The sequence below is a fragment of the Folsomia candida genome, unplaced genomic scaffold (assembly GCF_002217175.1).
Source record: "Folsomia candida strain VU population unplaced genomic scaffold, ASM221717v1 Fcan01_Sc026, whole genome shotgun sequence".
NCBI classification, from domain to species: Eukaryota; Metazoa; Arthropoda; class Collembola; order Entomobryomorpha; family Isotomidae; genus Folsomia; species Folsomia candida.
In genome coordinates, this window is record NW_019091218.1 from 1,824,807 (window position 1) to 1,946,702 (window position 121,896).

The 121,896-nt window shown below is 36.9% G+C and overlaps 4 protein-coding genes and 2 long non-coding RNA genes across 12 annotated transcripts; 1 reads left to right on the forward strand and 5 right to left on the reverse strand.

Moving 5' to 3' along the window:
* Positions 1–37,191: 37,191 nt before the first annotated feature.
* Positions 37,192–39,151, reverse strand: LOC118438779. The gene is made up of 4 exons (XR_004837058.1): positions 37,811–39,151; positions 37,644–37,718; positions 37,482–37,548; positions 37,192–37,406 (listed from the first exon to the last, which is right to left on the reverse strand). It is a non-coding gene; the product is annotated as an uncharacterized LOC118438779 (long non-coding RNA).
* A 2,414-nt stretch (positions 39,152–41,565) lies between these two features.
* LOC118438778 lies at positions 41,566–48,668 on the reverse strand. 2 transcript variants are annotated; one of them, XR_004837056.1, is made up of 4 exons: positions 48,556–48,668; positions 43,929–44,254; positions 41,731–42,945; positions 41,566–41,680 (listed from the first exon to the last, which is right to left on the reverse strand). It is a non-coding gene; the product is annotated as an uncharacterized LOC118438778 (long non-coding RNA). The 2 variants fall into 2 exon arrangements; XR_004837057.1 differs by lacking the exons at positions 41,566–41,680; positions 41,731–42,945 and adding an exon at positions 43,639–43,856.
* Positions 42,944–48,562, forward strand: LOC110859532 (histone lysine acetyltransferase CREBBP). Of its 2 annotated transcripts, XM_035859516.1 has the most exons (5): positions 42,944–43,334; positions 43,828–43,875; positions 43,993–44,308; positions 47,785–48,028; positions 48,417–48,562. In XM_035859516.1, the coding sequence occupies exons 2-4, from the start codon at positions 43,832–43,834 to the stop codon at positions 47,986–47,988; spliced, it is 564 nt and encodes a 187-aa protein (XP_035715409.1). In that variant the 5' UTR covers positions 42,944–43,334; positions 43,828–43,831; the 3' UTR covers positions 47,989–48,028; positions 48,417–48,562. The 2 variants fall into 2 exon arrangements, with proteins under 2 accessions (XP_035715409.1, XP_021964187.1); XM_022108495.2 differs by having other exon boundaries at positions 47,785–48,562.
* Positions 48,669–64,702: 16,034 nt separating the features above from the next.
* Positions 64,703–66,315, reverse strand: LOC118438799 (probable serine/threonine-protein kinase DDB_G0275165). The gene is made up of 2 exons (XM_035859550.1): positions 66,061–66,315; positions 64,703–65,606 (listed from the first exon to the last, which is right to left on the reverse strand). Exons 1-2 carry the CDS (start codon positions 66,279–66,281, stop codon positions 64,766–64,768), a joined length of 1,062 nt encoding a protein of 353 aa, XP_035715443.1. The 5' UTR covers positions 66,282–66,315; the 3' UTR covers positions 64,703–64,765.
* A 9,673-nt stretch (positions 66,316–75,988) lies between these two features.
* On the reverse strand, positions 75,989–91,102 carry LOC110859520 (basic salivary proline-rich protein 2). 5 transcript variants are annotated; one of them, XM_035859515.1, is made up of 9 exons: positions 90,956–91,102; positions 90,777–90,868; positions 89,010–89,087; positions 88,266–88,341; positions 78,689–78,758; positions 78,542–78,598; positions 76,689–78,466; positions 76,223–76,339; positions 75,989–76,135 (listed from the first exon to the last, which is right to left on the reverse strand). In XM_035859515.1, the coding sequence occupies exons 7-9, from the start codon at positions 77,202–77,204 to the stop codon at positions 76,040–76,042; spliced, it is 729 nt and encodes a 242-aa protein (XP_035715408.1). In that variant the 5' UTR covers positions 77,205–78,466; positions 78,542–78,598; positions 78,689–78,758; positions 88,266–88,341; positions 89,010–89,087; positions 90,777–90,868; positions 90,956–91,102; the 3' UTR covers positions 75,989–76,039. The 5 variants fall into 5 exon arrangements, 4 of the variants coding, with proteins under 4 accessions (XP_035715408.1, XP_021964171.2, XP_035715407.1 ...); XM_022108479.2 differs by lacking the exon at positions 88,266–88,341; XM_035859514.1 differs by lacking the exons at positions 88,266–88,341; positions 89,010–89,087; positions 90,777–90,868; positions 90,956–91,102 and adding an exon at positions 79,874–80,013 and having other exon boundaries at positions 78,689–79,807.
* Positions 91,103–96,353: 5,251 nt separating this feature from the next.
* On the reverse strand, positions 96,354–97,848 carry LOC118438810. The gene is made up of 6 exons (XM_035859570.1): positions 97,702–97,848; positions 97,369–97,627; positions 97,226–97,304; positions 96,925–97,164; positions 96,703–96,846; positions 96,354–96,648 (listed from the first exon to the last, which is right to left on the reverse strand). The coding sequence occupies exons 2-6, from the start codon at positions 97,566–97,568 to the stop codon at positions 96,475–96,477; spliced, it is 837 nt and encodes a 278-aa protein (XP_035715463.1). The 5' UTR covers positions 97,569–97,627; positions 97,702–97,848; the 3' UTR covers positions 96,354–96,474.
* Positions 97,849–121,896: the final 24,048 nt, after the last annotated feature.

The following is a 121,896-nucleotide window of genomic DNA, read 5'->3' on the forward strand; positions in this document are numbered from 1 at the left end:
GCGCGAGGGTTAAGAATATATATACTTTGTCAGGTGTATGACCAATCACTGTTGTTCTAGAGACAAAAGTATTCTGAGCTTGTCCCTATTCCATTGCCATGTTAGCTCCCAATCTTCCGCTGTGTTAAATTTTGGAACATTTCAGATTCTCGTTCTCATGCACATATCAGACCTGTTGGACCCCGAACCATGACATTTCGTCATTTTATGATGTTTAGCATAAATTAGGATGGTTTCTGAACAAATTCGCGTCGTTTAAAAAAAGTCGAAAATCCTGAGAAAAAACTTGAACCTGGAAAATCCAAAACCCTGACGTCCGTTTTGAGAATTTCAAAAAACGCTCGAAAAAGGTTGTAGATATAAAAATTAGGAAACTTTTGGTGAAAACTATTTTCAAAAATATTGACCCGCCTTTAAGCTAAAAATCGCAGACTAGAGCGATGTTTCCAACTTTGAGCTCCTCCCACTCCGCGAGGGGGTGGAGCAGAAACACGGGACTTGGATCGCTGAACTCGTAAAAATCAGCTCTACAAACGCTGAGAATCTTATCCAAATCAAAATTGTAAGGGTGTGAAGTGATTCCGGTTTTCATTATTGTCACTCAATAATAACTGCAAGCAACCACTTTTTGCAATTACGTTTTGCAGTCAGTCGAACTGACGCACATTATGGTTAGGTAAAACTCTGGGTTTTACCTAAAAACGACTACTCCAGCGTTTTACCGGGTTTTTGGGGTTCTACGGGTTTTACCCAATATTTCGGGTAAATGGGGACAATACACAACCTTACATTAGTATATTTATTTGGTATATTCCAGTACAATTTTTATTATGCCTAAATATATGTACATAGTTACACGCTAAGGGAGCGTCCATAAATCACGCGATAGATTTTACGAATTTATTTTATCCGCTTATTTTGTACCTTTGATGCAAAATTATATCGAACTAATTATTCCAGGGTGAGCTAGATACTTCTAACGTTACTACGGTTTAGCTACTTATTGATTGGAATGTTAAATTGTAAATTTTACGCGCGGGCGAACAAATCAACATAGATAATCATCTCCAAAGTCTATTGTTTCTTCTTGCGCATTTATCCGACGTAACAGTTTCTTTGTAAACCAAGAAGTTGAACGTATTTCTGACTTTCCACCTCATTTCTTTTCCAATTGTCTTAATAATAAACCAAATCGTCGAACGAAACTCGCATCCAATGCAAACCAGAGCCCAAACGATTAGAAAGCCACAAAGGACAAATAGCGTGAGAATGCTCCCATTCAAAGCAATTGGACTGACTTTATCCACATCAACTGATTTTAGCCTTCCTCTTAAATATTTGGACGATTTTTCTTGCTCCAACCTAGCCCAAATTCCTGATTCAATAATACCTTGAAAATATTGAGGAATTTTAGATTCACCATTGTTACTAAATGTCATTCCCGACATTTCTGGTTTTAACACGTCTTTACTTCTTTGCCACCTAATCCAGGGGTACTGTTCTCTTAGATAGAAATATTCCTGTGCCACCTCATCAGAATCACCTATCCACACGGTTTTCCCGCATTTCAAGATTTCTTTTGTAATCATCTCATTAAGCTCCTCTGTTGATTTGGAGCCATTTCTCTCGCTGAAATCTGGTAGCTCGCGACCGTGCTTTGGATTCAGAAGCTGGACTTCTTATGTGACCATTAAGGTAATGGTTCATAATATAATTGTCAAGGTTCTGATACTTTTCAAATTCGAAGTAGAAGAAACGGTTGGCAGGCAAATTAGGACGTCGGTAGTATGGGTTTGAAGATATGGGGGAAAGAAGACGAAAGCAATTTTCGGATTCGAACGGATTTGTCAGTTTTTTGCTTCCATAGTTTTGGCCATAGACTGGGTACCGGATGTTGAAAGCATTCCCCCAATATTTTGAGATTCCCGTTTTGTTAGCCCACGCTGTAATCTCTTTGTGCGACATGTTCACCCCTCCAGCTACTCTGTCACAAACAATATCATTCCATTCCTCTATTTTGATCCCTGGAAGCGGGGCATTTAAATTTGTGATCATGATTCCATTGTAGCAATTAGTTTTGAAGACTGCCATCAGTGCCCAGCTTCCGAAAACGAGGCGATAAAATGCCCTCTTTTCCAGTATCGATGGAACAGAAGCAGGTTCTTCAAATAGGGTGGAAAGAACATTTAACCAAGGTGAAATCCACCTTATTCCATCACTTGTCCCAGTATCACAATATCTTGTGTAGAGGGTCAAACAACTTACAACAACGGTCAAGCAGATGAGCAAGCAGATCCACAAATCAAGCTGAAATGGGGTCAAGTAAAATTCAAAGGTTAAAAATGTGCTGGTATGGCAAGTTAGAAATTTGTACCCGTCGAACGTAATTGTAACCCTCTTATCAACAAAAACTTGAATATTCGAAGTACTACTGTGATATTTGGCTACAACGTTGACGATGTAGACAGGTTCAACAGTACTGCATTCAGTTTCATTTGCGCTTTGCAAAACTTGACGAAATACAAATTTTGCAATGTTCGTCAAGTTTTCAATCTGATCGAAAGGGTTTTGGGTGGGTTCGTAGGATTTAGCAAGTTGGCGATCCTCGTACCTATGGAAAATTTTCCAGCAACTGTTGTTCGGCGAAACGGCGATCAAATTAACGTCTGCCAAACTTTGGTTGGCTTTCTTAGTGCAGAGGAATGAAACCTCGAAGTCTGTAGATCGCATCCAACACAGCTCAATTTCATATCCCGCTACGGGAAAAGCCATGATAAATGTGGGAATGTATTCACGGAAAAGGTTGTAAAAGTATAAGCATAATTCTATGCTACCGGTTTCCAGTCTTTGAATCCATTTAGAGTGCTCTACAACTATGATCGTAACTCTAGACTCCACGCGTTTTTTATTAAGCTGGAGAGAGAATCTGGACGGAATATCAAACCAGTTCCTGTCCTGTACTCTGCCCGTGGCAAGAAAGTCAGCAACATTCCAGTGTCCGTTGAAAATCAGGCTGATCCTGCATCCTCCTATCCGCACTTGTAAAACGTCCATGGCGAAAGTAGCCACTTCCCGTTCAAAATTAGGGATTTGTTGATAAGCTGGCAAAAAAACGGTAGTTGTTGGGTAGTTGTTGGAAGCGGAAAACTCAAGAAATTCCAATCCGTCGTGGAAAACTTGAACGTCACAATTGGCATCCTCGTTTAGGAGACGGTCAAGCGAAAATGGTTTGGCATGATTCAACTATGAAAACCCACCACGGCTTAATAGCATCACGATTAGAAAACGAAGTGTTAAAAATTTGATCATGTTTAGGGACCAATGGAGGCAGACAATATAAAGCTGCAGCAGTTTTTTGAAATATTTTACATACGTTAAGTAGGACTGCATGAAAGAAACAAACGCCACGGAACCGATTCAAGATGACTTATGTATGAGAAAATTGATTTGAAGAAGACGTGACAAAATTCATATTACTTATGTATGAAGTACATACATACATAAGTATTAATTATTTGATGGATATCTACCGTCGAATATTTTATTGATTATTGGATTTTTTTCTTCGCCGTGTCACAAACTTCGAGGTGGAGAGGCCAATATTACAGTCATTATCAAATATTTTAGAATTGAAATACGCTAACTCACGGTAACTCTTTCCATCATTGCAAATGCACTGCAAGGAATACGGTGTAAATTTTCGCGATGTATGAATTTAGCTGACTATTTACATATGTCACGTGAATTTACACCAGATTTTTGGCCGTGTGCATGACTGCCAGCGGCGTAGCCAGGATCGGGCCTTGGGGGGCCAAAAAAAAGCAAAAAAAAATTTATATTACCCTTTTTAGGCTTAAAATTTCTACGTTCACTCATTCACACCGTTTTAACACGGGGTATCAAAGGGTATAGATACATAGTTACAAATATCTTAGCTTTTAGTGTCAAAAACCACTAACTTTGGCGCGTCGAATACAATGCCTGACCTATAAATTCCTCAAACATTTATTACATCATTATATCTGTCATAAATCGTGTGTATTTAATTCATTCCAGTGATTTTTTGATAACAAAAAATTGGACCACACGCTAACGAGGGTATGTATATTTTAGGTTAAAGTGTGGTGGTGTGGCTTTAGCGCAAAGTATAACACCTATGTATAAATGTAGCAAATGGTGGTAGTCAGTTAAAAATTCAACGTTGTGTTCCTTGGATAGGCTGTTGTGCAATCAGAGAAAAATTGTACGAAAAAATCCGGGCAACATGAAGGGTTTAATGACAAAATTTTAGAGATCACTCGAAGATCAAACCAGTTTCTACTTGAGAAAAATTATCCAAAAGTCATCAACAAAGAGCTTAGGGCATGATCGGAATAATTGGTCCGAAGATTATTTATTTACATACATACATATATAATGGGTGTAAATTTATTCGGAAACATTCATTTTTTGGCCCCACTCGAGACAAAATCAGCTATAACTATTGATTCTGTTAACGTTTTTCTTTCAAATTTTTACCATGGAAGGATTGAATGCTAATTTTTTATTGGCTCCGCCAGCGGGTTTCGCTCGCCGCTCAACGCGGAAATGTTGCTTCGATTTTGGGGACACTTCCTCCAGGAAAGGAACTGGAGGAAGTGTACTATTTGTTGTCCGCTCCCTCTCTTCTCCCCCTTTTTTCGGACTTAATCTGCGATTTGTCTGCGTTTTTTAAAAAGTTTAGGGACCTGTTTTGTGCGACTGCTGCGTAGTCAGATTTTTTGCGATACTTTTTGTGATACCTGCACAACTTACACATACTCTGCGATACAACTTATACTATGAAATAACTACAACCTTTTAGTAATGCTAATTAAAATCACAATAGCTTTGAGATGTAAGTCTCAGGAGCTCGAAATTCTAATTTAAAATTAAAATCATCCAAAATTCGGATGTGACGGAAAAAGTTGGTCGCAATGCGTGAATTAAAACTTTTCCAAGGATATAAAATGACTTGAACAATCCAAAATGGTGTCATACCAGAAAACACTCACTATTCTCAAATCTGATGAGATAACTTAAAGTTATTGTCTATTTAAAATATTTAAAAATCTAAAAATTTAAAAATTGTGTCTATTTCCACTCCTTTGTACAAGGGAGTGAAAAAACGTAAAACGGATTAAATGAAAATAATCACATCAAAGTGGTCCATTGTGGTGAAAACTATCGCCCAATAATCTGCACTATGTGATCGCAGAGCTTACAATCTAAAATTAGGAATAAATACACTCAAAATAAAAATTTGTCAAATCAACACCGCCGGTGTCAATATATGACTTAACCGCCTTGGTTACAATGTTGAATCCGAGTTATGATGATTTTGATACCGGTAGTATAATGTTATGACCGTTATAATGTTATGACCGGACGGAAAACATTCATTACTACTCACAAGGGACACTCACGACCTGTCGTTTGAGTCCAGGGTACCCACCATGTTTTTTAGAATCTGCTAGGACCCCAGATGAAGGATTCATTCATATTTCCGTGTAAAACTCATATTTGGCGACGTGGCGTGGCGCCAAATTCGCCAAAATTGAATGTTTTTATTTTTGAAACCGCCATAACTTTTGAAATTGTGGATGGATTTTCAAAATTTTTGGCAAAAATCATGACAAGGAGTTCAACTTTCTTATTCCATGAAATTTTTTCTAAAATTATCGCTTTTAACTTTTCGCAAAATTTCGTAATTTTCTTCGAAATGGGGGTTCGTCGAAAAAATCCTAAAAATATTGCAAAAATTAGAAATTTGTTATTTTTATTTTTTTGTCAAAAATTTCGACTTTTGTGATCATTTTAAGCATAAAATTTTGAAAATCTGACATAAACTGCAAAAGTTATGAGGGTTTGAAGTTGGTCGAAAATGCAAATTTTTAAGTTTGGCGCCACGCCATGGCGCCAAATATGAGTTTTACACGGAAATATGAATGGATCCTTCATCTGGGGTCCTAGTAGATTCTAAAAAACATAGTGGGTACCCTGGACTCAAACGACAGGTCGTGAGTGTCCCTTGTAAGTCTCCCAAACTACGTTATAGACCAAAAACGCAGAGTGCAAAAAAAATCTAAAAAATCGTGTCGACAAATGTCATTAAAAATTATCATTATTTATAACGGTAATTATGGCAAAGTTTATCTCTTAGAAATTCCGGAATTGACATTTTTTCACTTCGCCAACCTGTCAGATGTGGAATATCAACGTAAACTTAAAGTGAAAACCAAATTTCCTGTGAAATTCCTGGTTTGGCTGGGTCGGACAGTTTTGGCAACATTTCTCCACCTTATATTTGAAAATCTACCATAAATACCGAAGTTAATGAAAACAAATGTTTTGTTCAAACAAATTTGAACCACGCACTTACTGGCTTTAAAAGTTGATTTTGTCCTTTAAAAAGATTGCCCCTCAAATGTCCCTCAATTGCGACCAATCGAAAAGTCTTAGACCTTTTGCAAAACAGGGTAACCCAAGCTCCCATGCGAAAAAGCTAGAAGAATTCAAGCTTTAATCGGGAAAATCAGCCAGGACATTTTGAAAGCGAGTGAAAAACGGCTAACTTTAGGGTTGGTGAGGAATTTCGAATTGGAGGTCAAGAAGGGGCTGTGACAAATCGTCCGGGACAAAAACTGGTTGGTATGTTTACCACCTGCCCTACACCGAAGACTGTGTAAAAATATTCCAAACAGGTCGAACTACACAGGTCATGGATCACTGTCTAACTTACTCTGGGAAACGGTATATATATATTTAAATACAATGCTTTAAAGCTTTAGAAATTTAAATTAATGCTGCTCCCGCAATTCTCTGCCGATTTTCAAAATTGAGCAAATTGTGAAAAGCTTGCCTAATTTTTGAGAAAAAATAATTTCAAAATTTTATGTAGTTTTGCACCATGTTAAAGACCCGAGGTCGGGAACCGAAAAAATTCCAAAACCCATAGAAAATACCGGACGCCGGATTATGCTTATTAATAAAGTAAGGTATATTTTTCATGTAAAAATTGAACGATCTGCCATCTAACCTTCCAGCTAAAAAGTCTCTATTAATAAAATTTAAACTATAACCTCTTGCACGTTTTGAAAGAAATAAATTTCTTTACGTCGAGTCGTGCATTCTAAATAAAAATAATTTTTACGTCAGACGAGAAGGAATGGTAGAAAACAATACACCAAATTATGTAAAGCCATTACGTAACACATCCTGTTGACAAAGAAATCAGGAAAACAATTGAGCAACCCGACTAAATTGAAAGAATTTTCACTCCATAAAAGGATTAATTTCCTTTTATTCTTTCCCATTCTTGATTTTCGTCTTCATACTTAACGTTAAACAAACTTTACAGGAATGTCTAATCCGCACTTGCTTATCTTAATCGTCCTCTTGTCCGGGTTCTTTTTCAAGGTTATAAATTTATGTTTAAACTTTTTTGTTCAAATTTGTCTTAAAAATCCTTAAAATCCTAGGCCTCTGAGCAAGAAGAGTGTCTAAACGGGAGCGGAAATAAGATGAAGGAGCAATGCCAAGGCAAGCTGGCTGGACTACTGTGCGCCTGGCTGGTATAGAAAATACGAACAGCAAGCACACACAATTGCTATTTGCTTCTGCATTCGCGATTTCACGGATGAGGAGGATAAAAAAATCTGGGCCTGCAAGTGCTACAACTATCTGGACCAATGCCTCACTTTGCATGGAACGATCCGGTCTTGTCAGCTGGCAACGGACGTATGTTCAAAGCGAAAACTAAGGAGGGGAGCTTGCGAGATTGATAATAACAGATCCTGATGCGCTTTGGATATGTGGTAGGGTCCCATGAGTGTACTAGAACCCTGAAGTGGTTTGACTCCATGGCCACATTTGCGCCCGCCACACCCACTCAAAAATACCCAAAAAACGCTTTCACACCAGTTTTCACTCACTCAAATCCACGCCAAAAATCCAATTTTACTCAGATTTTGCAATTTCTTTCACCATTACACTCCCAGATAGTTGCTTTCTTCAATCCAATATCAAACTCAATATTTTCGAAATTTTTAGTATTTTTAAAATTTAAAATTCTGAATGAGCATTGTTGCAGTAATCAACAACGCAAATTATCCCTGCGAAATAATCATCAGCAAAATTGAGTTTGATATTGGATTGAAGAAAGCAACTATCTGGGAGTGTAATGGTCAAAGAAATTTCAAAATCCGAGTAAAATTGGATTTTTGGCGAGGTTTTGAGTGAGTGAAAACTGGAGTGAAAGCGTTTTTTGGGTATTTTTGAGTGGGTGTGGCGGGCGCAAATATGGCCATGGAGTTAAACCACTTCAGGGTTTTGGTACACTCATAGGACCCTACCACATATCCAAAGGGCATCAGGATCTGTTATTATCAACCTCGCAAGCTCCCCTCCTAAGCACTACTATCATAGGGTTTTCTCTTAACTTTGAACTCAGGTCCCGATTCGTGGACAAGAGTGTCAAACTTGAAGTCCTTGTTTCTTGCATTGTTGTACGAAGAAACGACTTGACTCGATTTAGTGTACTAAAACTACGTTCCGCTGTGGCGCTTGAGACTGGAAAGGTTAAAATCAGAGCGAAGTACTTTATCAGATCAGGAAAGGCGTTACTCATGGACTGTAAGTACTCGTAACACTTTGTCGTCCGATCAATTTTTTCTGCCTTGATTAAATTCCTTGCAACGGGAAGTTGAGCTTTAAGTGAGTCCACATTAAAATTGAATCTGATAAATGATGCACAAAAATTCAGCACTTTTTCTTCATTCAGAAAGTCTGCATTTAGTGGGTCGGACGCCGACAGACTTCTTAGAATTTCCGAGTTAACCATTAGTTGTCTTTTCATTTCTTGGATGAAACGATCAAGCACCTCGTAATACACTCCTCTCAATTCTTGTTCAATTGTTCTTTTTCTCTTGCGAATTGATGGTGTGATTTCGTCGAATTAAAATGTTCATCAAATTTCTTATACATGTGTTTCCAGTCAGAAAATCCAGTCACGAACGTATTATTTCTGGATGTTGAGAAGTGGCGGCAGCAAAAGCAATAGATTTTGTCTCTGGATTTCGAATACTCTATCATGTTGAATTTTTCATACCATGATGAATTGAAACCCCGATTCTTGCCCCCAATAAGTGTCTTCGGAAAAGTTTGTATATTTGGTTGAACAGGCCTTCCGTCCTTGTCCTTACTAATATCCGCAGGATCAGAATCAAAAGCTGAATCCATTTTTCGGCCTAATATTTCATACGTAAAGCAATTATTTAAGAAGGACCTGAGTCAAATAGTTCCATGGAAAAATGGTGTGCTTAATTTACCAGACCAGATCTATTTGAGCGAACAAATTTGAAGTGATGTCGATTTAACTTAAAATCAGTAGTGAAATATTGATCCACCTAATAAAAATGTCCAATCACACAATTAAATTAGTACTGATAAAATTTCATGGAAACTAAAACAAAGTTTTTACATTATCAGAGGATTAAATCAAGAAATTAAAAATTGTTAATTACCGGGAAAGTCCAATTAAGTGGACAAAGTTTGAGCGAAGAATATAAATAACAATCAAATGCCCAGCTCACAAATTTCCAATCAATCCAATTACAATCCCCAATTTTGAAGTCAATGTAGTTCAACGAGAAATTGGCCTGACATTAAAAAATTGACAATTATTAGTTCAAACTTAGATAAAAATGCGAGAAATTAAATTTCATCCTGAATTACCTGCACTGTACTCCTTGCCCGAATCAAAGCAACGAATACAAATTTCCCTCCAATTTTCATTCATGAAAGGGTGAGATTTATATGAGACAGGGGTGGTGGTTGGGGTTCATCAGAAAAGAGTATGCAAATTACTAAATATATCAAAATTATGTTTGCCACTTTTTTAAAAATATTTCTACCACAATGAATGATCTAAATTTTATTAAAATTTTCCTCAAAACATTGGACTAAAAATTAAGAGCTGACACTACTGACATAAACAAGTATTCAGTGAATACAATTCGCACGCAAAGTTATGCCATGTTCAATATTATCTGTCGTCTCGTTTACATACGTATCTATTTATTTAGCACAGGGCCCGCATGTTTAAAAAATTTGCCATTTATGAGCCTTAACAGCTATGCCTTCATATATATTAGAAATTTCGACTTGATAATTTGAGGGTTGGCAGGCACTAAATATACGAATAGCCAACATTACTGGGTTGACTCATTAATTCAGTGTTGCCAACCAAGCCTGAGATGCTTGCGTCCGGAAAAAGATTTACAAACAAGTTTTTCAGAAATAGAATAAATTTTGTGTTTTGTTTTATATTTTTAAAACTGCCAAATCGTTTATTGTCCGAAGAATATGAAGTGGGTGCTATGTATTAATTTATGAATATTGTTGGAATACATTAAGCTTTTGTAAATAGATCAACATATTTTTAAAATCTTTGTATAAATCGCACTGCTTTGTCAAAAAAAGACAGAGAGTAAGTTTTTAAATTTATAAAATCAAATATCAGCTACATATTTCTTGAATAATGCAAGAAATTTCAAAGGAAATCTTTGGCATCATTTTTGGAGTTGAAGGCGACAGGGGCTATTATATATAATGCCACGGGGCTTGGAAGAATAAGCTTGCGTTTTGATTTTGAGAACGGATTTTTAAAATAATGATGCTTATATGCTTTATTTACAAGCTTGGACATATGGAATACTGTGGAACCTAGAGATAAATGTATTCTGCACCTTGTGATTTTGAATTTGTCTACAAAAGTTCAGCCTGTTAATTCATCTTTGGAAAATGTTTTCATGACACCCGCTTGCTCTAATTCTAGATAAGGTCAATGCGAGGGTCACCTTTGAAACCGTGGAGCGGATTTTTTTTCCGGATAGGAGGAACAATTTTTATTGCACCCATACCTGTTCAAAAAACTCTTTCCATTCAGAGTTCACTCATTCCGACTTCTCACTGAAGATCTTTACTCACATTCAGTCATTTTCTTTCAAATTCATTCCACCTCATTTCTCACTTCGCCCCATGTGCTAAGCATAGGATGAAAAATTAGAGGAGTGAGAAATCCTTTCATTCACAGTCACTCCTCTGAAATTATTCAATCTTTCACTCATTTTCATTCAAAACACAGGAAATTCAATATCATTCAAATCACAAAAAATTCATTTTCATTAGAATTACAGGATATTCATTTTCATTCACCATCATTGTCTATTCTTATCATAATCAGTGATATGAATGAAAGTGAACAGGTATGATCGCACGCAGAATAATTTAATGAATCTTTTAGTCAGCCATTAGTTTTTAAATTTCATGGCTTTCTGAATTATGCAGAGATTAAGGTATGTTGTATTTTGTTCTACGATGTTTAGAATAATTTATGTAATTTGTTCCAATAAACTAGAAGTATGTGAGTAGACATGCACCGAGTACTCGGCGCTGCCGAGTACTCGGCAGGTTTTGACCGTGATCTCACTACTCGGACTCAGCCGAGTATTTTTCCGTGCTCGGCCGAGTATTTCTTAAATTTTTATATGCATTCAATACCACTTTACCCGGTACTTACACGGCGCAGTTCAAATTATCCATCAAATTATCCATGTAATTTTTGCAATCAAAATCAAACTTACTTGAAAAATACACTCATGAAATTTGTTAATTCTATCCGGTAATCAACTTTAATCGAAATGTTGGAACATGAAGAAGAATCAGTAGCTTCACGTGATTCCGTCCACCAGTTCTCAAAATAAAGGTACTGGTAATTAAATCTTCTACAAACAATGATTCTTTTGATGATTTTTTTGACAATTTACTCGGTAGCCGAGCCTTGCTCGGTGCTCGCAAACGAGCAGAAACGAGTACTCGGCAAAAATATGGCCGAGTACTCGGTGCTCGGCCGAGTCGACTTTTTCGGTACTCGGTGCATGTCTATATGTGAGGCATCAAATTATAAGTACCATGCATAGCAACTTGACCATGATTACAAATTTTTGCTTCTTGTTGCCAATAACTAGAGTAAAAATCAGTTATTCTCCTACTCGGAGCAGAAATTGGTTTCAAATTCTTGAACAGTGAAGTAAACTCTATGTAAGGTTTTATCAAAATCAGGTAAGAATTCACCGATATTTCGAATTTTTACCTTTTTGGGTGGAGTAAAATCATGTTTAGTAATTTTGTTTGTTGTTAGAAATTTTTCTTCATTTACAATAAGTGTTAGAAAAAATCTTTATCATTTGAAAAATTTCCAATAATATCTAGTGTAGAGGGGCACACAATTGCACGTGGGCACAGGCCCACTTGTGCCCACTGCTAGCCCCGCCACTGGTGCATTTACTTATTTTTATGCATGCATATGACCCAATGTCCCGCCTTATTGAACCGGATAACATTACAAAAGTGGAGGATAGATAGCACAACCAATCAACTTATATCAACCTTTGCTTTGTTAATTTTGTCTTGTTTGGTATTGTTAGTATATTTACTAATTAAATAAGATATTCCCCTCCCATATGTGGAGTTAATGATGATCTGGCTGCACGCATTCTATCATTCTAAGATATCTACATATGTACATCTTTAATTGTGGGGGTTCCATGTTATAAATTATTTCTTTTTATGATATCTTGGTCATTCGAATTTTTGGCGTATTTAACATATCTTCGGCCTAACTCGGTACAACAGTTCTGTGTTAATTTGAAAAAGGTGTAGGTATGCATGCCTGTGTATGAAAATATATACAGGGTTTGGCACTTTGGTGGATACGAATTTGACCTTGAATAACCACGGAACGGTTTGTCGTAACGGTTCAAAATTTTGAACAGACGAGCATGTTATCCTCAAATAGTTGTGTGCAAAAATTCAACTCTCTACTTTCAAAAATTGGTCCCCCACAGCCCCCAGAAGCTGAGACAGTCATTTCAACTTGTTCCAGAAAAAATCTCGCCCGTGTTTGCAAAAAATGTTATTTAAATTTTCTGTTCAGGAATAAGAGTGCGTTATAGGTGACAATTGACGAAGAACTATTTTCCCTACAAGTTACTAATTGGGTTCGAAGAGCTTAGTACACGACAAATGCCGAAAAAAAATTCAAGAAATTTGGTGGTTTTCAGTGAGGAGAACTTTTTCAAACATTTTATGGTTGTGGGTGCAATGTCCGGTCGTGGTATCCTCCCACTTATCAAAGTCCCCCAAAAAGTGAACGTATCTGCAAAGTATGATGTGGACCGTGTTTTGAAATCACTTTTAGAATAACATTTTCCTAAATTACACGGTGAAAAAATAAATAAGGTGATTTTTCATAATGACTCAGCGACTTCGAAAACGACAACGTTGACTCAAGATAATGCAAACGACCTTGAACCTAGAATGGGGATAAAAATCATTTCGGATAGTGAAATACCTGTAAAATGCCCTGACATAAGTCAAATAGACTTTTTTGGGTTCGAAGACTTGAAAATAAATTTTTTTCTACGGAGACCAAATTTTTGAGACGGAGTTTGGAAAAAGTTAAAATGACTCTCTCAACTTCTGGGGGCTGTGGGGGAGGCATTTTTGAAAGTAGAGAGTTGAATTTTTGCACACAACTATTTGAGGATAACGTGCTCGTCTGTTCAAAATTTTGACCCGCTACGACAAACTGTTCCGGGGTTATTCAAGGTCAAATTCGTATCCACCAAAATGCCAAACCCTTCTGTAGTAAACAGATTATTGTGTTAGCATGCATGCACATATATTTATTTAAAGGATGTCTGGGATATAGAGTAAATGAGGCATATAAATGATACCATAACATTTGGAACTAGGAATGGGTAATCCGAGCCGCGTTTAAATGAGTTGGATCGGATCGGATTGCTCAATGCTTTAGTTTTAGATCGGCCGAGTACCTCAAAGCACCGGATTGTCAGACGACATTCCGTAAGAACGTTCAAGGCAAATGGGACCACTTCTAATGCAACAAACAGGCGAGAAAGGAAGCATCAAATCATGCCGAGACTAAAATTCATCATTCTCCGTTGCTCAAGCAACTCCCAGTTTGAAATTTTAAGGAATTTCATTGCTGATGAATTTGTCGAAAAAATTCGAAATTTCAAAAAAGTTGAGATATCTACCTACAGAATAGGATCACGCAAGTACCTCGATCACAAGAATTTTACCACATAACGACATCCAAATCGGTTCTGACAACCTCGTAAGTTCCCCCCCTAAGTTTCATGTTGATGACCTCCGTTAGGACGGAAAAGGTCGAGGACACAAATCTAAATATAAATTTGTTGGAATGTACCAACTCACTCTGCATGCAACAATACAACGACCTTTTTTCTAAACAAAAGCATAAAAGGCCTTTATAACGTTCTACTTTTTCCAACCGACTAAATATAGATATCCATATCAAAATAGGTACATATTCAGCTAAACCACGATACACATCGTAAGATACGAGGGTGTTCTAATAAATATTTTCCAAAAGAATGTTCCGCATTGTTTCTGACCAAACTTTTAATGAAATAACAAACTTCAAATACATTTAGGAAGGTGTGATTTTTTTCATTTCTGTAGGTTAACATTAACACCGGCAATAGCTCATCAAAATTTACCTCGAAAATATGCCAAAATTTACGACTTGATTTCATTATTATCCGAAAATCGCTTCCCCCTGATGTCTTTCTTTAAGTTTCGAAACGGATAATAATCACTAAGGGACAAGTCTGGACTGCACGGGGCGTGGTTTGTGCAGGTAAAGCGATTTTCGTCTGCAGCAGCCCTCGAAACCAGTGTTAAAAGTAGAAGTTATGTGTCTTTTTTCCCCATGTATTTTAGAACTCCTTCCAACTTTCTCGGTGTAAAGTTGCTCCAATCAGAGTTGGACAGCGTGGAGAGCAACGAGGTGTGGACGATTGTCCGTTGTGAATATTATACTACGAGTTGAGAGTCTGAACCGAGAGGATCGTTATTTCATCTCTGGTCAATAAAAAGTTTTGATTAATTAAAAATCCCTAGGTGGAGAACACTTTAATTTAATCATTACAAGTATAACTTATGTCACTCTCATCACAATTGCACTTGACCAGGATTCTAATTCCGTATTATTAGCTAGCTGGTAGTTAGTTAGATAATACAACAACCAGCGAGGTATTCGGTGGCGCGTTGTCGTGTTAAAAATAACCCAACTCTTTTCTTTGACCCCACGTTTCTTTTCAACCGCAGCACGCAGCTCCTTCGGGGCTCCTGCATAGGTTGCCCCATTTATCGTAGTATTTCGAGCAATAAATTTCATAAGGAAGAAACCTTTGGAATCCTTCAAAATGATCATCTTCAATTTTTTGGCAGATTTTTGCATTTTTGTTTTCATGGGGGGTGGCGACCCCTCGTGCTTCCATTGCATGAATTATTATTTGGTCTCCGGGTCATAATTGTAAACCCAAGTATTATATCTAACTAGTAAAATATAAGGCAGGTTCCAGTTTTCATCTAAAAGCTCAAAATTTGCATTGCAAAAGTTTACTGGATCCTGTTTTTGAGATGGCGAAAGCAATTTTGGTACCCAACGGGCGGAATCCATTTTCATACCTAAATGTTCAGATAACATGGAACAAATTGATGGTTTTGGAACACCCATCTCATCTGCTAAATAGGACAGTTTCAATCGTAGATCTCTCATTATTGGGTCTTCAAGTTTCTGGAGGTTTTCTGCGGTGGAAACCGATTTTGGGCGGCCTGGCGACTTTTTTGCCTGGGATCTCTTTTCGCATTTATTTGCAATTATTGACCCAATTGTATTTGTGCTTTGTGTTGAGCAGTTTTCATCGTAAACTTTAAGCATTCGATCATAAATCTGCGACACGTATTGCACCTCCAGCAGTAAAAATTAAATCACACTACGATATTTAATTTGCAAATTTTGCATTTTTTTCGTCGAGGTAAAGTTTGGTGATTTATTGCTAGTGTTAATGTTAACCTAAAGAACTGAAAAAAATCACGGCTTCCTAAATGTATTTGAAGTTTGTTATTTCATCAAAAGTTTGGTCAGAAACAATGCGGAACATACTTTTTGAAAATATTTATTAGACGACCTACATACATACATCGTGGCCAAGAATTATCTGACCAGGCGAGGTATGGTCTCAAACATTTGTTGATTTCACAAGAAACACATTTTATTAACAAAAACTCTTATAGTATGTTCTAATCTAATGTCTTGTGGGTCCTCCAGACGACTTTGCATGTTATGAAATTTTGTCCTCAAATTTTCTGACAGATTTTCCAAAACAGTTTTGGGAATTTTTTTCCAAACGTTTTATAAACGTGAGGTCCTGGAAGCAGTATCGCGTGGAACTTTTTCATAGACCGCTTTAAATTTGAGCTAGGGCCAAATATTTAAAATTGGGGTCATGTCCGGGGTGATTCCGAGCCACACCCCCTTTGCCAAGATGATAAATGACCGACACTCGAAAAATCAAACAGTAGTGTTTGAAGTGTGGGCCGGTACTCCATCCGGTTAATATAAAATTTCTTTCGAATTTGGAAAAAGTTGCTTAGTCTCCATAGTATTGAAGTACAAGGGCAAGATATGGCCACGGTGAAACCATACGTCTAAATTTTGACAACCAAAAGTGACGACCAGGTCGGTCACGCCTCGAAACCAGAGCTAAATACAAGCCATTAATGGTAAGCATTTTTTTCTGATCTTCGTCTCGGGAACCCAGTTTCTATCCACAGTTCGGTACCTCATATAGGGGAGCGTCCATAAATCACGTGATCGATCAGAGGGGGGGGGAGGGGTCTGAAATTTGTCACCTATTATCACCAAGGGTGGGGGGGGGGTAATGGCCGCCAGTCACGTGACATGCCACGAAAAATTTTCTTTTAACGTCGGATGTAAATATTAAACTTCATAATATGTATTTACTTAATCGTTAATCTCTTTTATCTTAAATTCGAATACGGCATATTTTTTTATTTTTACTTGACTTGAATCTTATGTAGGTCTGATTTGCATATACAGAGGGTGTCCGCAGTTTATATGAACAGTATGACTTACCTTATAACTTCTGAACACGATGACTGTGAATTACTTTAGCGATCTCAATGTGTTCTCCATTCATCTTAGCAACAAGTCTGAGTCTTGGTTTATAACTTCCAAACACATTTTGACACATTTCAGGGGAGATAAGATCCCATTCTTGATTTAGAACTTTCCAAAACCCAACCAAAGTTCATGACTTCTTGAAAATGCTTTGTTTCAGGCATCCAAACCCGAAAAAATCCATCTGACCGGTTCCAGATTACTGAATATGGACCTCGGAATAAGATGTCGTGGTCACTCCGATTTTTTTGTTTAAATCTTGGGCGTCATAATGGGTAAACTCTGCAATATATAAAAATGTTGTGTTGTGACGACTGCAAACTTTGTCGAGCTCCCCAAAGGTACTTTTAAGCAATTTCGAGATCCAAAAACTTATGTAGAACATTGTCCATGAAGTACTTCGACTTTATTTTCACATTATACCACACAATCAATGCTATCAACGGTATCAATGCTAGCACTCCACGGGCCGTCAATGTACAAACCACCAGGAATCAGTCAAACAACTTTTCCTTCTTCTCAGACCCATAGTTTGAAACATGCTTCCGGTCCTTTATGCAATAAATTATTTTTATCCAGTTGCAGTTTTGAATGCAGCAGAGTGCCCCTCCAACGTGACGACAAATTCGGAATTTTTACTCCCAACATGACCCTCAAACAGCCTCCGACTGTTAGTTTTTTGTTTACAACATTGGATAGTTTTAGTGTTCCGAATTTCGCCTTCCTAAGGACTGCTTTTTTCAAAGTTGTGATTTATAACACGATTAACGTGTTCAAGAGGCATCTGGGATTGTGTTGTGGCCTTAGTTTGGTCGGAGGATTCTCATTGAGAGGGAGGCGGTCATTTTGCTTGAGGGTGGGATAATTCGTCGTTTTGAGGGGTATGCATTTTTAGATATACATTGGTCGGATTTAACTAATAATCTTCGTTTTCTAGCAAAATTGATGAAGGGATATATGGGGGACACGATAAGATGGGTTTCAAATTTTTGGATAATCGTTTAGGTACTTTCCGGGGCCAAATTAGCTTCGGAAACCGCTTTTACGGTTCCCCCACTTTGGGGTCACTTTTTGGGGCCACCTTTGCAGATAGAAATTTGAAACTTTGCGCAGCTGTTGTCATGAACTTCAAGTTCATGTGTGCCAAATTTGACGCCAATTGGATCATCCGTTCGCATGTTACCCATGTAAATGTGGTGTTCATATAATCTACGGACATCCTGTATATACCACTCTCCCAAATTTCAGTGCACATTAATAGAATTATTATTCTCTCATTATTCTTTCAGATAATAAGTTTACGCAGTTGTCCTTAAGAAGTAAGAATGTTGAATTACTCAATATACTTACTGATTAGTATTAAATAGTTCTTTCAATAATTTTAAAATTTAATTTAACTACGGATTTGATATGGCCCAGGAATATTATTTTTGGGTTAATTTGTGTCATGTGTTTTCCTGTCGGAAATAGGTCAGTTTGGCGAAAAAACTTTTTGCGAAAAAAAATCCGAAACAAAAAATCGCATATGGCGAAAAATAGGTTTAATGGGTATGCTGTCATGTGACCGCGGGGGGGGGGGGGTAATGAATTTATCACCATTGGTCACCAAGGGGGGGAGGGGGTCAAAATTGTCAAAAAATCGATCACGTGATTTATGGACGCTCCCTAGTGAGGATTCGCCACAGGATGACCATATATTTCGGTCGTGTGCGTACACACAATTTCTTGGCCCTTTATACCAGCAGTCAAATAACGGTTTTCAACAAGAAACTCGCCAAAATCAACTCGATCTGGAATATTGTTGACCGAAAAAGAGTTTGTGTTGGAGTTCTGGAAGAGATGTGACCTCAGTCACTTGTTTTTACTTGATTCTGGAGAATGGAACGATAGATTTTCTAGTAAAATTGTCAAAATCGATATTTAAGATTTAGGACCGGTTCACAATTTATTGTCGAACTACCATATGTTCGTTGGACTATTGTAAAAATCGCATTCCCAGGTCTGACCGAGGATGTGGTGTGTCGTCTGAGATGATTAGCCTGGCTGATTGACTTCGGGTTCCTTCAGAACGTGACGATATTTCTAGGGACTCAAAATTTTAGACCAATTTATGAAATTCCTTCTGCTTCATCCAAACGTGGGGTTATTTTTATAATTTTTTCCACAAATGAAGATACTAGTCTGGGTGACATTGCCAGAAAAAATTAGTTCCGAGAACACGACAACAAAAAAGTTTCAGCCAATTTTGCGGATCGATTTATAGATTTTTTTGTGTGGTCAGATAATTCTTGGCCACGATGTACACATGTACCCAAACCGACTTTAGCTTATGCTTAGAAATCTGCAACTTTACTTGTTATTCGATCCCCACCGTGGAAACAAGCCGAGACCAACTTGCGATTGAAAGGGTTAAACAAAAAAATACACCGAATAAAATCCGGGCAGCACTAAACCAATTACACAATTACACTATACAATTACATTATAACAACAATTACATTATAATTACAAAATGACTCCAGCTCATCGTCTTGTGTTGCTAGCGGCACTCTTAACCGAGACCTTTTTAGCCACAAAGAGTGCCAATATTCCCGACGGCTTTTACGAATGCCAGCCATGGAGGGAAATTCTCCCAAATTCTTCGTACCACGACAGACTTCCGGTCGCAGCAGTGGATGCAAAATATTACACAAGTTTTTCGTCAGTCTGGCACTTCAGATATTTTGCACCTATCGTCAACATAAACGGGACTTTGGGGTCACTCGTCCGCAAAAATATTATTCCTTTCCCATTTCCTGGGGAAAGATGACAAACTCGGAGCGGTCGAGTTTGGCCTTCCCGTGCTACATTGGACCTGTGGCGTCCTCAAGGCCGTTGCTGCTCACCACTTGACCAATGATGGAGGGCAGCAAGCCACGCTCCTCGAGGTGAGTGACTGCAATTTTTAATTGGTTAAAGTTTAACAAATAATTCCAGAATTGTTAACCACTTTTTCAAAATATTCCAGAAATCTCACATTTGTTTAAGTATTACTTGACACCCATGCACAATAAATAACGTATAATTCTCCATTCGTAATTCAATTTAAGCCGAAAATTTATTGAAAACGAAAAGGTCCATTGCAAAAAGCGCAAGGGTAAAACGTGGTTCTTCTCAAAGATTTAAACCAAAATATAGAGAATTTTGCACCCCAAGTTCACATTTTTGCTGACACTAGTAAATTTAAAAAAATTCTAAATTCGAATTATTCTTTTAATACGTATAAGCCATTCACAGCGGTCACAAAGAAGATGAAATTTTCATAATTCTGATCTCTACTTAGGCTTCCAAAAATGACGCCATAACTCTTCCAGCAGCCACCATTGCGACATCCGTCCCTCCACCGAACTCAGTCTGCAAAGTTTTCCAGACGTACTACCCATATTTCCCGCCATGTTACCAAACCTGGGAATTGGAAGCGGTCGTTGTAAATTGTGACATACTCGTAAACAGCGGAACGCCAACCAACTTTTCGGAAGGGCCTCCTCATTTCTGTGCAGAGTTGGAGGTTTTGGACCACCTTTATCCGTCCAGTTTATTTCAGGCAGATGGAGAGCTACTTTCGAAACAGTGCTCCCACACTGTCGCTCAACGAGAACCGAAGTGGTCAACGCAACCAATTCATTTCGGGGATGAGGATAAAGAGTGGCCCGTACTCTGTGAGATTTTTGGGAATGAGATCGATCCGGAAATTGAAGAGACAAAGTATGAATGGACTGGAAATGTAAGATTTCGTAAAATGATATCCGGCAAGCCGTACGTCGTGGTGGAGCATTTTAGTCCAAACGGCATTACCGTGAACGAAACGCTTTTACTCTGATAATGAACTATTTTGCTGTTCATATGTTTATCAAGTACACATTTAATTTCTGGAAATGTATTATTCATAATAAATCAAAAATATTTATCCAACTTAACCGGATACCGTTTGGGGGGATGAAATTTACATTTATTTATACACGATACCACAAATTTTAGACTTGAAGTTGAAAAACAGTTTTAAGTAGTGATTAAGATTCGTACTTCATAATCCATAATCAGGCTCCTAATCGTTACCTCTAATCTTGATGTTTTGTGGTTGCAAAAAAACTCATATTGGCAATATAAATATTCTCGTCTACATAAATATTGGGTTGTCAAAATTTCTTTCCTATTAAATACATATTATGCAACGTTAAGTGTCTGCAAACTTTTGTGACTTTAGTTAATGCCGTCATAACTCGTGGGTAGTTGATACATGTTGATTACGACGAGACTGTATTTATTTAAACTTGGATTGGTTATCGTACGACGATAACCAGCCATGCCAACATCGAGGATACCCTTTTTATATAGATATATTCATACATTTACATATATTGAGTCATGCCTATATGTGTTATCTTAGTTTAGCACTCCAATTATGTAAATACTCCAATATATCGAACGAGGGGCCATCCATATATTTCGTCATCAGAAATTCTCGATGTTAATACCCACCCGCCCAACACGTACATTAAGCGATAGGGTATTTTAACATGGGAAAGATAGGACGACCTACATAAACCACCTACTCACTAAAACTATGACCTAATATATGGAAGTTCCCCAACTAACTTGACACAGGCATTCATATGTGTATGTGTGCATTTCAAGCAGATTATTATTTGATCAGGTGTTTATCGTGTTAATATAGTGTTAATTTCAGTGGAGATGGAAAAATGTAAGATATATTGGAATTTGATTTTAACGTTTTTAACGTAGGACTCGATGACTCATCACCAAATTGGTCAAACTCCACACATTTTTAATTATTTCTCAGCTCTGGAAATTTATTTTAAAATTCTAAACGACAAATTTGTAGTCAGCAAGTTGATTAATTGAATCGCTGTTAGTTTTAAAGCAAGTTTCGTTCGATGCGTTAAAATTTGTCTGATAGAGGAGATCTCAAGTTTATCAGACAAATTTTAACTCATCAAACGAAACTGGCTTTAAAACAACCGCCATTCAATCGTTCACAATTTGGAAATAAATTCCAAGAGCTGAGAAATAATTTAAAATGTGTGGATTTTGATCATTTTGGTGACGGATGATCGAGTCCTACGTTAACTTAAAAGATCATTTAAAATATAAACAAAATAATTGTACTACATGTGTTACAGTGAATAAAAAATACACACATTTCCCTTTGCTGTCTAATATTTCAGCACGCAATTCCAGCTCTGTCATCCCCCGGCGACACTCCCGTATTCTGTTTTCACATTTGAATTTATTACAGTAAGACAAATTTGTAAATGCGTACGTCCAATCTCCATTTACAATTAGCTAATGCGAGTGTTCATGGCATTGTCATTACCGTGCAGGACACGATAGAGCTAAATCGGCTGACTGAGCGGATTCATTACACATTTTAGAAATGTAATAGTACTTATCATGAAGGCCAAATTCGAAGGTAGCTAAGTGGTTGATCCTCGAATGTAATAGTGAAAACTGGGTTTAGGCTCAGAAATAAGAAACGATAGAACGCTGAAACTTGATAACTCTCGAAACATTTTAAGAAGAAGATAAAAATATAAATTTCGCAGCCGATTAAATTTTAAATTTAGAACATTTAATTTTAAAACTTTTTTCTATTATAGAATTCTCACCGTCTTTGAAACCGTGCAAAGAATCCTAATCAAGGAAAGATTAAGGGAACGAATCAATTCACAATTTCTACTCCATTTGCATTCTTTCACAAAGCTTGGGTCGGGTTCGTTCGGTCGCGTATTTAAAGTCAAGAAGCATTTATTTCACACCGGAAATGACCTGGATGCCGTAAAAGAATTAACTAATTTCCGTCTACATTACGGTGGAGACTTTGATATCCATTTAGAGGATGAATTTGCGATCAAAGTAATCCCAAACTGTACAAGACGTGCCGCCTTGAACGAAATTCGTGCCCTAGCTGACCTCACCCACCCAAACATCGTTGCCTGTCACAATATGTGGGAAGAAGTTGAAGAAGACGTTGGTTACGAAATGTGGACATATCTTACCCGACAACTTGACCTCGTCGCGGAATCTTCAAGCCAAATTGCCCAACAATCAAGTTCATGTGAGTCAACCTGTGATAAATCCCAATCATCAAGTAATACGTACTCATTTTATCCGTCTAGATGTCTTTTCCTTCAATTTGAACTGTGCCTCGGCGACCTATTAAACAATTTGATTAAAAACGTCCATCCCTCGTTAACCCCAACTGTAAGATATTCTACTGCACAAAAATTATTCTCTGGAATAGTTGAAGGCCTTGTTTATCTTCAATTTCACGGCGTTATCCACTCCGACCTCAAACCAGACAATATTTTTCTACGCAACTATGGAGGAAAACTTACCCCAAAAATTGGAGATTTTGGACTCTCCCACGTGCAAAAAAATACACAACATGAACAAAAAATTCTGATCATTTTCGCCGTATTTATCGTGCTCCAGAGATTATTGAGATTGGGCAGGGAACTCACAAGGGAGACGTGTACGCTCTGGGGTTAATCTTCCTAAGTATTTTGATCCCTTTCAATGATGACAAATCCAGAACATCTGCTGTGTGGGAAGCAATGGAATCATGTGAAGGAAGACAAATCCCGAGAGGTATCCATTCTCAGGAATGCGCATTAATAGAATCCATGATTACCCATAACGTCGACCAACGAACTACTGCTGTTCAACTGAAGGATGACACCACAAAATTTCCAGTATATTGGCAAGATAAGCAAAGCACTCAACCTAATACAGTACCATTCCAAAAGGTCGAATTTATTACCATGCTTGACATAAAAATTGGGTATCGCCCCTACATGGAAAATATTTACAATAATATTGTTAATTTTGAGGATAACGTCACCGATAAAGGTTTATACATCTTGTTGTTGTCAGAGCTTGTTAAAGGGTTTTGCGGAATAAGTCGTGGTATGGGAAAAAGTGTGGAAGCATTTTACATAGCAAAACTTTTAGAACCCCGGTTCATCCAGCTGCTCGGGCAGGACGCTATGGAAACCATACAATGTCAATTTGAAATTGCGAAAAATTGTCCTCCTGGACTTGAAAGTGTGTGTAAAAGTTCCCTTGATTTACTCCGGGATATTCAAAATACCACAGTATTCCAAGAACTAAGGTGGAAAGACAGCTTCAAATTAGACGTTCTAGAACTTAGTTGTGATCTCCGCTTAAAAATTAAAATCCCCTTCTCCAAAGAAACCCTTCAAGAGTGTTCCATCCTGGTGGGTACCATAACGCAGGGCCGGGCTGAAAACATGTGGGAGACTGTTGACTCCATGAAGAACATAGGTTTTCCAGTCGAACCACTCCAATACCAACTACAGTCGAGTAAACTATTAAACTGCCGTATTAACGCCCTAAAGCACAATTTTGACGAAGCCAACTTTAATTACGTCATGCTCATTAAACAGTCTGGACAACTGCATGAGAAAAGTTTAAATAATTTCAAATCTTTTGGTACCGCTTGGCAGCCTACGCGGATTTTCTCATTTACCGATTTTTTGTGGATGAACAAAACCCCGAATTTCTAGAAGTTTGCTCCACGCAACTGCGTCCTATTCCGGAGCTACAATTGGGTTCTCGGATCCCCAGCAGAGTCAGCTTGAATATTACGCAGAGTTTGTAATAGTTTTGTGCAAAACGTTAAATTTTTCGCAAGAGTCAGAAGATTTTTTGAAGTTTGTTTGGGTGGAGAAAGAAAGGAGGAACGTCGCGGGGCCGCTGAACTTACATAAATCGAGTGGGAATAGTAATTCTGTACCAATAGGGAAATTTCTGATAAATAGGGAGCAATTTTGTAAACAACACATCTCTACTTTACGCAAGTTGTATCCTGTGAGAAATGTTGAATGGCGTAAATCTTCTTTACAGGAGTTACATGACGATCCGCCCAGCAAGTTTTATGAGGCGAATATGGTTTCAAAAAGTGTGTTGAGATTTGTTAAATATTTTATTAAAGGAGTTGCAAAAGCTAAGGAGGAAGAATAGCTACACACATGAATGGGTTTATGTTAGGAAAGTACATAAATAGTAAGTTAGGGAAATAAATATAGGTGTCATTTAATAGGCCAAACTTTTAATTGAAATCGCATAAATTGAATTTGCAGTACTTTTTGTACAAATTGTACAAAAAGTACGATGGCGAATCTAGTGATTTTGAAGAGAGGGGTGTGCCACGACCCGCCAAAAGACGTCAACAAGCTACAAATAACTTAGCAAAACTAGAAACATTCTAAATACATGTTGTCAATTGACATATATGTACTATATTCTTATTCCGCACTTAGGGAACTCTCAAATAGCAAATATTCTGACCAAGGTAAACCTCAGGACCATAACAAAACGTGGACAAAAAGTTGTGAAATCTTATACTTTCCAAATTTACGATGCGATTTATCCTATTTGGATGCAAATATCTCTAAGAAACGTGAACATTGGCAGATCGTGCCTTCTGCATAGGTAGGTACTAATCATATTCGTGATTGTTAGTACAATCTATTTTTGTCTAAATCTGAGAGCATACGCTGGGAGAATTCCATTGTAAGAGTGAGACGACAAACTCACTGTGACAACGTGCATGCTAAACCTTACCAATTATGCGTACAATTTAAGAATAAACTGTATTATATATTTATGTATACATATTTATCTATTTAATTGATGTGTGTGGAGTAACAAAATTCGTCGTTGTAATTTTAATCAATTGCTGCAGTTTTATTTAGACATCACAATTTAGGGTTACATACATACATATATTTACATACACATGGTTGTTTATTTATTGACTTATGCACATATACATATATTTGCTATAAATGCTTGATTTTTAGCATATGGTCCCAATGCATTACCAGGCGTTCGGACCTTGACACGATTTTTACAATATTATATATTACTCAACCTATTAGATCCATTACAGGCGCAAATATCTATCCAGCCATATAATAAATATGATTACTCGGTATATCAACAAATATAAATAAGTTACATAATATTACTTACCCTGAAGCAGGAAATCCCAAGTACAAACTGAGCGTCTTACATATTTGCTAAATAAGAAACTGTGAATATTCACCGATTCTGGGGCTAAATAGTACTAGAACTACGAGTCGTGTTAAATAATTAAGTGTTGCGGATCGAATTTGAAATATGTACTTATTTAGTAAATATATTTGAGGTCAAAATTCAAAAAAAAATTTATACAATCGGTTTTAGAAAATCGGAAAAACCAATTACAATTTTTGTCATTGAAAAAGTATAAAGATATCTTGACATATTTGTGGCACTCTGTGTATGACAATTACTTATAGAAAAGGCCCTAGCCCTAGCGGATATTAACTCAAAGTTAGTGCAGCTCCAAGTCCACCAACAAAAACTAAGCAGCAACCACCATTACTTAGCCTGGATCAAATTTTCTTTGAAACCAACAGGAATGCATGAGGTACGATCGCACGCAACCTGAAATTATCAATATGCCCGGTGTTCTTTTCATTTTGAACCAAACTTTTGAAAAAATTACATTCCATGTTTATCTATTTAGGAATAATTGCAGTACAATTGCTAAAATTCTAAAATTGTACAGAGTCACTGTATTTTTTCCGCACTTAGAGAGAAATTTGCGATGATAAATTCACTTAAAAATGCCTGATTCCTATGGTGCAAGAAATTTGTCAAAATACAAATACTTGGCGTGTAAACGGCTGCCCCCAAGATACTTGATTGAACTTTAAGCTGTGGTTATCCAAAATTTAACACAGGTCGGTGCATTAGTTGACACCTTATTAAGAAAAACCAAAAGTATTACCGGAAATTTTGTTTTTCTTACACCCTAAAACCAAAAATTCAGACTCTCAACCCATCCTGCAAAACGTCATCTTTACCTTGTGCGATTTGCATGGATAGATGGAGCATCAGGTGGCTTTTCACAATCTGCCTACCGTATCGTTATATGTTTTTGTGTAATAATAATCGCACCAATAAGATTAAAAGAAGTTTTAATAGACGTTAAAATGTAAAATACTAAGTATTAAGAACTAAAAAAATTATTAGTTAAAATTATTATTTAAAACTTTTCCTGTAAGAAATATTTTTACACGCTGTACTATGTGAATAATGAAATGAGATAAAAAAAATTCCATTTTACCCCCAAGTGAGGACATCCTAAGTAGAAAGTAAACCTGTTACCGATCAATAAATCTTGTTGAATTGAAGAAGTAAAATAAACCGACGCAAACGCGCATACGGAAGTAGCTTCAGACGTACTTCACCCCAAACGGTCCCACCACAACTCGGGAACACTTAATTTCACTCTATTTCACCTATAGATTAATTTTTTGTAAAAATCTCATTTTGCCCCGACCACACCTCCTGGCGACGAGGGGGTGTGGAACAACTCGGGAACACTTAATTTCACTCTATTTCATCTATAGATTAATTTTTTATAAAAATCTCATTTTGCCCCAACCACACCCCTGGCGCCTAGGGGGTGTGGCACAACTCCGCAACACATAATTTTACTCTATTTCACCTATAGATTAAATTGCACTAAAAATCTCATTTTGCCCCAACCACACCCCCTGGGGCCGAGGGGGTGTGGCACAATCGGGGAAGCACTTAATTTCACTTAATTTCACTTAATTTCATTTAATTTCACTCAATTTCACTTAATTTTACCCATAGAATAAATTGCACTAAAAATCTCATTTTGCCCCAACAACACCCCCTGGGGCCGAGGGGGTGTGGCACAATCGGGGAAGCACTTAATTTCACTTAATTTCACTTAATTTCATTTAATTTCACTCAATTTCACCTAATTTTACCCATAGATTAAATTGCACTAAAAATCTCATTTTGCCCCAACCACACCCCCTGGCGCCGAGGGGGTGTGGCACAACTCCGGAACACATAATTTTACTCTATTTCACCTATAGATTAAATTGCACTAAAAATCTCATTTTGCCCCGACCACACCCCCTGTCGCCAAAGGGGGTGTGGTCCGGTTGCCCCCAAAAGTTGATAGGATCCTCCTCCTGGGGTCCTATGTATGATGGCGAAAACCGATTTCGATTATCTCAATCCGTTCTCCTGATATCCTGCTGACAGACAGACAGACAGACAGACAGACAGACAGACAAAGTCTTCACATAAAGTAGCTGAAGCTACTTAATAATTGATGTACAAACAATTGCATGTACATTAGTAAGTACAATTACATATGTACCTACAGTCGTATTCATGTTCAAGGCTAGGCAACATCACCAACAAAAACTACCAATGGATTTCCACAAGATAAATGCACTATATACATAGTGAGTTTGTAACTCTAAAATATCCAGACATGGGAATCACACTCAAAGAAGATCAAGCCAAATGTGTTGAAGCATACCTGGAAGGGAAGGACGTACTATTCCTAGCACATACTGTATACGGTAATTTAAATTGATTTAATGAATGAGGAAGTGCACTATTAAATTAAAGTTTTTTTTTGACCGTGTGCTAAGTTTTTGTATCTGGTAATAATTGGACCGAATTAAATCAACACCCTTTATTGGTAGTGGTTGACATGAATCCTGAGGTGTTTTTTTTTGCTCAGTAGATCTGACTTGCATGATGACATGTTTATCAAACAGTTTACAAAATTTCTTCTAAAGAATTTTCAAACATTGCTTGTACATACGAGTGAAGGGAAAACTTTACGGATTAGCACGGCAAATCATCGACATGCCCATTTTACCGGAGGATTGATTAGTCTGTCACAAATGCAGTTTAAGTAACAAACTTATGCTAAAGTAAATTTTCAAGCATTTTAGAACTCCCGAGAAAAAGTGGGGTTATTTATATCGGATACAAATATAGAATTCTGTAACAGAAATTACGGATTGCAGCAGATCAGGTTTTGAAACCATTCCAGCTACCATTTCTCCTTAAAACCAGAATTTTGAAGATTGATATTTTATGTAAATCCAGAGCATTACCGAACTAAGGATTTAAGTAATTTAATTAAGACTTAGCTTCCTGTGAGGGACAACAAACTATTGAGGAAGGAATTTGTTTTCCCAAAATCTCGCCCTACAATTTTATAAAGTTAAAAGTATAGAATTTTTTAAAGTGATAGCATTTTAATTTCATTGAGTATTAACGCCAAATAGTTAAGCTTTAATTTTTCCATATGGAAACATGCACAGTGGGCATGACTCATCGAATATGACTCATCGAAGCTTCTCTTAAATCTTCTTTCATTGCATAGCAAAAATATTCCCAAACGTGAATTATGTGTGTAGAATCTATCCCAAAAATTATTGGCTTTAATCCACTCGAAAGTCAATAATTGTTTGAAAACCTTTGAGAAAATTAGGTTTGAAAGTGTAGTAAGATTTCATCTTACGTACATAAACGCAACATGTTTTAACGAAGATCACCAGCTGTAACATTTAAACGTGCTTTCCTACAAAATGTAATAAAGAAAAGGGCCATACTACCAAATAGCCCATTCGCTGCGAATAATTCGCATTCATCGCCGACAGAATCGCAAATAATAGTTTCAAACAGAACTAAATACATGAGCCAGAGGTCCTAAGCTGCCTGGAATTAAACTACTATTTTCGTAAGATTCACCCTTAACCGAACGGACCGCTATACCAATTTTCAAAATAGGAAGTCACAAATATGTAAGGTCATAAAGCACAAATATAAAATTTCTTTCGGTCGATGTACATAAATTACTTTACCTTAGGAATTCATAAAACTCTTTCGTTTGTATTAAATCATTGCATATGTACATGCAGAATAATATCGCCTGATTTGCCATTTTTTTGTTATATTGAAAAACTTGGGATTTTTGGTAAATCTGAGAGTTTTGGGATACTTCTAAATCTTTCGGGAATTTTAGATATTTTTAAGGGTAGATAATAATGAAGAAAAGTAGATAATGCAAGGTAGCAAAGGGTAGATGATAGATGCCGGAACCTAGTGAACTTTTCGATACGGAGAGTTTCTTAACTTTATTAAATTTCCTAATCTTGATCTTAACTGTTAATTTTAACTGCATCGCCAGGGGAACGAGTTCGAAATGAAATTTCCCTTTTTTAAATATATTGTTTGATATGACATCTAGTTGGATCAAAATACTTTGGGCGACAACAACCACTCCCAAGGCATTTCGGAACACTAACAAAACTTTTAGTTGTGGTTCTCCAAAATTTAACAGAGATCAGTATAATAGATCGCATTTCATTAAGAATACATAACGTAAACTTTTGGTATAAAGTTTTTTCTTGCAAAAACCATCATGCAAACATCATCTTTACCTTGTAATTATTTGCATGGGTAAAAAATAAATTATGTAAATATGTAGATTTGCACACCCTGCCTATTTTATCCGATATAAATATGTTTATGCTTAATAATAAGAGTAATTTAATAATAAGAGTATAATTTTAAAAATAGTTTAACCCTTAGCCGAGGAGAAACGGTAACTATGTTTGGCGTTGCTGCGGGGCGTTTCGATGACCACAATTGTGATCATTCGGGAAGCCAAAAAATAATTAAAATCTGACATGTTCTAAATCTGGAGACATTTATTATATGAGTTGCTTAGATTCGGGACGATTTTATAAATGCTCAATTCGGGAGAACGGCAAAACACGTTAGGAGAAAATTAACTGCGGGACAACGTCAATAAATATCATTTAAAATGATGAGTATTAAAATTTAAGTGTAACATAGTAAAGCAAAGTTGCATGATAATTTTAGAGTTATGAACTACGACTATGGTGCAAAATTATGACTGCAAAACTACTCAAGACATTTGTAAAATGGAGCTATTGATCCAAAACCACACATGTTTGTGGATCTACATAAGGGTTTTTTTTATCTGGGATCAAGAGTTCTGACTAACTATATGCATTCATTTGGTATATTTTAATTTTTAAATGCAGCCAAGACCTCAACCTAGACGAGGAGATCAATTTGATAATTTATGAGTTTGATAGTAGGTGTATATAATCGTTTATTTATTGGCGACGCTGGTTTTACCTCATATTTTGAATCTTAAATAATCCCCTGTACCTTTATAAATTGGCTGAGATAGTTGGTGTACTTACCAAAATATTTGTCGAGCTTCTGGGAAAACCCGAAACTAATTTCTCCCACTAGTTTTTCATCAACGTTGAAAATTAGCAAAAATGAACATGTCCTGGCAAAACCAAGATTACACGAGACGGGTGTGGTTTGGCCTCAATAATTTTCCGTTATAAATTTCTTGAATAGTTTTAGCAGTTAGTAAACCAGAGTCAAAAATTTTACATGCAACCCATCCTATGCAAAGCAGGGGCGAAGTTATATCAAAGTGACCTAGTGTTACCACGATTTGTTCTGATTCTGAATCAAGGCCCTAATAATTTTAGTTTTTAGTGTCAACGTGTTTTGCCGTTTCCCGAATCAGCTAAATAATTTTTACCACGGAAATATCCGTTGTCCAGCACCTGACGTGAAAACGTGAAAAGCCGTTGACCCCGAAGGCAGAGACTTTTTTTGTGAACGGCTTTTCACGGTCTCCCGAATTAAAGCAGAAAGTCTAAAACGTTTTTAAACGGTCTCCCATGGCTAAGGATCAAATAGACTTTTGTAAAATTTTAAGAGCATACTTCCCTCTTAAAATTATTATGTAAAACTTTTCTTACACGCACATAATAAATGTATGTGAACATTTTATAATGATAATATTGAGAGAAGCTAAAAAATGACTCATTTCAAAGATTTTCCTTCTGTCCATATTAATTTAAGGCGTGAATTTTACCTAACAATGGTAAAATCGGCATATTCCTTTAATCATCAATTTTAAGGGAATTTTAAGGGAACTCAATTTTAGCGCCTAAAACGACAAGCTGCAAAAATAACCAGGGGAAAAATTTTGGATAAATCGTCACGCCAAAAGTTGGCAAAGATTATAGTCTTGGAATATCAGTAACTCGATGCTACTCGTATTTCACAGTGGATCGACCCAAGTACAAGTTATTTAGTTTAATATTTCCCTGCATACAATTTCGGAAATATTTCTTTTTTATACGTAAAATACGTATCAATTTATTATTTGGATATCTAGAAAATATGGAATATATATAATCACCATCAAGAAAATTTGTAACCAACTTGAATCACTTTTTGAAATCACTTGAAAATGCGCTCGGTACATGTTCCTACTGTGACAAACTAAAATTGCACACCATTTATCGTGATATGCATAGAAAGAAATTCAAGTGTGCGAACAATTCATACGTATTTACCACGTAAGAAAGTCTGACATCCGAAACCGCCGTACTCACTAGCAATAAATTTGACTAGCAAAGCTATAAACTTCGGTGTAGAAAAAAGATTCCTTGACGGAGTTAAAATTTCAAGGGAATGTCCCTCCTGCGTATTTACAAATGCGCAAGTGCAAAACCATAATCTTCTCTTCTTAAAAAGCATTAAATTATCGAAAAAGTATGGTTAGCGATCGCCCTGCATACTTACATAAGCTCCAAGTCCTATGTAACATCAACCTAACAATGAGGAGGTGTCAGGTGGTTATCGCCAATGTGGACGGGACTAATTTTAAATTATTCAGGCCCAGAAATAAGCCCACCCGTATTTTTTCGTGTTCCTGAATGGGCATATTTACGCCCGTGGCGGAATTTTCAAAAAAATTCAGCCAATATCCTGATTTTTTAAAACGCTGTAACTTTTCGAATTTGAGCCCGATTTCAAAAATTGAATACAATTTGTGCTCAGAATTGATTCCCTGAAAATATAAAAATTCATTTTCAAAAAGTTTTTAATTTTCAAAAAATTATCGTTTTTTTTCATTTCTAAAAACTCAGAAATGGCATGAAAATATTAAACATTTTTTGAAAATTAATTTTTATATTTTCAAGGAAGTAATTCTGAACACAAATTGTATTCAATTTTTGAAATCGGGCTAAAATTCGAAAAGTTACAGCGTTTTTAAAAATCAGGATTTTGGCTGAATTTTGTTTGAAAATTCCGCCACGGGCATAAATATGCCCATTCAGGAACACGAAAAAATACGGGTGGGCTTATTTTTGGTCCTGAACAATTTAAAATTAGTCCCGTCCATATTGGCGATAACCACCTGACACCTCTCCATTGTAAGATCTGTGCATAACGAATGACACAAGTTCTCATCGTTCGCTTGTTCAGAACTGTTCACCTTTCTTAATTTATCACATCGGAACTCCACCCAAACTACATCAATCAATGATCAAACTTATGATACAAGCACATAATTGATGGGTAAGCTGAACAAGATATGAACAAAATCTGTGGCAATGTCATCGACCTAATTATGGACTTGCTACCTACATATGTATAAAAATTATCATTAATGTTCATTTAATTAGGAACGAAACATTTCCAGAATCTAGTTTTAGATATGATATTAAATCCATTTTTCAACGTCTCGTCACGGCCAATTTTTCTCCTTAAGGGTAAAACGATTACCTACATTATGGTTTTCCTTGTCTTGCTGTTTAGCTAGGAATTTGTGAACTTTGAGCGCAGACGTTGTTGTTGCCTTTGAGATAAAAATACGCGATAAAATGATTCTTTCATGATCATTAATCAAAATAATACGAGAATATTGATGTAATTTCATGGCATTGGTTAGTATGGCTAATAGGCTCTAACTAAATTAAGTAAAGATGCTTAAATCCAGTACAGCAAGTGTGGAAGATATGCAAAAGTGGTTGTATGTAATGGAATAGGAAGAGTTTTGCATTTTTAATTTTTATACCCACCTATAAATGAGTTGTAAATTACCATAAAAATATGTGCCAAACGAATAAAAAAGCAGACGAGTGTCCATACACGTCCAAACACAACAGAGTGCAATATGTATCAACCACACATCTTTATTGACCAAGCAGTTTTTGACCGACCTTAAGTCTTCCTCATCTCAAGTTTAATTGAATACAACACCTCGTCGGATGGATGTTGGAATCATTTTATAGCCTAGCAGAGTCGATGATTTTTGGAATTGGAAATAAAACAAGGAATTTAACAGAATTTTTTTCAAGTTACAGTAGCTATTTTTGTGACAAGTACATATGTCACAAAAAAAATTCAAGAACGGTTTGACATCTTGAGGTTTTTAGAGAACAAAACCAATTTAAACGTCCCTGTGATATACGTTATATATAATAAATGCCCATATTACTGTTATCTTTAATTCACGCATTTTTATAAATTTTCGTTTATGAAAACCAACTGATTTTGGATAACGCTGCACCCTAAATATGGTGTAGGAAGTGAGTATCGCAGTTGCTGAGGAAGGATTTTTGTGACAATTTTTTGTTTGTCGTGATATATGAGTGGAATCACAATTGTAACCAAGGCGGTTAAGTCATAGATATATTGACACCGTTTTGTTTTGAGTGCATATCTACCATAGCAATACTTATCAAAAATTGTCCGCCTATGAACTTAAGAGATATGCACCAACGTTATTACTAATTATTACATTTAAATAGCTTCATCCCTGCCGACTGACCTGCTTGGCCGCCTGTCTGCACATAGATAAATTCGACGCACTCAACGATTACGTTATATGTAAATCCGTGTGACACTTACAAGGGACACTCACGACCTGTCGTTTGAGTCTAGGGTACCAACTATGTTTTTTAGAATCTACTAGGACCCCAGATGAAGGATTCATTCATATTTCTGTGTAAAACTCATATTTGGCGCCATGGCGTGGCGCCAAATTCGCCAAATTTGATGGTTTTTCATTTTAAAACCGCCGTAACTTTTGAAATCCTGGACGGATTTTCAAAATTTTTGGCAAAAATCATGACAAGGAGTTCAACTTTCGTATTCTATGAAATTTTTTCCAAAATTGTCGCTTTTAACTTTTCCCAAAATTTCGAAATTTCGGGTTCGTCGAAAAAATGCTAAAAATATCTCAAAAATTAAAATTTTTTTATTTTTATTTTTTTCTCTAAAATTTCGACTTTTCTGATCATTTTAAGCATAAAATTTTAAAAATCCGACATAAACTGCAAAAGTTATGGGGGTTTGAAATTGGTCGAAAATGCAAATTTTTAAGTTTGGCGCCACGCCATGGCGCCAAATATGAGTTTTACACGGAAATATGAATGGATCCTTCATCTGGGGTCCTAGTAGATTCTGAAAAACATAGTGGGTACCCTGGACTCAAACGACAGGTCGTGAGTGTCCCTTGTTAGTGTCATTGTATTGTACGTATTAATATGTATATGTAAATAGAATTTGACAGTTTAACAAACCTTGAAGTATTCAACTCAACTTATATATTGCCATTACTAACCATTTTGTTCGACAATGAACGTTTGCTAGCTTACCAAATTTTTAAAAACTGGGGATTAAGCAGCTAATCAGAATTGATAAATTCTAGGACAATTTTGTCCAGGTAACAGTACGCCTTTACATGCGTAATTAATCAGCCCAATTAATTTATACTTTCCTCTCTCCACTGACTACATAGGTAGAAAGTAAGATTGTGCTAACTGGATGAATATTTCAAACTAAAATTAACAATCTTTCTATGGTACTTCGAACCCATCCTCGTGGGCTTATTAGAGCCATGACGGTGGACGAAATTATCGAGAAACTTCAGTCCAAAGCATGCGACACATCAATGTTGCTTCTGGAGCTGCTACTTAAACTGAAGATCAATGTGAAGCCTATTTATCTTACGCTTACGAAGATTCGCTCATCTCCTTGAACAAGTTAACGAAATCAAGTATCCTATTACTTACATATAACGAGATATAAATCAATTATGCGCTGAATTCATGTACATATCATAAATTTCCAGTGAGTGGATTCATCTACACTACAAGTTCCCATTACCCCTATTGCATTGTATCAAATGTGCCATCATAAGTTGTGAGGAGAAAAATGAGAAAATTATAAACTATTCCACGTAAAGTTTTACAATGTTTTTTTGCAATTGTTGTTTTTGCAATTTTTTGCAACCGTTTTGAAATGGTGTAGGCATTTCAAAATGTAAGACATGCAAAAAGTGTTTTTTGCTAACGGAGGATGGAAAAATAGAAATTTCTTGCAACATTTCAGCTCCTGTGCCTACATACGAACGAAGTGAAATCTTTTTAAGGCAAAATTTGACTAGCTGGGCGAAGAATATCTAAAATCTTGGACTCACGAAGACTCAAAGTTCTTGATTAAGAAATAGACACTAAAATATTTTTCAGATGAGCAATGTTACGTGCACACTTGAAAACTACAGAAATTTAAGGATTTAAAAAAGGTCTTGAAGGGAATTATGAGTTGGGACTATAAGAAAATATGATGCAGGAACTTTCCCAAATTCCCGAGTTACATAACGCTAAATTATTTCGTAAAAATAAAGTATTTCATAAAAATCTTAACATTGACTCATTACATGCGGGACAATGCTACCTATAATTAATTAATCGTTGAAGGATTAATAGAATTGATTAATAATTTAGAGGTCACCGAGAATTTTTTCCTAAATATTTAAGTGTAGATTAATTCGTTTGAAAATTTCCAAAGTGTCTGGAAATTTAATTCCAGCGATGACTATAATACTGCTAAAAGGGAAGTCCATATATACATTACCTTGCATAAAGGCGGTTGTGTCCTTTCGGACTGTGTCTTACTCGCGTTAAGCTTAACATGAAAAGGATAGGAAAGGTAGGATCGAATTATCTGGTTTTTGTCATAACAGAGTATATGGACATTCCCTCATTCGTTTTATCTATTTTTCAATTTCTAATTGAGCTGAAACAGCCAAAACAGATACAAACTGTCTTGACATTAAAATTGATGAAATTCTCACGAAATTTATGTGGCATTGAGGAACTGTGTTAAATATGTCTTTAGTTAAGTATTTGTTCTGGTGTCAAATTTGAGTAATTGCATAAATGAGTCGAAGCATGTAATTATTTGTGGTACATAGTAACCATCAAATTAACTTGGAAAGCTAAAATTTAAACTATTTATACATATATGTAAATAATCCTACTTATTTATTTATGTATAACTTGCTCTTTACTATTTAAAAGTATACTTAAGTCTTGACATCTTAACTTAATCTCGACTTCACGGGATGAAGAAACGGGAAGATGAAAGCCAGCCGGTAAGAATTTTGAGAAATTTTCGGTGTCAAGTTGGAAGTCGAATCTGTTGATTGGGAATATTTCATCTGAACCGGAATCTAAATATTTATCATGCACAAAAGTTAATCCATTGTCGGAAACCCTTAACAAAAACATGGCTTATTTTACTGTACCTTTATCTTTTGAAACCTTTCCAAAATTAGCGAAATCATGCTCGTCTATGGAATGAAGATTCGTTTCCTACACCCAGCAAAAGTTGATAAATACGTTGTTTTAATTATTTTCGAATTTTTCTTACTCGAATTACATATTTGTTCAAGTATAAAAATTCTTACGTATTGATATAGTTTCGAATTTGCATGGGAAGATGGCACTCTTCCGTACGTCGACGCTTGCCTAACGAACGGCCCCTTTAAGCAAAACAACAGCAATTTTTCAAAAATTGTGAAATCAAAACGGTGCAATTAAAAGCTAGTCGTGATCAATTTAATTGTTAGTTTACCGTAGTTTATTCGTGTGTCGCAAATCAGGAGTTATACACAGCTTTTCAGGTCAAGACAGCAATAAAGTTTATAATCTCAAAACTAAAATTTAAAATTTATGATGTCAATTTTATTTAATGTCACATTCTGCATTCGCAAATATGTATAGGTAGCTGGAAATGAAAGCGCTGCAGGGTCCGTCTCATTTTTGTTCCTTGTGATATTACTTTTTTCCTTATTTTTCTGCCATTTTTTTCAAATTTCTTTGTGATGTATTTTAAATTATTAATATCAACATATGTACGAGAATGTTGTAGTGGAAAAAGATGTAAAATTGTACTTCACTTGTCAATATTTTTACGGATATTTATGTTAAATTCATTATTAAGACTTGTGGCGATATAAACCGAATAGTTATCACATTTTAATTAAAAATTTGTAAAACTTTGTCGTCGTGAGTAAGAGAAAGGATGACGCAATCAACAATTTAAAAATTTATCCACACGTTGGAAAAAAGTTTTACAAGAATTTGGACAAATTTTACACAAATTTGGATAAATTTGCCATGGTTAGGCTATCATCCTTTTTACTCAACCTTAAGCAAATTTTGTTTATATTTAGACTGTAAATGTCTTACTCAATTCTGAACAAAATAAATCACACAAATTTCGTATATATTTCTGCATTTGCTATTTATGTACCTATGTGTGTCCGTATAAGTATGTACATTCTTAAAAAATACTTACATGACCTTCCTCCTCCACGTCACTGAATTGTGACGGGAGTGTGTGCCACGTTGGCATGCCACGTCACCGTTCCATAATCCGAACGGGTTGGTATATTACATACAAATTTTTCATAATTTCTAACTAATCTGAAACTTGTGACCTTTTAAGATGAAGCCTTGTAGTAAATTTCTGGACGACGAAATTAAATAACTAAAATATTTAAGATAAAATAAATTTTTCACTTTAAGCTGAACATATTTCTGAGCTGAGTGAAAGAAATTTGGCCTCTATTCAATCCACGCAATGTTTTACGACTTGTTTAAAAAACGATAAAAACCAAAACAATAAAGGCCCAGAATGAAATACAATGGGGGACGGTGTGCACCAAGAATGTCACCCAATATGTAAAATTGTGATGCGGTATGAGATCCTCGTATTTATGCACTACACTCTTAAAAATAAGGCTACTTTTTCCAACGTAAATAAACACCCTCTGAATTATAAGTTGCCTATGCAAAGTCGAAACTTACCGCACGAATTAATGCGTTAATTTTATTCATTTTCAAGTTAAGGTTAATATGGACTAACAATGGAGGTCTCCCAACGTACATATGCTCACAAATTTGAACCAAACTAGCGTCAATCAATCACAAATATAATTAGCATGAAATTTGCAAATGGAACTATTTGTCAATGAGCAGGCTTGGCAGAGATATTTGCATCCAAAGCGGGATAAATGCGCAGTAAATTTGGAAAATGAAAAATTTGCCAGCCTTGGGGGTGCGTTTTCTCCTCTTTTTATGCAAATATCTCCGCCAAACTTGCTCATTGGCAGATAGTTCCATTTGCAAATTTCATACTAATTATATTTGTGATCGATTGACGCTAGTTTGATCCAAATCTGTGAGTATACGTTGGGAGACCTCCATTGTGAGTTTGTTTCCGGATACATATGTACTTAATAATGTACGCCTAATTTAAGCCACTCTCTATTAACGTATAATCGAGAGCAATTACCATAAACAAGGGTATCTCAATGTCACTGTATAAATATCTTGTATGTACTTCTATGGGCAATTATGGCCGAAAGGGGTCTGATGAATAAATCAATCAATAAATAAATCAATCAATAAGGGTATTAATATTTTTAAGAGTGTGGTTAAATTGACAAATATAACCGTTAGTGTTACATGCATGCACTATGCACGTTCTTTCGCCGGATTACGTTGCATTGCTCAAGGAAATAAACTTATTTACTTACTTGAACTGGTTTAAGTATCCGTATAATTAGTTCAACTTAAGCAAACAAGTCTCGTGCAAATCTCGCAAAACATTTTTTCTTTAAGAATATTTAAGTTTCAAATGTACCCAGTAAATCGTCCTACAAGTTTTATGGGGCTCCTCTGTCATGCATAATGCGGCATACACTTACCTGGCACGGGATAAATCAAATTGTAATATATTTGATTGATGCTATTTGTCCGAAACCAGCTTATTCGTTGTAATTAATAAATTAGTGGTGCTTTAAGTTTAATTGGGGCGAAAGGGCAAAATAAACTGACAAATAAATATCAATTATGCGGTAAAATAAAGCCATTCGAGTTATACCTATTCTCGTCATGCTGCTATCTCACATAGTGTACAATTCCATATTCAATATGTAATCAGATAAATGGAAATCATGGAAATTCATAAAATAGCATCTCAATTTTTGCATTTTCATGAAGAGATACACTCTGTATCACCTTCTCCTGCGAAATATGAGAACGGGTTTTGTGGAACATTTGGTTCATCTTTGGTGAGCTCCACCGCAATATAATTGGTTATCGTTATAGTTTGTGGGTGGATTTGGCCCAGCAAATTCGGGCACACGCCAAATCGATGAACCGTTAGGGGGCTTAGATAATTAACACAAAACAATTAAAAACCGTGACGCTAGATTGAAGACGAAAAATCAGATTACATTTTATTTAGTAATATATCATTTGTGTTTTTTCCGTCGATAGGTTAGGTATTCTCACCTTCATAAATCTTAAATAAGGGTTAAGCTTTACTGAAGTCAAAAGTTCAAAATTTAGGAACTAAGTCAAAATCCTTAATGGAAACTAAAATCGATTGCAAGATAGTTTTTTACTTAGAGCAATGAGAAGGCCGCCACTGAGGACGAAGGCGAAGATGAAATAGTGTTGCATTATTTTGGACGATAATTTTCGTTGAATAGTTTGGTTAAATGCTAAGTTGAATTGCTAATCTCTTCTCAATTAAGATCCAAACTGCCGACTTGCTTGTATTTTCAATTTTTATAACTTTTCCATGTCCTTTACGGTCGCAATTTTAGCTCACTTGTGAATCCTACATATATAATTTATTTATATTCGCGATATATCCCGTAGTTGATGATGGACACCCGTCTAGAGATTGGAAACTACATGTTTATGGGTACCAGTACCACCGACTTAAATTATACATACTTACAATGCGATGACGCCAGCGGTCTCGCTCCGATTTGGCGAAACCACGATAATTAAATATGTAAGTTGAGATAAATAATTAAACACCTGCTTCAGGATTCTTTGTTCCCGACGACTGTGGAGACCGACTTGGCCACGTGCGACGTGAAGAAATGCAACTCAGCCAACTCAAATCCAGAAGCGTTCGTGTATTTGAGCAACTTTGCCAAGGTGGGGGCGTAACTTGGGGCTTACATGTATTTACAGGCGAATTCTCCAAATCTGGGAAAATCCACGGGAGTTTCGTAACACTGGATGAAAAATTTGCCGTCTGGGAAAATAATGCGAAAGTTTTTTTTAGCTCCATTGAATTCGTGCTGGAAACCGTAAAATTAGAGTTTTACTTCGGTTGGCGTAAAATTCAGGACAAAAATCCATCAACTTTTCGTAAATTTTATTTTTGGACGTAACAAATTTTAATTTATTAATCATGAATAAGTACAATTTTAAATATTAGTATAGCCTATGTACGTAACATGCAAATACAAAAGTATTAGAATAATGTACTGATCATTTTTTTTATTCAACACGTTACTCATATTGAAACTCGAAACCGGTCCCAGCATTGATAAAATCCGACTGAAAGAGCACGAGACCAGCACCATCCTGGAATGTTACACTGGATGGAATTGTATTCCCACAAAATCTGCAACTGTAAAAATACAATGAATTTGGGTCTTGAAGGGTATAAAAAAACCTTACACTGTCACGAGAACATAACGGCCATCGGACCAATTGTAAATCATGATTGAGTCGTCATATCGACAGTTGGATCTAGCTTGAAGATCCACCCGGTCATACGCTCGTCACAAATATCTTCACAACGTGACGAAAAGTGAATTCTGCACGGAAGTTCCTTCAGTTCGTTGAATAACTCATGTCTTGTGGTCATTTTGGTGCAGGTCTCGTCCCTCAACTCGTTGGACACCTCGGTATGTTCCCTTGTTAGTTAAATTCCATATCTGTCAGGCACACTTGATGTACATAGAATGAATGGAATTGCTATTTGCTTATCTAATAAATTTTATGAATTTTATGGTACGGACATGTCTGTCTTTATTTATGAATGTTTTTTATGGAAAAACGCGAATCACGAATGCTGTACAATATTTCATGAATATCTTTATGGGCCTGTGGCCCAAAAACGGAAGGCAGTCAAATTCAATTCAGGTAAATACTTGCCTTCACTAAAAACCACGAATATGGGTTTTAGATTTTGATATTTCTTTATCACGAAATCGTTTCGAAACTACTTTCATAACATGACTTTTTTTACTAACATACTGGATGAAAGAGATTAACGAGCTAGATATCAAACCATTTCGTTGTTCGAGAATATTGGGGTTGGATTATTGCATTTTTAGAAAAATCATATACAAAATCTGGGATGGAGTTGTTTCAGTTTTTTTTAAATAAACATCACTTATATGACAATAAAGGCACGAAGATCTGAAAATTTGGCATACATGTTTTATTTTTAGTATGAAATAGATAAATAAATAATTCATGTCTTTCATTGCTTCTGGACTAATTGTTTAAAACATTTTAGTATAGATGTATTATACCCGTTTTCTTATGTATATGTTATTAAATTATACTGGCTGAATAGAGTTTAGCGCACAGTGGGTAGCTTAAATATTAAAATAAATAAATATTGCCAAATATGGTCAACTCACTAGTCCGCTGACACACTGGTTTTACCCCTTCGTTACATGCGTTTAACAGTTTATTTTTAGCTTTTCTCACAAAAATTATTTTCAGCTGTCAAAAACCGGTTTGAACTATTTTTACCTGTTACAAGGTTTACTATTATTATTGTTTTTCTCTAAAAAGAGAGAGGTCATTAGTCTGCAGAACGCAAGATAAATTTAGAAGCAGACCTTTTGGTCCTGCACAAGGTAGACAGGTCACGTGTACCTGGAAAGATGGGGACACTCGGTTAATGCTCCCTAATTTATTGTATGCATTTAGAGAGAAATTATTATTCCTGGAAATATACAAATACATACATCAATGCATTCAAAGCACCCTTGATGCCTAACCACATTTATGTATTTATATATACATATTGGTTAAATTTAATGTCTTTATTAACCAAACACCTCAGTTACAAACTAACCTCGCACCAGAGCAGACAATCAAATCACACATTTCTTTAAATTGAAAATATAAGAACTTGTGTGCAAAATAAAGTTGACAAATTGTGACTCATTACCATCAGCACGTGCTGACTTAAGTATTGGATAGTTAATTAATTGCGTAACACATTTTTTAACAATATTAAATTCATTCAAAATTCCTACAAGGTATGTGCAAAAGTAGCAATAATTTAAATTCTGTCTCGGTATTATGTATTGCAATTTGCAACCATACATGTTCAAAAAATATGTATTCATTCAAAGTTCATTCATCCAAAGCTTTGAAAAAATATGCATTCGTTATTTACTCATTCATAATTTGTATAAAAAAATATTCATTAATTATTCTACATTGATTCATTATTCATTTTATTCAAAATTAACAGCATTAGATGAATTTTCAACTTTCACAATGTATTGAGCAAAAAATGAAAGATGAACAAATATTTATTCATTATTCATTCACACGAATTGAATAGATTGATTCAATATTCATTTATTAGCAAATCGGAATAAAATATTCATTCAATATTCATTCAATTTTTGAATATTGACTGAATAATTTGTTCAGTCATCATTAAATGAATGAATGTGAGCATGGATGGTTGCAACCTTTGTAATTCTGAGGCAAATGAGCATTGAGCAATTCCATAAATTTCAGAATTATGGACGCTGAAGAAGTGCGTGATCCTAAACGAATCCAGTATTGGTAATTTGAAAACGTTTAAGTTATACTATTCATTTACGTAACTAATTAATTACTTGATTAGCTGATTGTTATTGACTGCATAAAATCCAGTAATTCATTGAAAATTGTTCCTTTTAGCGATGAAAGAAATTCTGCAGATTTGTCAGGCCTGCTGGAATCCCTGAACGTCCGGGATGACATGGATAGCGGTGTTGCGAGCACGGTCAACAATGGTATTCCTATGATGCAAACTGGGGTCAACGCTCATGGCTCGAATCAAGTCGTTCAGGGACATCCTGTCAACAATGTTTTGCCAGCCAATAATCAACTAAAGGCTCCACCACCGTCAAATTTAGATCCGGAAAAGCGAAGACTCATCCAACAACAACTTATCCTGCTCCTGCATGCACACAAGTGTCAGAAACGGGAAAGTGAAGTTCCAAGTTGTGGAGAAGTAAGATAAATGATTTATGTATTATTAGCTCGTCCTGCGTACAACGACACCTATTGAATTTTTCTTGTCCCTCTGTCTGTCTGCCCGTCTGTCTGTTAATCAGTTTTTTGCATCAATTGATCCTATTTAAATAGGACCATGTCCATTTTTTAGGAAATTAATAGCGCCATTCGAATCGAACTAGCTATAACAAAGTGGTGACAACCAATTGAAGTAATTGGCTCCATACGCACGAAAAGTGCAGAAGAAACGGCAGAAATACTTTGCCCGCGGGTGCCGAGAAAGTCGAAATTATGTCGAATTTATGGGTGTATTTTCCCCTTTGCTTATTTTCCACCTTTGGTGCAAAATTCCATACAACTTACGAATCTATTTTGTCCGTTTATTTTGCACCAATGCATACAGAATATGTACGGGTTAAATTTAACGCCCCACTTATTAAGCTGAAATTTGCCACTTGATAAGATGAAACCTCCCACCGGCTGAATTTTGCCCTACTTATGATTTCCGAACCACTTAATTAGCTAGTGGTTGACACTTAATTAGATTAATCCCCACTTGAAGCAAAATATACATATCTTAAGTATATTATGAGATTGCCACGAATGTTTTGACTGTCGGCACCTTCACTTACATTTACAAACCACCCAATAATACTCTTTGCTGCATAATTTTTCGACCGCAGTTGTAAGTATATCAGCTCGGATTTTATATATTTATTGCATACTAAAAAATGGCTTATGCTCAAGTTTTAAATTGAGACAATGAAAGTGAACGTTTCGAGTCTGCGGAAGAAATTTTGAAAATCGGTTTGAAGCTGAAGCATTTCTGAAACGTCTAAGGAATGGATTTATCAAGGAATAATTATACGCTATCTCTGTTCCAATTCGAAAACTTGTATTGCAAAACGACGATTACTTTTGAAAGCGATAATATAATTAATAATTTTGAATCGCTAATAGTGGAACTCCATAGAACCGTTGGCGAGTATGACCATAATGTCAAAACTGGTAAAGATACACTTATTAATTAAGACTCTCTGTATGACCGTGTATGTGTCTGTACAAAACTGTATGACCTTTGTGCGAATTGTATTTGATTTGTAAAGGTTTTGACGCAAATCCTAAGAATCAAATCATAGAAATTTGGAGGAGAGGAGTTAACAACTCATAGATAATTCGGTCTTAATTACAAAAGTTGAGTCATACAAGAATCGTGAATTTCACCATACTGCCGAAGCTGTCACAGAAGTTATCTTGATTTCTGACGCTTCTGAAGCCATTATAAAAGGACTTTAGCAAGCTTTGGTCACAATTATAAGCGATCTTATTGCTGGTCCCGGTTATTGGGTACAATCCCAGCCTAGCAGTAGATTCCCAAAAGATGTGGAGGACAACAATGTTCGAGTTTATTTTATTTCTGCTTCTGGTCAACAACTACTAAAGGATTATGTATTTTCCTGGAGATCATTTGACACAGCTGTCGCAAGATTGTGGATGATGAAATTCAGTCTTGCCGATTGGACTCAATCAATCAATCAATTTATTAAATGATATATGGCCTTTGGCCCTCATCATGTTGACAAATAATTATGAGATTATATTTATTTAAAATACGTCAGAAAAATACTCGCAAAGATCGAAAAGTTTGAAAAGTTTACAAAGGTTATTAATATGTGTTTATGAAATTCTATTCATACATTGCAATAGTTCTTGTCATAGTGTGTGAAAGGTGTGTGAAAGGAGTGTGAAAGGAAGTTGATAACGTAATGTTGAATTTAGACAAATACTTTTGGACTATGGAGTTTGTTGTAGAGCAGATAAAAAGTAGGTGGTCCACCGTAGAGTCCTGGCCTGTTGAGCATAAGGGGCAGGTTCTAAGCTTAATCCGTCTAGGTCCCAGCTTAATGGAGAATATTGAGACTCGTAGTTCAATTCGAGTTCCCCCTCGAGCTCGAATAGAGCTCGAAAAGCTTTCATTGTTATGTAATATTTGGTTTTAATTTGATTTTCCATGAATGCTTTTATCAATAATAAAATATTGCATGTACCTTGGACGAAATTTTCGAATACTTTAGTTTAAGTGGGCCCTAATCTAATTATGTATCAACCACTAGCTAATTAAGTGGTTCGGAAATCATAAGTAGGGCAAAATTCAGCCGGTAGGAGGTTCCATCTTATCAAGTGGCAAATTTCAGCTTAATAAGTGATGCGTTAAATTTAACCCAATATGTATCACCTTATGGTGTCCGTGTCACTTATCTAACAATAAGTATTACGGGGCGAGCTACGTTTTACATTACAACGGTTTATTTGGTAGGGCGTCAAATTGACCCCGTCAGATTTCCCCGCGACAGATTTCCCCGGTCATATTGACCCCGCGACAGATTGACCCCACGACAGATTGACCCCACGCCATATTGACCCCACGACAGATTGACCCCACGCCATATTGACCCCGCGACAGATTGACCCCAAGTCATATTGACCCCGCGACAGATTGACCCCCGGCAACTATTAGTTAATACACAAATAAATAGTTAATACGCATGTCCAATCATAATTTTGTTGACAAATTGTTATATTTTTAGCCCGAGTCAGGGCTTATGGAACCGTCATGTCCGTCCGTCTGTCTGTCCGGCACGATAGAGCCAAAACGGCTTAACCAATTGACTTGAAATTTTTACCATATGCATATTGGGCAAAGTTAGGAAACGAGTTCGAAGATGGGCGAAATTGGTCCCGTGGTTGACCGGTGGGGGTCATCGGAGTGGGTGGGGTATTATGCACCAAAACTTCAAAGTTGTCGTGGAGAGCTGAAATTTAGTACAGAGGTTGCTAATGGCTTATAATGCACAAAAAACTCATTCAAGTTGGAAAAATTGTTATCTTGAGGGACCCTATGGGGTGACCCATACTGATTTTTCAAAAATCATCATATCAAACTGAACTTTGGTAGAGATGTTTCTTATAGGTCCCATTGGAAGAATATGAAAGTAAATTGGTAAAATTTTTATCTGGAGCGACCCTATGGGGTGACCCATACCGATTTTTAGAAATTGCTTTAAAAAGATGAAATCTTTTGTCAAATTTATCAAAAAAATTATGATTGAACATGTCGATTCATCTAATCCATTAAACTAACACTATATGAGATGGCGTAAATGTAAGTGTAAAATTTTGGAAGAAAGGGTTAATTGCGTATGGTACGCTAGTGGAAAATGTCCATGGGACATTTTCCACTATCGTATGTATGTGTGTATTAACTAATAGTTACCGTGGGTCAATCTGTCGCGGGGTCAATATGGCGTGGGGTCCATCTGTCGCGGGGTCAATATGACGTGGGGTCAATCTGTCGCGGGGTCAATATGGCGTGGGGTCAGTCTGTCGCGGGGTCAATATGACCGGGGAAATCTGTCGCGGGGAAATCTGACGGGGTCAATTTGACATGGATTCGTTTATTTACATGTTTTCCAGTGTACCCTTCCGCATTGTGGGACCATGAAGAACGTATTGGCGCACTTGACTAACTGCCAGGCCGGAAAATCTTGCCCGGTCACTCACTGTTGGTCTTCTCGGCAAATCATATCGCATTGGAAACATTGTACGCGATCAGACTGCCCTGTCTGCCTTCCGCTCAAACAGGCTGACCGCAATAGGGCCAATCCAACTAATATTTAAGTATCGGGAGCAGGACAACTTTAAAATGAGCGCCAATAATGTACATAAACCGGAATTTCGAAATACATACAAAAATTGATTTTGTTACGATTTGCACAGTTTGGGGAAGTGATTTTTGTGAGTTAAACGGTTCCAATAATTTGGTCCAACTCCGGCCCTAGTGGGAGGGGCCCAAAGTCGCTTTTTTTCTCTACAATCCGAATCGAACGTTTTTGGAAATTTGACAAATAAATTTCAAAAAATAACTTTTGGATGAAAATTTCTAGTGTCACATTACCCCGTAAATGGAGTATCAAATTATTGGTACCCTTACATTCACAAAAATCATGTTTGCAAACTGCAAATCTTAACAAAATCAATTCTTTTAGTGGCTTTCGAGATTCCGGTTCACATTATTGCTACTCAAATATAATAAACTTGCGTATAAGCCCGTCTCCTGCCGGGCATCAGTTATCCGATTTTCAAAGGTCCACCAATTAAATTTGTTTTACTCATATATTTTTAACTAAAACTATTTCTTCGTAAACGGAAATGAACGGAATTTGTAAGGAACGTTAAACAACTTACATATGCACAATATTTCTCGTTGGACTCTTTATGACCTCCGCCCTTGTCGCTAGGTCTGACTGCATCCCTTGTAAGTATTTTGAATTTCCGCGCTATTCGAAACTCGACTTTCTTTACTCTGAGTTACGCTGTAGACATTTAATAAACATAGGAAATATATGAAATAAAAGAGAAATTTATTAATCACAAGCTACAAAGGTTTGTTTGTTAGTTTTCTTTTATGTATTTTACGAAAGTATTTAACCGACCCGATAAAGCTAAAAAATGATATCTATGTACATACATATCGTGTGTACAGAAACAAACTACGTAATTATGCATTTAATTGACACATGCATTTAGATTCGAATTTATTATATGTAAAAGACGTACCTAACGAACTAATAAAAATCCTTCGTAATCAAATCCATATTTACATCTGACAAACGTATGCAACACTGAACCCCTTCAGTTTTTTGAGTTATTGCAACCTGTGTTCAATATTTGAAATAATCTGTAATGATTCATATTTTAACACAGTAATAAACCTACTTAAACCTTACTTACTTACTACATCCTGTCATTGATTTCTATATAAATAAGTACCTAAAATATATGTTAAGAAATGGAGCCCACACATGAACTTCTAATTAGTTTAGTTGGACGGCATCCTGTATACGATTGGACCATCGGATTTACAATTTATTGATTTGGACGAACTCCACGTAAGTATTCCAAGAGGATAATCCTGTCTAAATTTAAGTTCGACGCAGAACCTTCTGCAAATCTTGGCAAGGGTGGTCCATAAATTCTATAGTATCGCGAGAGGGTTCCAATGATATCGTGGCTATGTTACAAAATTTCAAGGGGGAGGCAGGGGTCTGTGAAATAACGCTTTCCACATTACGTAATTTATGAGCGGCCCCGTAAATATAGTATTCATACATATCCAAGCAAGATTCTCATTTAAATACAATAATACTAAATATTGGGCGGCTCCATGTGCAATTGCATAATATTCTTTTACACAATACACTTATTGTGTAATATTTACTGTATACGCACCCCTTAACATAAGTTATCCCTCTGCATAAGGGAGCGTCCATAAATCACGTGATCGATCAGAGGGGGGGGGAGGGGTCTGAAATTTGTCACCTATTATCACCAAGGGTGGGGGGGGGGGGGGGTAATGGCCGCCAGTCACGTGACATGCCACGAAAAATTTTCTTTTAACTTCGGATGTAAATATTAAACTTCATAATATGTATTTACTTAATCGTTAATCTCTTTTATCTTAAATTCGAATACGGCATATTTTTTAATTTTTACTTGACAATCTTATGTAGGTCTGATTTGCATATATATACCACTCTCCCAAATTTCAGTGCACATTAATAGAATTATTATTCTCTCATTATTCTTTCAGATAATAAGTTTACGCAGTTGTCCTTAAGAAGTAAGAATGTTGAATTACTCAATATACTTACTGATTAGTATTAAATAGTTCTTTCAATAATTTTAAAATTTAATTTAACTACGGATTTGATATGGCCCAGGAATATTATTTTTGGGTTAATTTGTGTCATGTGTTTTCCTGTCGGAAATAGGTCAGTTTGGCGAAAAAACTTTTTGCGAAAAAAAATCCGAAACAAAAAATCGCATATGGCGAAAAATAGGTTTAATGGGTATGCTGTCATGTGACCGCGGGGGGGGGGGGGGTAATGAATTTATCACCATTGGTCACCAAGGGGGGGGGAGGGGGTCAAAATTGTCAAAAAATCGATCACGTGATTTATGGACGCTCCCTAAACTTAATTTTACATAATAAACGAAAAGTCATCATTGACCAAATTCAAGCATACATAAACCAACAGAACGCTAGTAATCTAAACGGCAATCTATGTTAAGATAAAATTTTCTCTGATTCCCCCTGTTTTACTTACGTATCTGCATTAGGTTCATTATATACATAGTGGGGTCATAAGTTCTCGTGAATGCATTTCCGGTAATAAATCCCAAAGTATTAGAGCTATCTGTACGAAATTTTTATGGATTAAGAAGGTATTAATATTGTTTAGAAATCATAACTTCTTTGTCAAGATTTCGTCCACGAGCAATTAGACAAGACATAACTCGTGACGGCCACAGGTTGATCGTGGTACGCGCCAATTTTCGTGCAAAAAGTATTTCAGACTTTTCACCGTTGGCAAAAAATTTAATAGAAAAAAAGGCCAGATATTTGTTGTACAGAAGTCTGACATCCGTTTAAGTATGCGGAAGTCAATACGAAGTCATCACCGTGGTGTGAATGGGAGCAAGTTGGCTGGAGAAATGAAATCTCTGTTTTTTACCGCAAAGGGTACAAGTTGAAGCCAAGAATTATTTTCAGAGTGTCCTAGAGACAAACGTTAATAACCTGAACCCTGGACCCTCCGAAAATCGCCATTGGACCTTTCAACAAGAATCTGCTCATGCGCAAGGTGCAAAATTGTCCAAAACTGGCTTCAGACGAATTTTCATGACTTTTTTTCATCCGTAGAACGGTGCTCAGTATCTGCAGACCTTAGTCCCCTAAATTATGACTGGTGGTGAAAATTATAGGTACAAGTATGCTCTAAATTTCACCCAAGTGTGGAAGGGCTGAGGTCGCACTTACTGAAGATCTGGGGCTTTTCCCTGGAAATCCGTGCGTGCCGCGATCGAGCAGTTTTCGCCACGACTTATGTCTTGTGTACAAGCCCGTGGAGGAAATTATGAAAACGAAGTTATGATTTCTAAACAAGATTAATACCTTGTTCATCCACAAAAATTTCTATCAGATAGCTCTAATACTTTGGGCTTTATCACCGGAAATGCATTCACGGGAACTTATGGTCGGACTATGTATACATACATACCTTACGTACACATTATAGATGCAGGTTCATTATGACAAATATTATGTATGAAATTTTGGTATGAAAGCCAAGTCACAACTGAAATTCAGTTGCATTATGCAAACTTACTTTTTACATAATTGGGAAGTATGCCAAATGGCATAGATGTGTTATGTAAAAAAATATGTAATTAACCGCATACGATATTGGAATTGCAATTCATACCAAAATACATCAGTTGGCTAAAATATTTGCATACATATCTACAATTAAAATTCTAATTTGGTTGCAAACTTTGAATTTGTAGCAACTAATGCAAGGTTTACTTTTGTACTAGGAGTTTGGAAAATATATCAGGTAATATATTTACTAGCTGTAAAAGAGTTTTTTTCAGAAAATTGAGTTACCGTAAAAACTCAAATAGTAGCCGGGGGCTAATATTTATAAAATCGGTGGCTGAGACCCGGCTACTATTTGAGCAAGGCTACTATTTGGGCAAGGTCACTATTTCTAAAATTATGAAGATAGATTCGGCTACTATTTGCATACTACCATGATTTTTAATTTTCTTAATCAAGCTCAAATTAAATTTTAAGAACAACACCAATTTTGCCTTTAGAGTCGTAGTCTATTAGAATATTAATCTGCTCGACCCGCCCTTCAATGATTCCTTCAATGAGCTAAAGTTGTGTTTTGCCATCGACTCATCGCTTCGATGGTGTACAACTGCGATTATATTGAATTATAATTTAATTATCTTAATGAACTGGCAATAAATGTGGTTGTATCGAAATAGAGATGCGTCTATTCGAATAAGGCTACTATTTGGGTAGGGCTACAATTTGAGCAGGGCTACTAATTGAGCACGGTTACTATTTACAAAATTTTGAAAATTGACACGGCTACTATTTGAGCACGGCTACTATTAGAGCAACGGCTACTATTTGAGTTTTTACGGTACTTCTAGTAGTAAATAATATGAAAAAAATACGTTCAAAGATGCGCCCTACATAATTCCGTCCATGTATTAACAACACCATTGGTCAACCAATCGTTTATAAATTCATTTTGTCGCCTTGAAGAGACTCAAAATGAAAGTAAATTTATATTGGTTTCCAATCTTTCAGTTTTATTTAGTTCAATGCTAACCTACCAGTAGTTTGGGCTCGGATATTCTACCCGTGTTTGACATGCGGCTCAAAAACTTGGGAACTTGCGATATTCAAATACTACACGATGAACTAGTCATTAATATTGATTGGTTTAATATTTTCTTCCACATAAAAATTATGAACGCAGCAAAGTTTGACTATTATCCGATACAGATCGGTATATCGAGATCAAGACAACTTTCGTACTGCAAAGTTGCAATCTTTCTCTTTAACTTCTTGCTCGCTGAGAAAGACCCGTATACGTTCTTGAATTTAAATTACTGGATTGTTTTGGCCACTGAAGGTCACCTATTTTATCCCGATTCCGGGTATTACCTAGTAGATGAGAATATTGTTTTAATACTCGTTAGCACTTTTGTAAATAGAAGAAGAATAGGAAAGGTTACCCTTTCGTCGGCATTTTTCTATAAAATGTCCGTGCTTTTTATCTCATATGAGAACAGGGATGCAATTAAAGTCTGTGCTTAGTTTCCCACAACGGAAGGTTACATGCAGGTCTATAATCTATATAAGTATATAGTCTATATAAGTTTGTGGTGTAAACGGCGGAGCCAAAGTAACATGATCCTAACTGCCCAAACGTTCATGCTACTACTGGTTGGTGCTACCAGGATTTAGAGGGAAGACTGGTCGATTTTGAGTTCAATAAAATTTCAAATAATCCTTCTACTCTTCAATCTAGACATTCTCATGTGATAAATATTTTCCAAATATTATCTTCCGCCATAAACGAATCCTTTTATGTGACAACTTTTTGTCCTCGCAGATTTCCGCAAGTAATAATATCATCGGGACGATATTTTACTTCTGGAATATCAGTCACCACGCAACATTTTGGGTACCAGTTCCTAACCTGCTATCGAGCAGAATACGTAGGTGTTTTATTATTAATTTTTAAAAGGTATGTTCCGCACTGTTTCTGACCAAAATTTTGATGAAATAACAAACTTCAAATACATTTAGGAGGCTGTGATTTTTTTCAGCTCTGTGGGTTAACATAAACACTAGCAATAAATCGGCAAACTTTACCTCGACGGAAAAAATGCTAGATTTGCAAATTAAATATCGTAGTGTGATTTAATTTTTAATGCTGGATCGGCAATACGTGTCGCAGATTTATGGTTGAATGCTTAAAATTTACGATGAAGACTGCCCAACACAAAACACAAATTCAATTGGGTCAATAATTTTAAATGATGGCGAAACGAGGTCTCGGGCAAAAAGTCGCCAGGACGCTCAAAATCCGTTTCTTCCACAGAAAGGCTCCGGAAACTAGAGGAACAAATAATGAGAGATCTGCGATTGAAACTGTCCTATTTAGAAGATGAGATGGGTGTTCCAAAACCAGCAATTTGTTCCATGTTAACTGAAGTCTTCGGTATGAAAATGGTTTTCTCCCGTTGGGTACCAAAATTGCTTTCAGCATCTCAAAAACAGGATCGAGTCGACTTTTGCAATGTCAATTTTAACCTATTAAATGAAGACTTGAACCTGCTCAATATTTTATTACTTGCATATGGTACTTGGGTTTACTATTATGACCCGGTGACCAAATAATAATTCCCTCAATCGAAGTACGAGGGGTTGCCACCGCCCGTAAATTGAAAAGTGCAAAAATCTGACAAAAAAATGATGATGACCATTTTCAAGGATACCAAAGGTCCCCTCCTTATAAAATTTATTGCTGTAAATACTACAATAAATGGGGCCGTGTATGCAGGAACCCCGAAGGAGCTGCGTCCTCCGGTTGAAAAGAAACGTGGGGTCAAAATAAAGAGTTGGCCTTTTTTTTAGACGACAACGCGCCACCTCATACCTGGCTTTTTGCGAGGGTTAGTGCAGACGAAAATCGCTTTATCTGCACAAACCACACCCCGTGCAGTCCGGACTTGACCCTTAGTGATTATTATTCGTTTCGAAACTTAAAGAAAAACATCAGGGGAAAACGGTTTTCGGATGATAATGAAATCAAGTCGTAAATTTTGGCATATTTTCGAGGTAAATTTTAATGGGTTATTGCTAGTGTTAATGTTAACCTACAGAACTGAAAAAAATCACAGCCTCCTAAATGTATTTGAAGTTTGTTCTTTCATCAAAATTTTGGCGAGAAACAGTGCGGAACATACCTTTTGAAAATTAATAATAAAACACCCACGTATATCACTTATACTAAAGAACTGTATTTTATACCATTTAAAAAATTTGCGTGGGCCTCGTTGGCCATTGCTTTAGTCTCAATCATCTTGGTTACGACAGCTTATAAATATTTTGGGGGATTTAGAAACGTCTCATTTCCCCCATGGCTGTTTGTCTTGGCCACCGTGTTTGAAGAGAGTGGTCACGTCCCGACTAAAATCGAACGCAATTGGTTTTTTCGCCATATCCGTGTTTAGTGTCGGTCATTCTTACAAATTGCTATAACGGAATTATGATATGAGAACTTAACTCATCCCTAGATGAAATTCGTATTTCCCTGTTTGATCACCTACTGTGTGACAAGGTGGGAATAAGTGACAAAGATAAGCTCCTCAGCAGATACTACGAGAATCAATTCCAACATGGAAACAAAGAGATTATGAAGCATCCAGATGAATCGGCGTCTAAGAATGTATTCCATTTAAGCAAGGCCCTTTGGCTTGGTGGTTCGAGGGTAGGATTGTCACCACGCAGTCACACGTTCGATTCCACCAGCCGGGAAGCTATTGCTAATCCTACTTGGCTCTGTGTTAGTACGGGGTAGGTGCTGTCTCTCATGGCAGGGTGAGCCCAGTCATACGGAATGGCAATGCCATTGAGTCAGCCCCCGGCAGAGTTCCGTTCTCTGTTGGGATGAGACGACTTGCCACAGATTATTAGGCAAGAAGTCCACAGGACTGTCTGACAGTGGGTGTGGCGGGCGCAAATGGGGCCATGGAATGAAATCCTCCTTCACTTTTACTAGACTCACCTAGGACTACAACATATCCAAAGGGCATCAAGATCGGTGATTCTGTCGGTGAAGGGTTGTCCTCCTGAGAATTAGATTGTTATCGTAATTTGATAACATCGTACCTGCAAAAGACATGGAGTTTTACCGTGTTTTAACGTCGCAGAGTCTTATACGTACAACACATGCAGAAGGCATGTGTTGTACGGGATTGGTAGTTATACGGCGCATGGATGATGTGACGTCAGCAGAGTTCGGCAAAACCTGCTTTCATTATATACCTTTATGGCAACTTTAGAACGAAATCGAATTTCGACATGCGGTTTTCGCCAACCTGTTTCTAATTTTTCAAGTACGGCCGAGTTAGAAGATGGGCATTGTAGATCATAAGGTCATGGCGCCACGGTGATGAGATAAACCTGTCTAATTTTTTGTTTCCACAGTTTTAGACGTAGTTTTGGGCGGGGATTTCAAAAATCGCCATCATTTCGTCGTGTTACGACCTCAAAGTAATCCTACGTCGAGGCAAACTGAGATTTTTACAAAAATTTAATCTATAGATGAAATATAGCTAAATTTAGTGTTCCCGTGCTGTCGCAGGTTTGTCGACACCATGTCGAAAAATGGCGGGAACACTGGATTATGGATCTAAATTCGAAATTTAATTTTATTTGGAGTTGAATCTGGGAATGATGCAAATAGGCGAGTATGTAGAATGCCTAACAAATAATGGATACCCTCTCAGTTTAATAAATAAACGCATTATCAGAATGAAGTCCAAATTCCAAGAAGATAATGATGAAGGGACTCATGACATCTCCGAGCCATCAAAAACTGAGCAAAGGATGATTTTACCATATTTTGGACCCACAACCCATCATGTCACTCAATTTCTACGAAGGAAACTTGGTTGCGAATTTGGATTCATCCCAGGAAGAAAACTTGGTAATCAGATTTGTTCACACAAACAAAAGGAACCACCACCACAAATAGGACCACCCGTCTCTGTCTGGGCAGATAATATCTGCAGATGGTGTATCCGCAAAAAGCACGTTCAATTCGTCCGACAATTTTAACTTAATATTGTCTTCGTAAAACATTACTTCTAAAACTATGGACCCATTCACAAACTCATGAATGAATCCGAGTTGGACGTCTGTCTCGGAAACTTTGTCAGAGATTGCGGTCAGCAACTCTTCAAATCCATTTGATTTTGTTTCGTTTGTAACAACAGACGATTGCTTCCAATGATTAATGGTTACGGTCAATTTTAATGCTTGTCCACTATCAATGTAACATCCTTTCTTAGCAACTACTTGTCCAATAAATGTCCCTGTGGGAAACTCTGTTTCATCGAATCCAATGCAAGTAGCAAATTCTTTGGGTAATTGGATAAACCTATCTGGAATGTTTTGTACGAGTTCAACTTGAATAATGTCCTATTCCAGCCATGCGTGCATAAAAATCATTATCGGGAAGTTTCAATACAACAGTCAAACTATCGGTTTGGACCAGTATCAACTCTAGATTGGGGAATTGAGACTCTAAAACTTTTAATCCCATCCCGACGTGTAGTTTACTGGTCTCTAGAATAATTAGTCCCCAAAGAAGTGGCGACGATAAACGAAATGATGACTTGCCAATTTTAAAACGGGTCAAATTCTCATGCACAATATCGGCATCAACAAAGTTGTGCCTTTATGCCAACCTAACACAGTCATAGCGATTGGTAACTAAAACAGTTTTTGTATGAAATTCTGAGCTCTTTAAAGTTTGGCCATATAAATAAACCGCCAAGCGTTTAATTAATCCTGCCATGAGGTTATTGTCTTGTTTCGAAAACTCTAGCCTGAGACGCGCAAGTCTCTGCACATGTTTCTTCAATACTGCTTCCTCCTTATATTCTAAACAATTGTGAATCTTGGTCAGCTGTAATCCTTCTGCAATCAGGTAGTTTAGATATCGATTCGAACAGACATAGTTTTCTCGAGGACCGAAATCTAGGCATAATCGTTCATCTTCTAATCTACCAGATTTGACCCTATCATAGTAACTACGCTGATGGTCTGACAATTCTGATTTATCAATTTTTCTACGGTATGGGGCCAGGACAAAGGAATTATGTTCGTTGTGTAGAGAACTGGGGTATAGGAGACTGACCTCGTACAGTCTCCCATACCCTGCAGGGATATCAACAAGACTAAGATTTTCAATTTCTGATTGATCGAGAAAACGGTAGTCTGATACGGGTAGTTTTAACGAAGCAGTGTGTGCATAAATCATATTCAAATCAATGCTCAAGATTTCCTGTCGGTTCTCGTTTGTTACGTCATCACAACCAAATCTTTCGCTGTGGCTCTTTGCAAATTTCAAATTTGAAATTTCCAGCGGTCCCTTTAGACCTCTTTTAATAAACTCGACCATTTCTGGACATTTTAAATATTGAAAAGTAGCTCTACTGCTCGCCATGGCTGAATCAAAGGAGTATGATGAGAGTGAAGGATAAAAAAGACAGCTGATTTCAAAATTATCAATCAGAAACCGGTCAAGATACCAAAAAAAATCTGCAAGAATTAAAACGCAACACCTTACATACTCTTGAACATGTGATTTCATAAATTCTTTGGATTCACGAAACAATTCTTCGCTTCCTTTGTAAAATAGATTCATATACTCTTGATCAACTGCCTTGGATTCTTCTAGCTCTTTTAACGTTGAAAACCTCTGAATGTCATAGTACATGGGCAAATTTACTCCGTCAAGTAATACAGAGGCAAGAAATTCACCATATGCATCTGACGTATGAAGAGCTTTATATTTAGCCATTTTCATTGCATACCCCAGTTCTGGGATAGGTTGGTCTACAAACTTTTTTCTATCTATTATTCTACACTTTTTATCAAAGGTCATTGTTAAAATTGTAGACTCTTGAGATAAGATTTCAAACCTGTCAGCATACTCGGGCAACAGTGCATTCAATAAAATTTCTGCATCCCGCCCACCTAGATCTTCACTAACCGCCACTGCCGGAGTCTTAGTTACCCCCAAATTACAGGTATTGCAGGTAATTGTATACCTATACAGATCTAATCTCTTGCTTTGGTGATGATGATGGGTGATTTTATCGCGATCTGATGCAAACGGAACTTTACAAATTTCACATGATACTGTGGTCGCCAATTTGGCATCTAGTTCGGCACTTTTTTCATAAGGAATAAAAGTATTTTCTACTACATCGTATATTTCATCAAGTTTAATGATGAACGTGTGCATAAAATCTTCAACCGCTGCGTCTCCATCGTAATATCGTTCAAATATTAAATCATCATCATAATTTGTTATTGCCATATGATAGGATAGTACATCCTCGTTGCCCTTCACAGTTGTGTATATTAAGGTCTTTGTAGTCGTGACTGGCGGGGCATATTTGGATTTCAAAAACATGAAAAATATTTTAAAATTTGGGGGTAGATATGCCTTTAAATTTTTAAAGGAATAAAAATCATCTTTTGGAAAAGTCATTTTGGGGTTTGTTCCCTTCAAGCAAACTTTTCTGTGCTTATCACTCCTTCTTGTTGTTCGATAGAAGCAGTGCGGACAAATGTCACAGCTCTTATGATTCTTTTTTGCACTAAGGCGCCCTAGTTTGGTTATAAGACAATAGTGATGGTTATTTCCCTGCGATAACAGTAATAGATGAATATTGATTTGACGATGCATATCGCCGATATAAGTTGGAATAATTTCTCCATTTTTATATTCAAACAAATTTAAACCAATATTTGGATTTAGAGTTTCGAATTTCGGAAAATCTTTGGCCATTACTTCATTCTCGAAACCATTAAAATTAATTTCGTTTGTTTTCGAGATTCTATTAATCAATTTCAAGTACGACTTTGGTGTCTCATACATGCGATTCAATCTCCCTCGCTGAAGATAAGTAAAATCTTCCCATTTTGACTTTTCCATGCCGGGTAGTTTAATTTCGTTCTCGAAAACCCCAAGTAAAACACTGAGCAAAAAACATTGTGTCTGGGTTTTAATTGAAATAATCCCTTTTCTCTTTAGTTCTTTTGGAAGGGGGATGTAAGCGCCAGCTGGCCGTTTTAAATCTGGGTGGTATTTAAAGATCCTGACCTCCATTGAATGAATGTCCTTTAATCTATAGCCTGACCCGCCGGATTCGTACAAACTCAAACTCAATTGAAGATATTGGCGAGCTTCTCTTATTTTTCCCTGAATAAATGCATGGTGTAGATATAAAATATACGGACCAATGAATTTTCTAGGAAGGAGAGTCTGATCTACAATTTTTTCTAGAGTCGTAAATAATGAAATCGATACATTGAGACCGCCAAGCCTATCGATTTGATTTTCAAATAATTTATGCAGGTCTTCGTTGACTGTCTTGAATGCCTCACCGAATGTAGGGTCACTAATCTGTGCTGAATATGTAACAGCTGCGTTTCCATGCGCTATTCGCATAATCTTGAATACAATGTCTGTGGGGGGCCCTACATTACTAATAGAACCTGCGCCTACCTGATTGCTACATGCATGTGCGCCAATTTCAAATTTGGCACCACACAGACTGCAATTGTGTAAGCATAGGTGGCGCTGTACCTCTGAATATCGATAAAACCGTTGATTTTTACATAATTTATATGTACATACATATCGTCTAAGAACAGGTCTACGTCTATCTTCTGGACGTGCCGACCAGCGCAATTCTGTAGCTATTTCCTGAGACATGTCTCTTGGTAAGGGTCGGTAGTAATATGTGACTACCGGAATTTAAAAATTGATGCATTTACGCATCCAATCTAATAAAATATTAAACCCGTCTCTGCTAATTCAATATGAACTGGCGCATGGATGCGCGATTCAAGATTTGCACATGCAAAATTAAACGAGAAAAAATAATGGAGTGTCTGACCGTTATTTGATGCCGAAACGTGACCGGTGGGCGCAACGAGTCGATGTTTCACCCTTTGCAAAGTATTGGCAAATGGCCCACAGAGGGCTGGATTGCCCGTCCCCCATGACCGTCAAAAATAGTTGTCTATATACTACTCACTGAATTATTCACACTAGTTACAATTTCTTGTTTTTGTTGCGTTTTGTTGGAAAATATTGCGAACTTTAGTATAGCTTTTTTGACGTCGGATAGGAAACTTTATATTCCTCCTCCGTTCTACTAAAGATGAGTCTGGTTGCAATGTGATCGTACATTGTGATAATTTTGCAAGCTCGGTCGCTCTTTTATACGGTGTTAACGAAGGAAATGATGGAGGGAAAGATTCCCTCCAATATTCACAAAGGATGAAGAAATGGATGGGAAATTGCGCAGCGGTTTTTTGCACGTGGGATCACATTTCACTTGTTGCACAATATATATGACGCACGAAACCAATTCCCTCCAAAGTGAGCACATGTTTCCACTCTTTCAAAACCGCATATGAATTAACATCTTGCGTAATAAAGTTTGCACAATAAAACTTGGAGGGAAATAATTCCCTCTAAAATACACAAAGAGAGAAGAAAGACAGCTGCTGAATTTTTGCACACTTGTCACCATTAAATTACCATCATCACCAGTATATATTACGTGGTGTCGTGTTGCATGGAAAACGACATTAGCAGTACATTTGATAAATGTGCATGGTCAAGGCATGGTAACCACCACCATGCGAAGCGAGAAAAAAGGTTGATTCCTCGCTTGCTACAACGTAATACATACATACATAGCCACCACCATGTGGAGAGAGAGATACGATATTTATCCGAGTTTTCCAACTCGCTCGCACGCTCTTTCACACCACTGCTTTACTTTGCATACGTCTGCAACCCCCAGGTCAAAAGGACGCTATGAAAAAGCGACCTCAGATAAACCAATCACGTAGCTCCTGCTACACGTAGCTCCTCCCAAAATTCAAAATAGATCCATACTCGTTCCTACTAATTTCATGGAAAAATTCAAAAGCAAAAATAACGCTAAATATTCGCAATGAAAATTAGAAAGTAAAATACAGATTTTCCTATTAAAAAAACTGTTTTTGTCAATAGTTTAAATTTTGTCTTTCGTAAAATTCAATTTGAGTCAATTTTCTTTGATAAACTTTTAGTTGTATTAAATTTGGCGAAGTTTAAGCATAATCTGAAGGAAATCAGAGCAAGATACCGGGAAAGGTTCCTACGTAAGCTGGTCAACTCAATAGTACGAAGAATCGCAATAATACTAATTCTAATAATAATATCTCTGTAATTGCGGCCAAATTCCCCTATAGTCCTTATTAATTAAGGACTTGATTAGAATGGCTTCACTTTTGCGGCTTAAGATTCACGGTATAAGTTGTTTTAGATTGATTTATTAGAAAAGTAAAATAATTTTGATATAAAGTACTTTTGCAAGATGAACAAAACAAAATCCATGGTTTAAGGGAAAAAATCAAACAATTTCAGTAAACACGAGTTTTGAATACAGATGAGAACGTCTTGCCAAAAAGGTGCCTTATTTCTGCTGAGTGAGCGTAAGAATGATACTTTTTCGCTCGATAAATATGTCACGTAAACGATACAAATACATACTTGTGCTTCTAAGTTTAATTAATACCTGCAGTTTTTTTTAAATAAATTGATAGTATCGGTAATACTTGTATTACTGAAGGTCCCAATACCGGATACCAGTTTTAGAAAGAGGGTCCGGTATTGCATTCCCTAATGCATACATTTCCATTAGCTAAATACCTAAATATGATTAATAAATACTCTCACCAATAAATTATACATATGTATGTAAGTTCGTGTCACCTACATAAAATTATTAATTAAATTTTATCGTGGGTATGGTATGGGTGGTGAGGCATACCTACCCCCTGAAGCGGATACATATTTAAACAATCGCCGCATTACAATTTATTTATGCCGACTAGTTCGTATCAAAATATCAAAATTCCTTAATCCAGCCATTCAGATTTTCCAGAAATATACCAAAACTTCCTTCAACTCACCCATCGCCATGTATTCTACTCATGTCATTTCCCTACTAATTCAACATCTCAAGCTTTCCCGACTCATAGGAAGCGTTCCTTTCGAATTTGACCCTAATTCTGGGAAAATCATCCTCATGAAATCCCGTAAGGGGAGACTGATAGTACAACTACAGTCCATTATGACACTGACGTACGTTCTGGGCATGGTCTATAACGTATTTCTCGGTGAATTACCCGTACTAAAAAAGTTGCAAGGATTTCCATTTATAATAGCGTACGGGTTGCTAGCCCCTGGGATGGAATGCGGGACTCGACATCGCTCCGGTTCAAGCGGTCAATGCAGTTCTCGCCTTTGAACGTGATCTTCTTAAGGGTACATATGTATGCCTGCGATTTTTAATGACGTTTTTGCCTAAATAAATGTATACCTAAATAGGTGGGGAAACTATGGAAATGTCGTTTATCGCAAAGGCCATGTATTGTTTTCTGTACGTCGCAGAACTAACCGTTGTCGCGTTCCCGGTTGGGGTCTTCCTGCTACTAATGGACGACCCTTGCACACCGCCATTCCTTTTGTCTGCCTACCAAAGCTGCAGCAACATCGCGATAGGACCAAGAGTCTTTCTGGTTTTGTTCGAAGCATGGATTTCGCTGCAGCTGGCAAATTCAGGAACGACATGGGCAGTTTACATCCTTTTTGCAGGAATTCTTGCAATTCTCAACTACTTGGATGTACTGAGAAGGTAATTGTGCCTGTTAATCAGTTAACTTTTGTTGGCTATAAGAATACTTTAGAAGAGTATGTGGATTTTTGCACCGACTAAAAATATTTTCGTACATATTACATGTGCAAATTGTAAATAAATTAATGGCGAAAATATGTAATCAAAGCTAATTTTATAAAAGATGGATTGCAAGTTCTAAATCAATTTTGGAAAATCGCGCGTGTCTCAAACTCTACCGGAGTATTCAGATCTTGGACCAGTATATGAACGGATTTCTCACGGTGCGCGTGGTACCGTCGATGATCGTTGGTACTCCAATGCTGGAAATTATCTCCCAGTGCGTCTGTGTCAAGCTGTATTCCAAGATAGAGATGCTTGGATTTCTCATATTTCCCCTCATCCTGCTTGAGGCTATAATCGTGAACGTGATGGTCTACACTCTAGCCTCCTGGGTTAACAGTAAATCGACAAAGCTGCTTCGAATGCATGTCAGGCGTACGGTAGAGTTTGGCGGGAAGAAGTCCGTGCTTGCACGAGAAATCAAGTCATGTGGCGTGCTAAAAATAAAATTTGGCTCAAATTTCATCGATAGCGGAACTCCGTTAGTTATTCAAAATTTATGTCTGCATCAAACTGCTAATCTCCTACTTATCAGTGACCGATGAGGCGATGACATTGCCAAATTGATTCATCAAAATCACATGATTTTACTTTTTCAACAGCAATAACTTTCAAAATCCTTGGTAGATTTTCAAATCTTGTGGATTACGATGATCCCAAAGTCAAATATTTGAATTTAAAAATACATTGGCACGCCATTAAAGTGTAGATGATAGTTAATATATGTCTTGTATAAGTTGCCTCGTTCAATAACAATTAGTTCTTGAAGGAACCACGATAAAATTATTCTGTAATTAACGTATTTAGCATTTCTTACTCAAAGATCTGCCGTGTCCCACCAACCTCAAATTTCTATCGCAATATTGCAAAGTTTCAAAATTATGTGTACAAGTGATATCAATAAATAAGTTTGTGCCACGTGATATAATAAATCAATATGTACATAAAGTTGGACCGGGTACTCAATTACTTAGGACTAATAATAGATAATAATTGATAATATACTTTGCGTCTATTATCAACTATCTGCTTGCATATGTGTCACCATGTTGAAACATATTTCCGTTACTTATGCAATGTTTTATTGAGAAATGACCTACCCCAGGGCAAATCCCGTTGCCAATATTTGGATGCAACAAGTTACATATTTCCTCCCTAAAGGACTACATTTTTAGAAATTCTGATTTTCCTAAAGGTAATGACTTATAGTTAGAGGTGCTAATGCTATGTATGTGTAAGTATGGTTGCAACTTGAATTTTGGTTCGAAATATTTTTAAAACTAGGTGTTTTCAATAATTTCTTGTTGTGCATAATTCCACTTGTTTGCAAACACTGCGTAAATTTGTGTCCTCATAATTGAATCTTTATTCTTTTTAATTGATTTTGTTACCGCAATGTGGCAGAATTTTTGTAGGAAAATTAAAAACGAATTATACCCAGTAGTAGGATAAATAACGGAGCAATGTCCAACCTACGAGTAAAACTACAGGAGGCTGTGGTTTCTGTTGGCGCCGCGGTGGTAGTATTTTGTACAAGGGTAGAAGTTCTAACAGTCGTTGATGATAATGTGCTCGTGGGAGGTATAGTCATTGCTGTGGAGTGGCTCGGTGTTGTCTCATTTTGCATGGTCACAGTACTTGGTGTAATATGTGTAGTTGGAACTGTAGTCGTGGTTGTTGTAGTTGTCGTAGTTCGTATATTTGTCGTGGTTGGTGTAGTTGTCGTAGTTGGCGTAGTTGGTGTAGTTGTCGTAGTTGGTGTAGTTGTTCTAGTTGGTGTAGTTATCGTAGTTCGTATATTTGTCGTGGTTGGTGTAGTTGTCGTAGTTGTCGTAGTTGGCTCACAATCATTGCACCCATATCGCACCCATCCCACTTGAACATCAGCAGCCAAACTGTACGTAAAGCCCCACCCACGCTGGATTACTTCCTCCGTGGCATTTAGACACTCCCCATTGACGTCATTTTCTGAACTCTTGTGCCCCCAGGAGTTTGGCCCAGTGAAGAAGTAGGACCCGACCTGTCGACCAGTGTCGTTGAAAATTTCACTCGAATTAACAGAGAAAACTTCCCCCTCGAAACTGCCCCGCTCGAAGAAAGTAATCTTCTCCTCCATTTGATTCATATCACCATAGCGCATGACATGCATCCAGGTCTTGTGTGTTCCGATCGGTTTAGAATCACAGCTGTCGTTTGTACCATGAATTATGTATGGCGCGTCATCACAGTTGGACATGTTGTGGCACTGAAAGACTTTCCATCTACAATTAAAAGAAGGTAATAACAACGAAAATATTCAACAATAGAACCAAACGCTGAATAATAATCGATCAAGGAATAGTTATTCGCTCAAGCTGCATTAATTGTGCAGTTATTTACCAATATACATTTATTTGCCAGATGGATACACATATTTATGATATTCCTCCAATATGTGTTTTTCTACCAAATTTTAAACAAAGTCGAAAAATTTCAGAAAAAAATTGTCATTCATTAATCAAAATCGAGGTCAATTATACCTTAATTCCCACCCATAGTTAGGGTGAGATTTAGTTTTTGAATATTCGATTCGATTTATTGAAGTATTTATTGGCTTCCTATAATTCTCGTCACCCTCAGCGATTGAAGGTGAATAAATTATGATCACATATTTACGCACTTATGTGTGTATATTATGAGATAGTTAATTATGTATAATTCGCATATTTAACTTACAGTCCGTTAACTTGGTACGAAATTGTTGTCGACTCCGCGACAATGGGAATGTTTATAGCGTCAATTGAAGTATTAGCGAATGGATCGCCGGTACAGGTCGAGCCGTCCCAAAATGTTAGAAATTGAACTTGTTGCTGACATGACAAAGATTGAATCGTAGAGAGCAAGATTATAGAAATGGAGGACGCTACAGAAAACAAGTAGGTTGAAGTTGACGGCATTTTTAAAGCAGATAAAATTGGTTGTACGGTATTATTCCTCCTAATTTGAAGATGAACTGGACAGAAATCAAGGCAAATGTGGTGTATTATTAGGCAACAAAATTGTTTGATGTGTGGTATGATAAATATGTACGTATTTAGGTATGATTCGTCCTCATCGCATAATTTTTGTCCCACATAGTTAACCCGGTTTTCATCTTGTTGGACATTTTGGGTGATAAGATTATCAGGGATACTTGTACTGTGAAGGGCAACAACATTCCACAGATTTTTTAATTAATTGATATCTACTAATGTCAATTATCTGCATGCGACACTGTTGTTACTGTCAATTTGCATCAATTTTACATTATGCGTGAAGAAATAATCGTACAGACGCAAACCTCCTTGTCAAATTTTAGGTGCAAAAATACAAAAATGTGTTAATAAGTCGGTTAGCATCGTTCATCGTTCATACAGACAAAATTAATCGAAGGATGCCTAATAATTAGTGTTCCAAATGGGTATGTGTACGTACATAAATTCGTTTCGTCAGGATAAATTAGCTCATAAATTGACATTATCCTGAAAACTATAGTTTTAGTATTTATAAATACTAACAAGGGACCCTTCCAATGGTGTCCAACGAGTTAAGGGTCGACACCTATACCAAAATTTGCACAATACATGACTTCCATCGTGAACTGAAAGAATTTCCGTGTAAAATTCACTTTTGCTCAAGTTGTGACGATGTTTGTGACGAGCGCGTGACCATCGAGCGCAATGAGTTTCCAGTGGGGGGACTCCGCTCATCCTCTCCGTTTGTTGACTTTGACTTGTTGATAAAAAACTCCAAAGCCAGATTTTTTTAATTTCTAAAAATTCTCAAATTTTGAAATTTCTATGAAACTTGAATCTTTTGAAATTTTTTTGAAATTTTGAAAATTTTTTGAAATTTTGAAATTTTTTTGAAATTTTGAATTTTTTTTAAATGTTGAAAAATTTGCGAGACAGAAAAAAATGAATGCAATTTCGATAAAATTGAAAAACAATGGCATTTTTTTAGAAAAATAAAAAAAGAACGATATCAAAATGTTGGTTGATTTTGGACATGGATTTTTCATGGACAAGGTCATGGTAAACAAAGGGAGAGGACGAGCGGAGTCCAACTCCCCCCACTGGAAACTTATTGCGCTCGATGGTCACGCGCTCGTCACAAATATCGTCACAACTTGACCAAAAGTGAATTTTACACGGAAATTCTTTCAGTTCACGATAAAAGTCATGTATTGTGCACATTTTGGTATAGGTGTCGACCCTTAACTCGTTGGACACCTCGGTAGTTTTCCTTGTAAGTCGATTTTGACCACCAAAATCTTATTTAGTAATCAATTTCAGTACTCTTTGGTAGAGAGTTTTTACGCAGGTATTTTAATTTTTACACATTGATATAGAAAATCCAAGAAATGCTTAAAATTAAATTTATCGTGGACAAGATACTGAACGAAGATCCTACCGCCAAACTGCACCTCACAACGTTTGGGGATTATCCCACTGTACAAAATCACAATGTGAATGCCACCTATTGCTATCGATACGAATTAACGACCTCAAATAAAGACACATTCCTAGCGGCAGTCCAGAACGTGGACAGCACATATGTATGGGGGCAAGGACGACTACGAGTCCAGCCTTACGGCTTTACTTTACACTGCCGTGGAGCCCAGGATCAAATGGTCTAGTGACTCCATGGGCCTCCTGAAAATCATTGCAGTGGCGTCTGACGCATTTTGGAAGGATTACAGCCGTCCACCAAACCCTGCCGGGCCAGAGTTTAGTTACCCGGAAATGCCCGCCGATGGGAGAGGGAGTTGCTTCAATCGCCCCCAGGGGCTGAAAACGTGCAAGTTAAATTGCAGAAAGAAAATTTTTACCTGTTTCCTATAATATATGGGGCAAATAGCAGCCTCGATTGGAAAAGTTCGCAATCTGATAGCGCCATGGAAGGAAGGTTCGTAATGGAAGAAGAGCCACCAGAATGGGATAGTTTCCACGAGGTTTCAGATGCCATTGACAGGTGGGCAACGTGGAAATGTACTAGTTGATTTATTCGACAGGAGTGACTGTTATGTAAACATGTTTATGTACAAGTTCATATGTAGTACATTATTATAGGTGAGAACGTAATAAATTACAAAAACATAAGGGTTTGACCCAACCCAAGGCATTCATGTCATCAAAGCCTTATCGAAGAAATTTGCATATATAAATATATTTATGTCAGCACCATACTATTTAGTGGCAAGTAGCAGCGTTAAAGTATTGTCTGTCACGCTTGATAAATAATTTAGGAAGAAATTCATCTCTACACCATTTCTCAATGTGTCTGCAGACCTATTGAATTCTAAATTTATAGAATTTGGTAACAAAGATGCTAACACTTTTCTCGCATATTTGTTCTCCCCATTTAATCTTTTAGATCTTTGAATAAACAGCTGTGACCCAGCCCCAGCTCGCGCTATTAGACAAATCGCAAAGAATTCGATCATCACACAAATCCCTAGAACACTAACGCACAGTCCTATCATTACTGGGGATACGGTTGAATTTTGCGGCATAAACTGCAAAATTACATGGTACAGAGCTAAAGTCGAAATGAACACGGCGTACACATAGTGCATGCAAGGATTAATAAACTCACGTGCCAAGTCTGACACGATTAAGGTCATGACCTTAAGTGACCGGTAAATTTTTAATGAGCTGAACAATTGTAATCATGCCCGAGGTTTCATCATGGATGGATTTCGGCAATAAATTGGGATCAAAAATAACGTCCAAACGTACAGACAGCTGATCCCGTAGCAGATGAAGAGTATGCAAATCGAAATAGTGGAAAGTATCCCGGTTCCCGCTACGCACGTTGCCACGGCAGTTACGATCAATACTGCGAAGGATACATGTGGACCGACAGATTCGAAGTTGTAAATGGCGCGAAGCAAGGTGTACAGTGGGGAAGATTGAGACAGACCGACAATTAGGAACATGGAGGGTAAGATGTAGTCGATGCCATGGAAAAATATCTGGAAAAAATGAAACTTTTTTATGAGTAATTTTTCCAAGTATGGGAATTAGATGCAATCTTTGACATAACAAATTAGTTGAAAATATGTCACCTTTGGAAATAGCGTGACCATGGCGACAGCTCGATCGACAGAGGTGCCCCGATCGTAGTACAATTCTGGGATGAATTCTGAGCACAAACTTTTCATCAAAATTTTATAAACACAAACGATAATAAATTATATGTATGTATTTAAGTTACGCTTAATGTCTCGTTCCAGTTTTAAAATTGCTTCGTAGCAATTTACAAATGCCTTCGGACCAGATTCGCACATAACGACTTGAGCGTATTGGATAAACATTATCATCAAAAAGGTGGCAAAGAATGTGTAGTTGATCGTCATTTTGGATTCGACGGGTGGAACTGTCACGTAAAGTTGGTAACATCGGAGGAGTAAAATTGGTAAAAGAAACACCATTGAGATAACACAGGCAAGTTGGAAAAACCGATAGTTCAAATTCCCCCGTAATGGGATGGCACGCCCCATTTTGTCATCCCAGTCAAGGAAATATGCAACGTAAAATCCACCCCGCTTATTCGCGATAATGCCGCGACGTAAATGTTCGCCAAAAATTTCTAGTAGCATTTTTGGGTTTTCATAAATTTGTATGTAGAGTAAAATGGAGAAAAGTTGATAAATATGTTGTTAACTGTTGTAGCTATTTTTGCGAGTGATCCAGGTCACGTAGAAAAAATAAGCCAAGAAAATTTAACAAGTAGACAACCCATTCGGAGTTTGAATTTAATATACTTTGACATTTCGGTCAGACCGATGAGAAGTTTTATTAGATTATCGAATTAAGCAGGTACATTTGTGAAGTATGTACTGGAACTTTAACATGGCATCAGTGAATATGTCAAGTTTTACATGATGGCAATCGTGGGTATGGTCGACTATCATGTGAAAAGAATGTACACTCAAAATAAAATTTAGATAAATCATCACCGTGCGGAGTACGGTGATAATTTATCTAAATACGGCTCTACCGCGTTGGTAACGATTTATCACCATATGGATGACCATGACTTCTGCGAAATTCAAACTTGTTACCAGAGGGTTAAGAATTGCAAACAATGTGGTATCAAGTTTGAATTTCGCAGAATTTGTTGTCACCCAGACGGTGATAAATCAACGCGGAACAGCCGTATAGTGACTCCGCACGGTGATGATTTATCTAAATTTTATTTTGCGTGTAATATTGTTTGTCATTTTACCTTGGAAGTTTTACAGTCAAATACAACTTATACATAAGTCAGAAGGGAGTACTACTTTGTGAGGCATATGTACATATTGTTGAACGTCCCCTCGCATTTAAATTGGAATTCTAGAAGGGAGTGGAATAATTCGCGTTGTCCATTCAACGACACATTGTAGAAGTTGGATGTTAAATTTTTTGCCAACGGACCGTTCAAGTATAATTTTCACGTTTGATTTTTCGACATCCATAGGTCAAAAAGCATTATTACAGGATATACATATTTATGTAACTTATGCACATCGAGCACATGGATTTTGCATGCCACTTGAATTGTTCCTCTTTATAGAAAGGATTCATGACTTGGTTAATTTAATTTCGCCAGTTTAATTTGATGATGGGTATGAATACCATAGCTTTTTCACTAAATATTAAGGTTTGAGAGGTATTTATGATAATACATTATGCTGTTAATGATTTATTATCCTTTTACCTAATACATAAGTCTACATACTAGTAAACAATTGTGCGAATTATCAATTTGCATACGGAATTTATATATAAATTCCTAATTTACTTATGTATGTATACATACATAAGTAAATTCCCATGGAATTTTTTTTAGGCTTTTAATCATTTTCCAAAAAGCTTGATCAGCAAGCTTTACATATTATGTACATAATAATAATAATTGATTTATTGCATCGTAACCCACAGCCTTTGTACATTCATAATTGTTACATAAAATTGGAAATCATATAAATAAGTAAAATTAAGTTGATAGTAAAAAACTGGGTATAGTTATGTACGTAAAATGGTTACAAGTCGGAACATAGGTCAAAGTATTTAGCAACTTTGTGCCAAGAAAGAAATATGTTGTTTAATAGTTTGTCATTACATGTTGCAGAAAAAAGAGCAACGTAAAGCTGCATACTAGAGAAATTGATTGGATTACAGTTGGGAATTAATGGGTAAATTAATGCATGACGCTGAGATTTTAAAGAGATACAACTAAACATGATGTGCTCGACAGAACAGGTATCATTACATAGAAGGCATTGTAAGTCGGTTCGGATGTAGAATTGTACGATTTTGATACTGAACTTGTTCAGTCGTAGTTGGGTCATCAGGCTGCACTTCTGCATGGGGTGATTCATATCGAAGTATCCCTCAGTGAGAGCTTTTGGTTTAATTAATTGGTAATGTGGGATGTACATATTATGTACATAAAATCTGATATGTAAATACATAATAACTAGACCCGCTTTCGAACTCGGGACGATCACTAGCGATCAAAAGTCCCCCAAAATTTGTCAATTTTTTATACACTAAAATACGGGCTTTATTTAATTTTTTACTAACATACGCCAATTTATTTTTCCACCCCTAATTCTGCTTTCTCACAGTAAACGACATTTCGAAGTCTGCCCTTGAATAACCTAGCAACATATTTACGGGAAAATCTACCAATCCCGAGTATAATTTTGTCTTTGCTGATTTCGTCATGCGAAAGAGTCTGAATTGCCCCACCGACAAATTCATACTTATCGCTGGCATCGCAATTGCTCTCTTCCTCTGCAATTTATTGCTCAATTGTTTCCAATCATCCCGCAATTTGAGAGAGATTAGATTTGTCTCGACACAAAATGGAATCGAATTTGCAATCGCGGCCAAATTGAAGACCTCTACACACACAAACATCCAATACACGCCTGTAGGGACGACGCGGTAACCTTGAATTAAAATAAAGGTGATAAACGCATGCAGAGAAAACCCCAAGGATAGCATCCCTGCTGCCATTGGGTCTTGAAATTGGGCGATATTTTTATAAATCAGCTGCAGCTCGTTGTAATGCATCATGGCGGTCATTTTTCGGTAGGATTTACCATTCAGGCGGGTAATTATTAGCAAAATGTGACGAGTTCTTTTGAGGATGGTAACAATTGCGAGTGCTATTAGTCCGGTGAGGCGGGAAAATCCAAACCCGAATACCCACATAAGACCTGAGCGGGCGATAAGGCGAGGAAGGTGGCGTAGAATGGGAACGTGGTGGCTTATGATGCTTTTGAGTAGGCGGGGCTGGCTGGGGCCAAATAACATGTCCAAAATGTACACGGCGGGATCAATGTCCATGTAGAGAAAGGCGAGAAGCATGAAGATTGGAAGGGCAATGTAGTACAGCGTTAAGTAGAGCGTAAGGAAGTGGAAGGCGTAGATTTGTGTACGGGTGCGATGATCGTGATGGGGATAGGCTGAAATGAAGAAGCGGGTAATTTGAATTAACTTAATTGAATGATAACTATATAAATTATTTATGTACTATGAAAAGTTAAATCGTTGAAAAAAATCATATTTATTCACGACCGGGATTCGAACCCGAGCATAAAAATCCAGCTTGGAGTAAGTTACACTGAACCACAAGGGTTATGTCATTTTTGGCCCTACTCAATTACACTTAAGTTTAAATAGGTTCTCATTTTACCCGCTAATTCATTTTGAGGACGAAAATATGACTTCACATTTACCCAATAGGGATGCTTTGATTGAAATTGTCAAAGGAAAAGTTACCTTGGATCAATTCATCTTCCAAAATTTGCATCATATTGTACCCACGTGCCAAGTCTGTTCCATTATTCCTTAAACCGATAGCCCCAACTGCGACAGACATCGACACTTGTGCCGCAGAAAAGAACGAGATTAAGCTGAGAAGGGAAACTTGTGGGGTGGAGGAATCATCCGACCGTGTGAACTGTTGCACTAGGACGGTGACATAGCAAATTGCCACAATTCCCATGCCAAAAATATCTTCACCGCGATACCACCTCGTTTCACCGGGATCTTCACACGGGATGAATTCTTGCCGAGGTATGTCCCACATCATGGGCATTTTTGTGTATCGCTGGAATACTGCAGAGTAGAGGTCCATACCAAGAAATCGGGTAGTCAACATATCTGGGAATGGCTTTAGGTACGTTTGGATTTTTTTGGGGATTTTAGGAAATTTATCTTTCGAAAGAGTGGGAATCATTTCTAGAGAACAGTTAACCTTTTAAAGGATTATTGAATTAAATTTCGAAAATAAGTGGAATTCAAGTTCAAGAAATTCCAAGCAACGTTTGATATGATTTTGTTGGAGACAACGAGGACAATGCTGATTTTCTTTACGAATTGGTACAAATTTTGCGAAAGAAAACTGCTCACCAGTAAAGTTTTAAGTTAACTTGTATACTCATCAAGCAATTGTGATGTTTGATTATAGATCTGTAATAAGGGGGTGGAGAGAGATTTGAAGCATGTAGTTGCAGAAAGTAAATATGTATAGAAGAGGCAAATTGATATTCGACATGATTGAGCAATTTGCTTGTATGAATTTATTTTCATGCTGTGTGTTTAAGCATAATCGCTGCGGATGTAACCTTCACATTTATTCTACTCACATTACTCTTATTATTGAGGTGGTGTTTTGCAGAAAGTTGAACATACATTGTTTAGCTATTTTTGCAATTGAAAGTTAAGCCGTACGTATTATTTTTTCGTTTGACCATACAATTTGCCGCACGGGTAGATTACCACTACATGGCAAAAACTAGACATGCCAATTTACTGGTACTTACGATATTAGATATATGTATGAATGATTTGGAGATCCCATTTGTTGCAACACGTGGTTTTCTACTTATTCGGCGTACAACTGCATAGTCCAAATTTCAAATTAATCGTGCAATTGTACCTGTATTTTCTAATAATATGTGTAAAATAAAGTTTTGCGAAAAGTAGGATCCTCCAACAACAAGTGCATGTGCATATCGTCGTACTAATTCATAAAAGACCTAAGTGCAGTAGACAGTTAATTAAGAAAAGACCTATCTACTTACGGGACAGTGAATATTTTTAACACGGAAAGGATGCAAAGAATTAGTACGACGATATGTACATACATTCGTGTATTTATATTTATGTACGAACATACATACCTATGCAAAGTTTGACAACGAAATATTAAAACTTCAAAGGCAATTTGTTACAAATAAGCCTTTAATTTCTTATGCAAATATGAACATAAATAGATTGTGTAAACGGTTCCCATATTTGACCAATGACAAGGCAAAGCTTGCAATATGTATGTAGGAAAGGAAATGATTAATTGTCGTACAGGCTAAATTTATGTCCGGCTTTTCATGACAATACCATTTTTAGCCCGAGCCAGGGCTTATGTACCCGTTATGTCTGTCTGTCTGTCCGTCCGTCCGTCTGTCTTCGCGATAACTCTCTTCAAACTCAACCGATCGACTTGAAATTTTTACCACATCTATATCTACCCAAAAGACAAATCAAGTTCGAAGATGAGCCGAATCGGTCAAGTGGTTGGCCGGTGGGGGCCATATGGGTGGTGGGGTTATTATGCATCAAATTTTCAAAATTGTTGTAGAAAGCTGAAATTTGGTACATATGTAACTAATGGCTTCTAATGAAAAGATATGAAGTGAATTTGCGAAAATTTTTATCTGGAGGGACCCTATGGGGTCACTCAAACTGATTTTTCAAAATCGTCCAATTAAGCTGAAATTTGGTATGGAAGTCGATAGCAGCTTATAATGGGAGTTTATGATGTACAATTTTGAAAATTTTGACCCAGAGGAACCCGGTGGGGTGACCCATACTGATTTTGCAAAATCACTCAATTAAGCTGAATTTTGGCGTAAAGATTGGTAAACAAATTCTAGTTGTACCCACCCTGGCTCGGGCTAAGCAAAGCTGCACTGTAGGTTTTATAAGTATAAGCCACTATTAATTTATATGTATGTACATATGTACTTGCCAATAAATTTGTAAACGTGTACATAAATGCATAATTGAATAAATTAAGTAATCCTTAATTTAAATTAGGTCCGATGCAAAGATCTACGTGATTCCCTAACGAAGCACATTAAACCAATTGTTTGTATATGTATGCACAATGCAATATGCTATGTACATATGTAACCCTTGTTTGTATTATTGTATTATACGTTTGTTGCATGCCAAAATGAATTGCTTGTTTACGAAGCCGGATTTGAAATCGAAAGTTTGATTGTCTTACGTAATTTGCGCATTGTACATACATAAGCAAAAATTATTGCTTAATTTGATAAGTGTGTTATGTCCTTTGTTTTGCTATAATGTGTAACAAAATCTCGCAGTCAATAATGATTTATTTTACAGAGATAAAAATTTGATTGATTAAATATTTTAATATTTTAATTTCAAATAAAGTAAAATTACTGCGACACGAAATTTTTCTGTTTTTGTTGTTGCTTTGTATGAAATTGTATGAAAAAAGTGAAACGTACAAGAACTCTAACCATAAATAAACCAAAATTGCCAGTTATGGGTTTGCACTCGTTTTTATTTTATCACATTTTTCACCCGTTTTAATGTCAAATATTAATTAATAAAACTCCACCGTAAAATTTAATCTATTATTATTTCCCTTTACCGCCTGATTTCCCTTTGCCGCCTGATTTGTCTTTACCAGCTGATTTGCCTTTTTTGCCGTCTGAACCTTTACCATCTGGTACCTGAAAAAGGGAGCAAATATTCTTTGTACGGCCTTTTTTAACATTACCAATTGTACATGGATACGGATTGTCTCAATTTGCACCTACCTCGGGTAAAGGACCGATTCCATACCAGTCGGATGGTTCGCATTTGTACTTGAGATTACACCATCCACTACAGCAATCCCAACTACTTCCGCACGGTTTGCCATCTTTGGCGCAAACCTGTGCATAAAATAAATGATTTAAAGTAACATGTCGCATATTATGAGGGTGATCTGTGTAATATTTGTAAATTTAAATTATTGCGGGAACATATTTTAAGGTCGAGGGCAAAAGATATTGTCAAAATCTGTCATAAAACATAGAACCAATTTGTTCTCAAAGTCTCAAAAAAGTAATCACATTTGACCCCGCAGGCCCATTTATATATGCCGGTCCTTGATGGACATAATTAAATTGCCGCAGTTGTCATAAGAATAACCCCGGTCCTGATTCTACTATTGGTGTTTACCTTCTAGTGTCAAATATGTTGGTTTAATTATTAAAAGAAGCGTATTTTTTATCAAGCTACCTTGGGTTTAGGTTTCATGGCTGGGAATCCACTGCCATTATCCCATCCTGTTCCGTTGGCTGGCTTGCCTTCAGGAGGAGGATTCTCCGGAATCCAACCTCCTGGTGGATTCTCAGGAGTCCAACCAGCTGGTGGACCATCTACATCTGGTGGAGGTTCTTCTGGATTTTCGCCATCTGGAAGAGGAAATATGCCAGTATCTGGCGGCATGGTACCTGGATTTTCCCCATCTGGAAGAGGAAATATGCCAGTATCTGGCGGCATGGTGCCTGGACTTTCCCCATCTGGTGGAGGTTCTTCTGGATTTTCCTCATCTGGCGGCGGGGTTTCTGGGTTTTCGCCATCTGGAAGAGGAAATATGCCAGTATCTGGCGGCATGGTACCTGGATTTTCCCCATCTGGAAGAGGAAATATGCCAGTATCTGGCGGCATGGTGCCTGGATTTTCCCCATCTGGTGGAGGTTCTTCTGGGTTTTCACCATCTGGAAGAGGAAATATGCCAGTATCAGGCGGCATGGTACCTGGATTTTCACCATCTGGCGGCGGGGTTTCAGGTTCCTCCCCATCAGGAGGTGGTGGTTTGTACGGTTTGTGTTGTTTGCCCTTTTTGCCAGGAGGAATAGGTATCCCTGCTTTCAGCTCTTCACTAGTTGGAGGTGGATTTTCGGGTATCCATCCAATCGGTTTTTCCTTCTTGTCATAAATCCCCGCTATCGGTTCCTCACCATCGTCGACCGCATTTTCTTCGTCATCCTGCCCCAATGTGGGTTCACCTATGGAATGATATCGATTTTTTTCAAAAGTAAGTCTCAAATTTCATTTTTCAAAAACACATATCTCTAAGGTTTACAAAATTTCACTTTACCCCATAACAAGACAATGCCAAGAATCCCGACAAAAATGAAAATTCTCATTTTTTATAGAAATTTATAGTTCAAACGGGAACAAAAAATCTGCTGTTTGCAGAACAATGTGAGAATTTGGAATAATAATTGCTTATAATATTTCGGATAAAGAAACATTTGTAAATTTAGAAATTGGTAGGTTATGAAATCGAAAGTTGTATTGTTAATTATCGACTGTGCTCATGTTTTGGTAAAACAATGGGAATTTTTATGCTTTCATTTTTCATTGTTTTGTTCAATCCATCAGTTTAAAGCTCATAAGAATTATGCAAGATGTGCAAAATAAATACATATGTTGGTGCAAATTTTTTTGCAAAAATCTGGCATGATTTATTTAATGTAAAAAACGATATAATTTTAATTTTAATTTTCCGACTCTGCGTCGGCATCCTCGTCTATGTCGTCGGTCGTGGTGGCATCGGCGTCATCATCGGATCCTGTTGTTGTTGGGGGTGCCGTTCTTGGGAGAAGAGTGGGGGCTGGTCGTTGTTCTTGTGGGGGTGACGTAATCACGATTGGGTTGACGTACTGAATTTGCTGAGGTTGTACAGGGACGACTTGAATTGGTTGAGTTTGATAAAGTTGCGAATTTTGGTTAGGTTGCAAATTTTGCACTTGGGAACTTTGAAGTTGGGGATTTGGTTGGAATCTTTGCGTATTTTGGATTGGCTGGGCTGCCACGCTGTTCCCGATCATGACAGGAATTCCTTGTTGTTGCTGTTGTGGACGGATGACGGCATTGATAGCGCTCACGGGAATGTCGGCGATTCCTTTGAAAATTGACGCCAGGATGACCGCGACGCCGTCCAGGGTTTGTTGAGTACCTTCGCCAACACCAGCAGCAGATTCGACGCTACTATCTTGTCTGGGTTGCTACATACAAAAAGATTGCCATGATTTTTTAACGCAAGGATAAGAAAATTTGCAAATTATGTGTGTAAATGTTACCTTGTTTTGAATTAGATTATTCGGTGGAGCTGCTTGTAAGTGGTTACATAATGTGATCTATGTACATATGTAAAGCAGTTACGGGTTTAAAATTCAGAAGGATCTATGTATGAATTAAATATATATTAATTTTTTTGAAAATCATACCAGAACGAGAAGAATTGACGGAACTTCTGAATTATATGGAATTTTGAGAAGCATTTTTGCAATGAGAAATCTGATAAAGAACAAATACACGTAATTTTATGGCTATGTTTTGGAGAGGAAAAGGCAGCAGAAGTGGTTTCAGAGGAGAAATTATTTGTATTGAAGAGACCAATTCATTACAAAGGGTAATGCAGTGTTATTCAGGTTAATTGGAAAATTATAAGGAGATTAATGTCTGTTGTATTAAAGTTTGTGCATAAATTAATCACAGGGTTCCGCATCTATATTGTCAGAATTTTTGTAGAGGATTTTTATGCCCTAAAATTTATGATTCGCTACAAATCCAACTAATTGTAAAAAAAATAATTGCAAGTTTTTACAAATAAATTACATCTTTGCAAAAATTAAAAAATATACACTTGCGACTTTTAACCAAACACATTTTCATGGAAGTAAATACATCGCAAGGTTACGGACGATCGGTGACATTATAGTTTGCTTCCCTTATTTTGTTATGCATCTCCTTTTTCCCAGTGGATATATATGTACATATGCACCATTTTAGTAATTGCTACAAAATATGTATTAAACCCTGCCAAATCAAGGGAAGAATTATAGTCTGTCTCAAAATGAAGAGATAGTTTTGGAAAATTCTACTATTTCTTAATAGCTTGGTCCTGGGGCCCAAAGTTTTATTATAATATAGCTCAGGTATTGCTACAAGTTCATGCCAAGTTTCATTGAGATTTGACTTAAATCAAGAAATTTATATGCAATCTTACAAAATTAGTCAAAATCGACTGTCTCAAAAGTAAGAGATATGAAATTTAAACATTTTATAAGTTAATTTTAAGGGAGTCAGTACCCTTGAAACTTATTCTAGTATTTGGTAAAACCTTTCTTAGCTAGAATTAACGCGAATATTCGTCGCTTCATTGAGTTATTGAAGTGCTGAAGGGTCTCCAGCAGGATATTTGCCCATCCGCCATGCATCATTTGCTCAAATCCCTTTTTGGTTCGAAATTGACGCCCACCCGACGCGAGAAGTTGGCCCAAAAATTCTTCATGGGATTTAGGTCAGGACTGCTAGCCGGCTAAGCCAAGTTCCCGGCATTTTTCCTGGCAAAGAAGTCCATGATTAAACGGGAAGTATGAATTTGGGCGTTGTGATTCTGAATATCCCACCTTATCCGCAAAATTCTGGGTCCCTAGCTGACCAGATTTGACTGGCGTTATCCCTGATAACCTTGTCAATCTGTTCTGGGTGTACTCGTGCTATTCCGGTCTTTCCACGATATCCAAAACCTCCCACAATATTACCAAATTTTCCCTTAAAAATTACAAATTCAATTTAAATTTGTGGTTCATATTTTTGGACAAATATTTTTATGCAGAATATTTTTTTAGTCCCATGCATAACCTACATTGCAGTGGCAGTGCTTCCGTTAAGTATCCAATGGCTTTAGTCCTGTAGTTGAATTCGTGCGTATTCTTCCGTACCGCGTGCATCGTGCCTTTCAAAGCTACATAACCTAACCCAACGAAACCTGCTGTGGAAAAATCTTTATCGAGGTCGATTGCTTTCTTGTAACAGGTTTTAGCATCTTCTAAAAAATTTTTCCATTTTGAATCCCTCCCAAGAAAGTCGTTTCCTAGCATAATGTAGTAAAACGGGCTACGAATCAAACTTCCGACCTCGTATTGCTTTTTAATTCGCCGTTCCAACAAGTAGTAACTAGCTAATGCTATTTCACTTGAAATTATTCCGTGGTCGATTTGGCACACGAAAAAGGACCATCTTTCTTCTAAGGCTTGAATTATGACGCTTTCACTAATTGTGGGACTATAATTCCAAATATTCTTTGCTGTGGTTACGTAACCTGGACGATATGTGGTTTTCAACTTGGCGCGAAAATCATGTAATAATTTGCAAAAGTGAGAAAAGCATTCATCCTTCGCTAAAACGATTGGTAACTCAGTTTGAAGATATTCATCTAAATGCGTTTCTTGCTCTAAATCTCTTAATTTCCTTAACTCAATTCCGGTAGTAAGCCCACTTCGACAAATTAACTGTCCTGAACCCAATTGCCCTTGTCGGCTTGTTCGACCGAAAGCTTGCTCCTCGACGCGAACGTTATTCGGCACAAATGTGAGGCAAACATGTAAACCGCCAAATTTTTCTACGTCATGCGCATTAATATCGGTCCCTCGCCCGGCAAGATTTGTGGCAATGAAGATTTCTCCCGGATAAATTTTGGCAATTGTGGTTTCTTGATTGGAATTATTTTGTGTGTACAATTTAACAACGAATGACATATTTGTTGCCTTAATTCCGTCATATATTAGCATCGCGTCGCCTATGGTTTCACAAATTATGAGGACTCCCCTCCTACCATGGTGGGCATGATGTAGCGCAGACGCAGTAATTTCGTGCAGCCACTGCCTTTCTGTCGGAACCAGGATGTCTGGATACTGGACGTATAAGTGGTGATAGGCTGACGGCATTTTGATTGGGGTAATGTTATACAGATTTTGGATAACATTCTGCGCATGTGTGGATCCTATCGTGCCAGTAAAGCCGATAATGTTGTGTTCAACAAAGGTAAAATTATCTTTCACACTTGAAGATTCTGACCTCTCCGCGGGAAATATGGTTCTTCTATATTTTCGAAATAGTGATATGTTTGAGAGAAAATTTGTCGTCACCGTTTCCGATGTAAGTTTCAGGTTATGCTTGATCTGAAGAAATTGATGAAGTCCGTCACTCCATGCGGTAGAATTATTTATGATTCCAGTCGTATTGTAATCGACTGGTTTGATCTCGCCGTTATCTACGACATAGTGTTTGTTTTCAGAATAGTTAAATGCCGTTATGCAATTATCGACCCATTTCGGAATTTGATTCTGCACAAAGACTGTCATGCACTTGGGGATTTTTATCTTGTCTTCAGCTCTGACCTCAAATCCGGGTGGAGGTAGTTCATCTGTGATAAGTGCTTTCAGAAAATTGGTGAGATGCCCCTTTACAAACTTTTCTATGTCATCAACAATAATAATTCCTGCTTCAGACAATGATCTACCTGATTTAATGTATCCCAACAAGTCTGGAATTTCTAACAATTCTCCACTCGACTTATCCGCAAGTTGCAACGAGATTAGCCCACTATCTAATCTGGTAAGTTTCCCTTCCACATACAACATGAATGATTCAAAAGCTAAAAACCTCTTTTCAAGTGTCGCCAATCGATGGTATGTTAAATGATACAAAATTTGAAGACAGTCCATGCCAGGGATTGGTGACGAGAGTCTAGCTATCTTATTAAGATCGTCAATCAATAAGCTGTCCGCTTCATCAATTAAGGCGAACTGATGCTTTCTTCCAGCCAAAGTACCTAAACCGCTGTAATGATCGCGGAGAAAGTCGAATTGGAATTGAGACGTTTCTCCATAAACGATATGCGACTTGTAACAATGTTTTGGACCCTTAAGATAAATTCCGGAATCCACATTATGAGAACAGGAGAGGTTAAACATAGCATAAAATGGTGACCACGAGATGGCGTCTCTCTCTGCTAGGATTGGATTGCTGGTGAATATGTCAACCTTCAAGCCACGTAAAGCGTTTATTGCGGCAAGGATCGCAATTATGGTCGATTTGCCTGAGCCTGTAGCGACCTGTTGGATCTGACCTTGTAAACCTTTCACCAATCCGGTATAAATTGAAACAATTTGGACCGCAGTTAATTGGAAATTACTGTGCAAATAGAAGGCTCTGTACGCCACGGAAAGTGCTTCGATCGCAAATTCTTTATCCAGTTCTAACATTACCATTCGAAAACGCATGTTTACCATTTTCGCCCATTTCTTAACGTCAGAGATTGTCCACTCGCCAATAACTTTTTCCAACCCTGCATAACAATATCTCGATTTGTAAATTCCCATTTTAACGCAATTCTCAAATGTAGCGGCAAGCTGGGACTTGTCCACATTTTTAAGTTCGAGGTGCTCCAGGATTTCAGACATTTGTTTTCTTCCCTTTCCCAGAAAGCCGGAAGATGTCGACAAGGTTAGTTGCCGAGCTTCCTGAATCCAAAACTTTTCCTCAGTTTGCCCCAACTTTTTCAAAACTTCAAAAATCGTCTCTTCGCCAGCCCAACTTTCTGCCATTACACGCACAACCTGTCCCCAAGATTTTCTACAATTACGATCTATCGATATCTTTCCAAATTGCAATATGTCGACTACAGCTTGAAACGAAATTCCTCCACTATGAATCAAACCAATGTTTCTTTTCAAAATTGCCGCATCTCGAGCATTACCGCCATGTAAACAGTAAGTTTTTATGAGACGTTGTAAAATGTATTGTTCCACCTGTAATTTTAAGTCGGAAATGTTAACACAAGCATTGAAATCTACTTGATCTTCCATGTCGGCTAAATGGTTTTTGCAAAGTTTCAGAACGTCGTAAAGCTTTGAAACATCATCTATCTTTTTAACCGATCTGACCAATTTTACCGCTAAGGGGAAAGGTAGGTTTTTCGAAATAAAGTCATTTAAATTATCCCCGGCTTTACTAAAATTTTCCTGAAGTTTCCCGCTAATTAAACGTTTCAAAGAAAGCTTGTACAGCGTTGTTACCCAAGTGCTAGATCTAAGATGAAGAAATTCTTCTACTTCTTCATACCTTAGTGAAAGTATAATGTCTATTGCACCAGGTAAATCATCCGGACAAGTCTTGAAGCTAAAACATGTAGTTAGTAGATCGGCCATTTTGTGCGCCGCCTCCTCGCTTCCCGCCCAATCTTTCAGTTCATAAAACTTTCTCAAAAAATCTATCTTTTCGACTTCCTTGCTAGTGAACTTCATCATCAAGTTTGAAACTAGGAGATGAAATGGCCACCAATTTTCGTTCACCAGTGAGATAACTTCCAAATCCAAAAAATCACAAGAAACAAACGTTTGCAGTAAATTTAATTGAAATTGAGATAAATTGTATTTGTCAAATGCTTCTAACATTGTCGACGTTATTTCACTTTTTGCCACTAAACTCAAAATTTTTCCATGCAAGTTATCAAGATATTCGAGAAAAGCTACATCCCTGGTCCCACCCTGGTAAATATAATTTAACCCTTGGAAACTTATTTTTCGAATAAATCCATCTTCCGAGTATAAATTGCACAATAGTTTATCTATCAAGGTCTTTGGTGGATTTGTCATGGTTTTACATAATTGCGAAAGGCAATCCAACACTGCAATTCTGTACTCACGTTCAACACTAGCGGAAAATAGATGGACCAGGTTATCGCAAAATTTGTGACATTTACTTATTATTTCTTCTACACTCTCAAACTTCCTGAAGAATGCACTAACACCATAAATTACGGGTATTGATACACCATCAGACTGATTTAAGAAAATATCATTCAGCAAGTTGAATGTTTCCAAGTCTGAATTTTGTAAGTCGAGATGTAACAAAATTTCCAACCACGTGCCACACTGCCCGGGAAATTTCGCAAATTTAACAATCTTTGGTATGCAGTCTCTCGGTGGTACAACCCCAGCCAATAAAGCGACCTTTATCCTTTCGAGAACGTCTCTTCTTGTAGTGGTATCCCTAATTTTCGAAATAGATTCAACCTCAATCCATAATTTTGTTGATGGAGAAAATCCCGACGAATTACCAAACTTTGCGTCAATTTCCTTAAGGATATTGCTTCCCCTACCGATATTGGTTTCCAAACTTTGCACAACAATTTCAGATATTGATGTGGAACTACGTATCCAATTCGATAGGATAACTTCCACCGCAAAAATAATACCCTTGTTATCAGCAGCAACTGAAACTAAGGTACCACATAACGCTACAATTATTTGGAATTTCCGTAACCGCTTCTCTATCAGTTACCAAAATGTCAAGAACTTTCAACAATTTTTGGTGTATGCCTTCATGCTCCACATGTTTTTGCAACCTATGCCAAAGCCTGGTTTCTTCGCCAATTAACGATTTTATAGCAACATCTCTATTTTCCTGCAGGAAAGATAACAATTTCTCAATGAAGATAAGATCATCTTCAACTTCACAAATGGTAGTTATGGAAACCCTGGCAAGTTGAGATTTCGAGAGGTCTAATTTTTTAAGCAGAGTCGCCATTACACCACGAACTTGGACAGAGGACGATTTACCGGATATACTAATAAGCAAATTGACATCATTATCTGTCAGTTTTGTGGAGGGATCTTTAACTAAGGTGGTTGCAACGAGAACAATAATTTTGTTAATCGTGTTCAGATTTTTACAGAATGGGAGCATTTTTAATAAAGTTTTAACCAACGTTTTCTTAATATTGCTACCCAAATCTATATTGTCATTGGAGAGTGTTTCAATTAAGCAATCACCAAGTTCCTGATTGAATTTTTTTCTCGATAACAACTCTATGCATTTTTGACAAAGAGTTTGCATGCAATTTGTCGGCAGATGGCGCGAATTTATGCCGTATTTAATCACATATCTTAACAAGGGGTCACATTCCTTTGTAATTTTCTTGCAATTAGTGATGAAACAATTTAAAATCCATTTGTTCATATCTTCATCTACAATCTGGTTATTTTCAACAAAGCTTAAACCAAGTTTAACGATAAGCTTAGAATTTCTGTCAGAGTATTTTCTAAAAGGCTTAAGGCTTTCGACAGCCTCTAAAGGAATACTTTGTCCTAATTCGGCCGCTATTGAGAAACATAACAAGGCATCTTCAAAGTGCTGTCCCTTTTCGCGAAGGCATTGCTGAAGTACGCTTTGTGTAAACTTAGGAAGCATGTAGCCTTCTTTGACGTACCCCTTAAGGTATCTCAAAGCACTTAAACCTACTTTTTCAGGTAACGATGAAAAATATTGATGTGTTATCCCCACGACATTGAATCCTTCGTCACTCAATTTTGTCTTTGTTAAAACTGAATTAACACATATTGATGCAAGATCCATTCTTAACGTGAAAAACGACATTGGATCTAATACTTGATTCCAACTAGCCTTAAGTAATAACCCCAAATCTCCTGAATGGCCGTATTTGATTAACCTCTTGGCAACCGTTTGAACAACCGAAGGTGGCACGGACACTCCTATTCTAATCAAGGAGGAAAAAATCCCGTCTGTTTTTTCCACTATAGCAGAAGTATTATTCAAATACCCTGTTAAAACTGTGATTACTTCAGGTGGAAAAAAGTTTCGTGAAAACTTTTCCCTTTTAGAAATGTATTACAATACGTGGATAAAATGTCAAGACATAGATCTACCTTGTCAAATGAATGTATGAGAATTTCACTAAGCAGACTAAACATCCCGGATGGAATAACCATGCCGACCTTTTTAACTTCGTTTAAAAAAATATTTAAAATCGCAACATTTAATTCGTCAGAGTAATCAATGCCGTCATGAAGTGTCGCGTCAAACTTGTAAATAGCTCCAACAGATAGTAATAATTCTTTAGGTGTGACAGAACTGGAAGCGCCTGAATATATTTGAAGACCTTTACAAACTGCGCGAGAAACTAAAACCTGCACATCTGCTACCTCATCTTCCACGAATTCCGTTAGCTTGCTGATATGAACCGGCCCAAACTGATGCCAGGTAAGATGAGCAAATTTCGCCGCAAAAATTCTACTTTGTGAATCTTGACTTTTTTCTAAAACTTCCATAAAGTGCAACATAACCCTCTCACAGAGAACGGTATCCCATGCTAGTGTTTTATTCCAATTAAACGAGTTCATTATTGTCTCACCAACACAAGCGGAAACATAAACCTTATCCATATCGTCATTACTTTCGTTTTCATCATTACATTTCCTTACTTCCGGCGGAGAAAGCAAAAGACTATCCTCCGATATTCGCGTGTCTAGAAGTAACCTGGGCAATAGTATTTCAACATGTGGAATTTCAACCATACGTGAAAATCGTTTTAGTGCCAAAATTATTAATCCTATTAACCTTTCGTCTTCCGCTAATTTACTACAGATCACTAAACACGACAAAATTTCCTTGTTAGGAATTTCTTTAGATTTTTCAAAACAAGATAGAATTATCCTAACAAGTGCAAAAACTAAGTCGCTCTGGTCATGCGAACTTTCACTAGCTAACATTCCTAACTTCATTAACTCTTGTTGTTTTAACGGTTTTGTATTTTCATGATCTAGATAATTCTCAATAATTTCGGCAACACCTGTCTGCACTACGGAATCGTCCGTTCTGTTGACTATTACGTTGACAAGGTCAACAATTACATCATGTGAAAATAGATCCATCACGAAACGAGGACTAATCGCTTGAAGGTTAACAAACCGAAGGGATCTTTCTTCCATTTCACCATTCTTTAAATAAGTCAATGTAACCTGAAACATCTTTCTTAAACTGTCGACATCGCTATTACCCAAAGCACTGCTAAATATGTCCATTATGATCCCCTTCATTTCTAACGTGCAAAAGCTGCAGTTTTGAAATTGTAAAAGTATTGATTTATGCCATATCTCAAAAGACGCGGCTGATCCTCTAGCCACACAATTTTCAACTGTCTGTAAAATCCATTTGCAAATCGCTAACACGTCAGAGCTACCAACCTGCTTTGTTCGAGACAGGAGGTGGTCAAGTAATCCATTGTAAATATTTAGGGGTATCAACTGTTTCCCACTAATTAGGAATAATGCCTCTGCCACCATTTTGTCTACGGTTATCCTAAACGCTAACGAAAACTGGGTGCCGATCAGACAATCATATAAATATTGGATGTCGCTTGACGCCATTGTTCTACCACCTTGTCTCGCCAATCCTAGCATATTAACGACTTGGTAATAAGTCGTTCGATACCAGGACTTGTCCGACTGCTGTTTAGGCGGTAAATTCAAAGGAACTTTTGACTGAATTAAGCCCCCTTGCAGCATTCGCTTCCTATCTTTTAACGCCGCTGATATCGAAATGTCAACTAAATCGATTTTTTCACTAAAAGTTTCTCTACATTTGGCGATAGATTTTTGCTGGGATTTTATGGCATGCGCCCTGTTCACTTTAGATGAATTGATGTGTCTCACACCACCCGGGCTTCCTATATTTGAAAGGTATTCAACATACTGCGACTGCGCAGTTGTGGAAGTTACTTCATTAAGTTGTTCTTTTTTAACTATACCAAATTTTTGCATTACTAGCATCCTAACATCTGCATTTACACCAAAAGATAACTTATCATAGTCTAACTTATCTACGGTAATATTAAGATTGCAAACGGCTCGGACTAGAATAGACTTAATAGTTGTGACTAGCTCGGAACTCTCAAAGGTTGCTAGGTTTCTAATTAGTTTGTCTACATCGTCCCATTCAATCAATTTACTGCCACAAGTCGAGCAATTTAGCAGGACCTGCGAAATTATTAGCTTAGTAACTAATGTCGCTTGTGGATTTTGAAACGCATCAACGAGTTGATTAATAACGTTCTGCGGACATCCGTGAAGTCTTGATATATTCCATAGTGATGGCAGAACAGAAATTAAGAGGGAGTGTGAAGGCTTCGTTTTCAATAGATTTTGTAGAATTGACCTGATTTCGCTGGTGGAATACGTGGGAAGTTCTAACATTCGGACCTGGTCGGTAAGTAGTTTCGCCATTGTGGAAGCTATGTACATAGAATTGACAAAAAAAATCTCAGGTAAAAAATTATCACATCGTAATTTAAACAAGGCGACGTGTAATTGACACATATATACACATATTGACACATCGTTATTGGTTACAAAATTCGGCATTGGTAACAAAAATCCGCATAGTTAGTAAAGCTCAGTGTATGTATATTTCAGAATGCCTGAAAATTATGCTAGGTTCCTAATTCTGCAAAACTACATTAAAATAGGAGGATGGATAGAGGCCATGACGAGCAAGCACAGAAGCAATTCTACAAAGAGCATTGTTTTATATAAGTTCCGTATTACAATCGTGGTTTAACTAAAAGCGAAATTCCAATTATTTTGCTAAATTCGCCAATTTCCCAAACCGGTGGGGGGAAATGTACCCCTTTGGTAAAAATATTTTTATGAATTATTTCTAAGGAAATTCGACTAACTTAAATGAATTTTCCATCAAAAACTGTATTCTCAAAATTTCCAAAAAATGTGCACAGTTTGGCCTGTATCTAAAAACCACTGAGCTGCACCCCCCCCAAATATTATTGCAGATTTTTAATCTACTCAAAATCATACGTCGAAATGGTTAGAGCGCGAAAAAACACCTTATAATCGTATTAGTCTATATTAAAAATTAGAAATTCCATTTATAAATTAACCATACCAAGACCAGCAACTCCAAACCTTATGGGAACTCAAATCAAACAACGTGGTTGTACAGCTCCTTTGCTGGACAGGCAGGCTGAAAATCAAAAGAAATACTATAATTTAGATTACGGCACGTAAATAGTTACCCCAGGTTGAGCTGATCTTAATACGTACACCTCTATCCAGTTCCCTAACCCAATTATGTACGATCCCACAGTGTCCTTCCTAATCATGTGCGACAACAGAATACTATAATATATAGAAGACCGGACAGTGCCACCACCATGGCAAGAGAGTGGCGTGTGTGTTACTTAACTGCATTGCTATTTTTGTAGCTTTATGCGTTTGATTTGGTGCTTCTTATGGCTTTTACTTTATATTTACTTTATCAAACACCAAATTTGGTTGCATAACGAACTAAATATGAAATTCGCAGAGTCGTCTCACTCGTCTCGCATCGATATTTTAGTTCCATATCTGGCTGCATTTTTCCCAACGTTAACACTAACCACTTACCGGTTGGTTACCGACATCCTGGTATATGTGAAAATTTAAGAGATTGATATATTTATCTTTATTGTAAGTTTGTGGGAAACATGGAATTTTTTAGCATAGTTCAATCCTGCTACAAGCATAAATAGGTTACTTATCGCTGATAACAGGAAAGCTTATAGTTAGACCTTTCGTTAAGTTAGTCCCCGGAAAAGAATGTTACATAGATATTTCCGTTCATTAGAATTGTCCAATTTAACTGAGTCTGCCAACTATTCAGAAATTTGCTTATCAATCCAGAAACGTTGTAAACGGGCAGCATCCGTTGAAATGTACGTGTATACAAATTTGACCCTTTGTCTTTTGATGGGCTTACTCACCAGGAAATATGATGTGTCATTTTAAAGTAAATCATTGAATAATCTTATGATATTTTAATTCTACAACTCAATAGTTAAGAATGCCATATATATATATATATATATATATATATGTTAGTTGGTAAATACAGTTATCTCTTTCACACTAAATACCGCAGTTCCCACTGCGCACAAAGATTATCTGTAATGTGCTTGTAAAATAATTTTTGCACTGATAAAAGTCAGGTATTTGAAAGACATCACGAGATAGCTGAAATTATGTGATTAAGGTTTAATCATACCTTCCATACCTTATGTACATTTTTATCTAACATGAATTCTTATCTGCATATCTACATAAACGAATTTATTATGCAAGGCTTTACACACAAAATGCACGATTTTCCCATATTGAGCCATATTAAAGTATTATATCTCAAATTTTATTGTACAACACAAAAATGAAATGTGAATTTCCCCTACTGTTTTATTCCTAATTCACCCAATGATCCAATATTCAAAACCGCTTCAAATTTTGAATATCCATCATCAATTGAAAAAAAAATCGAAATTGAATTTCTAATGCATTAAATATTACCGAGTCGGCTAAATACAATTTCTAAATTTGAAAAAAGGTCAATTTTTGTACTACAGACCATAGATATTACTCTACATATTTTAGAAGGAACAGTTTTCGTAATTATTTAGATTACCAGTTATAGAGAAATTTTTTTCCGTGAATGGCATGGTTTATGTAAATACTGAGGATGAGTTTAGTTTTAAACGTATTTACTTCATAAATGTTGATCTTTAAAACAAGAATAAATAATATAAAGCAATGTATGTACACAACAGTTTTCACGGGTAATCATGAGCAATGGAAATGTTTTATTAAAATATGACAACAAATAAGTTCTGAAAAAAAGACATACCTCTTTATTTTATGAAATCACCAACATCTCCAAAAATCCCAATTTGACCAAGTTATTAAGATGTCCTTGCTTCCCAATTTTAGAATTAATTACTACATACAAATGTATGTACATATGTATTTAGCATTTAATTACCAAGGCAACAAGTAAATCAGATAAATTGAATCAACTTATCTTACCAAATTCCTTCAATAATATTTCTTGATTTAATCTTAGAGCTGAAAAGCTGACTTATTTATATGTATGTGTGTGCCAATCGCAACGGGCAGATGTCTACTGGAGATATCCGTGCCTTTTTCTACGTTGGACAATTCAGCACAATGGAATTCATGGTACAGGATGGAGAAGTTACATATGTATATTGTGCAACGCAAAATTATGGTGAGATACCAAAACAACATTATAAAACCTTCCTCAAGGTTGTAATTGAGAGCATACCAATAGTGTACATACATATGTAAATACAGACCAAGCTTGTTTGTGGAGGTTCATACGGATGACTGGAATGGCACAACGTAATCTAAATTGTCCACTATTTGCTCTAGATATGTAGATAATAAAACCTACATAGCCCACTCCAGATAAGTAATATCTGTAATCACAACCAACCATGCTATTACAAAACGGTGTTTGATATATTTAGATCATAAATTGCAATTAATAACAGCGACAAATTTTGTAATTTAAATACAAACTTTACAAAATTGTATCCAACCTAATTCCATGTTCTGTGTATTTGCTTATAATATGCATATAATGTATGACAATGGTTGCCATGGATACGGTAAGTTTGCTTACCCAGAACCAAGGTTTACTGTTATATTGACTTATCACCTTCCTGATTTCAACATGTGGAATCATTATCATAAAGTAATTAAATACAAAAGTTATTTAAATGACCACGAGCAAGGTATTAAAGTTTGAATAAAGTGTTATGTATGGGATGTTGTTTACTGGTTATATTTTAACTAATCGAGAATACTTGGAAAATTATGATTCAATTTGGGCATTGCTTCCCGACACGGCTTCCTAATTATAATGTCAAATTAGTTGAAAGTACCGACAGCAATAAACTAACTATTTATATCCATAGGTTCGGCATTCACACGTGACTTTGAGAGTATTCATTACGTGCAGTCAAAATGGGTGTGGCTCTGCAATATTTTTTATGAACATGTTCTTATACCTTCAAGGAATGAAGTATCTATGCAAAATTATATTTTAAAAACACTCGTGGAATTTTAACAAACCTTAAATAAAGAAAGAAATAACTACGGGTGAGAGATAATGTGTAGAAATCCCTGGGTGGGAGATTAGTAGTGGGAATCTTCCGGAGAACAGTGGCAGAATGGGTACTTCCGGGGATCGAAAGCTCTGTATCGTGAAGCCGAAATAGGATGCTCTAGGTTCGCTTCCATGTGCTGGCATGGAGATTTATCCCATTCAGATTTTTTTCTTTTTGATTTCCTTTACGGGTCATTGCAGTGTCAACTGCACTACAATCACCATAATTAAGAACTTGTGTCTTGAGTAATTTCCCACAAAGTGAGGTCTGATGTAATTTAAATTGTATTGCCAGGAATTACAAGGTCAATAGTGCCGACCATTTTTTTAACAAGGAAAAAGGAAGTAAACCATCAATATATTTTTGGTACTGTGTACGAGTAAATATAAATCCTTCCTGTGAAATAATGAGACGTTTATGGAATTAAAATTTATTGCCGTAAATTACGGCAATAAAGATGTATTACGGCCCGTAATACATATGACGTGATTGTGGTGGACTATTTATAACTTCAAGGGTAGTATAAAATGAGTTGTGCAGATTAATCAGATAACTTATGGTATACATACACAGTTTCAAACCTGCAAAAAGTTGGAAACATGGGAATATTTCTGGGGTATTGGCATTTTGAGTTTTGTCATGGAAGACGAACACTTCGACATTGGCAATTGTCTTGGAACATAGGTGTATGTATGTAAGACTTAATTGGTCACAGTGGTTTCTTGTGTGACATTTACAGTGACATAATAAAATGGGTCATCGTACCCAAAAACCTTATTTATAGAAAGACTAGTCCTAATAAAATAGTGTACCTTTCTATGTCGTTGTTTAATACTAATCAATTAATAATAATCAATGTAATCAATTACGTTTGTAACGGTAAAGTTTGAATTATGATGAAATATGGGAACTTATGTGAGAAGGATGAGTTCAAATATCTCTCCCTTATCCTCACTATCCCTGGATTTTTGTGTTTCCCTTACTATTCGGTTGATAACGGCTAGTGCCAATTAATGTAGAGCAACACTGGGAGTGGTGGTTATTTTTATAATTATTTATTTACTATTTAAATAATATTTAACTCGCCAAATTATTATATTTCCTAGAGGGTAGAAAAAGATGATGTTGCTCGGTAGAGAGATTAGACTGAATTGAGTGTGGAGAGCGAGGCACGGGCCACGTTCACCAAAAAAGGAAAAGAAAAATTTTCAATTATTATGCCCGAGATGGCATAAAAGGCGGAAAATCTCTGCCTGGGGTTACTGAGAACCCGTCTCACTTGTGTTGATCATGCACAAGTGGGACGGGTTACACGTTACCTATTTCATGTGCATTTTAGCATTTTAGAACTCCTCTGAATGCGCCATGACTTGACTTTGTTGCGAAGTTTTCCTTATAAAATTATTCCTTACATCACCAATTGTTATATTAGGTGTTTGGTTCGTAGATGTTATATGCAGAGAGTGAAGGAGTATGTAAATAAAAATATTTAGGTCAACATGTCTCGCAATCAGTTTAATAATCTAGAATAATCTGGTACGTAATTTTCAATGTAGTTTTGTAACCGACAATTAGAGTCATTACCTAATGAGAATATAAGACAATTTATTTGACGGAATCCACCACCATTCTGGTACTAAATTTGTTAGTTTATTCTCTGAATTAGGTTTAGATTTCTCCCCAAATACGAAACGTGAGACCGTCATTAAGTAAAGCACCCAGTTCAAAAAATCACACACACAACCACGGGGCTATTAGTATAGTTTGATTGATTGATTTGAAAAGAAAGCCGGGGATTTGCCTGAATTATCATCCCAAGTTCTAAAAGGCTGGCAGAGAGAGGGGGACATTCAGACCTTAAAAGAATGCTACGCTCTTGTTCTGAAGTTAAGGTGAAGGTGGGTAACTTGGGCAATGTCACGACCCCATTGGTCGCAGTTAATTTTATTATGGATTAAACTGTGAGCTTGTTACTGATTGCAGATTAGGAGGATGAAATGATAGATTTACTTTTTTTTTTGCTTTTACGTTATCGCCACAGCCATATTTAATAATTATAGATTTATTTAGACCAGGAGTTCTCAACGGCTAAAAATTTATCTATACTGCTATTAGTCGAAATGCATAGTTCTCGAGATTCCTATAGAAATACGAAATACCAGACTTCGATGTAAGGCAAATATGTAAATACTTGTAAATAAGTTGATTTAACAAAAATAATAAACATTCCTAATTTATTCCTATTTTTAATTTTTCTAATTTTTTTAAAATAGTATGTACATGTACAAGACGTTAACTGATTTACCTGCTAAGATAGCAATCTAATGGACAAGCGAATCAGTAAAATTAAACATTATCCGACAAATGAATTTGAACAAGTTGAGTTAATTAATGTAATAGCCATGTTTTATGTTAACGGGGTTTTCATGTTATTCTTCTGTGCCCCCTTAGGTATTTCCAGTCCTGGGGTTAAGTGGAGATGGTATCAAGATCTAAAATGCACTTACGAGGGAGTCGGAGAAATATATTCTTGTAAGAAACATCTCTATGCTTCTCTTGTAAATAAATACATACAACCTGGTTGGAAACATAATACCGTTTACTGATACGAACATAATTTATTTTAGTATCATCTTATCATCCTTCACATTTATATACATATTCGCAATCGAGAGTGCGATATTAGTTCAGTTTATAATATGAAACGTAAAAAGAAGCCACAAATTTGGTCCCATTGTCCCTACTTGTTTTATAAGAATGCAGACTAGATATGTACATATGCCCGATGGATACATATCTTGATGCGTTGTTTTTTTCATAAAAGGGTTTACCGGTCTGGTACCGTTCAAAAAGTGAGGATTGGTAATTCGGCCAATTTCTTGAAAATAGTCATATTGCAATTTACGATGGCACAACTCATTAACTAATTACTGATGTCACGTAGCGAATACATTTCATGAAGGATTTATTTAAATACCCACGAATAAAGTAAGAACAATTTTTACTTAATAGTCTCATGGAAAAGAATATGTATGTATATGTACATAGGTTACGGAATTATATTATTCTGCTTTATTGCACCATACGGTGGATCAACGTCTACTAAACGATTAAGTTATTACGAACGTATTTATTTTTAGGACTAAACAAAAGTCAAGGGAAAATCCTAATTGCCGTATATTTCTGTCAATTATCCTATATGACACATTTGTGTTCATCGATCTTACCGTGTATGTAGATGGTGTTCGGGTTAAAGTCATTTAGTTGACAGATTTACTTCCTACAAGATGGATTTGGGACACTGCGTAGCTCAAACAAGAGTTTCGTGCTCGATCTTACCATCAAGTATGAAAATAAAAAGGCCAACATGTCTCTCATGGTTGGATACAGAATTTAAGACTTTTTACTAGGTATTTAACTTTTTGAACTATTCCATACAGAAGTTCGTCCCAGCTTTACCGTCGGAAGTGATGAAGCTTGTAGAACTGTAGATCTATTTTCAGAGTACAAATCATAAAACCTTTAAAAGCATTTCAGTACTTCACATTTTTATTTTAAAATGCCGTCAATCTTAAATTACCTGCCGCTAATTCAACTACAACTAATTTTAAGCAACTTTTTTCTTTCCAATTTTGTGACATGGGAAGCGACTACTCAGAAATTTAAAGGGTTATCTTGGAAGAACTTGAAATATACGATACCTTTTCTGATTTATTCTGCATACTCGATCAGATCTGTATGGCAGTCAAGGCAAGTCGGTAAATTTTAGCTGGTTATCCGCTAAAACTAGCGGGTCTGAAACGTAAAAGAGGTACCAGCTAAAATAAGCTGAAGAAGCTAAAACTAACCGGGCAGCTAAAATTGTCCGCTGCAACCGGCTAAAGTAAGCTTTTAACCAGCTAGTATTAGCTTGTAATAGATTTCGGATGCTCGGACGATCCCGGGTGAAACTGGACGATTTTCTAACCAAGTTAGTTAAATTCAGAATACACAAATTAATAAAATGACCATGGGGTTTTGAAATCCACCGTGGGATAAGAATGAAAATAGAAGTTTATTTTTTCTCAAATTGCATAGTAATATTTACAAGCGTTAGAGCCCGGCAAAAACAGAGTAAAAGAAAGAGCCAACATGTTTAAATTAATTCACGGAAACAAAAGATGTGCAGTACAAATTTGGACGATTATTAAATGATATGGAATTATGACATGGAACTAATTGCATATTGTGACAAGCGAGAATTAACGATTTGGGCTTTTTTAAAGATTTTATTTATCAAACTAATCATCCCATATTGTAACTAAACTTATTCTGCAAATGTAAATACTTGTACTTGTAAATAATTGCACATATGTAAACTTGTTCAGATTAAGCAATTGCACTTTAATTATGATGCATCATTAAATAATTGCTTCAATGTCCTCGTTTTCCAAGCTTTTTTGAGGGTTCCGGTTCAGCACCTACATAGTGGTTCTTGACACCCTTTCGCTTGCGTCCGAATGCCAAGTGATCAGGGCAGAAGTAGTTGGGCATTTCTTTGATTTCCTTGTTAGTGATGCCCGGAAATCCCAAACAATCCGCGTGTACCTAAATGATTTAATAACGGAGGATTTGCAATAACAGGAGTTTTTTATATCCTACCCATTTTGAGCAATTCTTTCCATCTCCAGTGCATCCAATTAATTTAGAATCAAAGACTATAAAGTCCTTGACAACCTCAGTCTTGCCACAAATTAAACAATTTTGAGCCTTTGAAGTGGCATGCTTTTTTGGTGACAGGACGCTCTACGTAAACAAATAATTCATATTTCATGGAGGATTATTATAGATAAGAAGCTACTAAGAAGTTGAGGTATAAATAACCGCTGAAAACGCTGCATTATTAGATCCGGAAGTGATCTCCTTCAAGATTGGGGTGAAGGTACCCTTGACGGCTTCTTCCACCGCTTCCTTGACACTAGCTGAAGTTATTGTAGCTTTCTCAGCAACCTCCCCCGTCAGGCTCCAGTATTCCCCGTAAGAGAACGTGTGGGATGACTTTGCCCCTCTGTACTCGGTTTGCAAGTAAACTTTCGCCCCGGTCTTTGCTGCGTAGTCCTTAATCTACAGATAACATACATACATTACAATAATTATAAAATACATGATATGTCGTAACCATCACCTTTTTCACTAATTGTAGGCCACTTCTCTTGGCATGCTGTGTGCGGTGATCCGTGTTTTTGATGTACTGTGGCCTGGATCTTTTAAAGAAAATTATATATAGAGCTAGATAACCAAATAAGTACAGAATTAAACGTCACTAACTTTGACCGCGGTTTCTTTTTCTTCTGGTTCAACTGCCCATTTGCAGCTTTGTTTTCATCATCCTCATGGCCATCACTTTGGGCTTCATCGTGGTCGCTATCAAGCCCCTTGTCCTGGTCGTCTTCAGCGAAAATTTCGGAAGATCCAATTACAGCAAGAGTATGGTTGGAACTCTGCAAGTGAGTCTGGTAACTGATCATCTTGTGTTATCGGATTTGTTGGGCCGTCTTCTGATACCAAAATCAGCTTTGGACAACCCCTGCAATTTTTGTAATGAAAACCTCAAAACATCAAAATGTATAAAAATAATAAAAATCCTACCAAATTTCTTACCTTGTAGATTTTAATTCTTCTGACATGGCGATGGAAGAAATCGAATTAGACTCAACAAAGTTCAAAATAATAGATAGAGTTCAAGATGTTGGTGAATGGCAGCTGGTGATTAAAGTGAGTACTTGCCAACATGTGTTTGTTAGCAGATAAAGTGCTGAGCCCAGATTCTTTGTGGGTTCCAACCACCACCATCATCAGCTAAAAAACACATGTTGGCAAGTATTTATTTTAATCACCACCTGTCATTGGCCGGTTGTACTCCATAACATCAACACTTCCAAGTCTCCTTATGTGTTAGACTTCTGTTTGTTTCTTGTCGTGACACGTTTGTCTATTTTAATTCAATTATTGTGCGACGCTTAGCGAAATGTCCACTAAATTGCATTCGACCCCCAGGTAAATGTAAATTAGTTATCTAAATACCCTGGTTGTGTGTATGTGGTTGTATTTGTGTGTGTGAGGTTGTGTGCGTGTGTGTGTATGGTTGTGTGTGTGTATGTATGGTTGTGTTTGTGTGTGTATGGTTGTGTGTGTGTGGTAGTGTTTGTGTGAGGTTGTGTGTGTGTGTGTGTATGGTTGTGTGTATGTGGTTGTATTTGTGTGTGTGAGGTTGTGTGTGTGTGTGTGTATGGTTGTGTGTGTGTGGTAGTGTTTGTGTGAGGTTGTGTGTGTGTGTGTGTGTGTGTGTGTGTGTGTGTGTGTGTATGGTTGTGTGTGTGTGGTTGTTCTGTGTGTGTGTGGTTGTGTGTGTGTGTATGGTTGTGTGTATGGTTGTGTTTGTGTGTGTATGGTTGTGTGTGTGTGGTAGTGTTTGTTTGAGGTTGTGTGTGTGTGTGTGTGTGTATGGTTGTGTGTGTGTGTGGTTGTGTGTGTGTGTGTATGGTTGTGTGTGTGTGTGTGTGGTATGTTTGTCTGTGTGTGTGTGTTTGTGTTTGTTTGTCTGTGTGTGTGTGTTTGTGTGTGTTTGTTTGTCTGTGTGTGTGTGTTTGTGTGTGTTTGTTTGTCTGTGTGTGTGTGTGTGTTTGTCTGTCTGTGTGTGTGTGTGTGTTTGTGTGTGTTTGTGTGTCTGTGTGTGGTTGTGTGTGTGTGTATGGTTGTTTGTGTGTTGTAGTGTTTGTGTGTGTTTGTGTGTCTGTGTGTGGTTGTGTGTGTGTGTATGGTTGTTTGTGTGTTGTAGTGTTTGTGTGTGTTTGTGTGTCTGTGTGTGGTTGTGTGTGTGTGTATGGTTGTTTGTGTGTTGTAGTGTTTGTGTGAGGTTGTGTGTGTGTGTGTGTATGGTTGTGTGTGTGTGTGTGTGGTTGTGTGTGTGTGTGTGGTTGTGTGTGTGTATGGTTGTGTGTGTGTGTGTGTTTGTGTGTGTGTGTGTGTGTGTGTGTGTGTGGGTGTGTACGTGTCTGTGTGTGTGTGTGAGGTTGTGTATGTGTATGTTTGTGTTTGTGTTTGTGTGTGTGTGTGTCTGTGTGTGTGTGTGTATGTGTATGTTTGTGTTTGTGGGTGTGTGTGTTTGTGTGTGTGTGTGTGTGTCTTTGTGTGTGTCTGTGTGTGTGTGTGTGTGTGTGTGTGTGTGGTTTTGTTTGTTTGTGTGTGTGTGGTTGTGTGTGTGTGTCTTTGTGTGTGTATGTGTGTGTGTGTCTGTGTGTGTGTGTGTGGTTTTGTTTGTTTGTGTGTGTGTGGTTGTGTGTGTGTGGGTTTGTATGTGTCTCTGTGTGTGTGTAGACACTGTGAGTGTTCAGTGGGTCGTATCTACTAATGCTGATTTTAACGTTCCTAAAATGTACGGGTTACATATTTTGCGCACGCGTCATCTGCGCAAAAGCACCATTGGAAGTGTTAATATAATTTAGCAAGTTAGGAAAAGGTAATTTGAACATTTTCGAATCACATTTCTGTGCAATAATTGTGATGTTGCCCACGTAGGCTCACATCCACTCGAACCTTTCAGATCCATATTCATACATGTTGTTTCCGTACTAACTTCAGCACGCATGCATGCCCGCCATGCGGGCGTTAAAGTTTAGTATTTATCTAAACGAATTGAAGAAACTCATATCTAAATTACAGTTTAATTTTAAACAGGGGGAAGCGTCAGCGGATTTGTGCATCAACTGCACATTTGAAAGCCATCGCAAAGTACCCCTCACTTTCTGAGAGCTTGATTTTGTTCGTGACCGGAAGATACCTCAACTCAACCCTCAAGACTTTTATTATAACCTCGGGGTGGATCAAGCCAAGGCGTGACAGAATTGCAAGCATTTGTGGCGCTTGCATTAAGTTGGCTGAAGATACAAGGCCATCAATCACAATTTCCACGTCATCTACATATTTATCAAATTCCTTCATATCAACAAACACAGAGGGTTAGTCAAAAAATTGTCAGTATACTTTCGTTACCTTAGACTAGTATTTAGTTATCTAGCTCTATTTTATTTCAGAAATATTTCAAGAAGTGTTGTCATTATTACGGAGTAATTCGTTTTCGGACATACAACTACACCAGTTATCCGCAGCAATAGGGGAAAGGGAAAAGGATGCGTTTAGGAAACTTTCGTCGAATTCAGCGATGGCGTTGGATAAGAAGGACCAGTTGATGCAAGTTGACTACTCCAGTGTATGGGAACAAGCCGACTGTCCAATCTTCAAGGCATTCTTGAGCGGCGTATGTGATCTAAAGTACGGAAATTAAATACGTATAAATTAATATGTTCATTTTCTAATATACTTTTCGTCTGGCAGGTTTTTGTCTGCTGAAAATCGTAGGCGTACGGACCGCTACTTCGTTTCGGCGCTACATTCAATCTGTCTAGTAATAAACCAACGTTTTATCCACCCAATCTCAGTTGCCCAAAATATCGTACTTCACTCATACGCCAGATCAAGAACCGCTTGTCATATTTTTGGGAACTTGCAACCGTCGGGAAGTTATCGCTACCTGGAAGAAACGGTATCAGAAATCAGCAAGGACAAGCCTTGTTTCCCACAAGGTGACATTTATGTCGCTTTCGACAATCAGCAAATTGTTGGACGGGATTTTAGGGTGAGCGTAGGAGCCACACAACCTACGTCAATAGTAACGTCCTTTGCAGTTTACAAAGAAGATGGCGTCGATTTACGAATGCAATATCATCCTATTCTAACCGACGTCAATTTTGAAGATCCTTATCTTTGGCAAAAATATGAAAATGTTGAAAGGCGATGCACATGGATTCATCAGCTACATCGACTCAAGTGGATCCAACGCAGACTTGACATAGTCGAAAAGGAGCAACACATGGGCAATGGAGGACTGCAGAATGAAGAAATCAGGAGAGTGATGGCCACTACAGAATATGAGAACGGTTTGGAATATCATCGCATTCCCGAATCAGCAAGCTCTTGTCGCGCTTTCGACATGGAGAACCTTCTTCTCAACCCAAATTCATATGCAACGGTAGCAAAAGTTCTAGATGTCATTGTGAATATGAGCGAAGCCACGTCTCCAGATAGACACTGGATCACCGTTGTTTGTGATGGGGCCCCTTATACCATAGCAGCTAACCTAATAAAAGACTGGAAAGAATGCAAGAATTGCGGAATTGTAGGGAAAAATATTAGCTGCGAATCAACAGGTCATGACATCCGGAAGAAATTTCAGAAGATCGTCCTAAAACCAGGTGCTGGACACATGGAACTTAATTTGGTTAGATCCATATTTGGGGCCTTTTTCGACATCTTCATTCGACCAGTCGCAGAGATGTTGGGGTTCACAACACCAAGAGCTCTTGATTATTGTAAAAAAGCTTTAGATCATCATAAATCGTGGCAGATATTACAGGTAGCGAACAAATTTTTGGTTATCCAGCTCTACCCGTTACCCTTCTAATCCCTTGTTTATTGCAGATTGTATATGTTTCGCTTTCGGATGAACTAGTGCACTTGTACATTAGGAAAGCAAAATCATGCAAACAAGAGGTTTCTGCAGAGAACTTTGCCGAATGGGTTGCACAACTTCGATGTCCAAACTGGATCATGTCTGCTGATTTTGTTTTAAATGTACTTCACCCTGTTTTCCTGTTCCGTGCTGGTGTGAGGCAATGCAATGACGAAATTGCCAAGGCAGGTTGTTTAAAGCTTCTGGAATCTTTTTTGGATTCAATCATCCAAAATACCGGATCGTGACAGTTAGAGACATTATTTATCAACTTTCACTGCCTGAAGTTGGAGCAGGCCCAGCTAAAAGGATGGGATTCAGACTTAAGGGAAGCACAACAGGTCAGGGATTAGACTTTCTGTTGGAAGAGCGTAACAAGGCGCAAAAACATTGGATTTTCAAGCGTGGGGTTCCAACTGATGTGCAGTGGCAGAGATCTTCTTCTACGTTAACTTTTTTAGAAGAGGTACTTGAATTTATTATTAGTCTAACTGCTTATCCCATTAACAAAGTTTAAGTATTAATTTTCCACAACAGCTCAAGTCCAAAGTGCTGTTTGACCTCTCCATAAACGAAGATGGGACATACGCTCGTCATGGAAAGCTAGGAGATGCGTATCTTCTAGCTCGGGTTCACTTCCGGAAAATATTGAAAGAAGAATCGCCACAACTAACTACGTTTAGCAACAACCCTTCTAGCTTATCAATAACATTTGTTAATTGTGCCTTTGCATGCAGAGATAATATGCGGAGATATGTCCAGGCGTACATAAAAGGGGAAAAGTGCGTTCTAAACTTAGTTGACACGACCGATTTAGAATCGTTAGGGCTAGAAGAAATCAAGAAGAAAGTAATTTTTAAGATTAGACAGCTACCTGGTAGTGCACGAAAGTATATGCTGTAAAATTCAATAATTACGCAACTGTTAATGAATTTATAGAGTTACTTGGCGAGGTTGAGGAGGAGATTTCGAATATTGATTACTCAAATGAATGTAAGTAGTTAATTTGGTTATCTAGCTCTATGAGATATACAATGTACCTCGCAAAAAAATTACCGATTTTGAATAAATAAGAACCTTCTATAAAAAGTGAAACCTACATATATACATATGTACCTATAGAGTTATCTACAGTACAATGTGGCACCACTTAACTCCAATTAATACTTTGTATATTTCTAGCCTGGTTTTTATTTTATTTATTGAGCAACCACACTACTACGTCCCTAATTTCAGCATAATTGGAAACTACTTGTAAATTGGTATGGATCAAGTTATATGGACTACATCAAATTAAAATTTTACCAGTTCCGCTTAATTTTCCTACTATAAGCCACTAGTTACCTCTCTGCAAAATTGTAGCTTTCTAGCACCGTGTTGGAATTTTAGTGCATAAACTATGGTTCAGGCAAAATTATTAGACGATCGGCCAATGTTATTTTTTCTGAAAGGCTTATTGGCGCATCCTGCCATAACTAATAACAAATAAACTTGAAATATTTTTAGAAAATTCATTTCTTGATGGAATTTCAAAATTCCGGATGTTTTGAAAAACATGGACCTTTGGGCGAAATATATATTCCCAGATTTTTTCAATTCGACCACACCACCTGGTTAGTAAGGTCATAAGGTCAAAAAATGAGATAAATTTTTCCAACAAATAATTTCATTTTACAATTGATATCGAATTGCGTGGTTAACAATTCTTAGCGAAATTACTCAGAATTACCTGACGCAAAGGGAGAGGTCAGAAGGTAACACCCCACTCATATGGGGTCATTGTGGGTGTGGTCGAAAGTGGAAACACATGCGTAAAATCGGTTTCCATCATGGTTTCACAAATTAACCATCCCTATTTAACGTAATTTTGACCCTGTTATCCACCTCAAACCTGTGACCGTATGTTGTATGACCATGGGGGTAGGGGGTGTGGCTATCAGCGCTTTTGTATTAACTTGATCAATACCTAGCATGCGACATATCATTTTTCTCAGTGTCCCGAGGAGATTACGATGCACTACTTCGAATCTGGAAACCACACCCTTTGTGGGTGTGGTTCTTCGAGATTTTCAGATCTTTTGCAGATATGGCATGTAGCATATCATTTTTCTCAGCGAAATAAGAGGATTCTCATGAAATTCTTAAAATTTAAGAACCGCACCCCCTGTGGGTGTGGTCGTTGGCGTCTTTTCGCGTCAAGTAAATTCTGGTTGTCAATATGTCAATTGACTCGTCGACATATCATAAATGCCATAAACGTCAAATATGACTGACATTCAAAACGTCTCACTGGTAGTATTTGTCAAGTGTGACGACATTGGCATTGCACGTTTTTGACATTTTCTCATTGACATTGACATTTATGACATTTATGTCATTCATTAATTTATTTTATGGCATTTTATATAAGTGTATGGCATTCATTATATTTCTGGCATTTATGAAACTGATGGTATTGATGACATTTATGACATGTATGACATTTATGAGCGGTTGTCGAACCTCCAAAAGCTACTCTTATGCATAAGGCATATTGGTACCATCATACCACCAAACGATACAAGGAGGCCAGTAGCAATGAATACAGCGTAAGGAACGGATGGAAGTGGTCAAATTGGTCTCCAAAAACACTTTTGGACCATCTCGATTTGAACGAATGCAAGAGCAAATTAAATAAATTGGAACCATAAATGCAACCATTTATGTCATAGATGTCATACACGTCATAAATGCCCGAAATGTAATGAATGCCAAAAATTTCATGAATGACATATCGTCGTACTAATTCATGAGAGACCTAAGTGCAGTCGATAGTTTATTAAGAAACAACCTAACTACTTACTGGCCGGTGGATATTTGTAACACGCACAAGATGCATCTTTTCCGTGTTAAAAATATTCACGGGCCAGTAAGTAGTTAGGTTGTTTCTTAATAAACTGTCGACTGCACTTAGGTTTTTTATGAATTAGTACGACGATATGCAAATGTCATAAATGTCACTGTCATAAATGTCAATGTCATAAACGTCAATGTCATAAATGTCACATAAATGTCAATGTCATAAATGTCACATAAATGTCAATGTCATACACGTCAATGTCATAAATGTCACATAAACGACAATGTCATAAATGTCACATACATGTCAATGTCATAAACGACAATGTCATAAATGTCACATAAACGACAATGTCATAAATGTCACATAAATGTCAATGTCATAAACGTCAATGTCATAAATGTCACATAAACGTCAATGTCATACACGTCAATGTCATAAATGTCACATAAACGACAATGTCATAAATGTCACATAAATGTCAATGTCATAAACGTCAATGTCATAAATGTCAATGTCAATGAGAGAATGTCAAAAATGTGCAATGCCAATGTGTCTTGACAAATACTTACATTAACAAGTTTTGACATTTGATATTTGACGTTTATGGCATTTATGATATGTCGACGAGTCAATTGATATATTGACAACCAGAATTTACGGGACGGGAAAAGACTCCAACGACCACACCCACACAGAGGGTGTGGATTTGAGATTTTATGTATCGCATCAGACCTGGTTTCGCTTAGAAAAAATATATGCTACATGCCATATCTGCAAAAGATCTGAAAATCACGCCGAGCCACACCCACAGGGGGTGCGGTTCTTAAATTTTAAGAATTTCATGAGAATCCCCTTATTTCGCTGAGAAAAATGATATGCTACATGCCATATCTGCAAAAGATCTGAAAATCTCGAAGAACCACACCCACAAAGGGTGTGGTTTCCAGATTCGAAGTAGTGCATCGTAATCTCCTCGGGACACTGAGAAAAATGATATGTCGCATGCTAGGTATTGATCAAGTTAATACAAAAGCGCTGATAGCCACACCCCCTACCCCCATGGTCATACAACATACGGTCACAGGTTTGAGGTGGATAACAGGGTCAAAATTACGTTAAATAGGGATGGTTAATTTGTGAAACCATGATGGAAACCGATTTTACGCATGTGTTTCCACTTTCGACCACACCCACAATGACCCCATATGAGTGGGGTGTTACCTTCTGACCTCTCCCTTTGCGTCAGGTAATTCTGAGTAATTTTGCTAAGAATTGTTAACCACGCAATTCGATATTGTAAAATGAAATTATTTGTTGGAAAAATTTATCTCATTTTTTGACCTTATGACCTTACTAACCAGGTGGTGTGGTCGAATTGAAAAAATCTGGGAATATATATTTCGCCCAAAGGTCCATGTTTTTCAAAACATCCGGAATTTTGAAATTCCATCAAGAAATGAATTTTCTAAAAATATTTCAAGTTTATTTGTTATTAGTTATGGCAGGATGCGCCAGATAACCTGGCGAAGCGGCCAATCGTCAAAAAAATTAACGATTAATGGAACCTTACCTGTAAGGTGAGAAATTGATCGTAATTTTACGATCACCAGAGCCCGAACGAGGTCACACGGAGGGATGATGGTTGACAATGTAGTATGTTAGTTCACTGGCAGAGGATACGTAAAGTTCAAAGCAAAAAACAAAATGCTCCCTTACCAACCAGCTCTCTAACACCACCACCACTCAGATAGTCCAAAGAATAGTGGCCAACGCGTCAAAGTGATCACTAATAAAAAAGGGTGGGAGTGGAGGGACCTGACCTCGTTCGGGCTCTGGTGATCGTAAAATTACGATCAATTTCTCACCTTACAGGTAAGGTTCCATTAATCGTTAATTTTACTTCACACCATCGCCCTCCGAGGTCACACGGAGGGATGATGGTTGACAATGTAGTCGTTTAAAGAACACTTTGACGCTCAAAGGTTAACAATACAATAATGCATTTATTAATTATCATAAGCCTAGGATAGTACAGCATCAGCAAAATCACCTCGCTTATCGAGCGGTTTATTATAAAATTTTGCAAAAGTTTTGGATTTAAGAGACCACCCTGCTCGTGAAAAAACAATATCTAAATTTACGCCCTTTGCTACAGCTTTACTTGTACTAGCATGTCTAAAACTATGTGCCTTAAATACAGAAATATCTATACCAGCCAGAGATAAGCATTGTTTTAACCATCGACTAATAGTTTGCGATGACACTGGCTTATAGGGAGACATTACACTAATTAACAATTGATCGCATTTTCTATTACTTTCGGTACGTTTTAAATATTCATCTAAACATTTCACAACACACAACTTTGCACTCAATTTATACGGTAGCAATAATAAACATGGCTGATTCTTATTTATACCTGATGTTTTCGTCGAATCCGGAATAAATATTTCTACATTACCATTACGTTTTATATTACATATCCTAATTAACGACAATGTTTGAACTCTCTGACCTGTCACCAATGCCAACAGCGCTACTAATTTTATTGACAACTGTAAAATTGATAGATCAGAATTTTTAGGCCAGGCAGCAAACATTTTCAAAACTAAATTGACATCCCAAACGTTATCATATCGTGGGCGAGCAGGTCTTAATTTTGAAACCCCTTTTAGTAGTCTAACTACAAGTGGGTGTTTCCCCACTTCGACACCATTAATAGGACTTAAAACTAATGACAAAGCTGACCTTGCAGTATTCACACCACTATAGCCTACTCCATCGCTAAACAAATCAGTTAAGAAACTAAGCACATTTTGTAAATTTGATACGAAAATATCTGATCCAATTTTAGCACAATATGTTTCCGACCGTCGCAAGTAAGATTCATATTGTTTTAAACTTGACGGTGCGCACGACGACAACAAGAGTTCACAAACTTCTGGAGATAAACCATTATTTACGAATGACTGTCTTGTAACACTGCTACGCCCAATTGAAGACTGTTGTGAAGAGGATGGGGTCTGTTAGAAAAAGGGGAGATTAATAAATCTTTAGATGGACCAAAAATTAACAGATCTGACTGACGCATTCTCTCAAACTCTGGGTACCAAACTTGGCTCTTCCATAAAGGTACAACCACAATGCACTTGCATTTATCAGAACGAATCTTACGTAAAACTCTCGCAATTAAACAGAACGGTGGAAAAGCATAAAGTAATTCGCCTATCCAATTAATAGTAAACGAATCTACCCCTGCTGATTGTGCATCTGGTAAATATGAATAAAATTTCTCGCATTGTGTTGTTACACCATATGCAAAGAGGTCAACATCCGGTTTGCCAAACATTTCATAAATTGTATTAAAATAACTTTTGTTTAACATCCACTCTGACTCTTTCTGTATCCGAGATGCAAAATCAGCTTCAACATTATTCTTACTTTCTATATACGTAGCTCTTATAAAAATCTCCCGTTTTTTACAGAACTGCCAAATACGTTTGGCTGTGAGATGTAAAGCCTTTGAGTGGCACCCACCGAAACAATTTATGTACGCAATAGCGACTTGACTGTCTACTTTTAAAAGGATACGACATTTACGAAAATCTAATGCAAATAATTGTAATGTGCGTTCTATTGCCATAAGCTCGAGTACATTAATATGTAATTTTGCCTCGACTGACGACCAGTTACCATGACCAATCTCCCCATTATAAAAACATCCCCATCCATAGGGTGACGCATCTGTACTAATAATTATGCTATAACTGTCATCGTTAATTGCCAATTTACTCTGAGCTATTGAGTCCTTCCACCATAAAATATCCGATACGGACTCAGTTGATAAACACATTGATTTTTCATAGTTACTATTATTATTATTCAGAGCTAACTGAATATCTATTGCTAAAGAGCGAGTATATAATAATCCGTAAGGTATAGCAGAAATAAAGCTACCTTGTAGCTCTGCTATCTGTCTTATATTTAAATTTTTTGACTTCAACACCTTATCTGATAAATCTTTAATTTTTATTCTTTTAAATTCTGGAAGCTCTATTGTCATATGAGAAGAATCAAATATAAAACCCAAAAATTTCACCAATTTGGATGGAATGCGACAGGATTTGAAAAGATTAACGGTAAACCCTAATTTTTCTAAAAGTGCCTGCGTAGCAGCTACATTTTTTGTGCATAACTCCTTATTACCACCAAACAATAAAAAAAATCGTCCAAATATCTCACCGACAGATAACCCATAGATCTTAGTTTTTCAAAAACAGGTTTAAGGAGTTTCGTAAAAAGTAATGGACACGTACAACAACCGAACGGGATACAATTAAAACAATATAGAACTCCTTCTACTCGGAATTTTAAATACTTTTTGAAATTTTCATCAACAGGCACATGAAAATACGCATCCTGTAAATCTAAGGTTGCCATATACATATTAGGTCGAATAATATTAAGAACACTTCTGTAGTCCTCCATCTTAAAATGTGGACATTCTAAGTAATTGTTAAGTTTTTTAAGATTCAGAATAAATCGTCTTTTGCCATCAGGTTTTGGCACAGTGAAAATTGGTGATACAAACTGACCACTCTCTTCTTTTGATTTTGAAATTGCACCTATTTCTAATAGTCGAGAAATTTCCTCTGAAATAAATTGTTTCTCAGTATTATTAAATATTTGTGGATACGAATAATCTTGTGGTTCTGGTATCGACTTAAATGGAAGTTTGTAACCCTCTACTGTTTCAAGTACATATTTGTCATCAGTCAAATCTGCCCAATACTTTCTATAATACTTTAATTAACCAGATATCTTAATTACTTTTAATTCTGGTGACGGTACTGGACTGCTCTCCCTCGAAATGGTCTTCTGCCTCCCCTCGAAAGGAGAGGCCCTCTCCAGTTTAAAGTCGGACGATATCCGGCTGCCTGAGTTTGATTCGAAGACCATGTTCCTCGACCCACGAGTGTTTCCACGAAACGCTGGCGAAAGAGTACGAACGATCTTTGCCGATGTACGAACCGACATCAAGTCTTTCTCTAAATTATTTCCGAACAGATTCTCCGTAATTGGAATATTCGGGCCACAAATTCCAGTACTCTCTTGAGAGAGAAAAGGTCGTATCTGTTGTCGCCGCTTTAAACTCATCTCTCTATGGGCTGCCCCGAATTGTGTAGCGGCTTCCATTGTTTTTGAAAGCAGTTCTTTCAATAAATCTGGGGGAATCTTGCTAGCGTTAGTCGCCAATAAAACTGCTACAGATGTCTGTGCAACTAGTCCCCTTGAAATAAACTGTTGTACAAACTGTTGTTGTTGCGATGCATCGCTCGCTTGCGCCCGTTTTGGAAGTTGAGACCAAATTTCAGAGTTCACTTTTGGTGCTTTCATCTCTTTGATATTATCTGGGACCTTAAACTCAGCTTTGGCTTTTTCTATTTGATCTTTAGAAATTGTTTGGGTAAGAACACGCTTAAAGGCAACAGCGATCTTATCTTCAACTGAGGGACCGTAATCCTCTTCAACTTGACTTGCATTTAGTATTTCTTCAATTATGGGATTTTCTATCATTTCATTATCATCGAGCTGATCTGCGATCAATAATAAGGTCATATATACATATATACCTATTTTCTATATTTCTATATACTGTTTTATTGGCGAGGTCTCACCTTTCGCCGTACTATCGGTGGCACCCACCGACGAGATCAGATTTGCAATTGGGTCGTCATCATTAATCGACATATTATGAGGCAGCGCCTCATCATGGTCATAAGTTTCAAATAACTTTAAAAGTCTGTCTACTTTGCTCGACTGTTCTTTCATTGCTAACGGCAGCGCCGAGAGCGCCTGAATATTTTCTGAATTTTCTTTCACTGTCTGCGACAATGATTTCAGGCTTTCTTGATCTGATTTTTTCTTCTTCGCAATAGAATGTTTCTCATCCCCTTTTCTATGTAATTTAACATTTACAATTAATGCTACGCATTAATAAAAATACCAATACCCCACACGACTCATATATTTAGCTGGTGAAGAATTTAGAAAATAAAAATTTTACCGTTTTCCTGTGATTTCCGAATTTTTATTCTCGTTGTCCGACATCTTGGAAAAATAAACGAGAGAGCACGTTCCTTCCTCTGCCACGTAAAAACCAACACTGAGTGGTGGTGGTGTTAGAGAGCTGGTTGGTAAGGGAGCATTTTGTTTTTTGCTTTGAACTTTACGTATCCTCTGCCGGTGAACTAACATACTACATTGTCAACCATCATCCCTCCGTGTGACCTCGGAGGGCGATGGTGTGAAGTAAAATTACTCTGTAGAAATGAATCAACATAATGTATCTATGTATATTAACTCATCACTGCAAATGATCCGTTAGCATGCGAACGGATCATGTGCAGTGATGAATCGTTATAATTGCAATTATAACGATTCAGTGATGAAATATTACAAAGGACTACATACATCTATGTACATATATGTATAGAATTCAACAGTAATGATGACACTTAAATTTTGCTTAGGAATGCATTAATAATAAATTGTCTTTATATATTTATTATTACAATATATTCAACCCACTCAAGCGACAGGATTCGATTGGAAGCACAAATAGATTTTTGACACCGACAACTATTTAACTACTCATTTCGCGACTTGTGTATGTCAAATTAAACGAGTCATTTACAATTAAGTCGTCAATAAATTGGATGCAATATTTTTGTATGTAAACAAAGAAAGATAGTGAGTGAAAGATAGTGAGATAGAAGTACATTTTTGGCAAATATGCAAGTTAAATGAGAACGTACAAATATATTCCGAACGTTTAATAGCATACTGAACGAAGACGCAACGTTTAAAAGTAAATTAGACTTAACCTAGTACAACGTTATCCCCTGCATATCATAAGTTTAGGTCTCAATCAGGGCTGAGTAAATAATGATAATATTTAATACTTGCTTTGTGAACGTATTACTCGCATATACTTTATGCAGATAATAGGATTACTGATAAACAACCTTTTGTTTAAAGCGTGGGAATAACTAGATAAGCACGTCATGATAAACTTCCTTTACATATTAAATTATGCAGTTTGATCCCAAGATCGTTCACAGTTTTTGTTGCACAGTACCATGGATAATCTTTTTGCAAATTTTGTTGCCACCCCTATTCAACGACTTTACCGTAATTATCGACATGGAAATAAACATTGGTATCATCTAATGTGTTCGGTGGAAAATTTTGAGATCTTGTGTGGCGTTGGGTTGCAGCAGCTAAACGAATATTTGACATTCCACACCATTTGCAGATGTCATAGACAAAATGGTGTAAACTTGTACGAACACGAGCATATTCACGCACTAGTAGAACTTACTCTGAAGAAGGAAGCATTCAAAAAAATATTGGCGCGAGAATGACCCGACCCCAATTCAAAAATATCAGGTACATTTTAAACTCCGAGAGTTTTCGATTGTAAATATGACATCACTTTATTGAACGTTTTACATATTTAGGTGTGGGAATCATTTGCTTAACACGATCCTCTATTTGTGCTGTAGACACGGGCAAAGCAATTTCTGCAGGGTGAGTCATCAACATTACGAGCACAGAGTTAGTAATCAAAATTGGATACATGGGGATAATATCGGGAGAGATAACGCGAGGCGAGCAGTCCATGGGCAAATGGGAAATGGACCATTACATGAAGACAATTGTAATTGCGGAAATGCAATGAATAGGTTGTAGAACTTCAACTTTATTTAAAAACAAACTTGAAGATGAAGTCATCAATAAATCATGTGATTAAAAAATGCTGTAATTTATATAATCGTAATATTTATTTGTCGGTTTTGGGTAAACGAGGCGAAAGAAATGGTGACCGGACATTTCATCCCCACCTTTCATCGCCCCACATTACTTGATAGGTGACTGGGGTTACAACTTGATGGGGTTATTAGCAGTTGTAAATCCAATGTCGTGTCACAGAGATGCCAGGGACATGTTAAGTTTAGAAATGTTGGTACACATGTAGGGAATCCGTATTGATGGCTGGTTTATTATAGTTTTTAATTGTACCAAACTTCTCGGAGTAGCTCTAAGATAACATTTAATCTGGGAAATAGTATTTTGGAGCGCATGTAAATACATTAGCAAATAATAAAAAACTTAAAGTGTAGCTTCACTAATTTGGCTTATGATGGCTTATGATTTGAGTGTTCCGATTGCAAATTCTGAGCCAACCATAAGAGCTATTAAATAATAGTTAGCATTATTAATCTACACAATTTAATCTACATTAAATTTGCTGTAAAATTTGTATATTGCATATGAAAATATAATTTTATTAAACCTGTGAGTTGTTCGTTTAGCGGAGTAAGCTTGATTGATGATGCTTAATTTCGATTGTTTAACAAGTTCACGGTCATAAACCGTGCTCTTCCACAAGTGACAAGTGTTATAATATACAACTATGTAAGCGTTAGGGTACCTTGTTCACTTGGGCTTAGTGTATGTATGTATGTACAAATGTGCATAGATACAAGATTATCATAACAAACGTTTAAACATGACGCCAAACTTCACCCCACTCATACTTGCTATCTGTAATCATGTGTTAATTTGTATAAATTAATTAATTAGAGAACATGCATAAAGTATGTGACAGATTTTCCGATAATTTTGTACAACACCTCCGTTGCCAGCTATCCATCCCACCATGCCTTACAAGATGCACCAGATTTTTATGTATCTATGCTAGCATGCCTCGACCAATATGTCCTTCACCAGTTCTGTATGGTCCCAAAAGCCTCTTAATACAATAAGATAACTTATCTCGATGTGAATGGTGATAGCACACACAGAGCAAATAAATTATCACGCCTTGCATAAACCCATTTCATTCCGGATTTCAGTCTCAAAACTGTAAAACTTTTCATACATATGTATTGCACCCGTCACTGCACCCGTTTCAAAATAAGTAAACCACTGACGTAATGATCATGGAAACCGATTTGGACTTTCTTGACAGCGTTACCAACTACGACTCTTGCCTTGGCCAGGGATCATTTGGTTTTGTGTTAAAAGCAGAGCACAATGACAAAACGTATACATGCATAAAATTCATCTATCCAACGTACGACGAAAGACAGGCTGTTCAACGGGAGAGCAGTTTAACCACCAAACTTCCCTTCCATGAAAACATCGTCACTGTGAAGGATTCTGTGCGCAATAAACTCTAGAATAAAACCCAGTTAAACTACATTTTTTCCTGCCCTGGATGGAACGGGAAGTCAGAGAGAATTAACGAATTGGGCTGGACTTGTATTCAGATGGAGCTCTGCGGTTACAATTTGGCCTCCTGGCTACGTAAAAAGGAAACAATGCTGAATTCAGTAATAACACAACTTAAACAAATTAAAATTATTTTCGGTCTAATTTCCGGTTTAAAGTTTCTACACGGTAATCAAATTATTCATCGTGATTTGAAACCTGCAAACATCATGTTCACCTCGGAATACGGGCTCCCCATCAAAATCGGAGATTTCGGCCAGAGTCGCACAATACCCACTCATAACACCGATAACCCCACTATGACCGCAACTGGCATTGGAACTAGAACATACACCGCGCCAGAAGTAAATACTGGAAAATACTCGTATCAATCGGATCTCTTCTCGATGGGATTAATAATTTGGGAAATTGCAGCCTTGATAGGGCAGGACGACAGACCTAGTCTATTTAACCGACTGGTTTACAGTGGAGATACCTACCTAGTTAAGAAAGATCATCCCATCATGGGCAAACTTGTTGAGCAGCTGGTCATAAATTTAACTAAAAAGAAGGTCCAGGAAAGATGCCAAAGTTTTGATGATATTGATAAACTTATCAATAAGTGGAAATCAGTAAAATTCCCAGGGAAAATATTAACTTGCCGAAATGGAGAAGATTTGGAGCTCTGTTTGTCCTTTGTTGCCTCAAATTCTACCATAATCTTGGACGAGGGCGTTTATCAAGGTCGTTTCCGTTTGCGTCAACATAAAGTTAAAATCATGGGGAAAGGTGTGGAGAAGACGGTGATTAAGTCACCATATAGTTTCGATATTTATGGAAATTCCTGTACAATCTTGGATTTGTCTGTATCGCCTGTCAACGCTAGTGCAACTCCTTCAGGTGGTATTCACATTTTTAGCAATGGATGCACCTTGACAAACGTAAACGTGACAGGTGCCTTCACTGGGATACAAATCTTTGGGGCCGAAAATAAAATTACTCATACGCAATTGACAAAAATTACTGACTGGGGCATTGAGTTGGACGATAGGTCGATGAATTGCATCCTTTCTGACGCAACCATTGAGGCAAGTGGACGCGGAATTCTGGTTCGTGGAACGAATCACTCCTTGCAAAAGATTACCATCGCAAATGATTCCGTACACAGGAGTGTCGAATTTCCTGACGTTTTCTTGCAAGATGGTAGCAATCACACCCTTGAGCATTTTACTTGCACCGGACGTGAAACTGCGGAGACAGGTTGTAATTTGCAAGTAGGATCATCTAGCACCACCATCAAGAATTGTATTTGCCACGATATTCTGATTTCAGGGAAAGACATAAACTTGGAAAATATTGAGAGCAGAAATTCAATAAGACTGGCACCCAATGCGAAAAATATTAAGTTACGCAAATGCAGGACCAGGAAGCTTGAGGCTGAAAGCACCGATAATATGATCGAGTGTGATTTTGCGGGGAATTTTAAATGGTGGGATTTGATGAGGTTAATTGCGTACAAATTAATGTTAATCTTATCCTACTTGGGAAAGTTTTTACTAGGAATTATTTTCTTTTTGATGGTGCTATCTTTTTTGAGTGATGTCGTCAATAGGAATTCTAACGGAACGGGACGGGATAGCATTAAGCGGTCCCTTCCCGTCCCTAAGTTTGACCACCAGGGTAAGTTCTCCGGATGGCACTTGTCCCGACCCGAATCCTTACCCGAGACTCATCCAGACGGGACGGAATGGGACGCGTTCTGCCGATATTTTGGCTTGAAATTTACAAATTAATTATTTCAACATACTGATAAACTAGGCAGTAAGTGTCCTAATACAAATATAAATTGGCACACCCACTAACATTGTGAGTATTCTTCATTCTATGAACCATATTACATAATTGAGTGCCACTACGATACAAACGTATAATTTCAGTATAGTTAATATAAGTGTTCGTCAAAAACTTTAGCATAAGTATATAATTTACGAAATGTGACTCAATAATTAAAACATTACCTGTGAATTGTTATTTATATTAAGTAGTCATAATATTTTCTAACGAATTTTGAATAAATATTTTTTCGATATCTATACCAGTAGGTGGAAATTTGTACTACAGGTTAGAACAAACTGCACATTCATCGACGAGAAGATCTGGAGCATATGAGAAAAATCACAATTTTTACATATCCTGATTTAAAAAAATCTAATTACATCAGCTATGATGTAATTAGATTTTTTAAATCAGGATTTAAAAAATCTGTCAAATACAATGTAAATCGCTGACTTCATGAAACTGCAATACAATACTTGAGATTGTGCATATTTAATAGGGATTTTTTCGAGTAAAATCCTATGTATCTTCATTAACCCATTGAAGGAAGGCGTAGATATGGATGAATATATTTCGAATACATCGCACAAAATTTACTTGTGCTGAACACCGTTTTTTTTTGATTTCATGAAAATTTAGCATTTCCTCTGATAATTTGATAAACGAGTTGGTTCGAATAATAAATTGTGCCATCTAAATTATATTTATTCTTCTTATGCATAGTATCCGTCGTTCAAATATGTTTATTGCTATAACTACATACATATGTATATGTAGATATAATAGGCTACTTCCTACCATATTATTTATTACATTGCATTGCGTGGCTTGGCTCGGTGAATTCAGAAAGTATGAAATTGGCAACGTTTTGTAGCAACAAGGCTAATGTTTCTGACGTGCACTTAAATCTGCATGTCTGTCTCAATTCAATAAGAGTAGGCGAAGAATAACATACTTATTTAATAGAATATACATATATAAATACGACATATTGAGAAAAAAATGTTCGACAACGCGTATTGGACATTCAACACAATATATGTATGTCTTCGTAGACATCATAATGACAGACCGTTAAAAATGTTATTGTTTTTTTTTTATTAATCCGAAATTTGACGTCTCGCGCTATTATGTAAAACGTATGTATAACCGTGAGCACGTATGTGCACGTATGTATGTACATAAATGTTAATGACAGGACATGTCATAATCGAGTGGCATTTTTGGAAGGTTTCTTTAGCTATATTTCACCGGTGGAATTCGAATTTTGACGCTTAACTTCGAATATCTTCCGTAAAAAATGTATCATCCATAGCTCGGGCCTTATCATAACTAATTTCATTATCCGATTTAAACCCCAAGTTTGTTATTGCTTCTCATAAATATAATCTACTTAAATAAATATTTTATCATTTTCCAATTCCCAGCTTATTTCTATATATACGTATGTATCTTTTCCGCACTTATTGCACGGGTTCGTATTCCCATTTCGCAACTTCTTTCTCCAATAATCCATTTTTGCCTGAGTTAAAATATTTGCCTAAAAAATACATATTCAGTCACTTATATGTAGTGATTTTTTAAAATGTGGGCAGTTTTCAAAACTTTCGTAGATCAGTTTCGAAATCGAAGTCCTCTCCCACTCTTTGTGTGGGTTGATCGAGAAGAAGTTTCATATATCCCACTGTCCAAGAAACAAAACACGTTTGTCCACTTTTCATTTTCAGTATTTGTGCTTCATACAGTTTATTGCTTTCTGCGTTTATTATGGTTATGGAAAATTGGATTTCGGCCAAAAAAACAGGACCAAGATTTAAAAATTATTCGAATTTACCTTCTCGTGTTTTTCATGTTTCTACCACTTTCTTTCGCATCCATGGCGTTCGTTCTAACTCGTAGGTCTACTCTTTTTACCCAAATCATGAATCCTATCAAAGGGCTTAAGAAATTTGGAAATGGTAATACTTATTTAGTTTTTTTGGTATTTAAGTAAAATATTTTTGGGGGCAAAATAACAATTTTCGGAAAGGTTTGTACGATTGATTTTATTCCAGACATCAGAATAACATCCTGGCTCAAGGAAACTCCTCCCGACTACAGAATTTTGAAACTCGCTATGAGATTCCAAATTTGGCTGAGTAATTATCCCCTTTATGTTATTGTCTTAACCGCCGTATTCATCAACGTCGACCCGCTCGAATTTCCAGTTACGCGTGTCGTGGTTTTCATGCTATCCTCCTCCACCTCGTCGCCCATCGAACCGACTTTGATTTCATTGCTCATCCGTTCCACTTTGATAATAATTTTTCTAACTGATTTATTGAAAGCTGTGAATGCGTTTTTTATCGTTGGACTAATGGTTGTATGTTCGGCTAGCGAAGTACTGCAAGTTTTGACCAGTTTAAACTCCAGGATAGCACAGAGAGTAGTTTGGAGTGGGCGAAATTTGCAGGAACGAGAGGTTAAGCTTTATCGAGAATTATTGATTTGGATGGGTTTTACGAATCAAAATTTTTGTCGATTTGCCGTCCCACCATTGATATTTTTTGGAGTTTCTTTTTTAATTTTTGGAATTTATGGCTCAATCCGAATGAGAGATCAGATGCAAGTTGTGATTTACTTGTTGGTTCCAATTGCAAGCTTTTTGGCATTTTTATTTGTTGTACTTTTGATTCCTGAAGCAGCCAAAGTGTTTGAAAGGTCAAACTTGTATTTAGTTATGACACGACGGAGTTTAAGAAGGGGGACGTTGGAAGAGAAGGTTTTTAGGTCCTTGAGACCAATGGGAATTCAGGTCGCATCTTTTGGATTAGTTAAGAATGATTTGATGAAGATTGTGATTCGGGTCTTGACCGAGAATACGTGCAATTTGTTAATAACTTTCTGAATGTTGTGTTTATGTAGATAATAGTAATTGGAAAAACCATAAGTATGGTTAAATGATTCTTATGATAGGAATTATTGCTATGTACATACATATGTGCATAGGATGGTATATACATAAGTATTCTAGATACACGAGCTGTATGAAAGTATCTTTGTATGTAACTTTCTATGATTGATTGTAATTCGATTGTCAATTATTGTTACCTTTTTAAGTAGATTTACCAGTCGTGTAGAGCCGATTAAATTGTGTACATGGTACAAATAAATTTGATGTTGTACATACATATGTATAAAAAATTGACACATAAGATACAGTCTTGGGAACGCGCAGCATGTATCTGTAGTAGGAGGTTTAAACTTATGCTCTGGAACGGTATACATTTAAATGCATGTGTATATATTAAATCGAATGTATGTACATACGTAACCGTACACAAAAATCTCATTTGAATCTAACTGAGTTGTCAAAATTCCGCTCAACGACCTCAGTAAAAGAATATTTTGAAACATAATACAATTTATTACATGACAATTTAAATATTTCCAAACATAGATCACGCATTTCTTACATATGTACAAAACTCGTAGCAAATACATATCAAATAAAATATTTGGTGCATATTTCCTAGAATTGTTTTTTGTAGTCAAATGAATTCTTCTCGTCTCGCAATTTCCGAAGCTTAAATTTAAAGAAACCACATTTATTATCATTATGGTGATTATAATTTTTACCTTGCACAACTGAAGGCTCCAGTCCCCATGGTATCGAGGATCTCATTAACTGTTAACCCTTGCTCATTGAATCCACCAAAATCCACCGTTCGCTCGGAGGGGTCAACATATTTCTCCAGTTCCCTTTTCCAGTCATCCCTCCCATAAATTGTTATCTTATCTAGGTCGTCGTCAGATGACACGGTTCTCACTACCGTCCAGGCGGTACGAAATGCAGTTGGAGCTACGAAAGTAATTCATAAACTATAGAAATGTAAAATATTTACGTATACCTAAATTAATTGAAAACTCGTCCATAGCGAGATGCTACCGTTTATGAATATCGCGGTACAGAAGACACCTGGAAAGTGGGTTCCAAGTGATTGATACCCGTGCATAAAAATTCGTAAACCTGTCAGAACCAACTATTTAAACCGTGTCGGTAATAAAGCTTAGTACTGAATTAAACATTAACTCACACATGGGACATCCATGCATTCGAAAGTTGAAACCGTCCGCATCGTTAATAATGAAAAATTGGGTTACGTTTGACACATCTTTCTGCGCACGCCTAATAAACCACGCGGCTTCTTCATATATTCTATCTTAGTAGCGAATTGCACGATTTGTTCTTCCGGAAATGACGGTGCGACGTATGTCCCAATCCCGCACCGATATTGATACAACTGTTAGCATCATGTGTAGACATGTAGTATATGCAAGTTAGCGAGGAATATTTGGCACTAAAAGGCATACTAACCTGGCCTTCCTTGCTTGTCACAACCTTGATAAACCAAGGGCCTAATATTGAATGTATGAATGGTGTACTAAAAAAGTCGTTTTGGTTTAGAGCATCGAAGTTATGGCTTAATCTCCCTGATGCAATAATGGTAAAGTCAAAGAAATTGTGTTTTAATGAATTTAAGAAGTGTGCAAAAAATGAGCTGATAAATGAGCAACGTACTGTAAGAATGAGTGAACTTTTTGATATTATTGATGAGTATGAATTGATGTGTATGTAACTTGTTTTTGTATGTATTGTATGAGTATTTGACTTGTTACTTGAGGTGTAAAGTCCCAGTAATGGGGTGCCTCATTTTAATAAATAATAATAATAATAAAGGGGAAACTGTGCTCTCCCTCAGACCAATCTTCATTCAAGATGTTATCAATATCGTTCTCTTTCCTCCATTTCAAATTCTGTGGAAATTCACACAAAATATTTTTGTTACAGAATTACCTATGTGCCCACAAATTACGCAACTCCTTAGGCTTGTCCTTTCATATGAATACATGATGTTAAGCATAGAATGACAAGATCTTGCGTATTAATTAAATTGTGGATTTTATAAATTATGACTAAACTTTTCTCATTTTGCATATCGGAGTCTATCTGGTTATCTAATTGGTATCAAAATTATTAAAAGTCTTCACATTCTTATTTCTATTTTGTTATGTAATAAATATTACTCAAAGATTAGGGAGTGGTATGTACGTGGGTTATATAAATTTATTATGTATGTACCTAGGCACGATTGCTTGACTTTTGGTATCATAGAAACGCATCATTATTAAGGAGTTGATTATTAAAGTCAAGCAATATTGGTACCTAGGCATGCATTCAAGAAAGCTTTAGTTAAAGATTTGTACAAACCTGCATCAGCATCCTTGCCGCTGCCTTGATATCGAAGTGTCTCGCTAATTTTGTATCGATCGATGTATCGATGATGGTATCGAATGGTTTCGAATTCCAAGCTTTTATGTAATAATGATTTTACGTAATAAGGTTTTGTATAAAAATAAGTTTAATTTTAATTAGTTATACCTCTACGCCATCGAATTAAATAAATGTCGTCCTTCATATACTCGTGTGTAACTCGATCCAGGACTAATTCCTTAAACTACGAAGATGTGTATGCGGGGATAAAAATAAATCCGAGTTAGTCTAAAATGATCGTATTAGTTTTCTTTTCTCTCATACTCATAGATTAACGATCACTCGACTGCCACACGAAATAAATTAATGTAAATGTTACGTTAAAATTCAAAGATATACCTGATCGAGCGTCGCTTTTTTTGATGGGTTAATATTAGATCTTTATCCGCCACGAATTAGCCACCATGGATGTTGCCAGTGGCGTACCGCCGTAAGGATATGTGTGGACGATTCCACAGGCCGGACAGGCGACCGGCCGTACCGAGCCAATGCGCAGGAAAAAATAATATACCGTAAATTCTCTATTACTGGCCGGGTCTCTAATATAGGCCGGGTCCCTATTAATGGCCGGGTGTCTCTCCCAACAACCACCACGACGAATTAATAATAATTATGTAATTATAAATAAATGTAGTAATATTATATTTATTTAAATATAATATTTATCTAATAATTAATAACGATGATAATTTAAATAGAAATTCAAAAGTATAATTCCAATGGATGAAACGAGTATATATTTTGACATGCAATCAAACACACTTACAGAAGAATAGCTTTCAAAATTTACGTTTTCAAAAAGGCTGCTGGTTTGCGACAATTATAGATGTCATATTTCGCAACAAACCAAATATCAGATTCAATATTGTTACCGCTGTAATTCCGGAAACTTGTACGGCAGTAGCGTACCGCTGGTGGTATGCGGTGGTACTAAATACCAGGCCCGGCTTCCGAAAAGGCCCGGGCCGGGCCGCCGGTTTTACACTAGATATAATTGAACATTGAACGCATCCGGAA

What these genes read in the sequence shown, in the direction of transcription:
- LOC110859532 (XM_022108495.2), top strand. Translation starts at nt 43,832, where the DNA reads ATGGACGCTGAAGAAGTGCGTGATCCTAAACGAATCCAGTATTG. An exon ending in CCTAAACGAATCCAGTATTG is followed by an intron (nt 43,876 to 43,992) that starts GTAATTTGAAAA and finishes TGTTCCTTTTAG; the next exon opens with CGATGAAAGAAATTCTGCAG. An exon ending in AAGTTCCAAGTTGTGGAGAA is followed by an intron (nt 44,309 to 47,784) that starts GTAAGATAAATG and finishes CATGTTTTCCAG; the next exon opens with TGTACCCTTCCGCATTGTGG.
- LOC118438799 (XM_035859550.1), bottom strand. Translation starts at nt 66,281, where the DNA reads ATGCCGTCAACTTCAACCTACTTGTTTTCTGTAGCGTCCTCCATTTCT. An exon ending in TCGTACCAAGTTAACGGACT is followed by an intron (nt 65,607 to 66,060) that starts GTAAGTTAAATA and finishes TTTTAATTGTAG; the next exon opens with ATGGAAAGTCTTTCAGTGCC.
- LOC110859520 (XM_035859513.1), bottom strand. Translation starts at nt 83,905, where the DNA reads ATGACAAATCCACCAAAGACCTTGATAGATAAACTATTGTGCAATTTA.
- LOC118438810 (XM_035859570.1), bottom strand. Translation starts at nt 97,568, where the DNA reads ATGATCAGTTACCAGACTCACTTGCAGAGTTCCAACCATACTCTTGCT. An exon ending in ATAATGCAGCGTTTTCAGCG is followed by an intron (nt 96,847 to 96,924) that starts GTTATTTATACC and finishes TTGTTTACGTAG; the next exon opens with AGCGTCCTGTCACCAAAAAA. An exon ending in GAAAGAATTGCTCAAAATGG is followed by an intron (nt 96,649 to 96,702) that starts GTAGGATATAAA and finishes TAAATCATTTAG; the next exon opens with GTACACGCGGATTGTTTGGG.